The sequence below is a fragment of the Hibiscus syriacus genome, unplaced genomic scaffold (genome assembly GCF_006381635.1).
Source record: "Hibiscus syriacus cultivar Baekdansim isolate YM2019G1 unplaced genomic scaffold, ASM638163v2 tig00111402_pilon, whole genome shotgun sequence".
Lineage (NCBI taxonomy): Eukaryota > Viridiplantae > Streptophyta > Magnoliopsida > Malvales > Malvaceae > Hibiscus > Hibiscus syriacus.
The window spans coordinates 3161908-3302343 of NW_024063082.1; the positions used below are offsets into that span (position 1 = coordinate 3161908).

Genomic DNA, 140436 nt, shown 5'->3' on the forward strand with positions numbered 1-140436 from the left:
GTATATACATATATATATATGCAAAGTATATAAACTATAAAGTATAAGTATAAATCATATATTATATATATATAAAGTATATAAACTATAAACTATAAGTATAAGTATATATATGAAGTATATATATAAATATATAAAAGTATAAAGTATCTGTAAGTATAAATATATATAAAATTAATAAATTGAAGTATTAAAGTATATAAATTCAAATTTCCTATTTATACTTGAGTTAAAATTCAAGACACTTGAATTTTAATTATAAACTTATATATATATATATTGTTAGGTATGACTCATAAATATATCGGTAAAGAGGACAGGGGATGGAGCGGAGTGAGCGAACATCAACTGTCCTTACAAAGAAAGTCTCGTAGAGGGGGTTACGATTATATGGGTTGGGGGTGCAGGGGCGTAGGCCCCGCGGTACGGTGAAGGTTAATTATGTAATTATGTACCATGTTTTTTTTATTATAAATAGAGATGTAACATAAACCTATGAGATATTGAATAAAACTTCTAGCACCGCTTAGGCACTGAGGACGTAAGCACATTGTCGAACCTCGTTAAAAATTCTTGTGTTATTTCATTTTTTTCCCGATTCTTCAACAATTGGTATCAGATGTCAGGAGCAAAATTCGAAGTTGCGAAATTCGATGGTCAGGGTAACTTCGGATTATGGCAAACGAGGGTGAAGGATCTGTTGGCGCAACAAGGGATCCTGAAGGCTTTGCGACCTACAAAGTCGGTGTCGGTGTCGATGGAGGAAGAAGATTGGGAAGAATTGCAACAGCGAGCGGCAGAAACCATACGATTATGTTTGGTGGACGAGGTCATGTATCACGTCATGTATCTGTCGTCTCCAGACAAAATTTGGAGGAAGTTGGAAAGTCAGTTTATGTCCAAATCCTTAACGACAAAACTGTATCTAAAGCAGCGACTGTATGGACTGAAGATGCATGACGATCATGATTTGGCGCAACACATGAATGTCTTCAATCAAATCGTTTCTGATTTGGCTCGGCTTGATGTGAAAATTGAGGATGAAGACATAGCGTTGATTTTGTTGTGTTCGTTTCCTCCCTCTTACAAACACATGGTGACTACTCTTACATATGAGAAAGAGACTATCAACGTTGAGGAGATTACTGCAGCCTTATTGGCTCACAACCAGCGGAAGCAGAATGAAGGGGAAATCTCTCAAGCCGATAGCTTATATGTCAAGGGTAATCGAGACCGTGGACGGAAGCCAGAGAAGGCAGGGTATGGCAAGCGGAATTCCAAATCCAAATCTAGGGATAAGAAGACAATTCACTGTTACAAGTGCAAGGAGGCGAGACATATGAAGCGAGATTGTCCGAAGTTGAAAAACTAGACTGATGAGAAGCGTGATGACTCATCCAAGTATGTGAATGTGGTCGAGGATGACAATTCTGATTGCAGTAAGGGTGATATGCTCTCTATTTCAACGACTCAATTGACGGATGTTTGGATTCTTGATTCTGGTTGTTCTTATCACATCACGCCAAATAGGGAATGGTTTTCGACATATAGGTCGGTTAATTATGGTTATGTTTATTTGGATGATGATCGATGTTGCAATATTGTTGGTATTGGTGAGGTCAGAATTAAGATGTATGATAGCTCTGTTCGGACGTTGAGTGGTGTTCGGTATATCTCAGATTTGAAGAAGAATTTGATTTCTTTGGGCACTTTACAAAAGAATGGTTTTATCCCTAAGGCTGATGAGGATAGGGAAACCATTCGGATTGTTAAAGGAGCTTTGACTGTGATGAAAGGAAAGATGACTGCAGGGAATATTTACAGATTGTTAGGGAGTACCGTTGTAGGTGGAGTTCATTCTGTTGAGTCATGTGATGATACAACCAAACTGTGGCATATGCGTCTTGCTCATCTTAGTGAACGTGGTATGGTTGAATTACATAAAATAAATCTGTTGCATGATGTTAAAAGTTGTAAGCTCGACTTTTGCAAGTATTGTGCACAACTGAAAAGATTCTTGATTATGTGCATTCGGATGTATGGGGTCTTCCACGATATTGTCTTTGGGTGGATCTAGGTATTATGTTACCTTTACTGACGATTTTTCACGGAAAGTTTGGGTGTATTTTTTTAAACATAAGTCTGATGTTTTTGAGAAGTTCAAGCTGTGGAAAGCTGAGGTAGAAAACCAAATAAGATGAAAAATCAAGTGTTTGAGGTCTGACAATGGTACGGAGTACACATATTCACAGTTTCTATAGTTCTGTAAGGAGCATGGGATTAAGAGGCATTTTACAGTGCGTAAGACACCACAACAGAATGGTGTTGCGGAACGGATGAACATGTCGTTGAATAAAAGAGCCAGATGTTTACGGTTGAATGTGGGGATTCCCAAATACTTCTGGGCTGAGGCTGTTAACATGACGTGTTATCTTATCAACAGATCGCCAAGGGCATAATTGGCTGGGAAAGTTGCAGAAGAGGTATGGATTGGTCATGATGTTAGTTTTGATCACTTACGGTTTTTTGGTTGTCCTGCTTATGTGCATCTACCTGCTGATGAAAGATCCAAACTTGATGCAAAATCGAAGGAGTGCATTTTTCTAGGTTACAAGAAAGGTGTCAAAGGATTCAAGTTCTGGGATCCAGTTGCGAAGAAAATTGTGATCAGTAGAGATGCTGTTTTTTATGAACAGTCCATGTTGCAGCAGAAGAAAGACACGACAGTGGTGGATTTCGAGCAGTTTCCAGTTGAGAAAACAGAAATTTCTCAAACGACTTCTGGTGGTTCCACTACGAATGATTTGCAGGATTATAGTCTCGCCATAGACAGGGTGAGACGGACGAATATAAAGCCTCCAAACAGATTGGGTTTTGAAGACTTGGTCTCTTTTGCACTTACTGTTAGTAGTGATGATCCGATTACCTTTCATGATGCAGTTACTAGTCAGGAAAACGACAAGTGGATGGCTGCCATTGTTGAGGAGATGGAGTCTTTGAATCACAATCGCACATGGGAATTAGTTCCCCTTCCTAAGGGAAAGAAGCCTATTGGTTGCAAATGGGTGTATAAGAAGAAACCAGCAGTAACAGAAAAAGAGGGGGGGAAGTTCAAGGCTCGTTTGGTAGCAAAGGGTTTTTCACAGCAGAAAGGAGTTGATTATGATGAAATATTTTCTCCTGTGGTCAGGCACACTTCAATCCGAGTAGTACTTGCATTGGTGGCTAGTTGGGATTTGCATTTAGAGCAGATGGATGTTAAAACTGCTTTTTTGCATGGTGAATTAGAGAAGCAATCTACATGCGGTAACCTGAAGGTTTCACTCAACCTGAAAACGAGTATTTAGTTTGCAGATTGAAGAAATCTTTGTACGGGTTGAAACAGTCTCCGAGACAGTGGTATAAACGGTTTGACTCCTATATGATCAAGATTGGCTACAACCGATGTGAGTATGATTGTTGTGTCTATGTTAAGAGCCTTGATGATGGTTCTTTTATTTTTCTGTTACTGTATGTTGATGATATGTTGATTGCTGCGAAGAACATGAATGATGTTATCGGTTTGAAAACTTTATTGAGTCATGATTTTATATGAAAGATTTAAGTGCTGCAAAGAAAATTCTTGGAATGAAAATTTGCAGGGACAGAGACTCAAGGAAACTGTGGCTATCTCAACGGGGTTATGTTGAGAAAATGCTATAAAGGTTTGCGATGAGCAGCGCAAAACCAGTGAGTACTCCATTGGCGAATCACTTTAAGCTCTCATTAGAACAGTGCCCTAAGACAGATAAGGAAGCTGAAGATATGGCAAAGGTTATGTATTCTAATGTTGTTGGTTGCTTGATGTATGCAATGGTATGTACTCGTCCTAATTTAGCTTATGCTGTTAGTCAAGTTTGTAAGTACATGTCTAAACCTGGTAAGCAACATTGGGAAGCAGTCAAGTGGATCTTTCGGTACTTAAAGGGTATTGTGGGACATGGAATTATTTTTTGTAGTGAGCGGAATAATCCTTTGGTTGTAAGATATGTAGATTCAGACTATGCAGGTGACTTGGATAATAGAAGATCTACGACAGGGTATGTGTTTACTCTTGGTAGATGGCCTATTTGTTGGAAGTCTACTGTTCAATCTGTTGTGGCACTATCTACAACTGAAGCCGAATACATGGCAGCGGCTGAAGCTGTAAAAGAAGCTTTATGGCTTACTGGTTTAGTGAAGGAGTTGGGTGTTCAGCAAGGTGGAGTTCAGTTGCTTTGTGACAATCAAAGTGTTATTCACTTGGCTAAGAATCAGGTGTATCGTGCTAGAACTAAACATATTGATGTAAGGTTCCACAAGATCAGAGAGTTGGTTGCATCTGGAGAGGTTTTGTTTCAGAAGGTACATACTGATGAGAATGCTGCTGATATGTTCACCAAGCCAGTTACGATAGACAAGTTCAAGCATTGCTTGGACTTGTTGAATGTTTTGAGTTGTTAAAGAAGTAAGGTAACCCAACCCACATTGAAGTTTCCAAGGGGCAGGATATTCGCCAAGGTGGAGATTTGTTAGGTATGACTCATAAATATATCGGTAAAGAGGACATGGGATGGAGCGGAGTGAGCGAAGCGAACATCAATTGTTCTTACAAAGAAAGTCTCATAGAGGGGGTTACGATTATGTGGGTTGGGGGTGCAGGGGCGCAGCCCCGTGGTACGGTACAAGGTTAATTATGTACCAGGTTTTTTTATTATAAATAGAGATGTAACCTAAACCTATGAGATATTGAATAAAACTTCTAGCGCCGCCTAGGCACCGAGGACGTAAGCACATTGCCGAACCTCGTTAAAAATTCTTGTGTTCTTTCATTTTCTTTTTCCGATTCTTCAACATATATATATATATATATATGTGTGTGTGTGTGTAATATATATAATTATATATATACTTATATATTTATAATTATATAAAGTATCAATAGATAGTATAAGTATAAGTATATAAATAAAAATAAAAATATAATTATAAGTATATATATATATATATATATATAAACTATAAAGTGTATATATATATATATATACACAAAGTATATAAACTATATAGTATAAGTATAAGCATATATATATATATATATATATATATAAAGTATAAGTATAATGTATATATATTAAATATAAGTATATAGTATAAGTATAATATATAAAGTATAAAGTATAATATATATATATAAGTATAAAGTATAAAGTATATATAAGTATAAGTATATAAATATAAAGTATTAAATATATATAAATAAATTAATAAATTTAAGTATTAAAGTATATAAATTCAAATTTCCTATTTATACTTGAACTAAAATTCAAATTATATTTGAGTTAAAATTCAAATTCAAATTCATATTGAAATTTACATTTGAATTTGAAAATTTGAAGATGAAGTATAAACCATATTTATACTTGAATTATAATTTGGTGCTTTGAATTTTAAATATATATATAAATATAGCTCAAGTAATAAATTTTATTTATTCATTTATAAATTATTAGTTTTAGTATTTATTATGTTATTCAAATTTCTGATTTCAAATAAATTCATCTTATACATATATCTTTTAAAATTTTAAGTTAAATTATATTTAAATTATTAATTAATTTTTACATAAAAATGAAATTCTTATAAATATTTTAATTAATATTATATAATTCTAATAAAATCATGATCAATAAATAACTTATATAAAAAAAATTAATTTAATGATTATAATTAAAATTTATAATATAAGGATTATAATTAATATAAAAAGTAAATTTTTTAATTTAGTTATCATAACTAACAATTTATTTTAAATTTCAAAAGGTAATTGAGTTAAATACAAATCAGGTTCATAACAGGTCGGCTAATACCAGTTATTTACCATGTTAATATCGAGTTCGAGTTCATTTTGGCCGGATGCAGATCGAATTCGATTATCATATTATCAGTTATATTTGGGTTTAGGTCTTTCTTATATCGGGTGCAGGTCGGGTTTATATCTACAATTTCCATGTTCAAATCAACGACAGATCGAACTCGAATCGGTTTCGGATTATCTCCACCCAGATCACAAACAATTTTAACTCCAATCTGCTTCATTTTATTTTACAGGTCGGATCAGCTTTTTAAACCCTAAAGGTTTTTTGTTTTAACATAAGCATGAGACGACGATTAAATTCTAGTTTCTTTTTTTCATTTTAGTCCGTGCTGCGTCTCTTTCCGCTGTTAATATTTGATTGCTAACCTACAGCGTTTTGCTGCCGTCATTATGATAATCAGGGAGCCAAAAACTAGAGCTTTGATTTTTGCCTCTGGACTCATTGCAAATTTGGATAAAAAATAATTATTTAGGTCGATTTTATTAACCAAATCAATATATATAAAAACAAATAACCCATACAAGACACAAGAATCTAAGAGAAATAGGCTGTAAAAAATAATACACTAGAATTGAAAATATGAAGTCAATACTGTAAAAATGGCTAATAACACCACTAAGGGACTTCCTGAAGAAGAAGATGATGAAGAAGAGGCAAGCTGAATGATAAAATTGCAAGTCCCTTGTGAAATATTCTGCGTCGTAATTATGCCCAATCCTTGAAAATCGCATGCCATGTCTTTCTGATTTTGCACCTGGTAATACATGTTAAACGCATACGAAGCATTCCAGTTGGCATCGAGGCCGTTACACGAAGATCCGAATCCGAGAGCTGTGCAGTCGGTGAAAGTGCAGGCATAGTTTATGTTATCAACAAGTTTGCCAATGTTCTTAGCATTTGGATTGAACATACACCATTGCTGTTTGAGATACTTGACATCCTTTGCACCAGTGAGGAACTTGTTCTGTTTCCGACCTGAAAGATCTATTGGGAATTTAGGCTGCCCATCGTACCGGAAGATCCCCCAATGTCGCTCGAAATTTCCCGGTGCAATGCTCTTGGCATCCTCGTCGATAAGTCCGAACAAGTAAACTTCGATGTACCCTGGACGGAGAGGTGTGCCGGTGTTGGCTGCAAGTCTCGGCAAGAGTCCATTGTAAAATCTCTGAGCATTAGTCATATTGGCATTCTTGTCACCATCTGTAGGCCAACCAACTTCCCCAATGATAATGGGCATATCCCCATGGCCTACTGCTCTCAAAGCCGATACCAATGTGTCGAAGTTAGCATCGAAAACGTTCGAGTACTGAATCCCGTTATCAACAATCGGGTTTCCTCCTTCGAAGAAAGCATAATTGAAAGGGAAGTCGTCATTTCCGTAAAGACTGAGGAAAGGGTAGATGTTCACGGTGAAAGGTGCACTGTTCTTGGCTAGGAAACTGACTATTTGCGACATAGTTCCACTGATATCGGGCCGGAACCGGCCGGCAGACGGCACAGGGTTGCTTGAGGGTGAGTTGTAGACATCAGCATTTAAGGGCACGGTGGCCTTTATTGTGTCCCCAACACCAGCATCATTAAGTGCATTTTGAATGTTTTGAAGAGCAGGGAATGTGGTGTTTACAAATGAACCATTGTAGGATGTGAGAAATGGTTCATTCCCAACAGCTACATACCTGTGAAAAAATAGTGTAAAGCTTAACACACTAATATACACGTCCGAATTCGAATAACATAATCTCTAACTTTAAAAATCATAAAAAACTTGTACTCAATTTCGAACAATAAACGACTTACTTAATGTTAACACCTCCTTTGAAGTTATATAAGGTGATATTCTTCTTAACCCATTCTTTAGCACGACCATAGCTATTCATAGCAAGCAACTGATCATTAGGAATGGCAACCATTACTTCAAGATCACTCCCTGCAAGAGCATTCATAGTCTTTGAATCTGCATCGAAAAGCTTCACTTTTTTAATCCCATTGTCTTTTAACATCTGAACTACTGTTTCCGGTGGCAATTTATGGGTCGCCATTGTGCCCCAGTTCACACCAAGACCGATAACAGATCCACCAAAGAGATGAACACAGAGGAACGTTGATAATAATACTGTTGCTACAAACCCAGAAATACCCATGTTTTTGCTTTTAATAAAAAATTCAAAGATCTTCAAAGAAAAAAATGAAAATGGGATGAAAGCAAGGCTTTATTATGAAGTTTTAAATGTCGAAAACGAAATGCGGTTGTTTGAAAGATCAACCGAAACTCAAGCCATTTTTGTGATCATGGGAAAGAGAAACAACACAAAAATAATCCTTGAAACTGATTTTTTTTATAGAGGGAAAAGGATATTTATATCGTTTTTCTTATGTATATTTCACTAAATTTAAACCCAGAAAGGAGAAGGAAGAATTGGTTGTGTTTTGTTGAATCACATGGAAAAGATTGAAACTTTATTGAATATAAAAAGATGGGTTTTGGAAGAATAGACTGAAACAACAGAGTTGGAGGGCTGAAGCAACAGTGTGTGTTTAAAACAGAGCGAAAAGGAAGGAATAGAAGGGAAACGGTACCAACAAATTCTATACACGTGTCGTTCTTAAAGCAACGCGGAAAATCTTTCAGAAAAGGTGCTTAACATAAAACTCCACAACGAATCAATAAAACGTCTGATTTTGCCACGTCGTGTACTTTCTCAATATCTAAAATTTAATTTTGAAATATTCAATATTATTATTAATTTATTATTCAATGAAAATCACGCCAACATCAGTTAAACTAAGGGTAAAGTATAGTAATGGTCACTGAACATTTCTAAAGCTTGCATTTAGGTCCCCAAACTTTTAAAACTTACAATACAATCCCCCAACATTTATTCCGTTTGCCATGTGGTTCCCCAACTTAAATCAATATTAGAAAATTAGGGTAAATTATATAAACGGTCATTAAACTTTTCAGGCACTTGAATTTAGGTCCCCAACTTTTAAAACTTACAAAACAGTCCCCCAATAATTTTATTTTCTTATTAAATATAGATGTATAGAAAATATAAATGATTCAATTTATATTTAAATGTATGAATCATTTATATTTTTGATATATTTTATTTTTCTTGTATAAACTAGTATTTAAAATATGTTTATATTTTAATCAAAATATTTCAATATACGAATAAAAATATATTTATATAAATGTATATTTATATTTAGATGTATAAATAAAAAAAATATATTCATATATTAATGTATGAATCATTTATATTTTTTGAATATTTTATTTTTAATAAGAAATAAAAATTATTAATTATATTAGAAATACTCAACTTAAGATTATATATATAATCATGAATTATAAATATGAAAAATATAATTATTTTAAATTTAGTTTAAAAATATATAAATCTTAAATTTATTCTTTTAAAATATTGTATCAACTAATATTTAAAAAATATATTAAATCTATCAAACAATTTATCAAATATAATATTTTTTATTGTAAAAAATATAATATTTTCCCATCATTTATTGCTTTCAAATTTTTTGCCGAAGTTCAAATCTCATTATTTCTATTTTCCATTATATTCTTTTTTTTCTGGCATTGGTCATACTATTAGTATATGTATTATTGTATATCTCTTAACACAAACGATGGTGTTAGCTTAGTGGCTCCACCCTGTATCTTTCATTTGCGTGACTCAGGTTTGAGTTTGCCCAAGACCCAAATTTTACTTCTTTGTAACTTAATTTTCTTCTAATTAGGTGGTGACATGTGTCACCAATAACATATATCATGGTCATGTGTTAACACATGTCAGATCCTGGTTAAATGATTAATTTATTAAATTTTATTTAATTTAGGACCAAATTGATAGCATATATAAATAATTAGGTGGTGACATGTGTCACCAATGACACGTGTCATGATCATGTGCTAACACATGTCAGATCCTAATTAAATGATTAATTTATTAAATTCTATTTAATTTAGGACCAAATTGATTATATAAATAATAAAGACTGAATGTATAATAATTTCAATTCCTTTTAACTGCCACTTCATCATTTGTATCAATTGGTAATGACTAGTGGCTTAGTTGAAACAGTTAAATAATTATGTTGTATGATTGATAAAATTAAAAGATCGATGACAAAAGTAAAAAGGGCTAGATAGTTAAGTTGTCAACCTAGTAGTTTACACTTTTATTTATACGTCAAAATAACATTTTGTAAATTTAAAATTCGAATTATTTTCAACCTCTTCTATATCCTAACTACTTTTTTAAATTAAAAAATTTCTTCAACAGATAAGAATTATACTATTATATTTATATAAAAAAATACGTATCACATGAAATAAGATGAAATTAAATAATAATAAATCTGACATAATTGAATTTAATTGAATTATTTTGGAATTTAGGGTTTAGAATGAAATTGAATTACTTTGGAAATTGGGGTTTAGAATGAAATTGAGGACTGTTTTGCAAGTTTTAAAAGTTGGGGGACTTAAATTCAAGTGTCTGAAAAGTTCAATAACCTTTTATATAATTTACTCTAATTTCTAACGGTGGTTTAAGTTGGGGGACCATATTGCAAACGGAATAAATGTTGGGGGACTGTATTGCAAGTTTTAAAAGTTGGGGGACCTAAATGCAAGCTTCAGAAATGCTCAGTGACCATTACTATACTTTACCCTTAAACTAATATTATTAAAGTACATGAATCAAGTGACTCGATGATAGAATAATTATTATTATGTTTTAAAACTAATATAAAGATTATAATAATTAATTAAGGTATATAAATTAATTTTATAAATTTATGTGTAATATTAAGACCCATGAAAATTACCCAAAAATACTATTTTTAAGAATATATATATATATATATATAGTCCAACGAAGGATAATAAAAACATGGAAAAGGGAAATGATAATTAGGTAGGTGAGTTGTAATTAGCTTAGAATTAAATGTTGCTTTCACATGAAGACCTATCCAACTCCACCATCACCCGTTTCTTTTATTTTTATTTGTGAGTTTGCTTCAAACTCCATTTTCCCAAAATCTTTAATTGGGAAATATAACTATATATAATGGTAGAGCAAATCAATAGGAAATAAATATGTTAAACTTTTGTACTCTAAAGGCAAAAAGAAAAGAAAGGAAGGTACCTAATTAGTATTACCTACCAATTCTTGGCAGGGTAAGTTTTAGGTATAATACCAAATTTAGCTCCTAACGTTTATCAAAATGGTCATTTTGTCACATACTCTTTTATTTTGAGCATTTTGGCCCCTAATTTTTATTTTAGGATAAAAATACCCTTATCATTTGACAAAATAATCACTTTGTCCCTTATTATTTTTTTCTAGGGCTTTTTTCCATCAATGTTTAATTTTAGGTTAAAAAGACTCTTATTTTGAAGCGATAATCGTGTGTTAACTAATGATTTTCATATATAGAGGAAGCTTTTTATCATGAACTGAAACGTTGAAGGATAATATGTTCTAAAAAAAGAAAATGAGTCAAAATGACTATTTTAATAAACGTAGAGGGGCTATTATTAGTATTATGCCTAAGTTTTAAGGGACCAATCTTTTCATGATATCTAATAATTTTGGATATTATGTAAAATGTGATAGTTTTAAATATAATTAATATGACATATTTAATATATGGTGCATTTTTTTAACTGATTAGCTTTATTTTAATAGAAAACATTAAGTAAAACATGAGATTTTTTTTTATTTTTTAGGGTTATTATAAAAGTAGTATATATTCAGAAGTATTTTTAGTTATTAATAAATATACAATTATTTGAATCAAAACCTCAAAAAAGAATATTTCTTTAACTACTGAAACCACTTGATGGGTTTGAGAAAAACATTCTTTGTTAATATAAAGATTAGATGATATACATGAATTATAAGGGTGGAGATCGATATTGGACAAAAGGGAAGCTTCATATGAACGAGTTTTAGCTAAGGTAAAGTTAAGATGCAACCAAGAACTTGATTTATTTAGGGTAAAGTACATTAAAGGCCACTTAGTTATGTTAAAATATTTTTTCAGTAAAAAAACTTTTAAAAGTTACAAAATAGTATTTAAAATTTTCAAATAATTAAAAAATGGTCATTAAAATTTATTGACATGTTATAAAATGATTATTAGATTTATCAAATTATTACAATCAGTCTTTAAATTTATCAAAATGTATTAGAGTTTTATAACATAGAAGAACCAGTTTATGATAACTTGATAAGTTTAATAATTATTTTATAATATTTAATAAAAAAAACTGTTGACCGAAAAGACAAGCTTAACATAGGTCGCTTACCTCTAATGTGATTTATCCATTCGTTTATAGATTGGTAATTTAAAAGGTTATTGCATTGAAAGCTGTCCAATCCCATTGATGCAAATTGAATGACCTATAATGTGATTTATCCATTTATTTATAGATCTGTATTTAAAAGGACATTGCATGGAAAGGTGTCCCATCCCATTGATGCAAAATGAATGAATTCAGCTGGGAAGATAGTGGTGGGATTATAATTCTATTGTCGGTAGTCCAACTGTGCACAGCAGTATTGAAAGCAACATTTCAGCAACTGTAATCGCTTCTGCTCAAGGGTTCTCTCAATTAAAGGGCTGCTTTAACTTCAAGGGAAGAGATAACATTGAAAAATCATTATTTTAATAAAAAGCTTGCTATTTCAAAAGTTAACTATTCTTAGCCTCTTAGGTGACGTTTGGTTCGCTAGAATATTTCTGAGGGAATTAAAATCTGTGAAAGAATTAAAATCTATTAGGAGTTGAAATCCAATTCTATATTCTGTTTGGTTGGCAGGAAATTGAATTGGAATCCAATTCTATATTCTGTTTGGTTCACAGACATGTCAGATGAATTTGATTTCAGTAATGTAAAATGACAGGATTGTATTTCTTGTTTTATTTTTTGCTTAGTTTTAGTTTGTTTTAGAAATTACATGTAGCAATATATTATAAAAATTTAAAAAATATTAAATTTTAATATTATTGATTGATTATTCATTTCAATAAATTATAAAAATCATGTTAATAAATATCATAATTTAAAATCATCCCAATTAGGGATGGTCATGTGTTGGGTTTTTGGTCCACTCGACCCGACCCGAGAACAAGGGAACCTCCATCCGAAACCCGACCCGAACAAAATAAAGTTTCACCCGACCCGACCCGAATATATGAATTAGAAACCCGGTCCGAAATAATAAAAAAATTATTTTTATTTAATAAAAACAGTGACTTAATTGAAAAAAATTATATATAGAGAGGTATTATTGTAATTATTCCTAAAAATATAAGTTAAAATTATATATTTTTTGGGTCAGGTCGGGTATTTTTCACCCTAAACCCGACCCCGACCCGAATATCACACTTTAAAAAAACCCGACCCGACCCGACCCGACCAAAATAAAGTCTCACCCGACCCGAAATAATAAAAAATTATTTTTATTCAATAAACACAATGACTTAATTGAAAATATATATATATAGAGGGGTATTATTGTAATTATTCCTAAATATATAAGGTAAAATTATATATATTTTCGGGTCTTATTGGGTATTTTTCACCCTAAACCCGAACTCGACCCAACCCGAATATCACATTTAAAAAAATGATCGATCCGACCAAAATAAAGTTTCACCCGACCCGACCCGAATATATGAATTAGAAACTCAAAATAATAAAAAAATATTTTTATTCAATATATGAATAAGTTACCAAAAGATTAATGATGGTAGTATGGTCAAATTTCAATTCCCTCATTTTATAGAAAGTTGAAGTCACGAGGGATTCCAATTCCCTTTAAAAACTTGATCCAAACATGAGAAAGCGGTGGAATTGAATTCAAATTTCCTCTAATTCCAAGGGATTTCTGCAAACCAAACGCCACCTTAGATGATTCAAACACGATAAATACGATTATCATAACATGTTATATATACATATTAAATATGTTTAATACTGTCGGAACCGTCTTTCGGTTGGGCCCGGAATTGGGCTTCGACTTAGATTAAATGAATTGGAGTCGCCACCGATCATTTTAAAGAGATATTAGGTAAATCGGACACCATCTTACCTGATCTACGTTGTACTAGAAACGTGTCGGGTTCGGGAGTCGGTTACGATAAAGGAAGGATTAGCACCCTTGAACCGCCCTTTCGGTACCAATTAATTTTTGGTTGTCTTAATTGCGAAAATTAAAATTAAAATTAAATTTAAAAATTCATTTCGAATTAAATACCTTTGATCGATTGAAATTACTACTGAAAAAAGAGTCAAAGACATGTTAGATGGTAGAATAGAAAACATCGAATAAAAATTAATTAAATAAAAGGGGAAAATAAATAGATAAATAAATCTTAAAAAAAATGTTATATATAAAAATGTTTAAAAAACGAAACAAAGGAAAAACGTTAAATTAAAAAAAATAAAAAAATAAAAAAATTAAAAATAAAAGACGTTAAAAGAAGGAAAAGAAAAAATGAGAAATAAAATAAAATAAGCAATAACATGAATGACTAAATAATAAATTAAAGATAATGGTCAGAATGCAAATTGAAATAAATATAAAAACTTCAAAGTATAAATTGCCCAATTTTAAATATAGTAATAATTCGAATGACTAAAACAAATACTACACAAAATCATCGGTCACAACTCTAAATATTTAAACATATATGATTAGGGATTAAAACGAAACATAACACGAATGAGCAACCTGAAAAGGAAATTTTACATTTTATTTTATGACCAAAGCACTAGTTCTACAAACATTAAAGGGCCTAAGATGATTTTGGCCCAAAACTTGAAGACATGGTGATATCTTTTGACAATGGAAAAGCCAAGTTGTTTATTAAGGGAAATAAAACAAGTGTCCAGGTGCACAGTACTAACGCACCAAAATCAACGTAGCAATAAATGGTGCAATAAAAGAAAATTAAGTGAGCCTAAAGATGTTCTAGAAAGCAAACAGACAAAGAATAACAAAACTTACAAACACGAGAACCACAACCCCTTTCATTTACCTCCGATTTTTTTTTCCGGTGAGATAACGGTGGCCACCTTTTGCAAAAAAGGTACACTTTTCCTCCTCTTTTTAGTTCGAATGGCACTCCGATTTTTTGCTTTTGATGGTTTCTTTTTTTCAATATTCGAATCTGGTTGGGTTCGAATCCTTGCTTTTTCTATAGTTTTCCTCGTTGTATTTGCTCCCTTTCTTGATTTTTCTGTTCGAGACCCCTCCAACCGAATCTCTGTATTTCTCCAATATTTCTCAGTCGTATGTATGTTCTCAAAAATTCGAAAAAATGCTTCGGTTTTTCTCTGATATTGCTCGTAATTTTGCTTGCATTTAATATAAAAAACCGTCCCCCAAATGGTCTTGATTATATGTATTTATAGGGTTCGAATGCCCCTGTCTTTGGTGTTTGATTTCTAGTAGAACACTAATGCTTTGTGTTTGTTGGCGTGTTGGACTGTTCTGAGGATACCGGCGGGGAGCTCGAGTTGTTGGAGGTGAGAGGCGTGCAGTCGTGGGAGTCTTGACCATGGGTGATGCGTCGCCACTTGGAATGCTAGGATTCTGAAACCCTAGCCTACTGATCTACGTGCGTATTGGGTCTGGGTCACTTAGGGTGTAACTTGGGCTTACGTGTGTTGGACCTGTAAACTAAGAATACAAATGTAAATAAACATATATGTATATATGTTAATTTATTATATAATAATATGATATATATATATATATATATATATATATATATATATATATTATAATTTGAGCGGTTGAAATTTAGTGTCTACAAATACTAACCCTTATCTATAACATTATTGGGAGGAGTATGGATCCCGAACATGGACGATAAAACGAACATATAATATACCAAAAATATCCAACAAAAAGATGAATTTGGAAGCATTTATTAGTGTTATTTTACCTGATGTAGTCTCCATTAATGTTAACAGTGTACTGTTTAGAACACGGCAATGTAAGAACTTAAGAAATTAAAATATACAAAACAGTGGAAAAACTTATCCTCAACGTCCCGACAAATTAGAGAGCTTCGTAGAATTGTTAAAAGAATAAAAAGGGTTAAAAAATGGATATCGAACTCTTAAGTATATGCTTCAATATCAGTAAGAGTCCGTGACACCGTCAGCGAATGCGAGATCGACCGGTTTTCATAGATATCTGTTTCCTTCTTTTTGGGACCTTGTTGGAGGTTTAGAGGGTTCGACCACCAATGCTGGTGGTCTCGACCAGTGGACCAGACTGAGATTGAATTGTTTCTTTCGAATAGGTGAATGTAGTGCTGAAGGGGACATCAGGAGGAACAAATGAAGGATCAATGTGTTGTGATGCTCCTAAAGGAAAACCGAGCGCTCCATCTTGGTGTGGTGGAGGAAACTTTTCACTTTTGCTCTTTGCATTCGCATGTTTCTCTGCTTCACATAAAAAACAGATATTAGTTTAAAGTATCGGAAAATTGCAAATATGTTCTCGATCCGAATGTGGTGTAAGTGTCAAATATGAGTATGTTCAAATATCAAACTACGAGAAGATAGAAATTTACAACAACGGATCTTCATAAGAGTAATTGTGAATTCACTGTGTATCTATCTTCTTATTTACCGATGGAACAACTTGCAACAAACAAGCAACGGTTCTGAAATTCTTAAAGTTTTATTACTCAGGTGGCAAGGAATTAAAAATAGCATGTCTGCCTTAAGAGAAAATATAAATCTCAAAGTAAATATGCAAACAAAAGAGATACAGGTTGTTGAAAAAAAACAAATTAGCACACTCACGTCGACATTAGACTGAAGCTCTGCGTTGGCTTCTGGAGCAGGAACTGCCCTTGCTCGATCACGTGCCCGTGTTTTCCTTGCACCACCACCAAGGGTTTTACTTGCAGCTCGGAGTCTGCACAATTATACCAGAAACAGAAAGGGTTCAGTATTTTTCTTATTTAATCGTAGTTGGAATATATGCAGGACGAATACATGATGTCGATGCTTTTACATGCACAATAATTGTCAGATCCATCACAAGTAAACAAATTCCAACCTTAATCAGCTACCACACTTTCATAAACAGACAGTGACCATAGTCAATATAGAGAGAGAAATAAAAGGAGTTGACCTTCGTGCTTCATCATCTCGCCGTTTTGCATCCATCTCTTAACTGAGTGGATATTTGGGAGGCTAGAGGGTTCACAAGCGTAAGGCTTGGTTGTGAAGAACTACAGAAAGAATGTAGTGAAAAAGGCATTTTTCGAAAGGGTATCTTCCAACCAATCTTCATGAATAAAAATCAAAAGATGGCAAGAATAGAACTAATTCATCTCTGTTCATCGAAATCAAGAACTTACTTCACTTCTTAACGCAGCAGTGGCAGTCAGTCGTTCCGCTGGATCAATTGCAAGCAGAGTGTATATTCTTGCCATAACGAAGCGAAAGTGAGAGGAAAGAGAATAGTGATTTGCCATTGCAAGCAGAAAGGATATAGAGGAGAGTTAAAAATGATCTTGGGGCCAACTGATAAGTAAAAGAGTGAAATTTGAGATGATTTTAAGAAGAATTTTGGGGAAGTCAAACATCAGAAATGATCTAAAAGTGGAAAAAGAGAGTTTTTACAGAAGAAAGTGGAAGAGTCGGATTTAGAAAATGACGTCAATAAGGAGCTTGGGAGAGTAGTTGGTTCAGTCTTCAATATACTTTTTGGTTGAATCTGACAGTGAGAAGAAAGAGAATAGTGATATGCCATTGCTTCTTACAAGTGTTTTCTATTGGTAAAAAGGCCTATTGACTATATATTCTTTGCTATTATGCGAGTTTGTCAAATACCTTATATTATACGACGCAAATCTCGTACAGATCTTCAAATATAAGATATAATAAAACACGTATAAAAATTTATTGTGTAAATTTCAACTAAATCATTTGTGTAATGATAAATAATTTTTGTTGATGTTAAAATTTTTAAATTTCATTTAATATTGAATTTTAATTTTATGTCGCACCCCCATTTTTAAATTAAAGCTTATAAAATTAATTTAGTTGATTGAATGGACTAAATTGCAAGTTTCAGAAGCTTGCGACTCAGATTTGAATCTTTAGGAAGTTTAGGGACTCATATCTGAATTTTTCCTTTTTTGTCTGTGTTGTTGCTCACCGCCCTCACTGTTGCATCCCTCGCGTAAATTTGAACAAAACCCGGGTGGGTTCGTCGGTTATCCGTAGTTGTTCCGCCGCCCGTCATCGATAAAGGTTCTGACCGCTTTTTATTCGTTTTCATCGTGATAATGGTTTAATTTTGGGTTATTTTATAAGTAAAATGTTAAGTTGCAGCTTGTGGAGTGATCGATCGTCCTCAACGATCCCTGTCGTCGTCGGTGCGTTTGGGGCTTTTCGACCGGTCCAAGAGCTTTCTGGAACCGGTCCAGTCAAATCAAACTAGTCCAATCAGACTGAATCGGTCAAGTCATATTGAACCGAGTCGAGCTGAGTCAACTCGGTTGAGTCAACCCGTCGATTTTGACTAAAGTTGACTTTGACTTTGATAAAATTTTTAAAATTTTCAAAAAGTCATATTTTTATATTTTTCGACGTTCTGAGTCTAAATTCGAAGTTCGTTTTGTCAAATTCAAACCCAAAAGCTTCTGAATTGACCGTTAAACCCAAACATTCATATGTACTTAAGTATTTTATTTAAGAATAATTAAATTAAGGTTAATGACTGGTCTAAGATATTGTATGACTCTCCCGACCGTTCAACAGCTCGACCCAGCTCCTCTCGATCCATATGACCTCACGAGCCAGTGATTACTCGTATGATTCATAAACCCTAAGAATATTTAAATTAAAATATTATTCCGATAATAATTCTGTTACATTATGAATTAGGTTCGAGCACTGCTGCAGAGCATGACGAGGTAGGTGCTCAGTAGACTTGCCGACTAATCCCTTTTTGCTAGGTGTATTCCCTATGTGTTATATGGTTGTTTTATATATTTTGAAATGTGATCTACTTAAATTATTGAATCTTTTAACAGCTCAATATTATGATTTACTGGTTGACTGATTATGAACTATGGTTGTTTGATATATGTTATCTGGTTACTTATTTTCATTAGAAAATATGATTATGTCGATTTATGGATCATGAAATTTACTATTTACTATGTGAGTTGTTTTATTGAGATATTGTTTTGTGTAGGATACTAGAGTATTGAGGTTCAGCTATGATCAAGCTAATAATTCTTTAGAGACCTAAGGTGACCCTTAGGTTAGGCTCCGAGGCCCCAAGAACTTTCTTGAGTAGGCTCCTCAAGTCCCAAGATGCTTCCTTAGGTTGGCTTCGATACCCAATGAGTATATGATAAGTCCTTATGGATGTAATTTTGGGGAACTACATTTTGGTGTACTGAAGGAGGGTAATTATGAGTTTTAAAATTCAATCTTCACTATGATTTTTATGATATTTCATTGAACTACTTCCTGATTATTTTACCCATTACGTTTTACTTGCACTATTGGAACACAATGAGCTCCCTAATTCGCTTCCCAAACTTTTTCCCCTTTCATATACTTTTGGATGGGCACCCTAGACCTGACACTTGGAGGATCGACACATTTTGTACAATACATTTTGTTGTAATGTTTTTATCTTCCAAACTGCCTTCATTTTCAGTGACATGTGCCTATATTTTGAAATAACTATTTTACGACTTATTGTTACTAATGTTAGATTTAATGCGATACCGATTATGACATTTTTATTTTACTCAGTCACGTATGGTTTTACATTTACTCGTTTGGATTTTATCGTTATTAACTATGTTTTTAAATATATTATTTATAATATGGATTTAAATTATCGAATAACGTTTTGGAAAAATTTTGCTGTAATTCGCTAAATATGATCGTAACACATAAGCCGAGTCTGAGGTTACATTTTAGATGTTTTATATTAATTTTTAGTGATATTTGAGTAAAAAAATTACTATACAAATACCCACTTTTAAAACTTCTCAAAATCCAAACATTTTTTTAAAACTATACAAATACCCTTTTTTTTTTTGTTGCAAATTTCATTTTTTTGCTGATTCCGTGCACAGTGTAATAGTTCCAGAAACTGTCAAAATTCTGTCACCTTGTCTATTTACCAGCAATGTAATTTTGTCCAAAAATGTATTCAGCAAAAGGTTGGTCCAAGTTTTGAAGTGAATTTTTAGGAAAAATGACGGTAGAATAAACTTCTCATTCCTTGAAGAGCAGTAACCAATTCAAGCTGTTGGTTACACTTTTCAAATCATTGCAAAAGAACATAAACTCCCATTGGAAAGATCAAAAATAGAAGTTTGTGAGATTTCCCTGCAATTGCACCCATAAGGAAGTTGAAAATACATCATAAATAGGTTTAAAGAACACCACCAGATGATTAACTCAACAATATACCACATTTTACAAGCACAAGTGCCTTATGTCTATATAATACCCAAAAATTGTCTAGCAGTCAATCACCACGTAAGGTCTTTGATGTTTCTCAATCTTCACCCTTCTTTTTCTCTTTCTTTGTCTGCACTCCAGACTCTTCTTGTTCTGCATGCTTTCTCTTCTTTTTCTTCTCTCCTACTTCAACATTCTCCCCATCATCCTCGGTTCGATGTTTCTTCTTTTTCTTCTTTTCCTTTTCCTTCTCCATAGGTTCTTCACCTTCATGTTCATTTTCAATAGTGGGCAAAACTGCCTCCTTATCAGCTTTCTTCTTCTTTTTCTTCTTTTCTTTCTTACCTTCAGTGGTGGGTGCCTCAGCTGCTTCCTCTGCCTGAGGAGGTTCGGCCTCAACCTTCTTCTTCTTATTTGCGACATTGTCTTGCTCCTCAAGAGCAGTGACATCTGTTGTTTGCCCAAGAAGAGAATCGGCTGCAGGATTGTATGCCTGTATACAAGAAAAATGCCACTAACCACTTAAAAGACAAAATCTAAAACAACATATTTGACAAGTCAGTTGCACGGACCTTAGCAGGGGTTATCAACCCAGTTCCCTTCTTCCGATCCTTGTCATAGACTTCTATCTTAGGCTTGCCTTTAGCTGAGCTGGCAGATCGTCCCAATTATTTGCCTTCAAGAGCCCTTAACCTTGCTTCAAGCTACAAAAAAATATGTAAGATATTACATTCTCTTTTTGTTGTCTTTTATCGGAAAAGTGTTTGCAATTGTCGTGGAGGAAAGAGAAATAAGTCAAACACAAGTTACAATTTACCTTGGCTCGGTTCTCAAGTCCCATAGAATTATCTTGGTCATCTCCAAGAGCATCACAACGAATAGCCAATGCAGCCTTCGCAGCAAGTGACCTGGAAATCTTCCCCTTGTGTTTTGGTGCTGCCTGACCAACCAAGGATGCATGGTAAATAAGCCCGTACTTCGGAGTGGAATGCTTTGTCTTGAGAGCTCTGAAGAGAGCCTTCTCTGCACCAAGAATCTGAACGGTACTACCAGGCTGTTTGGAAAGATTCAACAAGCTGCCACCATGAGCAATGAGACGAGCACCAACAAGTTCGCCAACAAGAGCAGTCAAGTTTGGTGTAACGGTGTTCATCCTGCTCTTTAAATAATCATATAGCTGAGCCCGGTATTCAGCAAGGTTGAGAACCTGATCACATAGATCTTCGATGTTCATAAGATCAAGGTCATTAATTTCAGTTCCCATGGATATCACTGCTGCCTCCTTAAGTTCTGTCTCAATCTCTTCGGGTAGTATCTGCAAAAATTTAAGAGCATGTTTCAAAAATAAGGAAAACATTTCCATCAAACACTTCACGTCAAGCTCAAGAGTGAAGAAATTGATAGTTGGCAAAACTAGTAAGCTTCATATTGAAATAATGGAACACTTTATAAACAAGTTGGGGTATTAATTTTCTGATTACTTAATCATAACTCGTACCTCTGAGAAGTCGAGCTTAGCAGCATTTGAACGGTCGCCCATTAGTTTCACTGCCTTGGCATAAATGATGTTGTCCTGTATAATCTTCGTAAGCTCTGGAAAATGCCAACCATACCATTCTCGAATCCTCATTGCATATGTGTTAAGTTCTTTATCAAGATCATCAAGCAAACCAATGGCTTGGACAATCATTGTATCAACCTAAAACAATACACTTATAATATACGGTCACAAAATCCAGAAACCGTGGCTTAACATTCAGGAAGTTAAAAGAGAGCAATTATTCGATAACAAACAAAAATCCACCTATTATTGGCACAGCATCTAAGCATATCAACAACTTCAACCCTAAATAAGATAGATGCAAGAAATTCTACATGGATAAATACATTTAAGCACTTTTCACCTATACTATTCCAAGTATTCATTTTTTTAATTAAATATTCATGTCAAGCACATAGTTGGACATAGGTATGGAGAATGATCCTCCATGCACTTTGAAACATAAGGAAACCTTGGGGAAATGAAAAGACATGAACTTACCCAACCCATGTCAGACACATAGCCATGTCCAACACTTACACCTGAGCCATGTAACATACCTTGGTGCAAATGAAACCTCAAATATGAACAGCATTTCATTTTTAAAGAGAATTCTCGAACAGCATCTTACTTTAACACCATATTTCTTAAGGATTTAGCTTTATTAGAACGCTTAACTAATTTTTACATGTTTATTACTTTCAAATGTGGTCAACAAGATCATTGTTCTCAAATCAAGCAACTACAACAGTCTAATGCTTACAAAGTAAACTAATCATTTACCTGACTAAAGTTAACATAATCTTACACCAACTTATTTATATATTTCTAGAAATGGACATTTTCCCACCCTGTCCCAAAGGATAAAGGATACAGCTCAATCAAGTTCAGAATAAACTGATATAAGTACCTTGTCAGCACTGAATTTCAGCTTGTATCGAGAAAGGCTATGAGACAAACCCAGACTCATTGGAGCTAAATCTTGCGCACCTAGACCAGATATGAGTTCTCACACCTCTCAGCAACTCCATAACAGCGGTATTGTGAACACAATCAATTTTCTGCAAACTTGCAATTACTTAAATAAGATTCAACTGAATGGCACAGAAGAATATCACCATAGAATTCACATACGCTGAGTATTAACAGACCAGTTTTTCCTTAATTGCATTTCCAAGCTTTGAATCAGCCACTCCTAATGTTTCACCATTACAATGCGCACGCAAGAATTTGCGTAGACCTTTGCTTGGTGCACTTTCAAGAAGTTTGGTTGCAGCTTCCAAAGCTTCTGCGGTGTTTTCAAACTTGGAAAAGGCTTTCAACGACACAACCTAATGATATTTTAAAAGCAAATGGATCAGCTCCATTTTTAAAGCAGATAAAAAGGTATGATATTAATAGGAGAAGAAATGTGATCAAAATCCAAAAAGGTGATAACCTTTCTTGCAGAGTCAGGAGCCAAGAATTCCTTGGACAAGTCCTACATTAACAAAAACACAAATTCAATACAAACTCCAAACCAGCAAGTTCTACAAACTAAAACATAAAGCCATTGATTTTCATTCAAACAATGTACTTTTTTCCACAGCAACTACAAAAAGTAACTTCCTATTAATTCTCACAAGATACGGAGAGAAAATTACCTCGACTTTATTTAGCTTCCCTTCATCTATGATTTTGAAAAGGGCAAAGCCCGCCGGAGTCTCGAACAACACAAGCATTTCCCAATCGAGAAAAACAGACCTAAAACATCATCACCATAAAATTACTGTCAACAAATAATCAAACTTCAAACAAATAACATCAAGACCCATAAATGATAAAAAAAAAACAACTCCTTTTCTAGTACCCAAATCATAAAATCACCACTTCAATTCATAATCATAAACAAAACTGCTAAAAGATAAACAAGACGGCTAAAAAGTCATCACTTACGCGTCGTTAAAGGAACCCCTTAGTGTTGAAGTTACAGTAAACAAAGCCAAGAATCCAACTAAGCACTCACGAAAAACCGGAAACAGCCAAAACCAAAGAAGAATTTAATGTAAAGAGAGAGAAAAATATGTAAACTCGTAAAAGAAAAACGAAAACTAATTCCCTATTACCTAAGTTCAGTTTCCGCCTGCTGAGTAGCTGGGAGTGGAGAAAGGAAGAGAGGCAGCGGTGGGGTGGGTTTAGGGTTTTTACGTCAGCGCTTATATTGGCGCATTGTTCATAAGGACTCTTTGGTAATTATCCCAAATTTTCAACTCTGTGTATAGAATTTTTTTTTTTTTTTTTTGTATTTCAAGAGTTAATATTCAAATACACTATCAATAAAAAATTTTAATTTCACGTATTGTTTAAATACTGATTTTTGGTAAACTGTTTATTTATTCTAAAGCATGAAAAACAGCTCTCCTTGGCTAGAAATGATTTCCACATTAAAGAAGAAAACAAAAGCAAGCCTACTCTGCTATTACCCATGCTCGGTCGCGTTGTGTTTATCACGGTTATAAACATAATAAATATTAATTTAAAAGTAGCAAGCGGTATCCTCCATCTACATGCTAAGATTACTAAGTTCTGAAGTTGCAGTTGATATATCCTCAGGAGCATTATCTTTCTTCTCTTTGTTGAGCAACAATGCCTCCTTGTTGAAGCTTGGTGTTTTACTTGATGGTGGGGCTGAACAGACTGGTACAACGGATCGTATTCTAACAGGTGGTGCAATGGAACTAGGATGCGTACCACCATGGTTCACTCTCTCGAAACTTGGTCTGGCCGAAAAAGGTGGAGCTCCAGTCCTCATTCTAGGCAGGACAGGAACCTGCATTATTGGCTCTTGCATGTTCGGTATCGTGGAAGAAGTTGCGTTGACTGTTCTGATCATCAGAGGAGCTGCTGCATATGATGGTGGTGGTCTAGAATTTCTGTAATAACTTGTCCTCGGAGGATACTGTGGTCGAAGATAAGAAGACTCAAAGGCATGCATATTTGGTAATCGGTCGTTGACAGGACGAGAACCAGCACTTGATTTCATATGACCAGTTTCAGCTTTGCTTTCCAACTCAACATTCTTCTGTTTGTGGTCTTCCTGTTTTGGTTCACTGATACCTGTTTCGGCAGTATTTTGACTCGGAAGAAGCCGATCAATAACTAAAGGCGGAGAAGGATTTCTGCGCGATTCTTCTTTAATCTCTTCATGTATCTCTTGAATGGTCACTGTAGATCTTCCCATGGTTGGTTGAGATGCTGAATGATTAGAGATGCAAAGAGAAGGACATGATGTAGAAATTGCAAGCCTTGGAGCCATTAAGATTGGTTCTTGGTCCCTAGCTTGAAATGACATACGAGGATCCGGGCATAAAATAGACCGCGCATAAGGAAGAAAATGAGGACCAGGCAGAGGAACTGGAGAAACCGGAAATGAAAACATATGGCTTTGCGGCTGCAACAGTTGTTCTTGTTCCCATATTTGGTATATGGGCAAGGCCATTTCAGGGGAAAAGAAAGGGTAAGACCAACTTTCACCCTGCATATATAAGCTTCTGTTTGGTGGGGTTATATCTCGACATACTGGGACCGACCTCTGCCTTTCATACCGACAATCATTTTGCATAGACTGCCCTGCTTCTAAAGGTAGTAATGATGAAAGGAAACGAGCAATGACGACTTGATCTTGTTTTCCTTTAGACTCCGATGAAGGTGACGAAGACAAAGACGAAACATCCCGAGACACTGCATGCAAAGGATTATATTAGAAAATATTTACATTATAGTCACGTTAGGTTGTGGTAGAAGGAAAATATGCACATATACACATCAAGAGAAAGATTCAAGTGATTAAAAAAAAACTTCACGCCATTGAAAGTATGTTTCCAAAGAACAAACTAATCATAGGATGATTTTTCACGCTTCGATTGAAACATTTTCGTAGCAAATAAATATAATATACATGTAACTAAATAAATACGATGGGATTACACAGTATCCTTCACAGCTATGTATTCAACACGGATATGTTTCAACCCTTTTTTCCGTTTTTCCATGTATTAAAATATCCTTGGAGGGTCATATGCACATAACTATGTCTGGGTATGTGTTGGACAGGGTGACTTAAAGAAAAATGAAGAGTCCAAGCACAATATGCATCAATGAGTAAGTTGTTTTATGCCAGCCTAAGATTGTATGTTTTCTTCATCGTCTAACCTGAAAAGCAACCTTGGGAGAGGAATAAACAGTGCACTAGTTTGATTCCAAATGAAGAGAAACCTTTAATACAAAAGAAAGGAATCATACGTTTTCTCAGGGCTGACCATGCAGCCATTGCTGCATTCTTTTGAGCTCGTTTCTTAGTCCGAGCGGGTTCCCCTGTAAAGCTCATGCCTGCAAGGTCAACAATGCAGGAAAAACTAGGAACATGACCTGGTCCAGATCGAACAGTGGTGTAGATCGGAAGATTTAAGCCAGCTCTATGAGCAGTCTCTTGAAGCAAGTTCTTATAGACACCTGTTTCATCCTGCGCAATAGACACAGAATCAGCAGGTTTTTATTTTATTTATTTTGCTAGAGGAAGCTGAAGTACTAAAATGAAGTATTTGCTTTAGGTCTATATATATGTCTTCGGACAAAGCACAAAGAATAATTGATCAGATTCACAGACAACAATATCAGGACAAAAATTAAGTCAGCCAGAGTCTGGAACAGTTTACATCCAGAGTTTTTCCAACATCCCCATTTCTTATATAGAACTATAATCGATAATGTTAACAGATCCAAAAAAATTGTATATCCTCAACAATTTCAAGTGAGTTGCCAAAAATAAAAAAAATCAGACCCATAAATCATCGTATTTGATCTAAATGGTGATTTAAACCACAGATGGTACCAAGACTTAAATCATTGCTGCAACTAGACCTTCCAACAGAGGACGCCAAATCTCATTGTGTTCATTCGATACGACCGATTACCTTGACTTATAATTAAACCCTTATATGATGTCATTTTTAGAGTTAAAAACATGTTAAGTCATTGCTTAAAGTTAAGATATGACATTGACATCTCTAAGGTAGTCAATTAGTTACAAATAGAGATAAATGAGCCAACACTAACACAAAGTGTTCTTGCATCACAACTGCCAATCAACCTGAGAAATACTTCAAAAAAGAATGTTTGGTAGACAAGGTGAAATAAATTTAGTCAAAGATGAATCACTTTGAAGAGTGAGATCTCCAAGAAGAACACTGAAACGAATAGGAAACATCATCCACTTCCAGTCTGAGGAACTAAGGCTTTGCTTGGTGGTGTGGAAACAGAATTGGAAGGATGATAAATTTCAATAGGAAAATCAGTTGAATGCTTACCAATACTCTTGCAGCCAATGCTTTCGAAGGGCCTCGGTTGGCAAGTGTATTTAGTGCTATTTCAGCTGCAGCATGTTCTGCTTGTCTCAAAGTAGAGCAAAACGTAGGGCTTTCATAGGTATCTCCATTAAAGTTTACCGTAGCTTTAAACCGAGGTGCGTGATCAGGGCCTTCTCGAATGCACGAATAAGATGGCAGATTAAAGCAACTTCTTTGAGCCAACTCTTGCAATTGGTTCTTGAACATACCTACACACATAAAAACATATTTATTTACAGAAAGTCTCTGAAAACACACGGAAACTTGCAACCCTAAAATTGAATTTAAAATCAGTGATTTTACTTCCTTCATATCAAACATTAAGAATCTTGGGGAGAAAAAAAAAACAGGAGAAAGACAAAATAATAATACTCTTATTATCAAAATCTTCACTTCTCTTCAAGATGATACAAAATTTAATCAAATTCTCAAGTGTCTCTCTCAAACCTTATAGAAAAAATGATAAATCCAGTACAATCAAGACTGCCAAAAAGATCATATTCTAAATTCATCAATCTCGAAATACCAAGCTAAAATTCTACATTGGGTAGCTAAAAGATTGTTCAAAGAGGTGCTCCAGAAACACCAAGCTTGAAAAGACCCTACATTTTCTTTCTTTTCCCTACACTTTCTGACCAACCAAATAGACAGCAACTTCTCAATAAAATCCGCCTGAGAACATGAATTTGATGGTCAAGGATGTCTCTATTCTCATTCATCAAAATACCTTTCAAAATCTATCACAAAAACAGTAAAACCGGCACCTTGACCACATGATCCAAATACCTAAATTTGTATATAGAACAATATAACAATCCAGAGTAAAGGAAAAGCAATTTTGAAATACAAATTGATCCGGGTATAAACCAAAACCTAAATTTTGAAAAAGAAAGAAAAATGAAATTAAAGGGTAACTAACCTTCTGGATATTTCTTTCTTATTGAGCACTTGAAATTTCTAGGGAAATTAATAGAAGAAAATCTGGGTTTAATGAGGAAGTAAAGCCGCCTAGTAACGTAAGTAGCATTCTCTTTGCACACTAACCAAAGAGAATATTGGCTATTCCAAAATATAAAAGGATTTATCTTTTTTATCTCATGTTGAATTCCTCACTGTCTACAGTTTTAGAGCGTGATGATGACAAGCAAAAAAATTAAAAATTTACAAAGAAAGGAGCAAACTTTGTTGGGTTTTGATTAACGAAGACGGTGCTCAAAGGCTAAATAGAAGGCAGATCAACTGTTAATTCGGTTCCATTTTCGTAGTCAGTTGTTTTGATATTTATAAATAAAATATTTATTATTTTTCTACATGAATAAAATGGAATTATTTAAAATGTTGAAACTAAAATATATTTTTAAGAATTCCTTTTTACTTACAAACTTCTGCTTGAGAATTGAGTGAAAAAGTTTTTTTTTTAAAAAATTAGGATCCAAGGAGCTAAAAGTAGATTTTTGTTCAAGGAAATATCGATTTATACTTATGATTAAACTTTTAAATATGTTTATATTTAGATATTGCAAAATTTAATGATACAGTCGGTATCTTAAGTAGTTGAAAAAGGTTCAAATTTTGGTTAAACTTTTAAATCAATACAATAATAATAATAAATTTTGGCATGATACGAGCAGTACTCAAACTCGAAGGCCGACCGATCCATCTCTCTTCAACATGATACCGAACAGGACTCGATGATCGATTCCATTTCTCGCCGGTCTTATACGGAACAGGACTCGATTGGATTGTACTCGTATCAAATACATACTCGCATTTAACACTTACCTTAAACCTACTTCGAAAGCAGCATAATACATAATGGAAAGAGGATTAGAATATCAAATCAGACACACACTCGTACTCAACACGTCCCTTGAATCTATTTCGAAAGAAACATAGTACAGAGTGGAAAGAGGATTATAATATCATATCAATGGACAGGCATGTTTTCTGCTTCATGCCTTAAGGATTCAAACAATGCAGAAGACAGGTAACGCTCACCAGCGCTGGGGAAAACTACCTGGAAAAAAATAAAATAAAGAAGCTCAAGAATCCGGAAAACTAACAAACGACAGCTTTCAGCATTTCAAAAGCTTTTATATTTGTCGATCAGAGACGGCAAAACCAGTTAGCCAAAGCAAAAACATGGGCACTTTGCCCTTTGGGTTCTCAAACCTATCTCAAATATTCATGTTCGATTTGCGACTGAATACGTTGCTAAACATAGATATAAGTGTCAGATACTAGATATGTTCGAATTAAGGGCGTAATTTGAGAAAGGACTAATCAACAACAGCAGAAACTGTCACTAGGATTGCTCTCTATCGGCATTGATACCCGGATTTGGGGTTCAGAGTAAGTGTCAAATACGAGTATTCAAGTTTCCCAAGTTTTTTCATATATTTGAAGAATCATACTTTTTAAACCTTCAAACCCATGTTCAAGTATGTGTCGATATCCAACACTATTAGTTTAGAAACAATGAAGAGTCCGGTTTTTATCGATAACTATTATAATCTATAGGATATATGAACATGAAGAACAAGTGCAACTCACAACTATGAGTTTGCCAGTATTTTCTGGCCTCTTAGCCAACTTAATTGCTGCAGCAGCTGCAGCACCAGATGATATACCAACCTGTCAAGAATGATTCATTTGAGCAAATAAATAAGGAAAAAGTAAGAACAAGTGATCAAGATACTCGATTAACGAATAAGAACATACCAGCAAACCTTCTTTCAAGGCTAGCAGTTTAGCGGTTTCAATGGCTTCTTCACCAGATATCTAAGAAGTTATAACAGAGGGAAGTATAAATGTGTGGAATAGGAAACAACCATGCATCATATAGGCTAAACAATGGATTGGTGATCGATGCTTGCAATGGCAGATAGAATCAGTGGGAAAATGAATACTATCATCGTGATAGAAATGAAAAATAGTTAATTTTCCAGAAATCGAAGCCATTGCAAAGTTTCATTGAACAGTTTCTAGGAAACTACCATGGCCATTATACCGGATTATCGATGGATCAGATGATTGATGCTTGCCATGGAAAATGACACTGGTTCTTATAAAGAAAACAAGTACTATCATTGTGACAGAAACGAAAAATCCGAAATTGAAGCAATTGCAAAGTTTCCTAGAACTGTTTCTAGAACATACCATGCATCATATAGGATAAACAATGGATTAGATGAGTGATGCTTATCCATTCACCAAAGCAAATAGTATCATCGAGACAGAAGTGAAATTTCCTTGATCTTTCAGAAATTGAATCAATTGCTAAGTTTCCATGAACCAGTTTTAGGACACTATTATGATATCGTACAGGATAATCAATGGATTAGATGGTTGATGATTGCTTAGGAAAATAAAACCAGTTTTTGTAAGGAAACTATCCTCATGACAGACATGAAAAATCGTTATTTTTTTAGAACTCAAACCAACTGCATAATTTCTTAGAACTGTTTCTGTGAAACTATCATGGGCCATCATACAAGATAATCAACGGATCAGACAACTGATGCTATTATATGGAAAAGGAAATCGGTTCATATACGGAAAACAGATACTATTATTGTGTCGGAAACGGAGATTCATTGATTTTTCGAAAACCAAGCCAATTGCAAAGTTTCCTAGAACTGTTTCTAGGCTTGGAAGGTAACACAAGCTCGTTTTGGAGAGTTACCTGGACAACTTCATCAAGGAGGCCAACATCTAAAACATTAGGGATGATACCGGCACCGATCCCTTGGATCAAATGAGGGCCTTTGACATCCATCACACAGACAATGTCATGAAGAAAATAGTTAAGTACTGGATATTGCACGAATTACAGATCAAATTAACTTGATGGATATTGAGCTTTATAATTTTGAAACAACATTGAATCCAATAATATATATAAAAAAAAGTTGACAATGGAAGTAAAAGGAAAAATAAGAATGAAAGGTGAAAGGAACTCAAAAAACTAACCAGGTTTTCCACCATTCAAAACTGCACTTTCAACAGGTTCCACGCCGTAGATCTATTTGTTTGATAAAATAAGAAACGTTCTTATTAAACCCTAAATCCTTAACCTTAACATTACAACAAGAACATTGCCTCCTTGTCTGAATTTCGATCTCAAACAGGGAACAAACCTTGATCTCTGAGTTTTTCTCTTTGAGGAATTTCCCTGCTCCAGTGACTGTACCACCAGTCCCTATGCCTGCAACAAGTACATCAACTTTCCCTTCCGAGTCTCTCCATATCTCCGGACCAGTGGTTTCATAATGAATCTTAAACAAGAATTCGTTCTTTTAAATATTAGCTGATGGAACATTAGAATTGCAATAACAGTAAAGATTCTACCTGTGGATTGGAAGGGTTTTCAAACTGTCGTAGCATGTAACCGTTAGGCGTGTTCTTCAATATCTCCTCAGCCTTATCCGATGACCCTTTAAAGCCCTTGGCAGGGTCTGTGAGGACTACCTCAGCTCCCAAAGCTAGAAGAACGATTCTCCTCTCAGTGCTCATATAAGCTGGCATTGTGACAATAACTTTATAACCTCTGGCTGCCCCAATGAAAGCCATTGCAATGCCGGTATTACCACTGGTAGTGTCGATAAGGACACTCTGTAGCCAATATTATGTCGATATGCAAAGTAAATGGAAACTTTTTTAGCTTAAATGTTCCATAGCTCAAATGGGAATTTTGGTCTTTCAAAAACAATCTGAAGTTTAAATGTTCTTGGATCTAAATCTCTTCTTGTTTAAGTTATCAAACAATCACTTCATATGCATTAATCCGAAAGCTAAACCATTCGAATACGGTACCATACCTTCCCTGGTGCAATCAAGCCCTTTTCTTCTGCATCTTTAATCATACTGTATGCAATTCTGCGGATTGATACACAAGGATCAAAACTATTAATTTACAGGTAACGGTTTGCAAGATGCAGTGAAGAATGTAGAAACAAATGTAATTAAAAAGCATATGCCTGTCTTTAACACTGCAGCAAGGTTCCATCAACTCGAGCTTGGCAGCAATTCGAGCTCTGCAACCATGGACGATATTGTTCAGATATACCATAGGCGTATCACCTATTAACTGCATAAGCCACAAGGAGATTAAAACAAGTTGCAGAAGACTAATGGCAACATCAATACTTAAATGATTCAAAGAATAAACATTACTTCAGTTACATCTTTCTTGATTGCACATTTGTCCTCCATGATGGGTTCTCAGAATTCCTTCAATTTTAATAAAAAAGAAGGGCAATTTAACTAAGAAGAGAGTCAGAGACTAAGTGAGCATAATAAAGCTTTGAACTTACCAAGAAGGTCTTGGAAAAAGAGAGTTAGGTGAAGAAAATGGCATTAAATAAATAATTTAGAAAAAGCTCGTCAGAAAAACTGAACTTTGAAAGTCAAGAAGACGAGGTCAAGGAGATCAAGAGTGGGGTGGACCGGCCCCAACGGCGTCGTTTAAGAAACAATAAAACGTATTGGAGAAAACTACTAAAACTATCCAATTCGTTCTGGTCCTGGTGAAATCTTACTAAAATATGTTGGTGCCACCCTAATTGCAGCACAGCAACAAGTCAAGATTGATACATTCCAGCAAACAAAACAAGTAGGGAAAAAAAAGCCTTAATATAAAAATAAGTCCCTAAATTTTGTTTTGAAAAATTGTTTTAGTGCTTAAAGAAAGTTTTGTTAAAAATAGGTGTTTAACGTTTTCATCAAGAAGTTTTAAGTGTCTGGACCGTAATGACCATTAAGTAACATGTGTCACATTTTTTTATAATTTTGACAATTTATTTTAAAAATATTTTTATTATATATAAAAAACCCAAACACAGCCCGCGTCTCTCTCTCTCCCCCCTTCTCCTTTTCATGGTCGTCGGTCGGTCATCCGTGACCGTCACTGCCATCTTCATCGGCACTGGCATCGACCTTTGATCAAACTTTCGTTGGCCTTTCGTCGTAAAGTGTCACAGTGTGCCGTAGAGAAGCGTTTAAAGATTCGTCAGATTTTAAGTCATTGTCACTGTTCTTTGTTAATTCCGGCAGATCTCGTTGTCCATGAGTCACACTGCCACCACCATTCAAAATACCGTATAATTTCGATCAAAACTCAAGTGTTCGACGATAGTTGGCAATGAGAGTTGAAATGATATTTTAGTTTTTTTAGATTTTTTCTATAATTTCATTAAAAAGTTATGTTTTTTATAAATAAATTAAGTTTTTTTAAATAATTTTTTTATTATTAAAAATTTTAAAAATATTTAGGGAAAAAAGGGAATACCTGTTACTGTACCACCACGGGCGGATGCACTAAGTCCTTTAGGATCAAGTGCATCTCATTATTTAGGAAAAAAAGTGAAATTTAATATAATATGTTAAAGAAAAATTGAAAAAATAACTTTTTTTTGTACCCTATTATTTTTAAGAATTTTTTTTTTTAAATTTTAGACCCCATTTATAAATTTCTGAATTCACCACTGTTTACCACGAGTCCCTATACTTGTAACCAGTGCATGTTAATCTTCCCTTCCGAGACTTCCCATATCTCCGTTTCCTAATAAATCTTAACCTACGACAGTTTGAATACAAAACCTTTCATTTTATTTATGGTCATCGTTACGGGTATAAAAATATGGTCGTCCAACAAGTTTTAAAATATTGTCAATGAAGATTTGATCAACAAGTTTAAAGTGTTACAATATTAAGTGTTTAAATTTGAATGTCATCATATTTAAATACGAGTTTTCAAGTAAGATTATTTGGGTTTATTTTCTACTACATGTGGTACCATATAATTAATTTTATATAATAACATGAAAGATTCATAGTTGTAACTTTTAAAAAAGTTTAAATATTCAAAAAGTCAGGATCCAAATTGCATATCGAAGCCAAAGTCAAGGGGGCCAAAAGGTATATTAACCCAATAATTAAATATATTCATATGAGATAACGTATCTGACATTTATTTTAAATCCCGAAAACATAGAGCACAAGTACAAAGAAAAATAAATAAAGGCAGGAGTTCATATTGCGGGAAAAAAATTGCAAATGGAGATGATAATGGCATCAATGGATGGGCATGTTCTCTGCTTCATGCCTAATGGATTCAAACAATGCAGACGACAAGTAACGCTCACCCGCGCTGGGGAAAACTACCTGTAAATATATAAAAGAGAGAGAGAGAGAATCTCAAAAATCAGTGATTCAAAACCTATCTCAGCTTTGCATATTCGCACATAGATGAATAAAGTATATCGGTGTTTAACATTCGTGCTTAATTATGTTATGGAGTCTAGTATATAAATTTGGATACATGTATACATTTGACATAATCGGATTATTGAAGGGTCATAGATCGTATTTATGTCCGATATGCAAGTGTATAGAAACGTTGGATTGCAGTGAAGGATTACGTTTAAGTATTCGTTGATATCGAACGCTAATAGTTCAAGAAAAATGAAGAATCGGAGAATTATTATAGCCTATAGGATATATATATATATCTGGACTTAAAGAAAGGGAATGCGACTCACAACTATGAGTTTGCCTGCATTTTCTGGCCTCTTTGCCACCTTAATTGCAGCTGCTGTAGCCGCACCAGATGATATTCCAACCTGTCAAGATCTATTCATTTGAGCAAACAAGGGAAAAACAAGAACAAGTAATCGAGACAGTTTGTAAGTATCGATTAACGAATACGAACATACCAGCAAACCTTCTTTCAGGGCTATCAGTTTAGCAGTTTCAATAGCTTCGTCACTCGATACCTAACAAGATATGACAGAAGAAAGTATAAATATGTGGACTAGGAAACTACCCTGCATCATATAGGACGTAAACAATGGACCAGATTATTGATAGTTGTGATGTCGGATGAATTCGGTTCTAAAAAGGAAAAAGAATACAATCATCGTGACAGAACCGGAACATAATCTCCGAAAAACCGAAACCATTGTGAAGTTTCCTAGAATCGGTTCTAGGAAACTACATGGCATCATACAGTATAAGAAATCAAGGGGGTAAAGCACATTCGGATACTTGTGACAAACAAGTACGACAGCAATGCTCGACTTACCTGGATAACTTCATCGAGAAGGCCAACATCCAAAACATCAGGGATGATACCGGCACCAATTCCTTGGATCAGATGAGGGCCTTTTAACATGCATTACACAGGCAATGGCATGAAAGAAACAGTCAATAACGAACTTTATAGTTTTGAAACAACATTAAATCGAATAATATCGCAAGAAGTTTGGAATGGCAATAAAAGGAAAAAAGAAGAGTTAAGGGTTAAGGGTGAAGGGTGAAAGGAACTTGAAACTCTTACCGGGTTTTCCGCCGTTCAAGACTGCACTTTCGACCGGTTCAATTCCATATACCTATATGTAGACAAAAGAAGAAAATGTTCTGATTAACTTACCAAAAAAGAATATTTTATCTCTGTTTGAATTTCAATCTCAAATGGGGAACAAACCTTGAACCCTGATTTTTTCTCTTTGAGGAACCTCCCTGCACCTGTTACAGTACCACCAGTCCCTATGCCTGCAACCAGCACATCAACTTGCCCTCCTGAGTCTTTCCATATCTCCGGACCGGTGGTCTCGTAATGAATCTTAAACAAGGAATTCATTACTTCTTTGAAACATCACCTGATGAAACATTAGAAATGTTATAACAGCAAAGATTCTACCTGTGGATTAGAAGGGTTTTCAAATTGCTGTAGCATGTGACCATTAGGTGTGTTTTTCAGTATCTCCTCAGCCTTGTCGAATATCCCCTTAATGCCCTTGGCTTTGTCCGTGAGGCATACCTCAGCTCCGAAAGCTCGAAGAACGATTATCCTTTCAATGCTCACATAAGATGGCATTATGACAATAACTTTATAACCCCTGGCAGCCCCAATGAAAGCCAATCCGATGCCAGTATTACCGCTCGTAGGCTCGATGAGGACACTCTTTACCCAATATTGTTTCGATATGTGCAGAACAAATGGTAATTTTGTTAGTTTAAATGTTCCATATCTGGACAATTCCATGTGGAAAATAGTACTCGTTTGATCAAACAAACACACCGCAGAGCATCTTTAAATATAGTACTTACCTTCCCAGGTGTAATTAAGCCCTTATCTTCTGCATCTTTAATCATACTGTAGGCTATCCTGCAGATTGATAAGCAATGACCATAGGTGTTAATTTGCGAGTAACACTTCACCGAGACGCTGCGAAGAAGAATAGGCAAATCAAATGTTAACAAAAGGGCTTATGCCTGTCTTTAACACTGGAGCAAGGTTCCATGATCTCAAGCTTGGCAGCGATTCGAGCTCCGCAGCCATCAACGATATGGTTCAGATATACCATAGGCGTATTACATATTAACTGCATAAGCCACAAGGAAATTAAAACAAGTTGCAGAAGACTAATGGCAACATCAACACTACAGTGATTGAGAGAATAAACATTACTTCAGTAACATCTTTCTTGATGGAACATTTGTCCTCCATGACTGATTCTCAGAATTTCTGCAATTTAACAAAGGAAAACAAGTGGGGTTTACTGCAAAAATCCAAGCTTCTGAACTGTTTATAAAGGCATAAAGCGGTCCAGTAAAGACAAGAATTGGAGACGTCATCAAACGTGTAATGAAAATAGAAAATAACAAAACCACACCCAACAATATCAAAGAATCGAAGAACAAACAAATAGTAGGTGGGGGTATCTTAGGATATTTCAACAACAAACAAGAAGAAAAATAAAATAAAATAAGACAGTAGATTATACTAAAAAAACAAGAGCCACAAAGCCTTTGGATATTTCAATAAGAAACAAGTGGGCCAGTTGTGCATTGATAACTCAAAAAATTAGTAAATTAAAATAACTCCAAAATCTTTGATTTTAAATTACAATAACTCCCATTACACTTTGTCTTGAAATAAGAAACTTTTGATCACATATATATAATCTTGTTTTCGTTTCTCTGGATTACAGAGAATAATATTATTGAGATGGTTGGCATGCAATAACTGAATGATTGTGGTCCTTCCAGTCCTTGTCATCCACTCATCCTTATCACAACATTATTAGAAAAAGTCAAACTCATTTTAGAAAAATATTTCTCCATTTGCTGACGTGAAGTGACAAATTAGTGCAAAATTATCACAACATAATAAAAAAATCATGAAAGTAACACGAACTAAAAGAAAATTCTTGACGATTGTGGAAATTTGGAATTTGGCGACGGAGACTTGCCATGGAAATTTTGGCAGCAACTAGAGACTTTATTTAGTAGGCTAAGTAGCATTATAAATATAGGATTAAACTGTAGCATTTGGTGAATATAATACAAGTGAGCAAACAAAGTTCATGTAAATGAGAAAATAAGATCATATAATTCTACCGAGTTTATAAACTAATAACAAGTAATGTTGTAAAAAATATTTATATTTTGTACTCGTAATTTCTTCTTGTAATAATATTATGAGTTATAAATTAATATCATATGTATTCACTCTATTCTTTTAACAAAAATAAATAAATTTTAATTCAATATTAGAATTAATAAAAATAATCGATATATACATAGAAAAATCATACGCTCATTCGCATGTTGAAACTGATAGCTTTGGCGTTCCCCTTTATAATTTTTGCCGTGTAAGGCAAGTCTTACCTTTTGTTTTTTCAAACTGATATTGCATGGGAAGTTGCTTATTACGTGTAAATTGATCTCATAGAGAAATTTGAGCTAATATTTGGATTTATCTTATTCACTTGTAAATCAATCATAATAATTGAAATGGAAAAAGTCTTTATTTATATTTAAGTCCTTTTATAATTTGTAATGTCTTAATTAAACATAAATTTTATTATACAGTCATTATTTTTAAATACTAATTCAACTAAACTTTTATTTACTTGATGAATCAAGTCTTTTCAAAAATAAATCTTTTTTAAATTACAAAGAACATAAATAATATATTGTACAAAATGTATACATTTTATAAATTTATATGAATTTCAAATCTTGATTCGTGGCCCGTGACAATCAACACCAACCGGTGCCTCTCGGAAAACTTGCAGGCCAAAGCAGCGCCCATTGCAACTAGTTTTCTTGAGCTATGTAGCAATTTTTTATACTTTTTGTAAATTATATTTGTTTTAAATATAATTGTAATGTAATGTTATTTTAATAAAATTATATGTTTTTATTGATATACTATTTATAACTATATACTAATAATTTTAATACATTTGTTTTGTTACATTCATTTACTTTATTGATTTATATAATTTAATAAAAATATACTAAATAATAAAGATATACTAGAGAGAGACGTGCAACGTAATTTAATTATTAGTAATAAAAAATACAAATAATAGAAAAGAGAAGATAAAAATCTAAATAATAATGGAAAAATGAAAAACTTAATGTTGACACTGGGTTCTACCACAAAGCGTTAGTTCTTTCCTCATAAAAGAAAAAGATTCAGGTTTCTTTAGAATAATATCAACAGTGTTAATTCCAGAAAACAAATGTTTGAAGGGGAAAAGAAAATCTCATCTTTGAGTTCAATCTTGGCCTTTGCGGCATTGATTGAATTTGTTGTTAACATATTTTTGCTTGAATGCTCCGATGGAGATGAACTAGAAATTCAGAATACGATGGACCACCTTTCTGGTTCGCGTCTTCAACCAAATACGAGATGAACAATGCTCCTGGGAACAATTCATTCAACAAAACAAAGTTATAGTTTGATTCTCACTTGAAACTATTCTATACAATTTTGCAGCATATACCATTTGACATCTCAAGTAACTTTATCCATTAATTAGTTAATCAAAATTGTGTTGATGCTAAAGGTGTGAACAAGATACTTGTTCTCTAAGTTACTCGGGTTAAGTTCGAAAGAAGCTCGAATTTGGTTCAGTCATTGTTGAGCTTTGAGCTTGAACAACTAGAGCATTCATTGTGCCGCAATTCGAGTATTCTAGTGCTGGATCTAATCAGGCTGCAAGTCCAATTAAACTTTCTGTTTTTAATGACAATTGAAAATCTAAATTTGAACCCAGGCTCTAGCGTAAGTAATTAAATTTGAAATGAAAATCAAGCTCAATTTATGCTATGAAAAATAGCTTAATCGAGCTAACTTAAACAATTTGTTTTATACTTCAGATTGAGTTTGAGTTTTAAAAGTAAACAGCTTGGATTGAGCTCTTGAACCTCAAAATTTTACATACCTGATGCATCTTCTTTTCTGCACAAAGTCCATCTGCACAAGCAAGGGAAACGAGAAACATATATCATAACTTTATACAATGTTATCGATGGTAAAATGTTTCGAAGAAAAGTTCATCTATAAAATGATAGTGAAACCTTTTAACTTGAGATTAAGATATCTTGTTAATCTCAATTGTGGAACCTAAAACTTTCACAGTTCAAAGAATAAAAGCTACCAAAAAACAAATTTTCATACCGGAGGTAGGAGCAGCGTTGGCGCCTAATATCATTTACCACGTGATTCAGATTCTTGGACAATGGATTATCATATTGCTGCAATACAAACTGAGAAAAGAACATTTTGGTTATAAAACAGGTGTGCAATATGAATCTCAAAATCACACATGATTTTTTTTTCAGTGTGCAATATGATATTAGCGGTTTCTGAAAAATAAATTAAAACCAAATTTCATGTAGACAATTGCATATTTATGTATTACGTTGCACAATGGATCAAAGTTAATGCATAATTTTGATATTTATCCCAAGGCAAAACGAACTATGTACCTAGACCAAGGGTAGGGGATTCAGAATTTTGAGATGTATGGCAACCAAATGGATGTATATCCGATATACAGACATGATCACATATTCGCAAACAAGCTCGGTTTCTTTGAAAATTTAACTAGGACAAAAGTTCAAATCCTGCGCCCAACTTTATAATTTTGTTTGAAGGAAAACGTAAGGTGCAACTTATCTTTTTATCTTTTTTCTTCCAATTCTGATAAAATCAAGACATATTTAGATCATCGAAACATAATTACCTGGTTAGGTGTTTCTTCAACCGAAGAAAAACCGAATAGTTGTCTCAATATATTTGAATCCACCAAGCTTCCAATGTATATTAAGCCATCAACACCATTTTCAAGAAGATAAATGCCCTCCTCACTCACATATTCACTTGAAAGAGGAAGCATTTGAGGAATAACAGATTCAGTCCCTTCCTGTCAACAAACAAACAAGAAAACAAGCAAAAAGTTAGAAATGATGTCAAGATATTTTTGCAAAAAAGGAACCCTCCAAACCCAATAATAATGATAATAAAAGGCAGACCGGTTTATGGAGATCAAGGTTATGAACAGCAATCATCCGAGGAAGCACTAGGCAAACTGCCAAAGGAATAGAAATGTGGGACACATAATTGATCCAGAAAGACCGATCATCTATTCTCCCATCAGTTTTCAGTCCAGTACTTTTAGTTAGTCCTGAAAAGAATTAGCAAAAGAAGAAAACAGATTTATCAATCCCCAGCCTTAAGAGGTAATCCAACTGAATCTGTTGATTCCAAAGCAAGTTTTGACAGCTCAAAAAACCACCACTCACATACAAGCATTTTGAATGGTAAAATATCTAAAAGTTTAAAGAGAATTACCTTTAGGCACAAGGTCAGTTACTGAACAGTATGGATAAGAATAAATTAATATGTAGAGAGGAATTTACCAAGAGTATATAGAGGCAACAGCTTTAGTGCTTCAGGGAGAATTAACTGTCCAGATTTGGTTGCTGTAGTGCAAAATTTACGGTATGCGAACAATTTATTGATGCAAATATGTGTCACTTGTTCCCGCATTTGCAAGAGTGGAGTATAAGGTATTTCATTTGCAACTGAGGGCAAAGCAAGATGAGAATTAAACACATAGAGTTACTTTTCTTCCAGTGGAAATTTAATATCAGATGCCAGGAAATAAACAGCTTTTGGTAAAAAAAATTAAGCATATAAGAGAGAATTCTTTTATAATTTCTGTTTACAGCCTCGAATTCTTAATGAAAAATTATGGAGGAAAATATAGCAGTACTGAATAAACCAACTCAGAGTGGAAGATGGTGCAATTTACCTTGTTTCAAAGAACAAACAAATTGTGTTTCTAAGTCAATTGATCGGAACAAGTTAGTTAAGTTTCTTGTGCACGGCAGAGACAAAGTTGAAATCCGTATTCTTCTTTGACCGTACACAGTGGTATAAAGAAGAGCACACTAGGTAACAAAAGAATGGTAGAATTAGAGCATAAAAAAACATCATTCAATAAAAAAGTTAGTGCTACTGAAGACATTACGATAGAAGTTACTGATACCCAGCAATGAAAGTAGATGGTACCTGAAAAGCACACTCTGATCCATCCTGCAGTTTCTCATCATGTTTTAAAGTTACCATTATGGTTTTGTCGGAGTCTATCTGCATAAAAACAAGTAGCATAAATTGATTAAAAAAGCAGAGTAAGGATAGAAGAAAACATCGAACCAAGAAGAAGAAACCAATCAGCATAAGATCAGAGTATGGATCAGGGATTATATTTTTAAATGAGCAAGCCGCCAAAGTTAGAGGGAGAAAACTAGAAATAGGACTGGTTGTAGGAAAAAATAATAAATACCAAACGTAAACCAATTAAAGCAACAAAAAAAAACTACCTCATTAATGACTTAATCAAAATTACCCTTGTTCATCCCAACCAAAAATTAGAAGAATGCATAATAATCTCTCTAAAAATGTACGGATATTCTTCGCTATAACTGTCTAATAATCAGTAAACAGCTTAAACAGGTCATTGTTAACTCTCTAGCGGTCCATAAATCAGTTTGTCAAACAAGGTCAATCTTCAATGAGAACAACGCATCAACGAAATTGATTGAAAAGCACACACCCCTGGTAGATCAACATCCGTCGGAATGCGTTTGCAAAAGTTCCCATGGTATTCTTTCACATCAATACCCTACAGAAATGAAAACAAAATAAACATTCCAGTATACAGCATCATATGAAACATGATATGGATTATATCAGAGCAGGTTTTGGCCTCCCAGAGTGATACCTGGCTGCATCTCACACGCATCACGGCCTCGAAACCTTGTGGCCTTGTAATATTCCATCTAAGATCATTGTAAAGTTTTACTGGATCAGAAATGGATGAGAAAGGGTAATAGTAATAAACCTGAAAAAGAGTGAAAAAACAAAGTGAATTTAAAAGACAAAGAAGAGCAAGGAAAATAAGAAAATAAGTGTGAGCAAGCAGGCAAAATTTTTGTGCCCGAGATACATTTTAGCAAATGACCTCATTATTTATAATAAAAGGAAGGAAATAAACAAAGAAAACAAAGCAACATAAAAGCTTATTATTGCACTTCATAGTCTCGATTTTCAAATTATAGCAATCTTCCAATGCATTTCACATGTTTTGACAGAGACAGAAGATCTCGCAAGCTCCAATACAAGAGCTAATAATTTGCAGCATATTACTAGGTAATAGAACATAAGAATCAGAGAATCTCATTACCTGCCCTCCTGTAGTTCCTGGGATAACATAGATAGAAGCAATGTCAACATAAGCCTGGGTAGTGATAAATACGTCCACGCAGACCTGGTATTTGTGAAATTCAAACAATTTGATAAGATACAGTTCTTTGTAGAAACAAATGAATGCCCAGAGGATGAATTTTTAACCATATACCATGGAGAAAAGAAATTATTGAAAAGTTCACCTGGCACTCGGCAAATTCAATTGCCAATGTCTTCAAAGCTATGTCTGCAGGTTGGAGTAGTTTATGAGGCTCCTAAAATCCACAAAATAGCAGAACATTTAAAATCACTAGAGTAAAAAATCAAAAGATATGATATAGAATAAGTAAAAAGAAGTAACAATCAGTAAATTAAAACTTGGTAGGACAAAAGGGAATCAGAGTGACAGCACTAGTTAATAATAAAATGAACCAATACTGGACTACAAGCAAAAAAAAGAGCGGAATACAACATCCTACATTCTTAATTTACTTATGTTTCCCAGTTCCTACCAATTGCTCCTTTTCTTTTCCTTTTAATTCTTTTGTCTAACATAAAGACGTCAAATTTGTACGCTGGGTGTTAGAACTGGGAAACAATAAAACCCAAATTAAACCACTGAAAACGGGGTTACGTTAAACACTTGTCACTCAGAAAAGTAATACCTATCAATTGAAGAGCAAAAATGATTTGCAGCTTCAAAATCTCAGTAGTACCCATGGTTAATAGAGTTAAGATGAAAATATATGAGTACACAGTTTAACATATTTGAAGCAGACCTACAACAAAAGAATTATCTGGTAGAGCCTAATAACTCATCTTTTCGTACAAATTGTTCAAAATGTTTGCCAGAAGTACATTATGCTCTAATCTTCTTTCAGAAGGATTTTAGACTGGAGAACTTAAATATGATAAGAAAATCCTGGAACCAATTTCTTAAGTAGCACATATATGCATTCCCAGCAACAAAAATCACAACCTCAAGCATGCAGCAGAAGAACAAAACAGTAAAATCGTGAGGGAAAAAACAACTTATGAGATAATTACCTTATCTCCTGCAGAGATATTACCTCTTCCTTCAGCATCTCGTGCAGAAAGTGCAACCATGCCAACTGATGGTAGGACTGCTTATGGTACAGTCATTAGAAATACATTTCATTCAAATGCAACAAAAAATATCTAGTTATGCAAACAATACGCATATTCAAAATGAAATTTTGAAGTACACTAAAGCTAAATGCAAAGAGAAATCCACTTTGAGAATGTAAAGAATTATAAAATAAAGAGCCTCTCACTATGAAAATACATAAAAGAAAAATAAAGGCAAGTTTTGCATTTGAAGACCCTTTAAATTCCTATTTTTTTTCAAAATACAGTTAAAAAATACACTCAGACAATTTCAATCAACCCACTTCAAACTTGGAAAATAATATTTTGTGAAAGAATCTTCTGGTTAATCTTTAAAAAAAATAATATTGATCTGATTCAAGTGCTTCTTTCTGTACCTTTGTCTGTCACTGTAAACTGTTGAGTTGAACTTGTAGTATATATTCAGATAGGCTTAACATACAAATGTAAAAATATAGACTTGCCTGATTGAAATACTAAAAGTTTCCCTCCAGAACTCTTAATAGCCAAGAAAGCTGCCTGAAAAAGAAATGAATAGTATAAAATCTTTAACTCAAACTGAATCAGAAAATCCGTGCTTTTCCAACAGTTGGCTGATATTTATAAGAAAAGCAATAGCAAAGTTAAACAGAGTGTAATGAGATATTATCAAGTCAATTATGAATAGAATATCATAGTATAAAAGCTGAAAACTTAATATTTCATAATACAAAAGCACAAAAATCCTTTTAAGGAAAATAATATGGCATCTTTGGGCTACAATGAGATATTAGGAAGGGAATACCTTGATTGCCGCAACAAAAGCTGATTCGGCAGTTCTGTTGTCCTGAAACATGGTTGGAATGCTTTCCAGCAGTTGCTCTATATGTTGACGGCACTAAACCCAAATTCCCAGCAGTCAAATGTTACAGAAAGGCATTATTGAAAGCAACTCTAGATGAAAAATCAGTCAACTTATAAATAGTTCATTTTTAGTCTTATACTTAAGCACCAATAAAGCCATAAAAGGCATCACAGCCTTTGTGTTTCGGAAACATAAATATGAAAAACCAACCTCCGAAAGCTGAACAACAACATCAGTTTCAAGAGGAATATAAACATTATGCACATCTGGAACAATCAGCATCAATGGCTGCAATGTGAGTTGAAAGTTAAATTAGTCCAAAACTTTCTAAGTGTGACTAGGTAAAATACTTGCCAATGCAACAAAGCATTACAATCCAAGATGAATAGAGGGAAACCAAATCCAAAGACACTAATGAAATTTTGGTATAAACTCTACCGGTTTGAAACTTGTAAATCACAATACATGAAAATGAAGTACTCAATAGGCCTACCTACAACTTCCATATGCTACCATTCATCTAGAAATATTAAAAATAAATCTATGTATATTTTAAATTTTATCCAGAAGGAAAATGCAGAAATTTCTCATTTGAACTTTAGGGGGGGAGGAAAAGAATTTGACGGGTTGAAACTTGAAATATAGCAAACTTAGTGCAACTAAAACTAAATGTTACCTGTTGCAGTACGCGTTTCAAGTTGTAAAAATGTACAGTTGAGTCGAATGTTGCAATTCCCAACTTTGTCCGAGGACCTTCCTGCAATAATAGACACACCAAAACAATAGTTATCCAGCCTTCACACTGAATCAACACAAGATAGATCTTATAAATACTAACAAAAAAATCAGTGGATGATGAAGAGCCCAAATATAAGCAGGAATACCAGATACGTATTGCATTAACAATTTAGAGCTAAATTAGATGATGAACCTTACCTGCTACAAAATGGATTATACTATAAAAAAGTCCAATATACATCCAAGAGAAGGTCTTCTCCTCAGCAGAGAGTTTCTTTACACGCAATTAGAATGGTTGTGTACTCATTAGAAGATCAAAAGGCAAAATAGAGAATACAAAAAGGAGAATCACACCAGTATAGTACTCCCATGTGACGGAGAACAAAAAAATCCTAGTTGGGAAATTAACTTAACTATGACTCTATTTTACATTTTAAGAGTCTGATGTTAATATTTATGTTTATTTAGGTTATTTACATTATCTTATATTTAGTAGTAATTTAAATACCCTAGAATTTAGACTTCTAAGATTATAATTAGTACTTCATGTTTTACTAGTTCAGTCCTGAATACCCAAGTTGTAATAGTCTAAGGAGACTTTTGATTATTAAATTATTGGGATTTCAGAAAATTTGAGTATTGAGTTTCTTGTTCTACACCAATGTCAGTTCTAGTTGCCATTATGCAGCACAGATGCCAAAATGATATATTACTTGACACATTACAAATAAAGTCCATAAAGGCCTAAAGGGACATACTCTCAATTATTATAGTTCACCATTGAAGATGGTAACTTTCACAATACATCAGATTTATTCAACAATAGGATGAGAAACAGCAAGTCCGACAGTTATTATCCAACAAGATAAAGCTCGTTGCTTTCATAGAATCCTTTTACTTACTCTTAAATATGATCTATTTTATGTTCAATTTTTAATACAAACTGGGAGGATGCTATCAGTTCATGACTAGAGAAAGAAAGTTAAACTTCATGTTAACTGAAAGAGGTAGAAAAATATAAGAAAAGAAAAGAAAGAAGAAATGGTTTTTTTTATAAAAATTAGCTTGATTATTCTCCGTGCTTGCTAGGTATTATACTAATCGAAAGAGTATTTAACAAGGAAAACAACTCTAAGTTGGTCCTATTTTTATGCAAAACATAACTCTATTATAATCCCTAAAATATAGCCTAAAATAATGCGGAAAACATTAACATATATTCTAACACTTCATCTCTACAAAAGAATGCATAGTAATGAGTTCAGACAATTGCAGGACACCCAACCATATGACTTCTATCTGTGAATTATTCTCAACATTTTTTTCATAAAACCATCAACAAGATAAGAAAATGAAAAAGACTTTTGATTCTTTCCCTTGAACTTGGAGGAAACTACTTCCCTACCATTTTTCATGTTGACATAGATTCAACTCCACAATTTTTAGACTGTATAGCAGTCTTATAATCTTAAATAAGTTTATGAATGCTAGAGATACTGGGAACAAATTCAATCACGTTAATAAACACAGCCTAAAACTCACTGGAAGATCCGCAATGACTTGGCTGATTGCAGCACATGCTGCAGCAGTTGCACCGGTCTGTACTGCATTCCTGGAAACATCAATGAGAAAGAAATATACTGCAGGCATTGGATCTCGCATCTGAAAATTAAGATAAATGTAATAGAGAATTACATTGATTGAAGAACCAGAAAAATTAATAGGAGAAAAAGTATGAGAAGCAAAGGCGGTGTTATTATAAACACAAATTAAGTAGTAAATGTTACAACCATACACATGCTATACACAAAATCAAAAGCTTAAGTTAAAAAGAAAGGCTTTTTGAAAGCCATATAAGCATATGAGGGGTTAATGACACCATCACAAGATCAAAATAACATGGCTGGAAAAGTAAAATAGATATATAATGGAGCCAAAAGTCATGTTGATTTCGAGCGTGTCAAGCTTCATGGAGCGCATGGATAATTATCTATTGTTACACACTATAACAGATGGGAGAAGCCAAACTTATATAATAACTGAACTTAGAAAAAAATAGGTTAAAACTTAATTTCAGGTACTGTAGAGCCAGCAAGTTTAATTAATTAACTAACCATATATTCCTTAGTAGCAACAAATTCAACAGTTCCCCTACATAGCTCAGGCCTCTCGTGAGCATCTCTACGCCTACCATCTGGACCTAGATTGCATTGATACTCATGGGGAGTGGAACCAATAAATCCTAGAATAAAAAAGAGAAATGTTAAAACCAAATTTCAGAAGTTCAATTCCCAAAACAAGTGCAGCAGGAATAATATAGCAAAATCAACAAAGTAGTAATCCTAATATTATTGATACCTGTACATGACAAGACTCTTTACAAAAATCAATCTCTTTATTGCCGATAACAGCAGAAGATTTAAAATTGTTTAACTTTAGAAAGCAATATGTCTCAGGAATTATAAATTCTTGACCAAAAGAACGAAACAGAAGCAACATTCGATACTGACCACAAAAGTTGCAGATGAATTGCCTATCATGATCAGTAAACTTCATGAAAGGGTTTATGTAGCCTTTGCAACGAGAGCATCGAATTGGACCATGTTCACCAAAATCCACAACCTAGAATAAAAAAAGTTTAAATAGCAAAAATATATGTATATTTTCAACTGTTAATTTATTTAAAACTGTATAATTTTAAAGTTGGAGGTGATCCAAATTTGTTCCCTTGTTGTGAATCATAAACTCTTAATTCCTTTCAGTTTCTAACAAATTTTATATTTATTTGAAATAGTGCACTTAGGTTTTAGGAAACTTTGCAGCTTGGTACCAAGTGTATCATATTGCAGACTAACATTCTTTTCAGGCACCCTAGTCTGACAAGGTAACTTTTGCCAAAACTGAATCAATTTCTTGAAAACCATTTTTTATCAAAGAAAATAATTAAATGCTCTCATTCCCATTAAAAATTTTTGCTTCCTATAAATACAAAAATAATATATATTTAAAAAATGGATGAATTTTCAACCCCTTTTGGGTGGAAGAGGGTTTAATTGCAGAATTTTAGGGTTATGTAATACTTTAGGATATAGAAAGCATTCATGGCGAACAAGAAAGGTGGATATAATCACCCATGAGATAAGCCAACAACTAACAAGCAGGTTTATACAAACAGCAAATAGCCTAAAAGGAAGAAGTTCTTTCAGAGAAAAATGTGGAGGAGGTCCTCTCATGCACATGCATCCAAATTCACAGCATCAAGAAAATGTCAACAATTGATGACGGTGGGAAGTCTTTTCACTTAATACAACATCCCCTAGTTGTTCACCGATAAATTTTGTGTATCATATTTGTGCCATGATAATTCTCGTAAGAGAAATCAAATAATTGTTTTCACTTTGATCCTCTGAGGAATAAATAAAAAAGAAACCTGAGCCACAGAAAATACCATACATAGCACGTAAAATTTCACAAGAAATAATAAAATACCGGAATGGGCTCTTCATGTGGGTGAGGAAGGGCCAACGGCTGAACCATCAAGGCAAATTCCATACCGCAATTTGTTAAAAGGTCAGCAGTACAAGGAATCTGTCAAACATAATGAAGGAGATCAAGTTAGTGATAAAAATATTTGCATACAAAAGTCTTATTGAAAGAAGAAATTAATTGTCATTAATTTGACATCAGAAGTTTGACTGTAACCTGATGGATTGTGCATCTCATATAGCGGGGACTGCAGCTTCCAGTGTCTTTGACAATGTAATCACTAGTAGCAGGCTTTTCAAGGAAACAAAGTATCCATACCAGAATAACATCAATAGAATTCAAATTAAAGAAACAAGAATAGCAGAAATGGGGGGGGGGGGACGAATGTAATAAGAAAGAGAAAATAAAATAATACTCGACCAAATAAGTAGTAATAATAAGAAGAATTTTTTTTAAGTTTTGAGAGATCAGTGCAATACCGGAGGGGTATTGGCTTGATTGCCCTGATGAGTGTCATACTGAATTACAGATGAACTTGGAGTGGGCCTTGGAACTTGATTTGAATTAATCTTCCATGCGTCTTCCAGGCTAGAACCAGTTTGATCAATGGAAGGTAATACTTGGTTTGGTTGAGGTGGCGGCATTCCGAACATTCTATGTGGTTGAACAGAATCAGGTGCTGCTGTAGCTGGAGCCACCTAAAGACATTCAGAGGAGAAAAAGAAGAATTTTGTTCAAATAAGGAAGTGTCACTTTCATTTACAGCAAATACACACACCAGAAGATATCCTCAAATTCTTGAGGTTAAAAGAACAAGCAATGTAGTACCTACTCGTATAATATGCACCTTTATAAGCTTTTACCCAAGTTTAACATTGGAATACTTGTATATTAAAACGATGTGAAACGCCACTTCATTATCTTTCACAATAACCAGCAATGCAATGTAAAAAATAGTAACTGTCAATTCCATTATAGATCTCTGCCGAGTGGTGAAGCCCTGATAGTGCAGAAAGAAATATCTGACCAAGATTCTTTAAGTTAACCTATGTTGTTTGGACTCTTCATTTTTCTTGAAGCACCCATGTCTGACACATGAATATTCAAATACATGGAAAATTTTAGAAAAACCTAACAATATTTGTGCCGAGTACATAACCGTATCCAAAAGTCACATAAAAGTCCAAGTAACATAGAAGTTAACTGCTATTAAATTGGGTATATTTTACATCTATTGAACCACGGAACTGCACAATAGCACAATATTATATCCTAAACGGTTATTTTGCAACATCTTATGTTTCTACATTGCACTACTGCACCAACAAGCCCCAAATCTGTCACAATTAAAGCTATTAACTATCTATTTTAAAAGAGGAATTCATATATCCTCATTTTGCAAATTCTATATTTCCTTTATTATAAATCTGTTTTTGAATATACCACATAGACACACAACTTCTTGGCAACCAGCATGATATAAAGAAAATTCTATGTACTGATATAAGCCATGATAAAGTGCTCACCTGACTAGGTGCCCATGTCAATGTCCCAAAAGGAGCAGACAATGGAGCTGAAAATGGCAAAGCCGATTGCATAGGAGGACCTGGCCTACGACTCAGCTGAAGACTCCCAACAAAAGGCACCATACCAGAGGCCTGACCAGGAGGCCTACCAGCCACCATCATTGGTGGAGGCACCCCAGCAGGTGGACTATTTCTAATCGAACCACCAAAAGCACTTGGTCGACCTCCCAGTCCAGATGCACTTGAACCTCCTGGAGTGATTATAGGACCGCCACCCATTGAAGAAGGCAAAGACCCCGGAGGTGGTCTAGTCCCGAAAGGCAAAGGTTGTCCACCTGGTGGCCGAAATGGCCTGACTGAACCCATATTTGGAGGCACATTGTGTCCAGGAACAATCTCTGGAGGAGGTGCACCAGGGCGGGAAATTGGCTGTGAAGGAACTGAGGTAGAGGTAGTTGGTGGTGACCTTATATGCGAGGTAAGCGACGGAGATGTCATGTTCAGATTCAAATTCTGAAAATTATCTGGTAAAGAATCTGATTTTTGCTGCAAATTTGGATTATGAGTCTGAGGTGGGTGTTGCCTTGGTGCCCCTGGTGGCATAGGAGTTGTCATTCCCACCGTTCGTGTCTCGTTTTCAACCTTTTCTTCTCATAAAAAGGAAAAATTCAAATCGAAGCATTAACAAAACAATAAACAATATACATAAAAACAACGATATATTCTTTTATGCATTTTACATTTTTTTATTTATAATCACTACAATCCTCAATATGATAAACCTGAATTCATATCGTACATCATAATAAATAGAACAAAATTTAACAAACTTTTTTCATGCAATTATCATAAACATGATAAAATCAAACCAGAAAACTTACGCCAATCTAACGATACAAATGTCGCTCTGCTTCCTAGATTATCATAAAAAGAACATGCTCTATAGAATCATTTTCATTTTATTTACGAAATCAATACATGCAATTAATCTAAATGACACTGTTCTTAAGAGATTTTATTATTAATCCAAAATAAATAAAAATGAAAAGGATAAATTTATTGAACGGGAAAAATGAAGAGTAAAACCTGAGATTAAAGAGGATCAAAAGACTATTAACCTGTGATGATTAAGGTTTTAAATCTGGATTAATGTTGATTAGGGTTTTGAAAAAGAAAATTGAGGAAATGGATTAGGATTAGGGGATGAAAATTTTAATGGCGAAATGTTGCAGAAACAAAAGGCGCGTTTTTACTATTGTCTCAAGAGTGATCGGAAGTGACCGTACGAAATTATATATATATAGGGATCGTGCTACGTCATTTTCAAAATTGGAAGTATTCTAGCCATTTACATTGTGCCACGTAAGAATTTAGGCAATCATGTCCACGTCGTTTCTATAGGAGAGGGTGCCGAACCATTTATATTCTGCCACGTTAAAATTTACATGTCCACGTCACTTGTCTCCTTTTCAGCCTTACTTTTATTATCTTGAAATTATGTTTTTAAATTATCCTTTATAATGACATCCTTAATAAATGAATTGTTTTTATTTTTTTATGTCTTATGTTTAAGTGTCATAAATGTCAGGATATAAACGTTTAATGTAAAATAAATGAATGTATTTTTTAAAATATATATTGTTTTGTATCTATTTCAAATTAATATATATATATATATATATATATATATATCATTTATATTTTTAAAAGTTATTTAAAAAACAAATGTTTAAACTATGTTTTTAAATACGATATTTTTGTAATGGACATAAAAATTTTAAACTGAAATAAATTTTAAAAATTATAAATTAACTAAAAATAAATACCCAAATGAAATAACATAAAATTTGAATAATTATTTCTTAATTAAGCCTATTTTATTCTTTCATACAAGATATGAGTAAATCTTAAATTGATAAAAGATATGAGTAAATCTTAAATTGATAAAAGATATGAGTAAATCTTAAATTAATAAAAGAAATCTTCAATTAAATACTATATAATTAGGAGAGACCGCCACAAAATCCGAACATAACCTTTAAACAAAAACCGTATATATTTATTTTTGACAACTTTATCATAATTTAAATGACAGATAGAATTTCTTAACCTATGCCCTCACATTTTTTAATTTGATCATATTCATATATATATATATATATATATATTCATATTTTTAATTTTAATTTTATGTAACAGTAGATTTTATTAGGCTAATATATATGGGTGGCAATTTGGATTATATATTAAAATAATTTGGGGATTCAAATGTTATAATTAATATGGTAAAGTATACTAGCAGTTAATGAATCATGCTAATGATTATTTTAGTCATTAACTTTCAAAAGTTACAAGATGATCATTAAATTTTTTAATTGTTACAAAACGTCACTATAACATTATAATAAATCACAAAATTTTGATAAATTTAATAATCATTTTGTAACATTTTGATCAAATTTAATGACATTTTGTAATAGTTCAAAAAAATGATTGTTTTGTAACTATATAAAAAATAAAGATCATTTTGTAACTTTTAAAAGTTTGATGACCAAAACAATCATTTGAGCATATTCAGTGATCTCTAGTTTACTTTACCCTTATTACTATTCGCTACATATTTGTAGCATATACAAATAGGAGTGTTCATTCGATTAAAACGGTGGCCGACCCCGAAATACCCTTAACTGAATTAATCAAACTTTTTTTTCTTTAACCGTTAACCGAACCGAACTTTTTTTGAAAGTATTAACCGAACCAAATAAATTTTGGTTAATTCTGTTAATTTTCGAATTAACCGAATTTTTTTAGAATTTTAGAATTTAATATTTTTTAATTAAAAACAATTTACAATTAATTTAAATAATATCTAATTAATTTGATTCAAACATTTTGCATTTAGTATTGAGATTATTTTAATTAATTAATATTGATTTGGGTTTTAAATGAGATTTAAATGGATTGGGCATGCTAAATCTCTTAATATAATTATATTTAAATGTTAATTCGGTTAATTCGATTAATTAACCGATTTCGAACCAAATTAACCGTTAACCGAATTCTAAAAAACATTCTTAATCGTTTCCCGACCGAACTAATTCGGTGGCCGACCGAATTAACCGAACTAATTTAATTCGATCGGTTAATTCGGTTAAAACTGAATTTTGAACACCCCTATATACAGATACACCACAGATATTCATTATCTGAATTCAGCTGCAGATTACAAAATCGAAAAGATGTTACTTTTAGTAGGATTTGAAACTTGATCATGCAACTTTTAGCAAATTTGGATTTAGATTTGTACAAATTTAAATATTTGACATATAATATAAATTTTAAATTTAATCTTTTACAAATTCAAATATCTGATCGGTAATAATATTTCATTCAAATTTAGATTCGATATTATAATCGCATAATTGAAAGAAAAATAAATTCAAATTTTTAGATTGATTTATAAATTTGTACAAATCAAAATTTGCATATAGCCAAGCCAAATACTATTCCTAAATGTTCAAATGATCTAACCAAACTATTATCAATTGAATGAACCAAAATTTTAAAAAATTTATCTATTATTGAAAACGAATAATTTGTGAAAATAATTATCAAACCGAACATTTAGTGTTTCTTTGTTCAAGTCAATTTGGGTAAATGCCTGCGTGCATATTGAGCTTATATATACATGTAATATTTATTATTATTATTATCCTTATTAATTCAGTTAATTGATTCAAGACCGAATTTACATTGATGGCCGATCAATTATCTGAACTAGTTTAGGTCGATCAATTTTAGCCAAACTCTGTGCACCCCTATACACAACTTGAATGCCCATTGTCCACATGCTATAGATAGAATACTCATTCAATTAAATCATAATAAATAGCTATAACATATTTTCTATATTATAAGGAAAAAAGTTACATCACACTGAATATTTCAAAGCATGATAATCAGATACTACTAAATAAGATATAATAACAACCAAACTCAAGTTCCTTGAAAATGCAGGTTTTAAGAACACCTAAAACCTTTGGACAAGTTAAGCATTGCCGTCGACAAACATTGGGTTAAGATGAGCACATTCTCAGCCGTTTCTATTTTCCCCAACTTTCTAGCTTACTTCTTCTTTGCTGATTCACTGGCCTTGGTCTATTGAAGAAGCAAAATGGTAAGAAGATTCAGTCTCATTGGCTGTGTTTTAAGTGCAACTAAAAGCAGTTCGAATAGGTTATCATAAAAGAGCAAATAATCTTACCTTCTTCACTCCGCGGATCTTCTTAGCCCTGTTCTTCCGTTCCTTCATTTGCTTCCTTGATTTTTCCACCTTCTTATCAAGTCCATTCTGAAAATATGAAATAAATAATTAGTGTCTTGCATTGTATCTGCTCCCTTCGAAGTTGATTCTAAACTCTACAGTTTCACAACTAGAATTCAAACCATGTTACTTGGACTCAAATGGAATTGTGCGTTACAAGTCTATGTCCAACAGGAGTAGGGACAATTTTCTAAATGCTTCTATGCATTTTGAGGATACTAAGGCAACATAAACCACATGCAAAATCCAGAGAAAATGTATAAAAACAACATAGCAAATTACCCTGATCAGCCTGTACTTGGGTTCATACGTCTTTGCACTCTCGACCGAATCATAAATCAAACCAAATCCAGTAGATTTACCACCTCCAAAATGAGTCCTGAACTTAAACACAAAGATCGAATTTGGGTCCTTGACCTCATACATTGTAGCAAGCTTCTCCTTCAGCTCCACCTAACAACCCGACATCAACAAATCAAGAACATATTTAACACCAACCCAAATTTACCTGCCAACTTCAATGAGAAACATTAAGATTTACCTTGGAAACATTGGGTCTCCCAGGATGCAAGACATCAATGACCTACCAGAAAAAGAAACGATTTAATTAACATATGATGCCAGAGTAGCAATTAAGTCAAATAAATACAAGCCAATAGCTATATTGCTTCGACTTATCATTTATCTGGACATGGTACGAAGGTATGATCCTCGAAATACTTGAAAGTTATTGGAAAAATTCAATCGTAGCTATGTCGGACACTCACTCATGGCTGAATAATCGTATTTGATTTACAGTTCCCAAATATATATATCTCGAGGCTTCAATTTGATCAAGGAAAAAGTCAAATATTTTTTGTTTAAAAAACCCCTAAATTAACATCTTACAAGCAAGCTAGTAAAAAACCAACAATTCTTTCTCTTATGTTCTTCAAATTTCTTTCTTTAATTAGATCTAAAAACTCAAACTAAACCCAAGAATTGAAGTCCAAAATTGACACATAACTGATTACCGAGATAATTAATGGCAAATGAGTAGAAATAGAGGAAACTGAACTTACAAATTGTTTCCTGGAAAGGAGCCTGTTGGTCATGAACTTCCTTGTCCTAATAGTCACTGCCTTGTCCGCCATGGCAAATTAGAAAATCTTCCTTTTCCTTCTCTTTTTTCTTTTGGTTTCAAAAGCAGCAGCTCAGAAAAATATAATTAGTCGGCACCTAACTATTTAATATAGTATTTTTGGGGATTAGGGTTTCGTTTTGGGATGATTTGGTTATTTTAAGGCTTTTTATTTGGGCTGTACGGATAAACGCAGCGCTTAAGTGTCGTGTGTTTGTATCGAGGTAATAAATAATATTCATTATTATTAAGTTCAGTTAATTAATTAATTCAAACCAAATTTTCAAAAATATTTTAATCATCCTTGGATGAACTAATTTCGATGATCAAAAGTTCAATTTAACCATTTTTAGTTCGATAATTATTATAAATCTTTTTATAAAATTGATATTCGAATATTTTTTTCATATTAAAATTTCAACCAAAAAAAATCAAAAATCAACACAAGATTTTAAGAGTCTTGTATCTCTTGATTAGTAGCAACCTCTTGATCAATTAAAGTTAAAACATACTATCAATCAGTAATATTTATAGAGTCTACCAATATATAAGTAGTCGTCATGTCAATACACCTCTTTGTACTAAAGATTGCTATAAAATCTATTGATCCAAATTGAGAGAATGATCTAGAATCATTCTATTTACTTTTCACTCCTCTACCTTTTTATAAAAATAAAAAGTTTAAATATCAAATAATATTATACAAGTACCGATTATAATTTTTCATCTAAATAAAAAAAATCAAAAATCACTTTATTTCGTCAACAATAATCAACCTCTAGCCTCAACTTGAATGCTCATTGCTCACTTGCCATAGATTGAGTACTCAGTTTAATAAAATCCTAATAAATAGCTATAAACTATTTTCTATATTATTGTAAATAAATATGCATTACACTTAACTTAAAAAAAAGATTTTATTAACTAAGATATATCAACACCAAACTCGAATCTTTTAATTATTGATTATTTATACCATATATAAAATAAATGTCTATTCAATTTATAATTAGGTTTTATATTCTTTTAATTTCTGAAGGATAATATTTTATTAATTGTAAATTCTGATTTTCACCTCTTTTAAATAAAAATATATTATTTAACTCCACTAATTAATCGAATGGTCAAAGATACTTGTATTATCTCATTTTGTATGAGTTTAATAATATACATAAATAAAAACTAATGTACCTGTGAACTAAGAAAATGAACACATAATTTTTTACATATAGTAATATTATTAATTATTTTAAATTTATTAAAAGTGATCTAAATGATAAAATAAAATGTTGGTTTTTTTAAAGTTCATGAATTCAAATAGTTACATCTATAATATATATATGTACGCGGGGAATATTCATTTAACCTTCGTAAACATGTTCGTCCAATATTCAACAACCAACACTCTTTTATTGCAAGTCAAAAAATAAAAAATAATGAAATTACATCATTAGTCTTTAAATTCCTTAGATTTTATAGTTCCAACTTCAAAATCTATCTTATGTACAATTTGGTTTATACATTCTTCAATATTTAAAATGTAAAAAATAAATAAAAAGAAAAAGAGAACCGAATAAACAAGTTTATAAACGAGTCAATAAACAAGTTTATAAACGAGTCAATAAACAAGTTTATAAACAAGTCAATAAACGAGTTTATCCAAAATAAAATAAAATGTTGATTTTTTAGAGGTCATGAATTCAAACAATTACATCTACAATATATATATATATATATGTACACGGGGAATATTCATTTAACCTTAGGCTCCGTTTGGTTCACGCCATATTTCATTCCCGGAAGGAATATTTTTTTCCGGGTAAATATACCCATGTTTGGATGGTCTACATTCCCAAGTGCAGGGAATGAATGAATACCAACAGTGGTATTTTTTTCATGCTATCCCGGGAATGTCATACCCCCACCTCTCTTAGGTATTTGTTTACTCCCGGTCCCGTTGTCTAAAGTACCCTTCTCCCCGCTTGGTTATGGCTGATAGAAAATTGTGATGAAGAGAATGTCGATGCAGCTGTTTCAAGCAGATGGAAGCTTAAGTCAGAAATATATGTTCATTCGGAACTAATGGATTTGTTGCATAAAGACATGGGTGGAGATGAAAGAATTGTTGCACAGCTTCCAGTATTCATTGGAAAGAAATGGCGATGAACTATGAAGGTATATAGCTTATTTGAGTACTTCGTGTTGTGCGGTCTCGGCCCTGAGATGCGAACATCGGATGGGATCAAAGGGTACCAGGGAACCGAGTACATGTTTTTGCCTTATCTCCTGGACCAGTATCCGCCTCTCAATCATATCATTTATCCGCCTCCTCCTCAGCTCTCAATCGTAAGTCCACACCTGATTTCCATAATCATTTTCCAATTATGAATCGATTTTCCCAATTCTTTGTCTCTGTGTTTGCTTCGTCTCCAAGTGCAAGCCAAGGTTTGTGTTGTTGCGCCCCACTTTTACCTTTTCATCTCATTCTGCAAGTCTAAACTAGGTCTTCTTTCTCACTCTCTCTTTGTAAGGAGTTTATTTTTAGATTTATTTTCTGGGTTTTAGGGCATAATCAAACTGAGTTATAACATAGATTTCTTTTATGGGTTTTTGGTTGTTCCGTTTCAATCTTAAGCAAATCCTTAGCTTTGCTCGTGGTTTTACCTTGATATTAGTTATTGAATTATTTGTGAAGTAAAACCGTGTAGAATCATGAAGGGTTTTTGATACACATTGCAAATCAAAACACTAACCAAACAATTAGTTTAAAAAGTTAAAAAAATGTTCATAAAGTGATGTCCTTTTTCATCTTGATAGCAAAAACATTTTCCTGTGTTTCCTTTGCTGATCAGTTTTATGTTTTAAGTTCGCTTTTATGTTGGGTTTTGAGATTTTTGACACAATTTTCTAAATTTTGAATCAGGGAATTTGGTTTGGGCAGTCGAGGACTGCAATTGAGCTTGTTGAACTATGTTTCGATATAACAATTTAAGGCAAAATGGTTTTTGGACTTGAATTGAATTTACAAAATGTATTTGGACTTAATTGAATTTATTCAAAATTTACAAAAATAATTCAAAGTTCTTTTAATTTAAAATTGAGCACAAAAATGTTTTTATGAATAGTAATTTACTATTTGCACAGTAAATTACTATTTGAACAGTAAATCACTGTTTGAACAGTAACCCGAGGCTAAAAATTCCAGTATGTAAAAGGGGAACCAATTCCCCCCAAGGGGTACCGATTCCCTCACTGTTCATCAGCCCAACGGTCATAATATTTGAATATTATGAAGGGGTATCGAATCCCTATAAAGGGGTACCGATTCCCCCCATTCTGGGCATCCTATTTTTGCAGAAAAATCATTCCCAAACGGCTCCAAAACATCTCCAACGGCTAGATATGACTTCAAACACATTCCAAGCTATAAATACAAGCTAAGGACACTTGAAGAAGCAAGAGAACAACTATCCAAGCAATCAAACACAAGAGAAGAATTTTTCATTCTTATTTCATCTTTCTCTTGTATATATATTTTGTTCTTGTGAGCTCAATCTTCTAAACACCTACCTTAGAGAGGTTTTCTTGTTTACATTTCTTATCCTTTTGTAAAGGGGAAAGGTTCTAGCTAATCCCGTGTAAAAGCTAGGGAAAGGTTCTAGTTTAACCCGGAAAAACTAGGGAGTTTGTAAGGTTACTCTTTATCCTCAAAAGAAAGAACAAATTAGTGAATTTGTTGGAAAATCCTTGGTGAGGAGCTAAGGTAGTGGACGTAGACTTTGATTGAGAAAGTCGAACCATTATAAATCGCTGTGCAATTCTCTATCTTTCAATCTCCTTACTCCCTAAACAAAAAACCGTTCCGACCCCTCTTTGCAAACCGTTCCGGTTGTCGATTCGAGCTTCCGAAAATCCTAACAGAGCTGTTGTGTTTAATAATCTTATAGAGGCTGGTATATCAAAGCTGTCTTTGGAAAGAAGATTCTTTCAGCTCTTTTAACTTCTGTTGGGATCAATCTTGGTCTTTGCTTCTTCTTTTTCACTCTAAATTCGATATTGAGGAACCAGCCGGGTAATATCATAGTATATTCACTTTAAACTCTAAACCGTAAGTCCCCCGGATTTCCATAATCATTTTCGAATTATGAATCAATTTTCCCAATTCTTTGGCTCTGTGTTTGCTTCGTCTCCAAGTGCAAGCCACTTCCATAATACGATTCATGTGTTTGCCTATTGAATACGATTCATGTGTTTGCCTATTGAATAGAAGCTCTAAACTCTAAACCGTAACTCTAGCTTATATTGCACCCGAAGTTCTTTCTCGGAGAGAATATGATGGCAAGGTACTTTAGTCTTTATCTACTTTTGTTCAAATATTGTTGATAGTGGCTTGTTTACAAGGCTAGGGTTTTTCAGTTATGATTGTATTATTATGCTAAATAGTTTTATGATGGAGTAGTTGATGCCTTAACTTACTGTTCTAAAGAATAAAGATAGACAGATGTTACTTGATAATATTTTAAGAATTGTTAAGGGTGATTATAAGCTTGGTTAAAGATCAATTGCTCATAATATTTATCAATTGATTGGATATCTACTAGTAGTGCACTTTATCATGAAGGTTTTCATTTTAACGATCATGAAAGCAATAGCTCCTAAGATATTTGGCAAAGAGAAACTGAGGTATGGATTTCTTTTAAGTCTTTCCAAAGCATAGATATAAAGTCTTCTCATTTTATGTTTCTGATTAATTTTAGGATTGTATTCCTTTTTCATATGGCAGATGTATGGTCATGTGGAGTGACTCTTTATGTTATGTTGGTTGGTGCTTACCCGTTTGAGGACCAGGAGGATCCAAAGAATTTTAGGAAAACTATTAGTGTGAGCTACAAACTTCTGAACATCTATTTTTTAACTATCCTTGATCATCTAATTTCTTTATGATTTCTAATGTTCTTTATTTTATTTGCAGAGAATAATGTCAGTTCAATACTCCAGCTTTGTGAATTTCAACTATAGTGATTGTAAGCCCTTATGCATTGAATAGATATGTGGATTCCATTGTCGATGAGTTGTTGAGGGAAGATGAATCTATGTCCCTTTTTTGTGACTCTGCTTTTGGACAAAAGTCGATTCCTCCGACTGACAATGCAACTTTGATCAAACAGGTAATTAACTAAGAATGATTTTGAAGGATTAGTAGTTGATATAGTTAACCTGACTTTTATCTTTGCTGATGTTTTTCAAATTCTGGATTTGATAGATTGTTAATGAATGCAAAGTACTTCCATTGGCACTTGAAGTGATTGGAGCTTCTTGCAAGACCAACCAGAAATGTATTGGATAAATGCAAGGAAAAGGTTATCACGAAGAGAACCAATCTGCGAGTCTCATGAAAGTAAATTGCTCGATCGAATGGCAATAGGTTTCGAGTGCAGTAACAAAAATGACTTCCGTCGAAATAAAATCCTGATTAACACCGTCTAAGATGAACGTTGCCAATCACTATTTGTATTAAACTTGGGAGTTTGTACAAAAGTGGAACTGATACAATTTTATTTTTCACAGGAAAGTGTTTGTAAAACAAGTTATTGTAATGGAATTTATATGAAATACAATATATATTTTCTATCATATCTTAAGAATATGAGCGTTTTATCGTAGATTTTAACTGAAATGTGAACGTTTTCAGGCAAATGGACCAGCTAGCATCATATCCATAAAAAAAGAACATATCAATAACTATGTAATGTTAACATTACAGAGTGGAAAACACGTAAACAAGACAAGCTGCAATAGTTAACCACTAGAAATTAATCACTAACATTTAATTCTAGAAACACCTTGTTTACATTGCATCCCTAGAAATGACATGGTTACCAAGTAAGCTATAATCTCGTGTTTTGCCATGTTTTCTTTTTCCAAATAAAGGTTGTATCAACACTGTCAAAACATTTATCAATCGGTTAACATCTCCATGCACAGGAAGCGATAATAGCTCGATTCATCCAGTCGAGATAAAGAACATCATCTCTCTCTTCAAGTGTATACTTGTCACAATAGCTTTACAACAAAGTTTTGATGATATTATTGACGAATGAGCTTAATGGAGAGGGTGTAAAGCCAGCCATAATAAACCTTGATCTCCATTTGCCTAGAAGTTCATGACATTCCACTCTTTCAAGCCTTTCGCATACTATAATGTTGACGATCTCCCGGGCCAGATAATAATGTTCAGTTTTGATCCGTTCATTGTGTTAATATAAAATTTTAATATATTTTTATATAAATTATGTAAAATTTAATATTAATAAAATTAAAATAATAAATGATTTATTTAAATGCTCAAGTAATATATTATCGATGAATTTTTATATAAATAAATTTTATTTAAATATTTAAAATTTCACTTGTTAAAAAATATATAACAAGGACAATTTGGTAAAATATACATTCCAGTAATCTTTTATTCTTTCAACCAAACACTGTAATCTTACATTCCTGCCAAACAAAGTAATGTAATATTCACAGTAATCCTATTCCGTGGTAATCTTTTATTCCCACTGGTAATCTTACATTCCGTGAACCAAACGCACCTTTAGTAAACATATTAGTTCAATATTCAACGGCCAATACTATTTTATTGCAAGTCAAAAAATAAAAAATAATGAAATTACATCATTAGTCTTTAAATTCCTTAGATTTTATAGTTTCAACTTCAAAATTCATCTTATGTACAATTTGGTTTATACATTCTTCAATATTTAAAATCTAAAAAAAGAAAAAGAAAAAGAGAACCGAGTAAATAAGTTTATAAACGAGTCAAAAAACAAATGTATTCTTTAACATAAATGACCGAAACACACATCTTTTCGTATTCACTTATTTATTAAATGAACATAAAAATTTTAATCATACAATTTATTAATATTAATAAATAATTATTATACAAACTATTCACGAACATTTCATAGCACACTCAGCTCATTTACACACTTACGCACATATAAAAAATAATTATTAATATAACACGTGTGAGCGTGCTATAACAACAAAAGCAGCGTTTTGTCCTTTTGCCTCTAGTTTCTAAATCCTTTTTTCCCAGGTAAATCCGATCAAAAACCCTGGCTGTGGGAAGTGGGAAAAGAGATTCTTATAACTAAACTAATAAAAAAAAGAGTAAACTACATGGAAGACCACCAAATTATGGTCATTAATTGAGCTTGCCATTGAACTATTTTTTATCTCAATTCGACCACCAAACTTTTTAATTAATTTAATTAGACTATTGTCCGTTAAAAAAATAGACTTGCTGACATGTCCGTTAATAAAACTAGTATAATTATATATTTGGTCCTTAATTTTGGGATAATTATATATTTGGTCCTTAATATTTACATATTCTATCAATTTAGTAACTATTTTAATTCAATTAAATAAATTTAACTATCCAATTAGAACATAACCCGTGTCAATACATGATTGGAAGGTTTTATTTATGAATTTTAAATTATTTAATTTAATAATTTTTTATCCAATCAGGTGGTGACGCGTTTCACCACCCCGATTGAAATGAAAAATTGAAGAATAAAAGTTGCAAACAGGGAGGATCGAACCTGTACCTTTGGGAGAAGATTAATTAGCGCTCAAACCGTTGGGCCAAAACTCCCAAATGGTTTTAACTTACAACAGTTTGTATTTGACTTCTAAAAGTTTGTTAATGATAAAAACAATGAAACAAATCATTTGTTTAAATTAATTAATTTTTCTTTAACCGTCAAATAAAATCGAAATTGATTTGAAAATTATTAACCGAACCAAATCCACCAATTTTTTTCTTTAACTTTAATCGAACCAAAATTTCGGTTCAATTAATGTTAAAGAAAAAAATTCGGTTAATTTGGTTCGGTTAATAATTTTCAAATAAATTTTGGTTCGATTAACGGTCAAATAATTTTGGTTCGATTAATGTTAAAGAAAAAAATCGGTGGATTTGGTTCGGTTAATAATTTTCAAATAAATTTCGGTTTGATTAACGGTCAAATAATTTTGGTTCGATTAATGTTAAAGAAAAAATCGGTTGATTTGGTTCAGTTAATAATTTTCAAATAAATTTCGGTTCGATTAACTGTCAAATAATTTCGGTTCAATTAATGTTAAAGAAAAAAATCAGTTGATTTGGTTCGGTTAATAAATTTCGGATCGATTAACGGTGAAATAATTTCGGTTCGATTAATGTTAAAGAAAAAAAATCAGTGGATTTGGTTCTGTTAATAATTTTCAAATAAATTTCGGTTCGATTAATGTTAAAGAAAAATTAATTTATTTAAACAAATAATTTGTTTCATTGTTTTTATCGTTAACAAACTTTTAGAAGTCAAATACAAATTATTGTAAGTTAGAATCATTGGGATGCTTTAGCTCAACGGATTGGCCATTGGTTAATCTTCCCCCAAAGGCATAGGTTCAATCCTCCTTGGCTGCAACGTTTGTTCTTCAAATTTTCATTTCAATCGGGGTGGTGACACGTGTCACCATCTGATTGGATAAAAAATATTAAATTAAATAATTTAAAATTCATAAATAAAATTTTCCAATCATGTATTGACACGTGTCATGTTTTAATTGGATAGTTAAATTTATTTAATTTAATTAAAATAGTGACTAAATTGATAAAATATGTAAATATTATGGATCAAATGTATAGTTCTGCCTGTTTTATTAACAGACACGTCAGCAAGCCCGTTTTTTTTAAACGGAGAGTGATCTGATTGAATCAATTAAAACGTTTGATGATCGAATTGAGATAAAAAATAATTTGGTTGCAAGATCGATTAATGACTATAGTTTGGTGGTCTCCCGTGTAGTTTACCCATAAAAAAAAAGGAAATGTTGTTAAGAAGTCGCACAGCTTCATTTAATCTATTCAACAAGTGTCTCCATCAATCGTTTCATGTTCCCTACCGCTCTCTCTCCTCTGGTACTTCTCTCTCCGTCTTTTTTTCCCATAAATTTTCTCAATATGTTTCAAAATGGCGTCTAATGAGCCCTGTTTGGGTTCTGAGAAATTACTTCTCTTGCAAGTTTAAAATTTGATGCCAAATAACAGAATAAGGAGTTAGAATGAATAAAAAATCGTACTTTAATTTCTAGGATTTATCACAATTTATAGTTTACTACTTTACTCTTTAACGAAATTCTTGCATTGAGGGAAGAAAGACAAAGAAGCTTTAGATATCGTTCGTTTTTTTATTGAATTGTTCCATCTTTGCAGTTGCGGCTGATGTTCATAATCAATCAACGATTAAGAGTATGAAAAGAGATTTCCTTAATCTTGACATTAATTCACAAATTGGGAGCTGTATGCCAATTGCTTCCATGCGAATTGGAACCTTTATTCACAACATTGAGGTGAACCCTGGTCAAGGTGGAAAGATAGTCCGGGTGGCCGGAACTTCAGCTAAGATCCTCAAAGAGCCGAAATCAAGATATTGTTTGATTAGACTGCCTTCGGGTGCAGAAAAGTTGATCAATACTCGATGTAGAGCAACTGTTGGTACTGTGTCAAATCCTACCCATGGAGCTAAGAAGCTTGGGAAAGGCTGGACAGAGTCGGTGGTTGGGCAGGAGGCCTGTGGTTAGGGGAGTTGCAATGAATCCAGTTGATCATCCTCATGGTGGTGGTGGTGGTGAGGGGCGGAGTAAAAGTAGCGGAAGTTATGGGCAGACTTCACGGACGCCTTGGGGTAAGCCTTGTAAATGTGGGTTTAAGACTGCTAAAAGCAGACGCAGAAACTAGTTCTCGGTCGATTTGGCATTTTGTTTCTTTATCTATTTTCAACAAACCGATTTTCACGTTTTTTGCTGAAATTTGTTTATAAGTTAAAAAATTTGTATGCCGTTTAAGCTTTATGGACGTTCATCTTTCTTCTTCAACAGGCTATAAAATAAGTATGTTAATTTCAGGGAAACATACTTTCATTTAATCGATATCTCAGCTGATCACATGGTGATGGTAAATTTTTTATATGCATCTTCAACCTTGTATGCACAATCTGAACCATTTGTAAGAGTGCGTTTTTTTTATGTTGATTTGTTCTTTTCCATCTCGTCTTTGATTGATATCTCAGTATCTTCTCCTGTAAATTATCTTATCATGAATAAACAAACTATTGAGATAGTGCTACTTGGTTCCTGAATTAGTTATGTGGATTCAGATTAGTTCATCCATAGTTCTTCCAGAGTACAAGGAAAAACAAAACAAAATCCTTAGGCGAAAATTATTGAGATTATTGTCGTGTGAAATAGGGTGTAAAAGTAATTTTCTAACTTATTTTGATTACATAAATGTTCAAACATGTTGAATAGAGGCACATCCGGTAACTATCACCGCCTTGTCTCAGTCATTGGAGATGGTCTGAGTATATTACTATATAAATAAACAATCATACAAGACTTAACTCATCAGTAACACTTGAAGGTTCCATCTGTTCTTGAGACGGAACTGCTGCAAGTTTCTTCCGCAGGGCTGCTAAGTCTTCCCCGGCATTACATATATAGGCAGATGCTTGCCTGCCAGACAAAGTTGCTCCTTCCATACTATCTATATAATCCTGTAAACAGTAACACGATGATATACTTATAACATTACCAATTTTCTTTAGTTAAAAGATTTAGATAAACAGCTGTTCTTCCTAGAAATGCAGGAATCACCGTCTAAGATGGCAAAGAAAGGTAGAAATTACCTGCTTTGTGTACGACCCGGCAAGAAAGAAGTTCTTTACGGGTGTCTTCTGATCAGGTCGGAATGGATCTTTACCAGGCCCTTCACGGTATAGAGATTGCCCGATCTTCACTACAGATGACCAAACAACTTCTAAACCTTGGGATGATGGGAATAGAGCCAAAACCTGCCAATGAAACAGAAGTAGTGATGATCATGAGTTGACATTCTATCTCCTTGATGTTAAAAGCAAACAAGGTAAAAAATTTGGTGCATCTAGATCACGTTAAGTATTGTCCGAGAAGGCAGAAATCGTAGAAGTTAACAACAGCCAGATGATCCTGGTTATCTTCTTCCATTAAAACCTGACTAGATCCACCGACAAGCCAAACTATTGCTAGTCCCCAGCAGTGCTCACTAATATATGAAACACTATAGGTGCTAGCTAAGTTGCCTCTACTGTATATTTTTCTTGAAGTATCCATGTATGACATTCAACATATATGGAATATGGATATGATCCTCCAACGATCCTCTCAACATGGAAAAATGTAGTTAGAAAAAATACCCGTACCGGAAACTTGCATCAGAGTGCAAGTAACATAGGGTGCTAGGGCACATATGAGCAAACCCCAGGCTACTAGAGACCAACTTAAGACAGAACTATTTTGCTTGTATGTGCCTCTTGAAAGTTGTAATTAATTTGAGAATAAATGGCTCCTTAAAAGTTTCCTACCTGCTTTGCTACTCTCTTTATGATTTCATCGTTTGGCAGTGGCATGTATGGGTCTCCGGGTGTCAAGACACATCTAAAAGTCAACAGCCAAACAAGCAATAAAATAATTTAGTCAATCGATGAGAAGATGAAGTATCGACAAAATTTATAGGGATACACAACCTCAGTATTACTATGTTATCGGAATTTTCTTCATATCAAAATCCAACAAGCAACTGATACGTAACCGAAAAAAACAACATAATAACAGTTGAGGAAATAAGTGTACTTACTGGAGCAATGAACCTTGTCCTTCGATGTAGTAATCTTCTGGAGAAGTTAGAGCTAGGTCTGCAAAGCAGGAGAAATCTGCATCTGGAGTATACAGAAGATTATTGAGGCCTATAGCTTCCCTCGATTGCCTGTCCAGGAGTTAAGGATAATCAGGAAACGAAGAACAAGAAGTGGAATGTTGTTTTTAAGCAGCAAAAGCAAAGGGAGGTTTTACTAGGCCTAATCCTTGTTTGAAAACAGCCGTAACATAGAGGAAGGGATCACCTTGACAGTTGCAGATCCCGCAACTCTGTGACCCAGCCATCGTATCGAAGTTGCACGGTAACAACTGGAACTCCTACGAGCTCGTAAATGTTATTGAAAAATTCTGATTCTCTCCACTCGGATGGAAGTAGCCTTTTTATTCCAGGGACATCGCATGCTGCCATTAATTGAGAACGAACAATTAAGAATCATTTTTGATAAGATGAAAAGGTAAAATGGAACTTTTGAAGAGGAAGATCCAACTACAGACCAGCTACATAAGCATCAGCTGTTACAAGTTTCTTGTTAGTAGCCTGCAATGATACGAAACTTAAAGTTAACTTCCTATAGATTGCAACTAAAGTTCCAATATTTACAGGATGCAACATTTGAGTAGATTTACTTTAGACATGGCAAGTCCGCTAACGTATGTCTCTCCGTCAGCAGAATTATCATATAGTATCTCTCTGCATCCCCACCTTAGATGGAACCTGTTTTGGAAATAAAGATATAAGCAGTCAACTCATATCGAGGAAAACCAATGAAGTGGTGAACCATTATCTGAACTAAATAGTTTTAGGACTATATTAACAACATACCTGCCTCCTTTTTCCGTAATATAATTTCTGATCGGACCACTCAAGTAAACATCTGGAGAACCCTTCAGCATACGCAGAAGGGAAGCCTCTGTCTTGGTGGCAAACAGGGAGAAAATCGTGAGCATACATCGAGCACTGATGTTATCACAGTCAATAAATCCCAATGCATAAGCAACTGGATCCCACATTCTCTGGATACTCATGCGTGTACCACCTTTCATAAAAAACCAATCCGAGAAGCTAATCTGCAAGACGTGAATGGATTTACAGTAAATAGAAAAGCCAAGCACAAGATGCTAACTAGAAAAGCACAGGCATGATGTCTCAAGGTAAAGAAAAACTATCACAACTGGCGTACTATAAGTTCATGCTACTAAGATATTAATTTAAGTTGAAGAGATTTCTTTAGATAAACTTGGTGAGAATCTGAAAAGGGAATGAAAAGTATAGTTTTACATACATTATCCAGATCTCTTATATCCCTCATTGCTCCATCTGGATCAATAAGAGCCCTAACGACTGGACTTAGGGCAAGAGCCAAAGCATTTCTTGCCTTATCGTAAGTCTGCACTTGAAAAATATAGAATGAAATGATTAGCTTAAGCACCATCTACTTTAGCTTACAGAAACAAATAAAACACACATATATATAACAAGGTGTATTGTAGGCTATATATTTAGAAATGGGGAAACAAGTCTTGGAATGCCATTGACGATAGCACCGTAGCAGTATAGACAGTTATGGCAAATGGGAAGCACTGTAACGGTCACCAGAAGCAAGGATTATTTTTTTGATAGGAATAATAGGCCTCATTAAAAACCTCCCTCTTAGTTAGCTCTTGGAAAGAGTAACTATCGGAAGGAGGAAAAGAGTGTATTAGTTTATTGAATAGAGAAACTATTACAATAAATTATACCAATACAATTAGGGCATCAGAATAAAACTATAATCTTAAAACACCCTATAAAAATACCCTTACAATCAACCAATCCCATCCTTAGCTAATTTATCTGAGAAAAACACTGCTGAGAAAAAGGTAGTAGATAGAGTATAACCTTCAGCTGATTTGTCGCTAAAAACGCACGAATCCCGTGTATAGGAGCTCCGATCGGAAATCTAAAATCAAGTTCTGCATCACAACTCGAAGTCACAAAACTGAATGCATGGCCAAAAGAATATGCTTTTAGTTCAAGTTTGAAGTGAGACTCGAGCATAAAAATTATTATCATAGAATTTGTTCAAATAGGGACAAATAGAGACCATACCACCAATTTCACCCCCTTTGTTTACAAATGTGTGAGTATGATCTTTCACAAGCAGATTTTTATCGGCACCCACCTAGGATTCGGGAAGGCATGAACTAAAACTATCAGATAACATATTTTGAGCCTACATTAAAAGGCTGAAGAGTAAAATTTTGACAATCACAAAAAGACCATCTTCTTGATAGCTCTTTCATTCAGAAATCAATTTCCTTGCTAAGTCGAACATGTTTTCCAATGAATAGAATGGGATGAAGCGATAATATGTCAAATGACCATGAGAAAGTTGTATCACTGTTATAGACCTAACTGCTTCACCTTTTTCATCAAACGGAATAGATTGTTGTAGCAACCAAAGAAAACATGCAGCCCCATCTCAATGTGATTTCCTCTTCTATCAACAAAAGAACCAACTTTGCCTCCTATGAAAGGCCTCGACTCGTATATATCAACCTGAAGAGACCAAAAATCATCAAATTATAGCAACTATATTGAAAAACCACTACACCATGTATATTTAAAGGATGAAGTTTGCAGAAACCGGTTTCCTGAAACCAAAGTTCTCTTTTTTAACACTTATCATATTAAAATGCCAATCTGGCTAAGATATTGTACAAATAGGTATCTAGAGACAAGAAAAACCTCATGGCCTTGATCCAGTAGCTCAACCGCTGTTGACATTCCTGCGAGGCCGGCTCCTATAATAGCCACCTTCAGCTTCGGTCCCCTATAATGTTCAGGTTCAGGTGGAAACAACCCCTTTGGAGCTGCAAAGTAAAATAAATAAATCTGATTATCTACCATGGTGAAATGAAATTTTGCAACAAATTACAACTATAATTTTCCAACATGATTATCAAACATCAAACACCATTTATTTAAGTGATTAGGACCAAGAACTCCAAACTATATCCCTAGACTCCTACAGTATAACTTCAATTCATTACACGGTATCCCCTTTCTTCCAAGAATTGAGTAGACAGCACTTTCCATCTATGTTACTCGGATCCAAGTGTGAGTGTTGGATACAATGATGTTTCCGATTACGAAGTTTTTTCAAGTCCATAGCCCTTTCCAGATATCGGACTGATGCTTGAAGATTTTCGGAGATGGAAGATAAGGAGAACCCCACTTTAACATCCCAAAATTTCATATCTTAACTTCTAAATTAAGTACAATTCACTATGTTATCTACAAACCCAAAAAAAACGCTCAAAAGATCACAAAACCAAGAACACGCCGAATCCAAAAGACTCCCAAATAAACTTTGGCATAGAGCACCAAAAAGGAGTTTGAACAAAACAAAATCACAAAAAGAAGAAAACACAGGATTCAAAAGAGATCAACAAAGCCAAAAAAAATTTGCAAACGAAAATAACATGGAAAGAAAGAGTTTACCATCAATACTCATGTCAGAAACATTGCTGTCTAAAGAAGACTTCACAAAGAGCCTTGGAGACTTCACCCGAGCCGCTGAACTCAAACCAGTGGCCGCAAAAAGAAGAGAAGCAGAAGCCATAGAGAACCCACAATTTTTTGAGCTTCTTTTTTAACTTTCTTCTTATACAATGACAGGCAAGAATACCTTCCTTTGATCAACAATAAAATAAAAATAAAATGGAATCTACAGACTAAAGATGCTGAAATAAGGACTCTTTGTCAGGGAATTAAGGTGAAGTAAAATAATCCGCAACCTCCAAAGTTCTCTCTTTTTTTAATAACAAAATTAGAAAAAAATTCATTTTTTGGTATGGAAGTTGAACACTGTATAGAAGTGCGGAATGAATGAATGAGCCAAACTTTTAAGTGACTTTGCCACTGACCGACCTATTATGGGCCAACCAATACCAATTTTTTAGGTTTTCGATTTAAAATAGATTATCTTACATCATATTGTCTCTATTCTTATTTTACGTTCGAATTTCTTGTGAATTTTTAACCCTTTCAGTTTCTCACTTATCTTAGAAACCAAGAGCTGAATTGCCCTCGTTTGTGGCTAACAGAGTAAATGAGCCTTTTTTATTCAGTTTCTCTCCGTATTAGACAATAATTAAATGATTTATTGAAAAAATCTTTCAAATCACGTCCTTATTAGTTGATTCTTTCAAAGCCCTCTTCTGCTGAGCCTCTTGAATGGAGTAGCTTAGTGTTTATTTGCAGATGTGGCAGTGATGAATGAAAACTGAGAGTTCTATTCCGGTTTCAGTATCAAAGTCCAGGCAACAAAATCACCAGTGTTCGTACATCGGTCACGAAATTAAACAAAAATTGATAGGTAGAAGGTAAAATATCCATTTCAAAGAAAATAATGAAACTACAACCTAGAACTGACAATTAGCATTGGTTTTAATCCGAAAATGCCAAATAGCTAAGGTTCTCTCAACATGAATCATTGCCGAAAATCCTATTAGCCTGGACCAAACTCTAAAAATTAGATACATGCTTATGGCTATAGATATAGTACAGACGACAGTGGTTAACAGGTATTAATCCTCTGGCTTGCTGGTATTCTCCTTGAAGCTCTTAGTCAACCAGATGGCAGTTTCTCTAGGGGAGACCTTACCTGGTCCGAACGGCTTTAGTAACACACCAAGCTCATCATACCTCTCTTGCTGCAGCAACCTTGCACTAAATTCAAGCAACCCCTCCAATGCCTCGGCACGTTGCTGTAACGATGAGGGGTCAAATCTCCGCCTCCGCGTGTCTGATGAGGTGTGGCTTGATGCCCCGGCAGTTGCATTCTGATCGGAGGAATCGGTTGCATTCTCTCCTTCGACTTGAAGCACGCTGCGCTGAATTCCTTGCCATGCATCAGTTAAACTGGGATTGATGGATGCTCGATCACATGTTTGAACCATACATTTGTCTTTTGTGATTGAACAGTCGACAAATTGTGGTGAGCCGAGGAAGCCCTGTGCAGATATAAATGAAGTTTTGTGGATGGGGAAGAGAGCATCTTCATACGAGGCTAATGGGAATTCAGCTATCTTATCAATTCGAGGTTCATTGACTGAAACATCTGGTGATTGTATGAGGTGAAGAATACCAGCTTTAGACATAGAAGTTGATTCTCGGACTGTACTTCTTGGTAGTGGCGAGGATGTTCTTTGAGTTGCAGGGAGAGGTTTTTTAATCGGAGTGCGTGAACCAGGAAACTGTTGGCATGAGGCAATAAACAGTAAACGACAGCTTTTGAAACTTGAAAAAAATTATTAGCAATCTCTAGGAATGTGTTGCAAACACGTCTGAGAAAAGAAAAGGCGGGGAAGGGGAGGAAGGAGAGGAAATATTACCAAGTCACTATTTTTTGAGGGCTCTGTCTTTCTCTTAGGAGTTGCAGAAGCCTTTACCGAAGAACTTCTCGGATTCTTGGTGATACTAGAAAGTTTTGAAGTAATTGGCTTGCAGATAACTGTTCCTTCATGGCTGCTGTCAATAGACAAATCTTCTAATCTTCGATCTAAATAACCCGGTACACCATGATGAATTCCTTTGGTAGAGCAAACAGAATCTTTCTCAGCTCCAGAAATGCTTGGATTTAAAGTCCTATCACTGAACGACCTACGCCTCTCCTTGTAACCAGAGAAGCAGACATCTACTGGATCAAAAAATCTAGTTTTCTTTAAATTGGTTTCAGGCCAATTCACAGGCAATGTATTCCTTCTTGGATTATTGATTTTATGTTGAACTTTGAGAATGTATGGCTGAAGGTGTGGATGTTTGAGCAACTCCTTAGCCTATCACAATTGATATAGACACCAAATGATCAGAAAGATCATAAATTGTAGAAATGTGCACATGCAGATGAATGAATGCTACAGAAAACCAGAAACGAAGAGCAGTATCCCGCTAAAAACAACTATGGTTTCGCTCTATCAAAGTCCAAGAACATTTATGCATGAACTTACATTTGATTCCCTTATTGTCGACTCATAAAGATGCTATGCATATTTTATGACATAAACCAGAGGAGAGTTATACATACACTTGGCCTTAGTTCAGGATTTTTGCGCAGCATGCTTTTAACAAGACCACGACTGAAAAGAAAAACAAGCAATAATTAGACCCAAAAATTCACCATTTTAAAGCCAGCTTCCACGAAAATGATATTCACGAGGCAGAAGCCAATCATGGAAGGAACACGAAGCTTACAAGGCACTGGAATATTTTGTTGGAAGCGGAGCAACTATTGATTTATTAATCTTGTTTATCAGTGCCATCATATCCTGCTAGACAGATTTAAGACTGTTAAAAGAGGAAAACAAAATATGAAACCGGAATATGATTACTAAATATTAGACTAATTTTCCCTTGACGGAGAAATGCATCTATCGTCAAAGCATTAGTCATACATACAACAATCAAACCTTTCAATTCACCATCTAAAACATGTATACACGAAAATTTGAGAAGACTATGTACGATAATCGATCCTGTATATTTTAGGAATCCGTATCTAAGAAGTCCTAAGCACGGACTAAGCTAAAAAGATGTAACCATAACATGGTTACAAAGTAAGAAAGAATTGGTAGGAAAACTCACAAATGCTTTAAATGCAGGCTTGAGAGAAGTCATTTCATATATGCAGCATCCTGGAGATTGCATTTTCAAGTCATATAAACACATCTAGAGATAAAAATCTTGAAATTCTATTGAAACTGACTAAGACAGGCGCCTTGGCATTCAAGCATGTTTACCTAATGACCAGATATCCGACTTAGTACCATAAGGTATGTCAGCCAGAAGCTCAGGACACATATAACTCGGAGTTCCAACAACCTGAATAATCAGAATTGATTAATAAATCAAGCGATGTGTCGAATTCTCAAAGGATGGTTCATTCATATATTACTTACAGAGGATGTGAGATCATCGGAAGTCAAAATTTTGGCAAGTCCAAAATCACCTGCATAAGAGTTTTACTCTCATCTTCATCAGCAGAATTTCTTACTCTTTCAAAGGAACCAAGTGGAAAACGGTAAAATACTCACCAAGACGTATGTCTTGATCTTTTGTCAAGAAGATGTTCGAACACTGAAAAGCACAATGAAATAAAATATTATTAGTCGAAAGCAATTTGGCACATTTAGGAAGATCAGAATACATTCTTGAAGAGAATATCATGTCATTAACCTTGACATCACGATGAAGAATATGGTTCACGTGCAAATAGTCGAGAGCCATCAGAAGTTGAACAAGCCACTTGCACAGTTTCTGAACAAAAGTTTTTTAAGAGATCAAACTAACAGTAACTTCAACATAAGATGAAATGGGAAATGACTCGCAAACGAGTTGAAGAACTAAAATGAAAAGAATTGAAAAAACTAAATCAAAACCTCTTCTGAGAAAAGCTTGCCATTTGCTTTCTTTATGGCTTCAGCCCTGGTTTATAAGGAAGATCTTATTAAGATTTGACAATGACTAACAGAAATATATATAGATATCAGCAAGAAAATAAACTTACATGTCTCCTCCTTCACAATAACCTATAATAATAAATACGTAGCAACCCTGAAAACAAAGGCATACGAGAACCACAAAAGAACTATATTTATAACATAAAAGACAGTAAAAACAAGTATAAAATGACAAGCATAGTGGAAATAAGCATACCTTTTCTACCCAGGAATCTTTGTACTCCACTATGAATGGATTTCGAATTTTAGAAATAAGCTCCATCTACATGAATAAGTTGAATTAAAACTAAGTTCATACCACAGAAATAAGGAGTAGGCCTGCAACAAGCAACCTTGACAACTAATATTTCAAAAGTTCAATAATCAATATTTTCCGGATCCAGAAACTGCAATAGCCAACATATCCAGGATTCAAATCTCTATTATAGTAATAGAAAATGGAGCCCGAAGAATATAGGAAACCAAAATGACCGATAGGGAATTATACAAACCTCCTGATGAGCAGATCTTCGAGACCTATCAGTCTGGCGTGCGAGACGGATTTTTTTAAGCACATACCTTATCATTCCCGATGAAAAGGGAAAGAATAAATCGATAGACATAAGATGAATCAATCAAGTATGTCTAATTATTGATCTGATGCATTGCACAATTCATGTGTAAAGTAAATACAAATAGAGGGAAGGCAGTGTAAATTGCAATCTTACTTCTTCTTTTCATGCTTATGCCTCACTAGAAGTGCTGAACCGAAGGCTCCCTTCCCGATTTGCTCTAGTACCTCATACCACTCCATATGATTGATGTAGTTGACTTCCTTTTTCCAGATTAAACCGAAAAAGAAGTTACAACGTTAGATATCCATGAATTATTCATAAAAGGTAGAGATGCACTATGTTGCTCAGACACATCACACATGTTTGGACATGGGTATTGGATATGACCCTCCAAGTCCAAGTATCCTTCAAATACATGAAAAACATAGAAGATGCAAAGGAATATGCTGCACTACCTGTCCGGTTACTTGAAGTGAAACGATAGCAACAGAACATAGACTATATAGAAACAGAAATAGAAATAGATAAATTTGAAAGTCAATAAAGAAATAAGAAACAAAGAGTTTATGCATTGAAAGGGGGAAGCTTCCAGCTTTTAGAAATAAAGACAGTTCTCTGTAAATTATAAAGATAAAGACCATTGAAAGAATCAAATTCAACATACCACATTGCATAATTTAACATAAATGGAAATCAAAATTCAACAAATCACAGACACAAATCAACACTTTATTTTTGTAAAGCAATTTAACAGTTAACAGCTTGAAATGGACACTTTATATACTTACTAAAAAAAGGTCAAAACTTCAGATTGAGGAACAATTACAATGCATCGTAAAGAAACCAACTTTCTTGACCAAGAATCAATAAACCAAAGAACTTGGAAAAAGGGGCGAATGCAGAATTTCATGAAGAAAAATGAGCAAAACTATAAACCCAATAAACAGGAAAAGAGAGATTCAGAAAAAGAAAAGCAAAACCTACAGATTCAGAATAAATAAATAAAATGCTGAATGTACCTGAGTGCAAAAGTAGTAAAGGGTATACAAATTGTTCGTCCAAAGAGATCACAATGAAAAGAACAATGTGGACTTAACCATTTGAGCTGGAGTTAAAGAAAAAGACACTGTTTACAGTAGGAAGAAAGAAGAGAAGACCAAGAAGATGAAGAAGCAAAGGAAGCTGCTTTGTTGGAGCTGTTTCTCCATTGGGTTGGGATTTTTTTTCTAGGAAGAAAATGACAAACTTTGAAGAGGGAGAAATTAGAGGAGTAATGGACCACAATATATTACTCCTTAAATAATATAAAATTCTGGAAATTTGTTTTATAGAAGACAAGTTAGAGCTAGGGATGGCAAACCGGCATGTTGGTGCTGTCCGTGTGGATAACCTTTTTTATCTTCTTATTCACTTAATATTTTTAAATTTATCGTTCGCTTACTACTTATAATAAAAAAAAAATTAAATTCACATCTACCCACGTAGGTACATTTTGAAATTTATCTCCACATTCATTATCCAACTGAAGACGTATTCGACTATACCTACGGTGACAACAACCTTAAGTTATACATAAACAACAAACATAAAACAAACACGTACATTAAAAAAATATAATAAAATAAACCAAAGATTATCTGAATTAATTGTTAACATATATCTTAAAGTACATAAAACACCACAATAAAAGACATAATTAAAGCAAAAAAAACATAAATGACAAACACGTAGTATTTTTGTTCTTTGGCACACATAAAATGACAATCCTTAAATTATACCTAAATTTATAATGGTCCAAAATTAAATAGATATTTAGTATGCGGGCGGGCGGGCGGGCGGATGCGGGGTGGTAAGATCTCAAACCCATCACTCGCCCATTACCCGTGACGGGTATCACTTTCTAAATCTACATCCGTCCACTACCCACTAAAGTTATACTCATCCCCGCCCTAATTGAAACGGATGCGGTACGAAATCTATGAAATTGTAATCGTTTGGCATCCCTGATTAGTATTGTTGGACACTTATAAGACTAGTTAAGAGTAGTGTTGGGAGATTTTAAGTTAATGTGTTTGAGATTAATTAGCTATATCATTTATTATTTAATGTAAAAATTCAATATATATGTTTCAATGCAGTCAAAATCTTACCATATAAAACTTTAGATAGATCACTCAGCAAAATTCATATAAAAATATTTTTATTTGATATATTAATAAATTTATTAATTATATCTTTTAATACAATATTATGAATTTAAATAATATTAATCAAATTTAAATTTTATATTATAATATATTTTTATACATTAAATATTTTAATACATTTACATCATAAATATTATAAAATATAGCATTAAATAATTTACTTTTAAATATAATAGAATATACAACAATAACTAAAAGATAATACATACTTAAATCTTTAAATTAATGTGAGATTCATAAAGCATGCAAATTATTTTTATTATTTTAATTTTAATTTTAATTTTTAAGTCATTAAGGGTAGAAGAGTTGAGGACCGACAAAGGGGGACAAGGTGGGCCCAAAACTTGTTTCGCTTGATCTGCAATCACGAAAGCCTATTATCCGGCGCGTTTTCATCCTCCGTTAATTTATTAAAAGTTTAATTCTACCTAAAGCCATCAAACTTTTGTTAAAAAATCAATATAGGACCTTAATTTATTTTGCATCTAATGTAATCTTTGAAATGAGAAAAAAATTAATAACCTTTGATTAATAGAATTTAAAGTTTATGGTTACATGGCTTACGATGTTAGTATAATAGTCTATAAGTCTGTTGTAACAATTTACAATGATGATGATGCAATAGAGAAGTTAATTATATCTTTTAATAAATTGAGAGTTCGTTAAAATTTTACAAAAATTAAAGGATTTATTTAATTCTTAAGAAAAACATAAAATTATTTAAATTTAAAATATTAAAAAATACTCAAAATAAAAAAAAATAAGTTTTAAAAAAGAGAAAAGTACTAAGAATACTATATATTTTTTAAAATAATATCATAAGTTAAAAATGATAAATTATTAATTATTTTAAAAAGAATTCAATAAAAATATTATAATATTTTTTATTTTTTTTAAATATTCCTTAAACATAAAATCATAAAAGTACGCATTTGATAATTCATAAATAAGATGAACGTATTTTATATACTAACTTATTTTACGATACAAAATAAACGTATTTTATTTACTAACCTATTTTACGTGTTGAGTTACAGATAAGAATATATATGTTTATAATTATAAAAAAAACTTATGATTGTTAAAGTATTAAGGGTAAATTACATGTTTAATACTTAAATCATCAATTTTGTTTCATTTTAATACCTATTTTTTAAAACAATACCTAATGTTTCATTTATGTTTCAATTTGGTATCTCACCATTAAAAACTTAACGGTGATGTTAACATTTTACCATAAGTTAATGTCACATCATCATTGGAAATAAAAAATGTCGTGTCAACAATTCTATCAATTTTTATTGATATGATATCAAATTGAAACATAAAACGTTAAGTATAGTTTTGAAAATAAAATAAAGTTTAGGTATCAAATATGAAATAAAAATAATAGTTTAAGTAGTAAACATATAGTTTACCCAAATTTTAATTATAAAAATCTTATAATATATATAATTGACTTAAGTTTTTACTTATAAGCAGGGTGTTCAAATTTAGGTACTTATATAAATATATATTTTTTTAAAAACCCGCATCAGAAAAACTTAACATATCATAAACATAAAATTTATAAATCTAAATTATATAATTAAAAATTAGAATTTAAAAATACAAAAAAAATAAAATAACATTATAAAATTACAATTAAATTCAAAATAATTCGAGATTAAAAGAAACAATTTAAGAAAAATTAAATGTTAAGGTGAAATAATTTGAAAATATATAGATTTAGAATGTTAAGTAAAATAATTTTGAAATTAGAAATGAATAGTCTAATTTAAAATAAAAAATAATAAGAAAATAAGAAAAGAGGAACCAGTAGGTGGGTCGACAGATACTCAATTTAGGATAATTTTGTGACCCGGACACGATCCGAAAACCTACTAAGAATAACGGATTGAGTATCCAAACCGTAAAATCGGGTACTTATCTGTAAAGTATCCGATAGTTATATACCAAGTCGACGGATAAATTTTTTTTTGAATCGGATATTTTTTAGGTCCTACTTATAAGTGAACCTCTCTCATAAATATATAAATATACGTTATATATACACGGTACTTTGTAATGAACCATTTATGTAAATATGCTACCCTTCTAATCCAGTTAATATCATTTATGTCGGCACACATTTTTTATTCACAAAACTTAATATGGCAGGAGATCCAGGCAATAATAGTTTGGAGAATTTCTTTTTAATTATTCTATATAAAAAATAAAATTTATGTTTTCATTACATCCAATAATCAAATTTCCTACCTAAATAAGTCATTATATAATTTTCATTTATGTTTTTCAAAAAGTAAATGAAAAAATTGGGAAGCATATTGAAGTAGAAAAAGAAACCAAACATATTTAATAAGATGCCTTGCCCATCAAGTGTTTGATGAAAAGCTTTAACTCTTTTATGTTGGAAAGAGTCGATATCTCAACAACTTTGCTCGTGATAATGTGTTGCGCTTTTAAGGCAGACCTATATGAAGCAAATATTTATGACCACTTCTTTTTCTAAAATTATTACAGATATATGGAAAGTGGTATTTCATTACCAAAATTTCTTATTTCTTTATGAAATAGAAACTAGAGAGGTTAGTGGTAGATGCACAAGCAAGTTATATTAACTAATAGGAATATTGATTAAATATGAAAAATTATTAAATAGTATGATTAGAGATGGCCATTTCACAAGTTATGATCTGATTCGATTCTGTTTGATCGGTCTTTTATTACGAAAATTTGAGGCGGATTAAGTTAGATTTTTATGATATGATCGGATCAAGTTCGGATTTAGGATGAAAAAATTTGACTCAATTTGAGTCGATATAACATTACAATTGTTCTTGAATACATTTAAGAATAATTACAATAATACCTCTTTTGTTTTATTTTTTTCTAATCTGGACCTTATTTTGCGTGATAAAATTTAAATAATATATATTTAGATAGATTTGGATGCGAATTTTAATCTATAATATCAGGTCAAATGAGATCCCTCCTAGATAAAGTACATGTAGAGGACTTCTCATCCCTAAACATGATACTGAAAATATAGATAGAATCCGACTCTATTTATGAAAATGTCATTTAGACCCAAACAAATCTATTATGTTAAAATATTAAATATTTTTAAAAATGTTAATTTTATTTCTACTTTCACGAAGATATAAACCAAATTTTTATTTGAATTTTAGAAGTAAAAAGCTGAGGCAAATACTTTAATTTTATATTAATTTTTTTAAATAAATCAAGTAGGTAGCCACTAATCCACTAATGGAATGGGAACAAAAGAGAGGAATGAGTCAAACAAGAGACAAATGAATATGAAAAAGGTTTTAGTAATAATTGGAGGGGAATCTTTTATTACAACTTAGAAATATTCACTTAGCTGTTGTCGTTAATCATGGCCTCTATGATTCCCTCCTTTTGTTTTTCTTAAACCATCATCCATTCTTTGGTGTAAAGCATGCAAGGATTTTGTTAATTAGTTGGAGGTTAGTTAATAAGTGTACAATTATCAATACTAATTATATTATTATAAATAAATCATACGTAGTAACTAAAAGAAATTTTTTTACCCTTTGAAAATGTCACGAAAATTGCCTTAATTTATTTGGGCTTAATTGGAAGATTAAGAACACACTGATGAGCCGAAGTGCACAACTCACTTTCGTAAAGGACTGTGAGGTAGATTTGGGCCGTACTCGTAACCCAGCAATTCAAAGTAATACAAGCCAAGTTTTAATTTTTGAATTTTAATTATTTAACTCTCTTTTTTTACATCTGTTTTACAGTTTATTATGATTATTAGTATTTTAAAATTTGTTTTCTTTTTCTTTCGTTGACATCTAAATCTCGAATTTGAACTATTTTTAAATTTACTTTTTTCTTCTTCTTCTTTATATTTGAGGGATAAATATGTCGAAAACCAGACGTATTTGTATTTAATTTTAAATAAAACACTTTAAACGACGACGTATCAAAAGCTTATTCCAGTTTCGTCTTTTCCTATTATTCACCATTTTTTTGTCCTGAGATCTCTCTTCTTAATTAACTCTCTCTCCGATTTTTCTTTCTCAGGTTCATCAATCTCGTTAAACTCGTAAACCATGTCGGCTGCTGAATCAGCTACCTCGATTCAAAAGAACCAAGTGAGTCTTCCTGTCTTCAGAGTTCTTTACTTTACGGATACCCTTTTGTTTGGTTTTTGAGAAATTTTGATTTTTTTTTATGGAAAATAGGAATAAGTATATTTTGGATGATGTTCTTTATCTGAAAAGTTCCTTTCTTTTTTCTTTGTATTATTGAAATATTTCGCCTTTTGTGTATTTGAGGGCTAATCCAAAGGGGGATTCTTGAAATTTTGTATTAACTTGATTATCTGGGAACCTTTTTTTATAATTAGGTTGATCTCTTGGATTTTATTGATTGGTCTGGACTTGAATGCCTTAATCAAAGCTCCAGTCACTCTTTGTCCAATGCTCTCAAGCAGGTAAATATCTTCAACCTGTTCTTGTTTCTCTTAATAATGGCTGGTTTTCATTTGTTATTGAATTAATCAGGCTGATAAGCTTACTTTATTGTGTGGGGAACTAATGGGTTTAGAAGTTCTTTATAAACATTGATTTTAGGTTTAGTCGACTCAACATTGTAAAGATCATGTATTGATTTTGCTAATTAAGATGCTTCTCTGGAATTTTATTATCATGAAATCGTTCAATTTTATGCTCATGAGTTAGGGTTATAGAGAAGATGAAGGTTTGAACCTAGAGAGTGATGCCGATGAGCAACTTCTGATTTATATCCCTTTCACGCAAGTCATTAAACTACATTCCATTGTAGTCACGGGATCCGAAGAGGAAGGTAATGTTTTTTATATCCTTACCTTCATAAATCTTGAATGCAATCACATAGAAGCAAAGTCCTATTGGCTTATCCGTTGATGCATGATTGTTTCAAGTTGCCCTCTATTGGAATTACCTTTGATGTTGTCCAATGTTGTAGTATTTGAACACAAAGATTGTCTTTTCAGGTCCAAAGACGGTGAAACTTTTTGCTAACAGGGAACATATGGGGTTTAGGTAAGGTCAACAGCATTATTACATTCTAGCAAATTGTTTATCCATTTTAAGCGCTTAACATTTCACTGGGGAGTATGTTTCGCTTTACATAATGCAGTAATGTCAGTGACTTCCCTCCAAGTGACACTGCTGTTTTATCCCCTGATAATCTAAAGGTGGCTCTTCTTTGTCTGTCTTTCCATTGTCTGGAAATAAGGGTATTTTAAGAAATCACCGTGAATTGATAAATCTCATAACGTTCACCATCTCTTCCTCTTTTCAGGGGAAACCAGTAGTCTTGAAGTATGTCAAGTTTCAGAATGTCCGTAGGTACGAATATATTTTGTGTACTTGACGTTCTTCATTTGGTCTTTATCGTAACATTAAGTAAAATATTGTTAATATTACTTTTCTTTACCAGCTTGACAATATTTATTGAAGACAATCAGTCGAGTTCGGAGATCACAAAGGTTCAGAAGATTGCTTTGTATGGATCAACGTACGTTTTTTATTATTGTACTTCCTACTTCACTTCATTGTTTATTATCATATACTACAATCATGGTTTTATAATTTCCTAGTTCCTTCTTACCATACAAGGGGTGTGTTTATTATTTACATGTTTGGGGCATAAACTTATGTTTTAGTCACCTCTTGTGAACTCATTTTCAGAGTATTGAGTGTGTGTTGCTTGTTACTAGTAAAGAAAATGGGTAATTTTCTCGCCCGACTTTTCCAAATTTGAGAACTACTTGAATCAAGAGCTTTTTTGACATTACCTAAAACGAGCAAAGCAAAACAGAGCCGAGCATGGTGTAATTTGTTATAAGCATATACCGCCCTTTTTGCATGTTAGTAACTAGCTCCGCTGTTTTCTTTTTGGTCCATATGCAACAATGATCACCTTAGAATCAAGGATACCTATCCTCCCAGAGGATTTGTTTGCTTCATTGCTTTTGTTGGATATTATTTTTGATAGGTGGGTTTATACGTTTTTTCAGCCGGTTCTTCTTCTAGGCTTTGACTTCTAATCTTTACAGACTTTAGCGTGTTCTCATCTTTAATGTGGTTTCATGAATGAATTTCTTTAACTTCGGCGTTAAAATATGCACCTTGTACCTGCCGGTTTCCCTTATACTAAATTTATCGTAAATGCATAGTATAATCGTTAGCTTAGGGATTAGAACAAAAGAAAAGTGCAATGAACTTTCCCCCCCTTGTTCTCATTATATACGCCTAAATGTCATGTTTTCAATGCAGGGTGGAAACGACGGACATGAAGGGGTTGAAGAAGATCGAGGATCATTAACCCTGAAAGGAGGTGGAGGAAGAGCAAGAACATGGATGAACCCTTATGGCCTGGGATACTATAGACATTGATTTCCATTTCTTCATCTAGTTTTGGACTGAGTTACTCTGCTGAGAAAAATACAGCACCTAAATTCTGAAGGAAAATGCTATATTTATGTGGCAGCATCAGCTTTTGACATCCAAATTCATATAAACACTTTGCTGTTTTAGAATTAAATGAAGGCATATGGATGGCTGGAAAAAGTTGGTAGTTAAATTCATGTTAATCGTGTCATTATGAAGAAAATGCACCTTTATGACTCAAAATATATATATTATTTTTGTTCTATAATTTTATCAAAATAATCTTATGAAATATATTCCCTGATTAGCCCTCCCTATCAATCAATAAATATATATACTCTTAATTCGAGTTTAAGGATAACATATATTTTATGTATTCATTACAATCTAAAAAGTTATATTGGGTGAATAAAACTGAACTTGAATATCAAGCAGCTTCCAACATCATTCTGACGAATTCTTCATAATTAACTTGACCATCTCCATCCAAATCAGCTTCTCTGATCATCTGCTCTAACTCTTCATCTGTTAGTTCCGATGCAATTTTTAATAATAATAAAAAAAACAGTATGATAATCATATGTAATACAGGAAAAGAAAACACGACACGAACACAAGAATTAACCTACCTCATGAGGTGATATGTAGCCATCTTGATCTTTGTCAAATACCCTGAAAGCTTCTCTCAGTTCATCATCTGCTTCAGCTTCCTGTTGTAAAATAAAAAATAAAAAATAATCGTATAATATTTCTTTGTTAGAAAATAAATCATCGGAAATATTTATTTTTCCGACGACAAAAAACCTTTTTACGAAGTTGTAGTGTGATAGGTCTTACCTGGAGATAGGTTAATGAATCACCTTCATTTTTCTTGCCATGAGATTCAGGAATTCCCCGAATTCAATAGTTCCATTTCCATTAGTATCAACTTCATTGATCATGTTCTGGAGCTCTTCTTCCGTTGGATTCGGATTCAATGACTTGATTGCAATGGCTAGTTCTTCCATCGTTATGCAGCCTGTAAAACAAGTAATTCGGACATTATTATCGAATCAAAAAATTTACCATCTCCATCTTTGTCAAAGAGACAGAAGGCTTATTGAAACTCAGAAACTAGTTGTTCGGACATGATTTCTCCCATCTTTGCTGATTTAATCTGTGGGGAAAGAAAAGCTTCCCTTGTTCAAAACTGATGATGTCAAGAATTGTAATAAATGAATTTGTGGTATTTGAGTTTTAAAATTTCAATGTCCATTACTTCCGAGGCTTTTTACAGAAATATCACCCTAGGATCATATAGCACCTATTCTGACAAAGTACGAATCACCATTTATATTTTTGTAGGGTTATGTTCGAGTTGGCGTCGCGTAAAGAAAGACCCGAATCGTCATCTGCGTCTTCGCTGAACCTCTGACATATTCGAAATACACAAATCATGAAGCACACCTTCCAAGATCCACATCAACCCTCAAATCATTTAAAAAATATACTTTAAAAAATTAAAAAAAAATAAAATTATAGGGGCTAGTATCATAATTTAATACATATTAGTTCAATGAGTTGAATAGTTTAATGAGATTAGCTTATATAGGCATATTAGAGTGTTTAAATTATATTTCTTAATAATGTGAGATAAAAGTTTAAAGGTATATTCTTAACTTTTTTATCTCTATATCTAATGAACCTACTTATACACTATTGTTAACTCCTTTGGGATCTCCCCTTTAAAATTGTTGAAGCTCATATACCTAATCAATTTTTTTGTTAGTATAAAGTAACAATCTTGATTATCATAACGTGAAAAAACATACTTCCAGGTACTTCTTACAGATGTGTTAGACTCTTAAGCTCACCAATTTCATAAGGAAAAACATCTTGTAGCTTATTTGATCTCAAATTACTACATCAAAAACACATAATTAAAGAAATTACATGAAAATTACCTATTATCTCGTAACCTAAATTTAAAACAAAAAAACATACAATATTTTAAGGCGTTTGAGCCGCCCGAATATAATTAATCTTATACTCGATCTTACATAAGTATATCGTTTCCCCTTTGATATATATTAGTTTTAAAATTTAATTTAGTATAAACCTTAATAATAAATATTAACCTAATGTAATTATTTAAATATATTAACATATAAAAATATATATAATCTTAATTAATATAAACATTAATAATAAATATTAACCTAATGTAATTTAACAATAATATATAAGTAGATTAATTAAATATAAAGATAAAAAAGTTAAGAAGTACACATTTTAGCTTTTATCTTACATTGTCAATAAACATAACCTAAACACTCAAATATGTCTATATAAGCTAAACCCATTAAGCTTTTAAACTCATAGAACTAATATGCATTAAATTATGATGTTAGTCCTTATAGTTTTTATTTTTTTATTTTTTTAAAGTATATATTTTTAAAATGCTTTTAGAAATTATGTGGATTTTAGAATGTGTCCCTTACAACGCGCCTTCTCACGTGGAGTCATGTTAACATTTTCCATAGAAGGTGCACATCATGATTTACGTCTTCCGTATATGTTAAAGAATAAAACCCCACGAAGACACATAGTAATCCGTACTTTGTTAGAAAGAATTTTTAATTAATAATATTAGGAGAAAAAAATGTGTGATTGATAATTAATAGATATGAGGATGATATTTCCATAAAAACGCATTCTTGCAAAGTCTGTTTATTGATTTCTGGTTTGAATTCACTTTTCAGTTTCCATTTTCCATGAGATTTTCTCTAGGAAATTTTCCATGAAGCTTCCCACTTGATGGTGACTTGATAATTATTTGTACGGTCGTGAATTTTTTTAATGAAATATTGTTTCAGTATTCAATATAGAAAACGACAATAAACTCTAGCTAGACTCTATATAGTTTTGAAATACATTGAATTAAAAAAAATATTAATTCCGAACAACTATAGTACAACTGTTAAGGGCATTCATTAACAACTTAGTATAACCTAATTTTCTTATTTTAGAATTTGACCAACTCCAAACGTATGAGTTTAATTTAGGGTGAATTACTCTAATAGTAACGGACTATTATGGTACTTGCACTTTAGTCACTGAAATTGAAAAACCCTCATTTTAATCATTGTCGTTAAATAATGATTCCATATTTAAAAATAGAGTAAACTACGTGAATAGTCCCTTATGTTTTCAGCCTAACCGATTTTGGTCATGACTTTAAATTTTAAGGGGGAATTGTCCCTAACTTTATCAATTAGTTTGATTTTAGTTTTTAATGTTATCGATCCATTCAATTTTAATCCCTTAAGTGTTAACTCCTGTTCGATTTTAGTCTCTCAACCATGTTAAGGACTTCAAAAAAGAGATTAACAAAAATTAATAGCAGAGATATTTAAATCGGACGGACCGATAATGTGAGGGACCATTTACCCTTAAATTTTTAATTGGTGACCAAAATCGGTCAAACTCTAAATAATAGGGACTATTCGTATAGTTTACCCTAAAAAATATTTTAAGTAAAAACATAAAAATTTTGAATTCAATAGATGAATTTAAATACACTTCTGTGCTTGTGCATCCAATGGGACGAGTGCCAGGCTTTAAATATTAAAATACTTTTATGCAAATATCTATTTGCAATTCAATTGGGCAAGTGCCAGACTCTTAACTTTGTCTAGGAAACAAAATACAGGCTAATTAAATATTAATCAACCACCTCTAAAACAAAATACCCTCATAATTTAATAATTAGCGGTGGAATTTATCTTACATAATTACATTCAACCCTTAAAAACTAAAAAATCGGTTCGTTAAATTTATTTATTTACAAATTTTAAAATTTAAAACAGTCGGTTCATCGTAACTTTTAAATATATGGACGAATTAAATAGATAATGAGAGACGGAATGGCTCAAATATGTTGGTCTAGTTCAAATTAGAATCCTCCGTAGTTTAATTATTATTTAAATTAAATTTTGATTCCTAAATATTTTTTTATTTGATATTATACAAGTCTTTCTTTGAAATTTAAGTTGGAATTGGCTTTCTAGGTTTTATTTAAATATATTTTGACTAAATTTTGGATATCATTTAATTTTTAATACGAGTATTTTATATTGATTTTATTATGAGTATTTTGACATTTATTATTTTATGAATTACCTATAAGGACGGAGAAAATAGGGCTGTCATTGGCACTTGGCAGGGGCTTTGGTCTCCCACTAATCATAAAATTTTGTTTTTATTTCTTATAAATTTTAAATTTAAGATTGTAATAAAATAGTTTTGATCCCTAAAAAATGACACGTTTTAAACTAATTATATTTAAAAATTTATCTTGCTTCCTAAAATGTGTTTTTTTGGCTTCGTCCATGCACCTATAATTAATAATTATACTTATAAATTTTCTTGGAAACATTAATCAATCTAACTAATAAAAAAATCAAAATTAGAAAGATACTATCAAAATTTGTTCAATTAGATTGGTTTTATTTAAGTAAAAGATAATCGTTAGTTGCTGATTGAAATTAAAGGGTAGTGGTTGAGGAACCGGAAGGCTGATTTAATTGGTTTGAACTTTATCACAGTCGAAAGCCAGATTACTTAAGTTTATTTATTTGATTTGCTTTAATCAATTAATTTTTCAAACTTTTGAAATAACTTAATTTCATTAATTCCAGTCTTTTCATGTAATTATACGTCTGTATCTATTATATATATCGATATGATTCATTTTTATTAGTTAAAAATTATAATTACTAAATAAATATTAATATATGATTAATACTGAAGTTATTCTCATATTCATATAGAGAGAGCGACGCCACCACTTTAGGGTTTCTGAGCAATCCTCCTACACAGATGGCATGTTCCAACGAGGACTTGGAGCCTCAAGCCCACCAGCAAACCCTTCAAGGGCTAGATAATAAATTTGGGTTGGATTTCACTAATTATGTTACTCACGGTCATCATTTTTTTTTCAATTATGTGTATATATTGGATAGTTTGAAAATTTTACACATAGGTATCCCTTAATGCTTTAAATTATCCATACGTACATAATATTTGATATATTATAGAGGTGATGTAGCGGTGGACGAAATTTTTTAATTGAATTCAAAAATTAAATTAATATTTTTTTATTTAAAATTTAAGTATCAAAATAACATTTCATATAAAGCTTATGAGTGAAATTACATAAGAATATAGTCCACAAGTTAGACTGTTTTCACCAGCCAAATTACAAAACAGATAAAACAATGAAATTACCCTAATTAGTTCCCAACCATACGCTCCCTGTTATCTTTTCCTCTTTGATATTTTCTTTGCTCAAAGCCTCAACTTCACACTCGTATAAAACTCTTAAATTCTCGAAAACATGTCAAAGTTGTTCGAATTAAAAGATCTTGACTGGGAATACCATGGAGATTTTTTCTATAACTCTTTCACTTTCAAGTCCCTCAGCAGCAGCGGTAGCTTCTCTTCCTTCCTCTTCTTCCCAATCCAATTTTATCACCGGCAGTAACACCATTTCTTTGTTGAGAAGAGCAAAACCCCAGAACAAATCTGTTTCCTTTGTTGTTGGTCGACCAAGATGGAGGACAACATCTGAGCCTGCTAAAAAAAGCCTTACTTGCAATGCTTTGTTTGGTCTTGGTGTGCCAGAACTTGTCGTTATCGCTGGAGTGGCTGCTCTTGTGTTTGGACCCAAAAAGTTGCCTGAAGTAGGGAAGACTATCGGTAAAACTGTCAAAAGTTTTCAGCAGGTTTGTCGATTTCCTTACATGGGTTTTGCTCAATATGTAAATTGACCATGAATTTGAATCCTTTTTTCTCTGTTATGGTTCTTTTGTTATTGAGTTGTTCCAAAAATGGAAGCTTTGGTGTTTTCACTGAGAAACTTTTACGGGAGAAATGAAAAGTAAGGAAATTTTTTACTGTTGTTCAATTAGGTGAGCAATTAAAACATTTAGATGGCTTTTTTTTATGGTGTATTGATTGAGATTCAAATTTGAGAGATTATTGAGCTAGGAAATGATAAATCTAATTTGATTGTTTCTTAAACGTCCCGTGTTCTGTTTGCATTTGAGTGTTATTTGGCATTTCTTGAATCATAACTAAAGTTACAAGCTTGGTTTCCTTGGAATCATTACTGAAATTTCATGTGTAGATCAATAATAATGATTCCTGAGTTTGGGTAACTTCGGTATTACCCTTTTTTACTGTGCCATTCATGCTGCACTCCTTGTCTTTGTGGAACTTTATCTGAATAAGTAGGGTTGCTAGTTCTACCAGAAGTGTTCAAGTTGCTACCAGAAGTTCATAGCACAGTCGGTTTGCATGTTGTTGATGAAGTCTTTATTTCAAACACGAATGAATCGCATGCGAGAATGAAATAAACAATAACATTAAAATACATTTGTTCTACTAAAGCAATGTATAATACCAATGGAACTAAAACAGAAAAATTATGTACCTTCTTTCTTGTGTTCTGTCAAAAAAAAATGTTGGAAATCCAAGTGTAAGGTCTGTTTTCTTAGGGGTTTCGTGTTTAAGGTAAAATCACGACCTTATTTCAAACTGGTATAATGTAGTTTTCTGGGGATGGGTTATTACCTGACTGTTCCTGTTAGCGAACTTCCCATTCTTATAATTAACTACGTTCTTTTGATATTATTATTTGGGTTCATTCTCAAACTTCATCATGCCTGTCTTTCTGCATTCCCATAGCTAAAGATAATATACATATGTGTGTGTGTATTTGTTTAGGTGAACTTAATCCGAGAAGCACCTCTTTTGTGATCATATAAACTTCAACTGTATAATACTGTTTTGTTGCTTCCAAATTCAAATTGCTGAAGGGTACCATTCTTGCTTTGGTCAAATTAAGATGAGCGTAGAATCTCTTTGAATTATATCACCCGTTTATTCCAAAATTATATTTTCAATGGGATAAATATGAAGAATATGCAACTAGATGATTCGAAATCAGAACTAGGTACGACTTGCTTTACATTCTTCCTGTTTTCACGAAGGTTCTTTTTTGTTTGCTCGGTGAAAAGGAATGCCATTTATTTGTCCAGTAAGTGATGTGTGTCATAGATTGGTTGTTTGTCTTGATATCCTGGGAATTGTTTCCTTTTAGATTGATTTTCCGATGATGTTCTTGTTTGGCTTGATTAGAGCATTATGATTCATGGAAAACAGTTCACTCTCTATCAGACATTATTCCACTTTTTATGTTACTCGGACTTGGTCGTGAGTGTTAGATACGAGGTTGTGTCTAACACAAGTATGCTCAATTTCTCAAAGTTTTTTCATTTATTCGATGAGCCATTGGAGGTTTATAACCATGCTCGGATTTGTGTTGGATAAGGGGTATCGGGCATGGGTACTTATAGAAAAAAAATGGAGAGGCTGAGTAGCATAGGTGAGGTTCCAATTAGATTGTACAAAGCTGCCTTAACAATTACTAAAAGATCTGTTCTTCTTCCATGTTGCCAAGATGTTTCAATATTTCCGCTTCGATATACCCTTGCACGCTACATCGACGACAAGACTAAATGCAAAAGCATGTAAATTTTGCAGGCTGCAAAGGAGTTCGAGAGTGAGCTGAAAAAGGAACCCGAGTCTCTATCAGAGCAATCTGAGGAGAATTCCACTGCCGTTAGTGAAGAGAAGAAACCAGATCTTGAGGTCTCTAGCTCTAAGGAGAGCGTATGAGTTAGCAAAACCATCATTTAGTTGATACGATTTCTGAACTCGTTTCTGTCTGTTGTACCGATGAACGTCGAACAAATAATTTTGAATTGGTTATGTTATTGTTTAATTTGATAAATTGACTAAAATGCTTACTGTTGAGTTGCTCATATAAATTATGTGGCTGAGAAGAAAAATCAAATTCGAACGGGAAGGAAATAAGAATTACATGGAAAGGGGGATTTGATTCACAATTTACATGAAAAAGAAGAAGGAAAACGTTGTTATGAACTTCATATGTTTTCCTTTTGTACAGATTCCATAAGGAAATTAAAAAAAAACATGGCAAACTATACATGAAAATATGTTTTTCATCTTCCTTTTTCAGGTTATGGCTTGGAAAAAAAATTCAAGGATCAATCTTCTTTGTTGCTAAATCAACAAAGAATAAAAAAAAAAGTTATGGATCCGAGTTTCTTCTTTGGATAGCCTAAGTTCATCTTTCTTCATGAGTTTTTGCCTTCATGTTTTCATACAACACAACCCAACCCTCTTGCTTCTGATCCTTTCATGATCCTCAGCTTTTTGCAACAACTGGTGAACATTCTGCATCCCAAAAATAAAATTAGAGCAAATCCTAGAATTAAGGCACATGATATATATATGATCGAAATTTATGATTCGAATCTTAATATCTGCAATCCATAGAAATAAAGGAAGGAAGAAAAGAACTTACTCCCATGGCACATCTCCAACCAACATCCAATCACCATCTTTATCTTCATAAGTAGGCACATATTCTGATCCATTATATCCCTCGCTCTCTGAATATTCACCAGCTTTGAACTTGAACATGTCTTCCAAAGCCTTAAGCAATTCTGGGTATCCTTTGAACACCTTCAAATCTATCTTTCTAAGATAAGGAGCCCCATCCATGCTCACTTTCACATAAATCCCACTAATTTCAGCCTCACTTTTCTTGGGTTGCAGGCTGTTTTTTCTGTAAGATCTGATGGGCGGCCACCCTACAACTTGTGCCCTGCAATATTGTTCATAATTAGTATCCATTAATCAATGAACAAGAATAGGAAAGTTGAATCTTTCGTTTTTGTTCGGAGAAAAAGATTTGCTTACTTGGTGTGTGGAGCAGTTTCTTGGTCACAGTTCTTAGAATCTGTGGCAATATTACCAGACATGGATTGTTCGGACAAGGCTCTTTTGTTGATGCGGGGAGTTGTCGATGTTTGGTTCTTAGCAGACTCGTCGGAGATTCCCGGTAAACCTAGTCGGAGCTCGGTCGCCTCGAGGTTGAGATATTTCTCAGTTGCCAATGCCATAGCTGAATGATGATGAGTTGCTAAAGGAGAAAGAACAGATGCATGCCTGACTCAAATTCAACGGTATCTTTATAGATGAGATTCATGAGAATGATAGGGTAATAGTAAAAAGTAAATGACATTATTAACAAATTACAAATAATTAAAGGCTAAAAATTTTATAAAAAATCCTAATTATGATTTTAGTCCTTTTATTTTGTTTAAATTTGGAATTTAGTCAAGCTTATTAACTATACTTTAGGGTAAACCATATGTTTAGTATCCCCACTATCACTTTTGTTCCGTTTTAGTCACCAAATTATGGCTAATGTTACATTTTAGTTTTATTTTAGTCACTCAGCTTTAAAAAAATTAACAAAGGTGATGATGTGGCACCAAAAGATAGTACCACATCATAAATGAAAAAAATTTAAAAATGCCAAGTCAATAGTTTTATTAATTTTTAACGGTAGGTGACTAAAATGAAATCAAAATGTAATTTTATGTCTGATTTAAAAAAATAGTAGTTGGATGACCAAAACGGAATAAAAGTGATAGTTGAGATATTGAACTTATAGTTTACCCTATATTTTATTATAATTTTGGAATTTTGATTAAATTAAAGATAATTAGATGGAAGTTACATATTTTAATCAATATATTAATTAAGAGTTTATATATATATATAGAGCAAAGGGTATCTTTTAGCACATGGGATCGGACTTGGTGGGCAGCTAAGGTGTTTGTAACATCGAAACACCATAATTGAGGCACTTGTCTTAAAAGTATGGGGACAAGGTCGGGACAAAGCTTAGCTGCCCGTGTAATATTGAAGAAGATCACAACAAATCCAACGGATTCATATGAGCGGATTACCCCCAAGAGATGAAATTGAATCGTTTGATATGATGACCTTTCATGGATAAGCCACAACCTAAAATTTACGCCGCTTTGATATGAATTAATATCCATGGCCCTCCATTTTTATCTTTTTCTTGATTTTCTTTTGAACAGAGGACGGAAAATAGTAAAATGGCTTCCCATCGGTTGAAAGGGTGGGAATATTTATGTTTTCAGTCCCTAAATAATTGCGGCGTGACAAAATATGATCTCTGTGTTATAACTAACCATTAAGAACTTTGATTGTAATGATCAAAAGTTGACAAACAACATATATAGAATTATATATATACAAGTTGTAATTATGTGATATAAACATGCTTTTGGCAAAATCAAGAAATTGATGATTGAATTCATTTGGTTTAAACAAGAAGGAAACTCTGAAGGAACATGTTTCCTTGTTTTAGATGACTTAATGAATAAGGTTCGAGTTAATGAATTATAAAGTATTGCATGCATACTAAAGTCATCCAAAAAGAGGAAACATCCTTCTCATTTACTCTCTTTCTGCTTGTCTTCAAGATGATTAAGAGTATACTAGAAAATAAAAACTTAATTAAGTGAAATAATAATAATTATTATTGTATCTGCTTTGGATATGTTACGGAAACTACATCTTAATTGTGATTTCTTTGTTTATTAAATTTTAAAGTTTTATATCTTCTGGTTAGCTATAGTCTTTGGATGTGATTAGTGATAGATTCGTGTGATTTACCAATTATATCTATCATTTGAATGATAGATTTATTTACGGTGTCAACCTACAGATACATCCTAGGGTTGACGGTACCAATACTAAAAGTCTTTATATAAATCATCATGCAATGCTGACTCTCTCTCTCTCTATCTTAGACGATTGTTCATTGTTATATTCAGCTTGTTTGTTATATCTTTTTTCTTCCATTAAACACTTGATTACCCTCTATGTTTAAATCAAAAGAAATGAACTACCACACTCATTTTTCTAGTGAACAATTATTATTATTATTATTATAAAAAAACGTGTATTTAAGTATGTGATAAGGTCACCAACAATCCATACTCAAAATTTCAATGGTTGATTGTCGTCCTCAATCTGAAACTCTGAATCATAAATGCAGAGATTCATACATTATATAACCGTTGCTTTCATGCATGCAGGAGCACACGAGTGGGTGGATGTTTGAACAGTGAGGAGGGTGGGCAAGTATAATTTTTCTTGAACAAGTTGGAGATTTTGATTCAAAGGACCACAGTGGTGGAGGCACAACAAAAAGGGTCCACAAATTAATTGTTAGTGACATGATTTATGCTCCTTCCCCTCCTGCTGTCTGGCTGGGAACTGGGGTTTCCTCCATCCCATCCGCCACCCATTGCCAGCTTATCCTCCTTCCTCTTAACACCAATTTTGGGTCCCCTATCCCCACCTAATTTTGGTTATCAGCATTTCTTAATCCAAATTTTAATCCTAAAACCACATTCCAATTATTAGTTTTTCTCTCAATGCAATTATATACTTCACAGAGTCAAATTAACAGAATGATACATAACTTTTTTAGGTACGGTAAAAAGAGTATGTAAATTTGTTATTGAAATATATCTTATTTGTCGAGTTTTTGTACTTAAAATTTGTTGTTGATGAGAATAATTTAAGTATATCTATATATGACCATATATAATGAGACTTAAATTATAATAAAAATCTAGAATGAAAATAATTTGTGTAAACTTATGGTATAATGTTGCCACGCTCGTCGAAAACAAATGATTATTATTAAATTATAAAGTATTAAACATATAATTATAAATTATTTAAAAATCTAAATATAATTTAATTAAAATAAAATATTTATAAAACATTAGTTTTCTATAATCTTATTTTAATTATAATTAGATCACATATTAATTTGGAAAATTTATAAACCCTAATTTATTTTCATAGCTTTGAAGTTTTCGCCGTCACCACTGTTGTTGCTGCCTCGTCGCCGCTATCGCATGTATCATCTTTCACCACTAGTAAACGAAAAAGATTAAATCGACGACGAAAGATGATACCGGTGGGTGGTGACAGTGGCGACGACGGTGATTTCAAAGCTATATATGAAAATATATTAGGGTTTATAAATTTTCCAAATTAATAATTGATCTAATTATAATTAAAATAAGATTATAAAAAACTAACATTTTATAAATATTGTATTTTAATTAAATTACATTTAAATTTTTAATTAATTTATAATTATAAGTTTAGTTCTTTATAATTTAATATTTTAAATTAATTTAATAGTGTTTATCGTTAATCGTACTCATCTACGTTCGATGAAGGTTGTAGAATTTTTCAAACTTATGACTCATATTTTTAAATTACTATTTGCCAAACCTGCCTTTTATCTATTCCTTTCTTTTATTAACATTCACTTAAGCAGCATCTCTATATTTTTCTTGATTTCATTTGCTTCCAAATAAGTAAACACTACTTAATTTAATTATGCTTTATATTTTATCAAATTCACCATAAATTAAGATTGAAGCATCTTCTCAATATTTTGAATTTCTATTTATTTTACAAATATGGTGGGCCCTAGATTCCACTTTATCCTGAATTTTTATAATAGACATACTAGCCATAATTCAAAGGATAATCAATGAAATGATTTTCTATAATTCTATATAAGAAAGGATTTAATCAATGAAAGAATTTTCTATAATTCTATAATTCAAAGGATTTAATCAATGAAAGAATTTTGTGATTTGTGTGAGAGAAAAAAATAATTTTGTGTGGATTAGTACGATAATATTATAACTAATGTGATTTTCATAATATCTCGTAATCTATTTTTAACATGAAAAAAAATCTTTTTCCTTATCTATGATTTTTCAGGTTTAACAGTTTTTACATAAATTTGTACATTCTTTCTCTGCGATCTCATTTGCTTGCTTGTCATTATTTTCATGATTTCATAACATGAGCCAACTAAATTGAGTCATTAACTAATAGATTTATAATCTTACGTATACATATATAATATTAATCTTGAAAGACAATGTAATAAAAAAAATGATGTTTGAGATATGAAGGAATCAAATCACTAAAGTTGATTAAGATTTCAGTGTCCAACTGATTGAGTTGAAAGCATTTTGTTTTGTCCAATTAATCTTTAAAACACTTTGGCGTTTTCAAAGTATGGATAATTGAAGTTAAGATGGAAACGTAATTAGTTGGTTTGATTAAGCCATTTTCCTTATCCTTCAAACGTCCCCACTCCCCCCCCCCCTCCATTATAACCCTGACTCCAATTCCAATTCTTTTGGAGGTGAAGTCGCCATCCTACTTCCCCAATCTCAAATTCACCTTTTGAAAAAGCCCATCTTCCTTGTCCACATTCTGTGTTGTAACCACAAATTAAGCTAAGATGACATGGGACTTGATTAGAAGTCAAGAAAAACCTAAGCTCCATAATAGAGTGATGATAATTAGCATATGCCCGAGCATGTTGTTATATATAAATGTATTTTTAGGAATAAATGGGACTTGATTTATGTAGTTGTTTAAAGATATAGAAGCATGTTGATTTCATTTGGATTAGGGCAGATGGGGAGGAATAAAGGAGACTCAAGGCTTATACCATAAGATGACCGTACGGAATATGAAGATCTTTGGTACCCATTTGAAAGATAAGAATCTATGTGAAATGTACAACAGATAGAAGAGGAAAACACAGGAAAGGAAAAAGGTTAAATCGACCTAAGAATCCTTATATCAAAGTTGCCGCACGTGGGATGTTTATTTGGCATTTCAATCTTTTAGGACGTGGCTCTTTTTAAGTCTCATACTTTTGAACATGACTACGCCTTTCAATCATGAATTTTACATGGTGCATCTTTGTTACTACTTGTACCATACATTAAATGGAAAAAAAATGATATATTTAATTGGAAATTTATCTGAACTTTGTTAAAAAAAAAAATACAAGCAGTACATGGTGGGCAGGAGCATAAATCGAATTGTGTATTATCACATAAACCTTATTTTCGGTTATTCATTCATGTGCGTATAATTGTGTTATAAAAAACTTTTTTATATCTATTTTTCAAACAAAAAAATATACCTAATTTTTTTTATTAGTATGAGATTATAAAATAATATATGTTCAAAAGATTTTCAACCATTTGAGAATAAATATTTAAATATCTACACATATAATATGCTCGAACTCAATTTTTAAAAATAACAATAATCTTTAATCATTGAGATCGATTGATTTGTGTTCAAATAAATTAATTTAAATATACAATCCTAGTAATTATATTTAAAATGTTGATAAATTTAATAACTCGGGCTATTGAATTTTACTGATAGGAAATTACAGTGTGAGATTCACATTAATAGATAAGGATGCACAGGTGTGGGGTCGGGGGATAGTGAGAGTGGGCTTTTGTGGGGGAAAAGCCCAGAGGAGGGGACATTTCGTACTGTAGATAGGCTGGCAATGGGGCCCGGCTCTTTAATTTTGTTTTGTTTTGGAGCTCAAGGCTTGTCCTTGTCATCCCTTGCTTTCAGTGTTGTGTCACATTTTTGCGTCGATTAAATTCGGGATTTATGCCTCTTGTTACCCATGCACGTGTTGCCCATACTATCATCAATTTATTTAATAATTTTATACGAAAATATCATTCTAAACACATAAATAGTCACTGTGAATTTATAAAAATATACTCTTTGGTTAAATTTTGATGAATTGGTATTTTTTTCTTAATACGATTTACTCTAATCAAAATTACACCTTCCCTACATCACGATTTCATCTCTAAGGCAAGTGCACTGTTGGCAGTTGGGAATCATTTTCTTAGGCTTTCAACGTGATGAAATAATATTTCGTTGATTATAACTGCTATTATCGATGATATTAGTTACATACTTTAATATTTAATAATTTATTTTGATTGTAATTATTATTCTAATTAAACAAATTTGTATAGCATTGCATACACATTTTTCGTGATAATCATCTGTAAGATAATAAATGTTCATACAAACTTTGACACATAACTAAGTCATATATTTGAATTCATCAAGTGATCTCAAGTGAGTGTTATTCTTCTTAGAAGTCATAAGTTTTAGGAATATGTACTTTGTAAATGATTAAAAAAGATTCAGAACATATATCATCCTTATAATCATCTCAGATTATTAAAAAAAACTATCTCATATATCTTTATTTAGTTATAATATTTTCAAATTGTATCCAAAATTTGTATTTTGATTGTTTTTTTTCTACCATGAAGTATGGCACATGGGTGGGAGAAGAGAAGATGCTAATTGAGGTGAAGAAAATGCAAGGGTGTCCAAAATCTCAAGAACAAGAAGACCAAGTTTGGAGAGAGTGGGACCCCCTTCCGCCCAATCAAATTCCCACATGCTTTTCGCTGACTTTTCGCCAAACGCGGTCTTATGCTTTTTGTGGGCCCCTCCTTTGTCCACTTGTCTTTTGTTTATTCCTTCCAATCTCATAGCCTTACAATAATGTTAAAAGAAAGTCAATTTCTGGGTTTAAACGACAATATTTGGCATTGAAAATATATATTTTTATGGTCAAGAATATAATTCATTATTCCTTTGCATTAAATAAAAAAATGTAAAGAAATCAATGCAAATCATTAATCATGCCTAAAATGATTAATTTGAGTTAAATTTATGTCCTAATTGTATATCCTTGTACGAGTATATAAGCATCCCTACTTGACTAGTCCAAATCGAGTTACATGGGATGAAGTTTAGCTTTGTTATACAAATTATTGTTAATAATTCATTTTTTTCGTTAATATTTTAAATTAAATATCAATAATTATATAAAATACTCTAATTAATACTTACTTTTAAAAAATTATAAATGATAAATCTTGTTAATTAATTAAGTATTTTATTTGAAGGATTGTATTTTTCCAGGATGAAAACAATTAGTTTTATTGAAAATTAAAAAACATTCAAATTACAATGAAAATTTATGATAACAATTGTAATTTTTATTTTATTAAGCTAAAGTTGATTGCAAAGTAGTATCTGTTTTAAGTACTTTCGATTATTTTACAATGAACGTTCAATCACCCTTGCAGTCGTTGTTGCTCAAACCTGTAAACTTTAGGAACAACAACGATTCTTTTAACTACTGAGGTAAGTGAGTTTGTGCTCGTAAATTAAAACACATATTAAGAATATTTTCACAAGATCATTGACACAATAAACTAACCACTTAAGATCACACAAGGACCATATAAGAAAAATGTTAAAAAACTAATCAAATAATCTCGAATAAAAGGTAGATACAAACATATCTGATTGTACCGGTAAACAAATCACAAAATGAGATAAAGTTATTGAAAAACCACTGACAAAACAAAAACATAATCGAGCGTCACGAATACAAATCGTGTATCTAAATTCAATTCAAGCGTCTAAAGCTTGGAAAATCAGAATGATAACAAATGAGTATCATCTTGATCAATCATTGTGATGTCAAATCTAACCCTGATAAAAAAATAAATGAAAATAACGGCCAAACGACCGAAAATATATAAAAAAAACAGAAGAAACTTTCCATAAAAGTAGAGTTATTAAAAATAAAAAAATATGACATGATAAAATAAAGAAGAAAACAATGAATACTGGCGATGGACACTAAGATTAATGCCATTACTTGCAAAGATGAATAAAAAAAACTAACCACGAACATAAGAAAAAAATAGGGTTAAAAATCATAATTATACTCTATTTGATTTTGAAGGATTGTTTTAATTTGTTTTTAACATTTTTTTTAAATATAGTGGGCACCCAAATGGGCCATGATATTATGAGCTTTTTAATGGTTACCGCAAGAAGTGGCCAGAGTGTGGATAAGTATGTCAAGGGTAAAAAAAAGGTTTGTAATGGATAACCTTGGATTATATTTTCTTTATTTTTCATAAACAAAATTATCAGTAATAATTAGATAATGGTACGCCCACAAAAATAAATAAAAAGAAAAGGTTATATAAAAACAAAATTGAAAAATAAATGGCAAATTCCTATAATATTTTTGAAAATAATTGTTTCAAATGAAATAAATTGATTGATTTAATTGATTAAATGACTTTTAGTATTTTGAAAAAATAATAAACATCACAAAATTAATTTTATACAGTGACATCAATTAGATTAAGTTGTTTCTCAATTAAATTAGTATTAATTAATTAATAATATCAATTTAGGCAGATCATAATTACTAATATAGATGCATAGATTAAAAAAATGTTTATTATTTTTGTCACATGAATCAATAATTTATTTATTTATTTATTAATTAATCATGCACAATAAGCAATGAAACAAAGATATAGTAAATGAAGTGGAACTAATTAACTTATTGGTAAAATTAAAATTATAGAAACCAAAATCCATTTTTAGGGCATCTGCCATCGTTAGTTGGTGGAGCCTAAGAAACAAAGTAAAGGATAACAGCACCAACTTTGTGTTCATCCAAATAGTTTTAAAAAATGTAAATAAATAAACATAATTTGTTTGTTTAAGATCTGACCTAAAGCTTTCACTATTATGTAAAAATTAAATCTTTCACATTATATTTATATATTATGGTTAAATTTAAATTTAAATAAAAATAAGTATCTTAAATTTAACCCAAATATTAAACCAAACCCAATCTATATATTCACTCACTCCATTACAATCATTCTAAATAGAACACCATCCATGACATCAACTTCCACGTGGCATCATCATGGCCATTGAAAGGCCTTCCAAAACCAAATATTATCTTCCCAGACTACCAATTTTCGGCCTTCTTTCACAACATGTTCACATATTCTCCCTCCCACTTCATTTGCAATTCCTCTAACAAACACACTGCAAACAAAAGAGATTTTGAGAGAAAGAAACAAAGAAGATTAAGGTTGGGTTCTCTCAGAGTTTTTCACGTAAAAACTTGTATTTAATAGTCATTATGGAGCATGAACAGCATCACACGATTAATTTCGAAGAGACGGAGTTACGTTTAGGGTTGCCGGGAGGCAAGGGAAGTGACGGTGAAATGACCAACACTAACGGCAAACGAGGGTTTTCGGAGACGGTTAATCTGAACCTTAATCTATCAACAGAGGAGGCCGAAGCCGAATCCGAATCCGAGGAGTCCGAGAAGATGAAGGAGAAGAGCTCTATTGCTCCTCGCTCGACTGACCCTGCAAAGCCTCCTGGAAAGTAAGCTACGATCCATTAATTTTTTTCTTTATTTTTCAATGATATAGCTAGAGGTTCATTGCATGAGTTTATATTTTCTGGGAAATTAATATATTGTTTATTATAGTTTTTTAATAAATAAATAAATATTGTTGAACTTGAACATCAATTTGAACTTGAAGAGGATGAGTCTTCATTGGATCTTGGCCTTGTAAAGTAGAAAAAGAAAAGGTTTTAATTTTAATATTTGATAGCTTGGGTTGTTTGTCAGGAAAAAGAGGGAAAACAACAGAACATGTGGAATCTTTTAGTGCTTTTCCCACCAACCAAACAATAATTCGAAAGGTTTTCAACAGGAAAGTGGCTAAGAAAGTCACATTTTCAACAATTTTATGTTAATTTGCTTCAATAATTAAGGGAATATTATATTAACTCTTTCAGGGCACAAGTGGTGGGATGGCCACCAGTCAGGTCCTTCCGGAAGAACATCATGGCCGTCCAAAAAGCCAGTTCCGAGGAGGAGAGTGACGGCAAGAAGGCCGGCAACAGTATAGCCTCCGCGTTTGTTAAGGTCAGCATGGATGGTGCACCTTATCTACGCAAGGTGGACCTCAAACTTTACAAGAATTACCAACATCTCTCTGATGCCTTAAGCAAAATGTTCATCTCCTTCACCATTGGTAAATGACATAAACACAAAGTTCAATTTCGGTTAAGGACCAATATTTGATGTATTAACTGTGTATAATATTAGTTATCTGTTACGAAATCGAATTTTATCTATTAATGAAAAATTAAATTTTATTTTGTGTTAATGATTTAGATAACTACGAGTCACAAGGAATGAAAGATTTCATGAACGAGAACAAATTGATAGATCTTTTGAATGGTTCTAAGTATGTTCCTACCTATGAAGACAAAGATGGAGATTGGATGCTTGTTGGAGATGTCCCATGGGAGTAAGTTAATTTGTCAACTTTAATTTTTAATTTAATATTCACTTGATTATTTACTATTAATTTATTTTTAAAAATTCATAGGATGTTCGTTGATTCTTGCAAACGCTTACGAATAATGAAAGGATCTGAGGCGATAGGACTTGGTTAGTTTGATTTTTTAAATTTCAAGCACAATAATTATAGTAATATTATCCAAATTAAACTGAAAAAAATAGAATCAAATTTTCGATTTATGAACCTACTCGAATACTCCTACTTTCTTGATTTAGAGAGATGAAATTTATATGTAAAGAAGTTTATTTGCTATTTATGCAGCACCAAGAGCAATAGAGAAGTGCAAGAACAGATGCTGAAATTGGTTCAAAAACAACAATCTCAATCCAAATCAAGCCTATGCGAAGATCAAAATCAGACCATCTGTCAACCCGGTTTAATCGTGATCGAGCAAGAAGAAAAAAATAATAATAAAAAAGGAATATTATGAGGAATGTATTTTTGAGAAATAATAGAAAAGTTTATTTTCAATGGTTTGTTTAATAACATCTTTTATTAATGTTTTTGGTTGTCTGAGTGATTTTTCTTTCTTTTTTGCACTCCATTTTCTAGTATTTTGCATGCATCTTTTTTATTGTCGTGTATGAAAAGATTCTCTGGAATTAATATATTTATTATTATTATTATTATTTTAATGAATTTTATAATATAATTGGTTGAGGAAACAGATAAACAAGATCCATGAACAAGGTGATAAGGTGGAGCGAAGGCCATGTGCAATTTTTTGGGAATCATTTTTTAAAATTCATTTTCAATGCTGGTATTGTATATTTTTATTGCAATTTGCAGACAAATGTGTGAACCATAGAATTTTAATAATAAAAATTATTTTCTTTTACAATATAAATTAAGAACATAATTACTTTTAAATCAAAATATAATTGCATTTTTATCATTAATAATTTGGTTTTTTGGTCAATGCCTTTGAGATAAATTCAATGAACCGTAATTAGCGTGGCATTTGATGTCTAAATGAGTTGAAGCAGCTCAACCCAAAGTCTAATTTATTCTCTTTTTTAATTAAAATTATTTGGTTTTTATTATCTGGAATTGAGGATTTGGTTGGGGGAAAAGGCATCACTTTGAGATCTCTCCCAGCATGAAACGTGGGATTTGTCAAATTTGTTTCTCTCTCTTTTTTTTCAATTTACTTGGAAATTAATATCTCAGGGTATGATCTGGTTCTAATTAAGCAGCATATATCAAGTTATGATCTGGTTAAACAACCTAATTTAACTATTAAGTAGGTTAAACAATCTAATTTAAGGATTATACATATATAGTTATAAAAAAATCAATAAATAAAAATATAATTGGAACACATGTAGCAATTCACACTATATCAATTGATGTTATAATTAATATACTTTTAGTTAATTAACTATTTCTATCTAAATAAGAATTAAAATGACTAACCCCAAGATAGTATAATCTGAACACTGATGAAACGTATACATTACCGATCGAGGGGCTAACAACATGCAGTGGTGTAATACGGGGTGAGAATGGAGAGTGGCTTGGAGGGTTCTCGAAAGTTATAGGGATTAGCTGTGTCTTTGATGCAGAACTTTTTTGGGGGGGTGGTCTTCGAATGGTTGAATTTAGCATGGAATATGGACATGGGAGCAGTGATGGTTGAAGTGGATAATGGGGAAGAGTGGAACCTGCTAGAACAAGGTATGGAGATGGGGGTTATCTTTTCCTTTGTATCGCACATAGTGGAAGTCATAAAGAGAGATTGGAGATTGCAGTTTCAACATACCCTTCGTAAGGATAACAAAGTGGCCGACGGATTAACAAAGTGAGCTTGGAACCTCCCACCTGATTCCCATATATTTCATTCCCCACCGGGTGAAGTAAACGATATGGTTCAAGAAGAAAGCCTAGCTCATGTTACTACTGCTTTAGTTTAGTTTCTTTTATCATTTCCGGTAAAAGAAATGACTAAAATCAAAATATTGAACGTTAAAGTGATTAAAAAATTATAAAATCAAAGTTTAAGGATGAATTTTAGTATTATGCCAAAATTAATTGGATAAAACATGGGAGGCCCGCGTAATCAAACCATTTTAAGACCACTTGCTTTTATCTTTAGACGGGGGGAAATCAAGGTCAAATGTAGCAAGGTTGTAGTCTTACTATCATTATTCGTAATTTTAGCCCTCATTGTTTTTATATTTATCGCAATTAACGTCTCATTGCATTTACTTTGTATATAGTTTTAAGGTTATTTTTTAAATTAATTTTTAAATAAAAAATAAATGAATAAAATTGGTCTTAAATCACATTATATTTTTTATACCAACCCGTGTCGCACACCTAATTTTAGTGGGTTAGTCTTTCGATAGAGATTTTATACATATAAAAAACTTCAAATTCGTGATATGCTTAAAGGATATTAAATTGATTACCACTTGAACTAACAATGTTGGTAGTCGTAAATAACATTCAACTTGAACCCATTTCGTACAAAATTGGAACGTATATAAAAACACATGAACAAAAATCCTGTCTTTCTTTGTTTCTCATCAGCAATCTTTTTACATGTGCCCTTTTCATTTGAATGAAAACACCTTTCAAAAAGAAGCATTTTTCTCTTTGTTTCACTTTCCACAATTCACACATACTGTAACTCTTAAAGACATTGCACATATGTTCTCTAACTTTGAACTCATCATTCTCTAAATTCAGAAGTAAACTCTCATCTACACCAAACTGCTAATTCCTCAACTGAATCAAACCTACATGAACACAACACCAACTATTTGTCATTGGCGTCTCAAATTTCAACGCAAGTGATCTTCTATAAGTTAAAGAACACATTGTGGCTGACCTTTCTCTGTATTCTTGCACTTAATTACTGTAAACATCGTCTAGATAAGAGTTTGTTTTTGAACTTAAAGAATGATGGGTTATAGTAGATATGAACTGTGGAACAACAGTAAAAGGTGAAGTAAATAAGAAAGTAGTTCTTTTTGGAAGGTTATTGTGAAAATAAAAAAGATATGTGTAAAAAAGATTAGTGGTGAAACACAAAGAAGAAGGGACATAGGATTCTTGTTTGAAACAAATATTTTTTCTTTTTAAACCTCTCAGCAACATGACTGCTTTACAAAACATGCCACAGCTTGCGCCCAATGTCTTAGCTTCGTCTTCACTTGCTGAGGATTATCTCCTGGAAAATATATACAGAAGATGTTATGATTACTTATTTTGCTGTTTAGGGTTTATTTATTATTTGTAATTTTGAATTACCCGGGCTGTAAATTTTCCAATCTGGTTCGTTTTTGGGGCTCTCTAGATACGGTGATCTGCAACTAACTGATGGTGATGGTAATGGTGTTGATGAATAACTCTGGCTTTGAGGGGATGGAAGTGGAGAAAGCTGACGGTTTACAGCAAAATAAAGGTCTAAAGCAGGCAATGTGTTGCATAGTTTTTGATCTTCTTCTTCGTTGAATCCAAATCCTAATTCTATGCACCCTTTTAGCTCGTTCAAATCTTCATCTGTCAATCCATTCTCGTTCGCGATGACCCCTTTCTTTCTTCTCTCCTGACGAAGAATCTGTCGCCGCCTTCTCTCCCAAGCAACGTCCCTAAAACGTGAACGTATCGATTTCAGACACATGAAATCATAAGATTAAGCAACAAGCTTTCTACAACCAAAGAAATACGAAAAACACCAACCTTGAGGTCTCTAACATCGACACTTGCTTTTGTAGAAGTTTCTTGTCTATCATCAACGGCGGTGGCCTTAGTTTCGATGCATTACGTTTCGAAACTTCTATTTCGGAGTCATGGAATGACGAAGATTTAACGACCTTCTTTGTCGCCGCCTCCGATCTGTCGTCCTTCATTCTCTTCTTTTCCGCAAATGCTATGATTAAAAATAAAACATAAGGATTTTGTTATCTAAATCATAGAAGACATAGAAAAATAAACTTTTATTTTCATCATTTTATTTTGATTGAAATCAAAATAAAATACAAAAGAAAAGTTTATTATAGCCGCCACAGCAGAATGAAGCTGACGCGGCTTATCGACGATGAAAAGGTGAAGGATGATGGATGGACGTAGAGAGCAGCGTTGAAATTATGTATATATTGTAAAGAAACATCAAAAGAAAATGAGGTGGAGATGCTTTAATGGAGAAAGAAAAGGGTTGACATTCATTAGAGGAATTTGCTTTTGTTATTCAACCATCCAAATGTAACTGTCTATATTTTTCTTAGGTCAATGTTAATTTTGTAGTGGGACGGCTTAGCTAAATTCTTGTGATGATAAGATTCTATTGCTAAAAACAAATCTTCGATGACATCAATGGTAATAAATATTCATAGGTCTATGTATGCATGTTGTTCAATATTTTTAACTGAATTTGTAGTGTGTGTATACAATACCCAAAGAAATTCTAAACAAATATTACATTATAATTATTATTGACTATTAAAAAATTATCGTGAACATTATTAATATTTTATTTTAATATTATTTTCATCATTGAACATCCCCTTTGGAGCCTTGACAGCTTCACAAATTACGACCAAACAAAAGGCAACCATAAATACACTCTAAGCTTCCCGAGTTGTCTATTTAATTATCTAAATCGGTAAGACTGAAAGTTAAGATTTGTTCTATGAAATTGTTAGTTTTTCACATCTTTTGATATAAAGATCATAAGCAAATTAAGGCAGATAATTATTTTTTTTCATTTTTAAAGAATATATTTATTTTTTATATATAACCATCAATATTTTATCTCTCGATCAATTAATCAAAATCGAATATTATTATCAAAACCTATTATGGGAGTAATTATTTCAACTCAATTTTTTTCAATGAATGAAACCTCTGTATCGCAATACCAAAAGTCAACAGTTACAAACAACTACAAAGGCCATTAGAGGGAGTTCTTCAGACTCTAGCCTATACAAATCTCTCTGTTAACATTAACATTTTCCCCTAATTAACGCCTTACCCCTTAACTTGTACTGAACCAATATATCTGAGACAGGGCTCTCCAAAATAGCCTGTAATTCCTCTCCTTCCATATCAGGGAAATGAACTCATTCCAAGCCAACTAGCAACGATCTCCTCCTCCAACCACACACAGCATGCCCAGTACACCAGCTTCGAGGTCTAATATATCACCCTTCGATTTAGATGGAAATGGCATAACCGCAGAATGTTCCCCCATACCTGCTTAGAGAATTAATAATGGAAGAAAACATGATCACAAGTCCTCAACTCATTACCGCAAAGGACACAAAGACCTTCTACTTGCATCCCAAACTCCAACAACCTACTCTTTGTGGGAAGCCTGACAAGCACAACCATCCAAACGGTAACATAGTTACGAGGAATGTGACCGGAATGCCACACGAACCTCTTCCAAACAACCTTTTTCTTCTAGGCCTAATCTCCTCTCAAATATGGGCATCCGAGCGAGTCCCCAAGCAACCCCGACGTAGCCCGACCCTAGCTCGCAATAAGTTACTCCAAGTCCAGCTGCAACTCTGAGATATCCCAACATACCAAAAGGAACAATCCTTAAGCACATGCAAGTGAATCCAACCAATCCAAATGGAGTTCTCCTTCATCAACATCCTCCTAATCAACAATAGAAGGCAAGCATGGTTCCAACTAAGAAGATTCTTAAGCCCAAAATCACCTTCCGACTTCAAACAACAAATAGTTTTCTAGCTAACTCTTGTGCCTATAGCGAGCTTATCTTCACCTTTCCATAAAAATCGAGAACACAGTTGATTAATTTATTTAATAATTTTCTTAGCAAACTAAGTTGTCTAGCCCAATAATTTTACACACTAAAAATGACAGATTAAATGAGTTGTATTCTTATCTTTATTTAAAAAATATAATATTTCATTCTGCTAAAGCAATTAATAATTGGTACATTGAATATCTTTATTCAACATATTTAAAAATAAATATGAATTATAATATTATAATATATATTTATAACAAACATTAATTTTAAATTCATATATTATGAATATTTTCATCTCAACCTCAAACTAAATACCTCAGCAACCCTTTTCAACACTCCCGGATAGGACTGTAAATGAGACGAGACAGATCGCGAGCTACTCGAGATCAACTCGATCTTGGCTCGATAAATACTCGGATCGAATGGACTTGACTCGAGCTCGAACTCGACTCAATTTCTTAACGAGCCGAAACGAGCTACTCGATATTCGACTCGAAAAGCTCGTGAGCAGCTCGAAAAAATATTATATTATAATTTTATATTTTTTAAAATTACATTATTAAAAATATATTAAAAATACATTATTGATGAATAAATATTCTTGAATTGAAAATGGTTAAAAATTATTTTTGAATAAATATTCTTATATTTATTTTAAATTGATAAAAAAATTATTTATCTAATGACAAATATTTAATATATTTCTAATGATAATATTTGTAATAACTAATTTTTTAAATTGTTGTTATATTTTGAGGTTTTGGGTTCAAATATCATAAATATCAAGGGTTTGAGCATTTAATATCAAGATACTATATTGTACTTACCTCATAACTAATTATGTGATAAGGTTTAGGGTTTAGGATTTAGAGTTTATGTGATAGGATTTAAGGTTTAAAGTTTAGAGTTTAGGGTTTATGTGTTAGGGTTTAGGGTTTATGTGCTAGGGTTTAAGTTATACCATGAAGGTAACATACAAATTATGCAAAATGATGTTATGTGGCTCATAAATAAATTATTCACATACTTATACATAAACATATCAACATGCAAAATAAATATACACAACTAATTAAAGAAAACAATCCTAAACAGAGACTAAATTAAGAAAAATCTAAATGTGAGGACTAATTTAAGCTAAAATTTAAACAATTGAGGGACTGTTTTGTACAAAACGCATAAATCTTGAGAGCCTAAAGCTAATTTACCCCTAAGGTTATGGTGGCTAAACGATAATTAACCCCAAAATTAATTAGGGTTTAGAACCTAAATTAAAACAAACCTAAACTAAATATTCATTTCAGCCGCTCAAGCCTCACGCCCTAACCTTCTCCAACTCTCCCCCTCTCATTCTCATGCAAACCAGAAAACAGTGTCGCAGGCCCGCAGCTGCCGCTCCTCTCGCCTTTCTTCAACGGAGTTCTACACTTCAACTTCTATCTTTTTTCCTCGCTCAACCCTAACAAAGACCCACAGCCTCTGTGGCTTCAGTCGCCTAGTGCTCCGATGTGGAGCTTAAACTTCTCCTAAACATATTTCGGTGACAACCTTCATAAAAAACATCCCCAAAACCATAAACTTAAACCCATAATAACCTCGTAAATACCCAGCTTCACCACTCCGTAACCATGCCAGACCACGGCCACCGCGGCCTTCGCCGTCCCCACGGGCTCCGATGAAGAGTCCTAACACCTGGACCACTCTTTCCTCGCTGGCCTAGGCAAGAAACCCAAACTTTACTGCACATTAATGTATGCTCTAGATATGATATGTTCTCCTCAGTACACGATCTATGCCCTTCGAAAATCTTGGTGAACTTTTTTTTCATTCTTGTGTATCTTTTACCTGTATATCTGAAAACTTAAAAGAGAAAATCTTTCGCATGTGACAACATTTAGGTTTTTCAAAGTGGAGATCTCGCTGCTGCTGAAGTTGTGTTGTCGAACATGGCTGTTGCACTTGACCGTGTGCTTTTGGATGTAGAGGTAATTGTTCTAAAATGCTCTTTCAAGATGAATCTACAGTTTGTAACTTTTATGAACTTCCTTTTTTAGATACTGCATTTCGATTATAAGTTTTTATGAACTTCTACATGAAATATGACGGTAGCTTTTCAAGATCCTTTTGTATTTCAACCTTACCACAAAGCTTTGTGGGAGCCATTTGACTACTACAAGTTTGGTCAAAATTATATTCGACCTTTGATTGATTTCAGGTGAGTGGACAAATACCACACTGTCTTATTATAGTGGTTTCTTTAGTTATGTTGATTTAGGTTGCAGAAAACTCCGCTGATAATTGAATATGATTTTGTCAAGAAATATATGGTTGTTCAATTTCATAACTCTATTAAGGTGAACCAATACATTAGATTTTCACGTTAGTGATTAGGACATATGTGAATGTCACAAGTAAGGTTATATAAATTTTTGATTAATTATATCTTTGAATACAATCTAAGGTTGAAATTTTCAAAATTTTCACTCCCCTTCTTCTTCCCAGAAACATATTATTTTACATGTCTCATAGATACAATTTAATTCTTATCAACTGCTGCATAAGCTGTTAATTGTCATTCCTAGTATTGGTTTTGGTGTTTGGTTCTCTGTCCCTTGTTTTTTGCTTGGTGCTCTGTCCCTTGTTTTGTGTGTCTGCAGGGCATGGATTCGAGCATGGCCAGCATGGGCGACGACAGCATTGGTTTCGGTGGATGGCAGACCAACATGGGTCTTCCTTGGTGGGTTCACGTGGGTGGTGCACTATCTCGGGCTTCCTCGTCGATTTGCACCACATGTTAATATAATAAACATGAGTAATAATAATACTAATAATTATTATAAAAAAACTTCAAAACTTATATTAATTATCCTAAATTTCTTGTAATTGTATTTTTTATTTTTTAGATTTTTTATAGTTCATACATTCATATTATAATGTATTGGTAATGGTTGATTAAAGGGAAAATTATTTATATATTTTAAATGTAATATAATATTTTTATAGGATCAAATTCGAGTTTGAGTTCGAGCTTTAATCGAGTTCGAGCTTGAATCGAGCTTGAATCGAGCTCAAAATCGAGCTTGAATCGAGCTCGAGTCTCGAGCTTCAATCGAGCTCTTGAATTTTTTTTGAGTTCGAGCCTTTTCGAGTTCGAGTCGAGCTTGAAAATTTTAGGCTCGCGAGTTTTCGAGTCGAGTCGAGCCTACATTTAAAGTTTTCGAGTTCGAGTCGAGCTCGGCAATACTCGAGGTCGACTCGGCTCGTTTACACCCCTACTCCCGGATCCGCAACTTATACAAACTCCAAATCACAACCGTTTATAATTTTCCCATCGAACCGCCAATATTGAATTACCAACACCTATCGATCCGCGTCATTTCATTTTCAACTAATAACCTTTCACAATTTCCCTTATGAAATCTACATATCGCAACTGTTTTTTAATAAATAAAAATAATAATAAACAGCTTCCGGATTTACTAGTATTAGTAAGCTCGTCGAATTGAGTCATGGCTTCCGCCGTTGCTTCCGTCGCGAAGAAGAAAGCTGCTGGCTCTAAGAAGTCGAAATCAGCTTCTTCCCATCCTCCGTTTCTTGAGGTGAATCTCGGTCTCACTAGAAACCTTTGGTTCCTCTCTCTTGATATTATTATCGATTTTTAATTCAGTTTTTGATTGATATTTACTAAGCCTGTAAATGAACTGAACGTTCAGCGAACCGTGCGATGGAAAGTTCGTTTATTTATTAAATGAACGAAAATGAACAAGATTTTGCGTTCGTTTAATTAAATGAACGAACACGAACAAAGGGCTCGTTCGTTCATTTACGTTCGTCAACGTTCGATTATATGTTTATTTATATTCGTTCATTTATGTTCATTTATGTTCGAACATATGGCAAGTTGAATATGTTACGCAGATTATTGAAGTTGTTTGAATTTCAAGAAGATTGTTTTGTTGAACAAATTAATTTTAAGAATTTATTATGTTCATATAGCTTATTTATGATTTATGTGTGTTTTTGTCGTATTCGAACAAATTAACTCTAAAGTTGCAGGTTATATTAATGAATTTTAAGTTGTTATTTGTAACCCCTCAGACCGATACGGGTAACCCGACCCGATCTGGAGTGTCACATTAGGGTCACCGGAGCGACCCACTGTAAAAATAATGTAAAATTTAAAACTTTTTTATCAAAACGTAAACTTATAAAATCATTTATCAATATTCAGAAATAAAATAGATTTTCAGACTCGTATACAAAACAAAATACAATTATATGCCCCCTAATTACATGTACCATACTCTGCAAACAACGTCAGAAGAATTCCTTTACTGATGTCGATAAATGCACTGATTTAATCCTTTTAACCTGCAATGGTGAGTAATAGAGTGAGCTTCGGAAAGCTCAGTAATACATAACTACCAAATGATGCTGAAGATCATGCAGATACAAATAAACATATATTTCCTTGTCGGTTCAGACATCTACAAATCTTTATGCTGAGCGAAGATGCTATGTATATTTCAGGGTAGCGGACAATGAGTTTTCATTTAAGAGAAATATTACGGATTACTGAGTTCAGGAGATCAGAATAGGTTATCTAGTGTGTTCCCTCAAAACTAGTAAAAAGATATTGATCTTTTAAAACATTTTTTTATTCAAAAACCATAGTAATTTCCCCATCCGTCACGAACAAAATGTGTAGGTTCTCCATAACCATACAACCCCATGACGAACAGTAAGGCTCTGAGCACAAAGCCAAGGAACCTGCAAGTAATCAACCCCGTCACGAGTAGTAAGGCTCTCAGCACAAAGCCGAGGAACCTACAAGTATTCAACCCCGTCACGAACAGTAAGGCTCTCAGCACAATGCCGAGGAACCTCCAAGTATTCTTCCCCGTCACGAACAGTAAGGCTCTCAGCACAAAGCCGAGGAACCTGCAAGCATTCTTCCCCGTCACGAACAATAAGGCTCTCAGCACAAAGCTGAGGAACCTGTAAGTATTCTTCCTCCAACTATACCCCCAATAAAACATGTTCCGTCCATAAACGGATATATCAAAAATCAAATCATAGTTCAGGTCAAGTATCAGATCAGAATCCATGTCAGGTATCATAACAAAATTCAAATAATAAATCATATAAAATATTCATGTGATTAGGGAACACACCAGAGTTTACAGATATTATTCAGAGGTACTGGATAATCTTAGTAGGCAGAGAAATACGGATCTTCAGTATACCGATATAATATCGGAATTTAGAATCATTATTGGAAGAGTTCAATAACTGACAAAATTATCAATTATTCAGAATGAGACTTGAGTTGATAAGAAAGAAATGATGATTTAGGACATTTACAGTCTATGTCGATTGATTTCATTATCAAACAACTTCAGATGAATATCTCCCAGAATTAATGCTTATCGACTGGTCAATTCATTGTCCTTACAGGGTATTTACACTTTAATACCACAAATTCTAGTCCATATATAAATCTTCAGAATCATCGCTGAATAAATCTTCCAATGTCTTTATTTCATGTTCACGCTTCCACTATATCATGAAATGCCGGCGTGCTTGTTTTGTAGTTCAAGATCCATAAGAACATTGTATGTTCACTTACATTTCCAGACTCATCCAAATCACTTACTTAATCCTTAGTTCTGGAGGTTACTTAGTTTATTTAGCATTCAAGTCCATTCCAGTTACTTCGGGATTTTCTAGAGTAATTCAAACGTTCCTGAATTTTAGATACATGTACTTCTGTTTCATTCAATTTGGTCTTCGTGGTTGATTTGTCGAACAAACGTCCAATTCTTAGTATTGAATGCGATTTAGAGTTGAGTTGAGCTGAGCTGAGCTGAGTACTTTCAAAATTATCATCGAACCACAATTGAGAAGATGAACACACATTCAACTGATACCTATGTCGTTCAGGTATTGACATATCATTAAACTTGTTAAATATTTTTAACAAATATATAATAAGGGCAATTTGGTCAAATATGCATTCCTATAATCTTTTATTCCTTTAACCAAACACGGTAATCTTACATTCCTGCTAAGCCAACCAAACACAAAATACAACATTCCCAGTAATCCTATTCCCTGGTAATCTTATATTCCATTGGTAATCTTATATTCCCACTGATAATCTTACATTCCCACTGATAATCTTACATTCCCACTGGTAATCTTACATTCCCACTGGTAATCTTACATTCCCACTGGTAATCTTACATTCCCAATATTTTTAAACTTGTTAAAAAAACAAATATATAATAAGGGCAATTTGGTCAAATATGCATTCCTATAATCTTTTATTCCTTTAACCAAACACGGTAATCTTACATTCCTGCTAAGCCAACCAAACACAAAATACAACATTCCCAGTAATCCTATTCCCTGGTAATCTTATATTCCATTGGTAATCTTTTATTCCCACTGGTAATCTTACATTCCCACTGGTAATCTTACATTCCGTGAACTAAACGCATCTTTAAGGTTTATAAGGCGGTGTTTTAATTTCCTACTGAGAATGAACGTTTTGTACAAAGTCTTAATTATAAAAATTTTATATTTGGTATATAAAAATCTTTTAATTTTGTACTAGATTTTCTTCATTATATATATATATTTGTAATTATAATATATTTGTTACAATACTTTTGATTATATTTGCGTCTAATGAGGACTTAATTACTAACTAAATCCATTTGATTTTTATAGGAGAGTTGAAATTTGATGGAATTTTGAGCATAACGTTTTTTAACCCTTTTATTTTAATATGTATGAAATTTAGAATTTTTTTATAATTATAAAGAGGATATAATTGTTAAATTATTTTATTTTTTTGAAAAAAAATATGAACTGAAAAGTTTAATAAAATTATACTATATTTCACTTCAAGTAAAATTATATATTAATCTTGAGATGAGCTTATTTAATTATTTTAATTTTAATTTAGTTATCATTATTTAAAAATCAATAAAAATAATAAATTACAATATAAAAACAACTGAATGAAAGAAAAAACGTATTCATCTCAAAATTAATATATATATATATATATATATAATTAAATTCAAAATATATAAATGCAAGAATAATAAGTTTTATTTAAAATGAGTAAATAAAAGAGTTTTTCCTAAAATTTCGAATAAGTAAATTAGTATATCCTCTTAAATTTTCTGAAAATTTATCACTAAATCCCTTGAGTTTCCCGTGAATATATTAACTATGAAAGAGAAACTTTTTTCCAAGGGATTTAGTGATAATGTTTCAAGCACAGAATAAGTAAACTTTTTATCAAACAGCAAGACTATTTCCTAAAATTTTCATTATAATCATATTTAAATCGTCCCTTTTCTTATTACTGCATTGCAAAACAAAACCCTTTCTTTGTTTGCTTATATTTTAAGGAATCCAATAATTAGTTAAAAATATACATTTTTAATCATAATTATACACATTTATATAAATTTAATATTAAACAATTTACCACGTTCATGTATTTTATAATTTTTCAAGCCATAATTCGAAATATGTCTCATAATATATATATAAAGCTACTCAACAATACAAACTTACAAAACATATACAATTCACATCAACGCAAGCCATTGTAAAAATAAGTTGTCTGCTAAAAATGAAACAAGCTAATTACTATTCAGTTTCAGAACATCCATATGCCAGGGCAGTGAAGGAATTCAAGTCTATTTCCCAGCTTAATAGTTAGTATTTAGTACCCCCAAAAAAAAACTAGATGTTCATGATTCAACCGTGATGTTAGCATTACTCGCCTCGGCGATTTTAGCAGGGGCAGCTTTTGTCGCCTCTTTTACCTGTTTTGCTCGATCTTTAGCCTTCCCAGCTACATTACTGGTCTGTCCACCAACCCGGCCTTTACTTTTTAACTCATTTGCAGTAGTGGATCGCTCGTTGTGGTTACCTAAACTGTGACGGTGAGTCCGGCAGCAAGCTTTTGCTTTTTCGTCCTGAGCTGAGCGGACTGCATCACCACAGCTCTTTCTCCGGGTTAGATTTGGTGACTTTGGCCGAGTCAATGGCAGCTGAAATGAAATAAAAGCAAGAATGAAATGTCCCATTATCCACCAAAACTGAATGAAACATGTCATGCATATGTTTGAACATCCAACTTCGAGGACTCGAGAAAAACAGGGAGAAAAGATTGACCGGGAATACCTTCTTCGGTTCAACCTTTCGTGGAGGTCCTTCATAGTAGAAATCAGGAATTGGATTTGCTTTGACAACCATGCTCTTTCTAAGCTGTTTAAGAGCTGCTTCTTGCTCTTCCTGCACGAAAGCAAGGGGGGCCATTTTTGTTAACTCTAACCGAGTTGTGCATAAGGAAGAGATATTCTGAATGTCACGTACCTTGGTCCGGGCCTCGCATTGGTTTCTCTCCGCCTCCAAAGCTCGGTGTTTTTCCTCCAATTTTTGGTAAAACTGGATTGCAAAAAGAGCATTATAATTTGGATAGCTTGGAAAATGAAATACGGAAAAACCAGCAACTGAAAGAGTATCAAAAAGAGTATTGACTAAGAATGTACCTCCCTCCGTTTCTCAGCACGTTCAGCACTTCTAAAAGATGGAGCAGATCCAATAGTTACCCTTGACCTAGCAGTTCGAACAGAAGCAGCTGTACTAGATACAGCTAAGGAAGAAATATGGTAATAGTGTTCGGGTAGGGAAGTCCCTTGATAAAATAATATTAAAAAAACTGCTACCAACAAGCCGATAGTACCATGTCATAACATCAAAGAAAAGGATATGAGGAAGTGACGGACCAATTATCTTCTTCATCAGGAATCTTCCTACCATATGGTTGCAATGGCTTCCTGGACATTGGAGGGGTCATCGGAGAGTATGGCTGAAAAAATGGCAAAATAAAAAAGATTAGCCCCTTGCATATTTCAGCAAATAAGTAGCATCAATGATCTGAAACCAAGCAATTACACTGATTTAGATAAACGAAGGAAAACCGGCCATGGTGAAGGCATTAAAAGAAAATCATTGACAGAATCGTTCCAACATGCATATCAAAATGATAGTAAACCACAGATAAAAATTTCATCTTGAAAGAAAATTCAACATTATCATTAGATTTCCTATTGGAAAATTCACTATTGCCATATTTGGAAATCTCCAACTGCACATGATGAACAAGTGCTTATCACTTTCTTACAGATCAGACCTTTTATGTAGAAAATTGCCAACCCAAATGTCAAAAACCAAACTAAATATCAAATAAAGTGGATCACAAAATTTCACTCTTACTAAAGAATTGGAGTTACCTCTGAACCCTTCGTAGAAGTGGGGGAGAGTGTAGAGTGGACATTTGCGGTGCCATTTGAACCAATAGATCTCGATGCAGTCGTTCCAAACTTGTTGTCTGTGGACTTGTGATCTTCAGCCTTTTCATTTTTCTCTTCAGGGATGTCAGTACCAAAATTAGTTCTTTTAACACCCAGCAGTTCTTGCTTCTCATGATCATTCTCGACGACTGAGTTTTTAGCTGTGCATTCCTTGACCTCATAGCCATTTGACTCCATGCCTTTTGAAACTCTCGGATTACAATTTGATTTCACCACGCCATTTGACTTATTGTCCATGTCAGCATCTGCGAGTTCCCTCCCCATGACACTGCATTAGAAACAAGTTGATCATCATAACCATATGAAACCAGAAATTCTTTGACTCAGAAAAGGCAAACTTCATTCATTTACCAAAAGATAGGAAGAAACTACAGGTAAACAGAGGAAAGAGAAAAGGTAATAGACAATTCATTTTCATATTATGTCGACATTGCATACAATGTTTCATGTGCTTAGATCTCAAACATAGTAAACACCGTTGAACATATTACGCTTAACAAGGTACACGACATTGAAAAACCAACCGAAACAGGCAATTTCAAGCTGCTAAAACAAGAACTACACTAACAATGTCAAGTATTGCATGGTTATAAGAGATTTGAAACAAGTTTCATGTATAATCCAGAGACTGAAAACCCAAAAATCAAATAAAACCAACATTTCATGTAGATCCGACTATGATCTGCTGTCCGAATTTCACATCTAAGCCAAAACATGCATCCTAGTCAAGATTGAATGGAAAATGTTTTACATTCAGTGCTATTCAACTTTGTCTCCTCCTAATGGAAACCTTACAACATGCACATCTAGTGCTTGAATTCTATTTCCAAAGAATCCCTTTTCTTTTCCAAGCCTTGCAATGCTTTCACTTTGTTTCAACATTGGGAAACAAAAAGGGTGATTATGCTATGCCCCAAAGAAGAATCTAGAAAAGGATTTATGGAACCTTCAACTACAAAGTGTAAGGAATTTAACTTTAGGATGCAAACATGTTCCATTTATTGGCAAACATTAACATAAAAAATAAAGAAAAGAAAAACAGAAACTTTAGATTTAACTTAAGAGAGAAGGGGAAGGATAGATTTCCGCAAATCCAACACTTTGAAACCAAGCTGGGAAAACCCAGAATAGATAAATCGCAGATGGACAAATAAAAACCCAAAAATTTACCAAAACTTTTCATTTCCTAGCAAACATTCACATAAAACAAACACAAAACCTTAAAAAAAATAGCATGATGGAAAATCAGTTAAATAGGTGAGCCGCATTGCTCATTTTAAGACCAAAAACCCAAAACAAAACAAAAAGATAATAACTTTGATACAAATAGTGTATAGCTCACAGGTTTTTCTAGCTTGATCTGACAAGATCTTGAAACCCTTTTCTCCTCTCTTCTTCTTCTTCTTCTTCTCTCTCTTTACAGTTTCTCTCACTCTGCTAGGTTGGTGTGTCTTAGAAGCAGACAATGTGCTTTCTGTGATTTTCCTTTTATATAGCTCTCAGGACAACCTTTGAAACTGTGCTATTTTTCATTTTTTTCTTCTTCCTAATATTGAATTGTTGATTACTTGACACAGCTTATTTGCTTTTTTTTTTCTTCCCTTTTTATATCCTGGACTTTAACTTTAACTTTTTTAATATTTGGTGCACATGTAACTTGTATATATTAGTGATTAAGACGGCAATATATTATATATCATCAGATATTAATTAAAATTAATTTAATTTTAAAAGTTTTTAATCAATTGATTTATTAATAATATATGAAATAATATATCTACACGGTCTCCATTTAACTATCATTTTTTAAATTAATATTTATTTTAAATTCGATCTATAGATAATTGTGACAATTTCTCTTTATAATGAAGAAGTAATATTTACTTAATTTAATTTAGCTTTTATTCTCATACAACAATAGATACAAAATTTTGATAAATAAGTTTTATGTGAAATAAAAACTAAAAAAAATAAGAAAATCATTTCGAAAAAAATAATATTTTTCTACTAAAGAAATCTAACCATACAACTAAAGAATATTACTAGTAATATATTGAACATTAATTACTTGTATTCATTAATTTCAAACTAGTTAACAAATGCTACACCAATTCTGTTTGAAGAATAGAAGGACAAGTAAGGTGGTAGTACATTATTAATGTAGATTAGTCAGTTAATTAATGTACATATGTTGTTAGTGTTTCAATTTATTAAACTTAGTTAGCTCTAAGACGTCTTTTAAATAACTAAAAAGGCAGACATAAATGAAATGCGATTCAAATTAATTTTTCCATTTTCTTTTTGTGAATTGGAAACAATTTTGACAGTAAAAGAGACTGTTTGGAAGGTGGGAAAAAAAGCTGAAAAGTTGGTAGATTTTTGAATTCAAGTTGAGAAAGTGGGAGGGAATTATGGATGGTTGGTTCGGCAGTAAAAGAGGGAAGGTGGGCACTGTAATTATTAATAAATAGTTTCATGTACACTCATTCATCAACCACGTATTAATCCGAAAGTGAAAATCTAAATACAAATTGAGATATTTTTTACGGGTAAATTATAAATTTATTCACTAAACTTTATTCTCGTTCTTATTTTATTTTACTAAAATTTAGAATGTTTCAATATACTCTTTAAACTGCTCTTATTTTAATCATTGGAGTGTTAAATCATACATGAAAGAGTAATGTGTCCTATGTATGTTGACGTGTATTGTTTTTATTGACATGAAATCCATGTATCATTCACGTCATTTTTCCTTTTTTGAATTTATATTCTTCCTCTAAAGATGAAGACTTTATAGTTTTATCCATGTGTCAGGTCGGTGATGCAATTATATATCATTCTCCGATGTCATCTTTGGCAATTCAAGATGTCAATAAACTCTTCTCAATATTGACCGTCAATCTATTAGTTTTAGTTTTTGCCTAAATCACTTTAAAATTAGTAAAACTCAACCCTAAAGTGAAAAATAATAAAACTCCAAACCACTCTAATCTATAATCTTCATCATCCGATCAACGTAGAATCAAAACCATTAATTTTTAACATCCTTTACATGGGTTATTTTTAATTTTGTTTAGAGCAGTGTAAGAAAATAAATAAAATTCAATGCTATTTGATCCTTATTTTTGGGGCTCGAAAGCAAGTAAATGTAGCCAATGTATTTATTATTAAGGCCATTTTTATTTTACTTTTAAGATTTAGGTGTACCAATACTATTTATTAAGGTTTTTGTTTCAACTTTACGCATAAATTTCCTTACCAAAAGGAAGGCATAAATATAGCACTCTTTATAGGTACCGGGGACGGGCAAACAACGGGTAAAATTAATTTACTTGTTGGTTTGCAGTGTAATTTGATTTTTTACTTTTTAAATAATTATAAAATTTCAATTTAAATATAGATATTAGAATTTTATGGTTTTTTATTTAACACGAAATTTATTAATGTATATTTGAGGTTGGTGTTTGAGGTTTAGAATGTCATTTGTGTGCAGAGTGAGAGAATTACTTAGTTAGATCGATATAGCATTCAAGTCATATATTGAAGGATAGGCTTTCTATAAGGGTTGGTTATTTTATTTCATTTGATTTGAATATCGACGACGTTTGTATTTTGCATTCGAATGAACTCGGGACAACTCTTTCTTTGAGTGTGTTTATTCTAAACGCATTTGAGAGTAAGTTTTGCTAACTTGTTATTTGTCGAGGTCAGTTACGGGGCGAAGTAGGAAATTAAGTTGGACGTATAGTAACGCATTTTGGCGGGGGTGCAAAGATGTTTTAAATTTTGGTTGGCTAGGTATTATTCAATAAATAAAAATATTTTAATTTGTTCCTTACTGATATAGAGTAGGCTGTTTTGTACAGTTTGAAGCTTTAAGTAGCTAGAAAATCATGGAATTCATGAACAAATTAATTTGGTGGTATCAGTTTCGTGAGTGTATTAATGTTTTTGGCCCCTATGTTTGAAAGGAAAGATAACCAAGAGGGGGGCATTGAGAGTGTAATTTAATGAGTCAAATCATAGTCTTGTCTCAACCACCTCGAGCTGCTCAGTCAAACCATTGTTAAATGGTTTTAATCGGAAGAGATATTTCATTAAACACGGGACCAAGAAGCTTAACACATGAAGATTGGGATTTTAGTACATTTAATTGACTGACTTGTTGCAATCGTGATGGTAGCGTTGGTTCAAGATTCTCTGTGCTTTTATACTTGTGGGGTGCCTCTGCCCTTTGTGCTGATCTCAACTCACCAGTTCCTCGGATCTTGTGGTTATCATATGGTTCCGCCCTTTTCCAACTTCCTTTTGATGTACATTGCTGATTGCTTCTGGTTAGGGAAGCAGCCATGATTAAACTATGAAAAAATTAAGTTATTTAATTTTAAAATAAATAGGATTTTAAAAAATAATTAAAAGATAAAAGTTAAGAGAATAAGCTTTTAGTTTTACTAATTTTAAAATTCAAAGGTCTTAAAATGTAATTAAATCATATAATTTTGGAGTTAAGGGTTATTTCCATTAATTTTAAAACCGACACTATCCTAGAAACAACTATACCGAAAACTTTTGGGAGGAAAAAGAGCTCAATTCCAATAATTTTAAAATTTTTAATGCCATAAAATGTAATTAGATCATCAAAATTAAGGGCAATTGTTCCTCTCACCTATAAGGTAGCCATGCCTCTTTTGACATGGACTCAACAGTTAGAGGCGTGTATGCTGATGGTGCTAGCCATGCAGTCCGGCCTGCCGCTACTTTCGATGAACTTCAAAGATTCTTCAAAGGTGTAGTTTAGGTTTTAGGATCAATGTCTTGGGTTTGTGTATCAAATTGAATAAAAGAAATTTAAATTAATCGAGTTTACGTGTATTATTTTATTATTTAATTTTATTTGAAATTTTAGAATCAAGTTGAGTAAAATTAAAAAAAAATCCTTCAAGTACTAAAATAATAATAAAGTATAATTTTAGGGGCCAAAGTATAACTATTTGTTTGTCTTATTTATCCATGCTATAATGAAGTAAAAAAAAGAAATTAAGTTGAAAAAATAATTTGATGTGTTAGACGAAGACAAAAGAGTAGGTATGAAATAGGGATATCCCATTTTATGCAAAAACTGATTTTGCATAGATTTGGTGATTATATCATATCAGCCACACGTTAAGAGAAAGATTCTTCATCACAGCTCAAGTTGGTTGCACCAAAACAAAACCTCTACTTGTTGAGTTCTCACTTGAATTTGCTTTTATTTTTGGAAGATAGGTTTTTCTTTACATTTCCCTTTTAATATTATAATTTTTCAAGGTTTAGTCCAAAAGTAAAATAATACTTTTTTTACTCTCTCTAATTTATGAAATCTTTTACTTTGGCCATTCTACTCTCATTCTAACATATATTTAACTTCTGATTTTTTTACATAAATAAGTAGCAATATATTTTTAATTTATTCAAAACTTGACGTATATGATCTACGTAAACAGAACATAAAATTCAACTGTTAAATTATTAAAATATCAAATTTTACAATATATATATATATATATATATATATATATTATTTTCCATATCTAAAATTATCAAGTGAATAACACCCACTTGTTTCCCCCCTTTCATTTGCCATTGCACGAAGAAAGTGAAAGTGGGGTTCATGTAGATGATGTATGGACCAAATTTAAAAATAAATGTATATTTGATTTTGAATTTTGTTTATTTGTTTGATGTGATTAGGATCTAATTATAACCAGTCCACTATTTTCTTACTTATGAAAGGGAAACACTAATGAATGAAGTTGGAGTGGTAAGGTGGGTTCCATAAAAGGAAGAATGAGATAAAATTAGGTGACAAATTGTTTAGGCTAAATTAGTTAAATTTTCTATTTATTTATTTATTTTTGAAATATCCATACTTTTTTATAATTGGACCAAATAACATACATTGTGATTTAATATGAGAAATAAGTTTATGTTGTTTTTAGTGATATTAATTTAATTAAATTAAAATATGTAAACTTAATATCAATCTAAATCAAGAAGATAACATGAAGCTATAATGGATTTCAATAGTGGGTTGATATGTTATTTCTTAACTAATTTTGATTAGATCAAATAGAAGGGACAACTATTGCACTTTATTAGGAAGTTTCATCAAACTTTGTTCCAAACATATGAGAGAGATATCCAAATTACTTTTGGTTAATTACTCGTTTCATTGATTATGCTCATCCTGAAATTTTATTTGTTTTCATAAGAAAATTTCGTGTTATTAATGCATATGTAATCACTCTAAAAAATATTTCTGGATCAGCCAATGACAATAATATAATGAATATTTTTTTATTAATACGAGGTGATTATAAGATAATATCTATTCACAATTTTCTTAATCAATTGACAATCAAACACCATACATACAATTGTTTAAGCTTGAGACTTTAAAGAAAAACAATACTTTCTTTTACGATCCCTTAATGAATTGAATATTATAATTATATATATAAATAAACAAACTAATTTGGTAGGGTTGGGCATACAAATGTTTTGTCCATTAGCTAAGTTCTAGAAAGAAAAGTATAAAGACAACAATTGTTGTCCCAATAATGAATATGATGCTTGTATTGAAAGTGTGTATTTCTCACGGTGGATATTGGGGAAATTGACTACTCGCAAGATACAAGCAGTAGTCCCAATTATTTAGATTTGTTACCAAACCCTAGATTATATTCTTAAGCAATGTCCATTTCAAAATCACCGACAAAATTTTCAATCTATAATTGTAATCTTTTGTGAACAAAAAGAAAATTCAATTTGTCTCACAGAAAAGAGAAAGCCAATTCTAAATGAACTTGATCACCTTTGCCTCCATTACCAAACATTACTTGCACATATTTCATGTTTGTTTTTAATGCTATCTTCACCAATGATTGCACTGTTCAATTATGAAAAGCAACAACATCGTTCCATGTCTGATATTTTGGGCTCCAGTTTGGGCATGACCCATAAATAAAGGTCTAATTTATTATGAGGTCCCTTTCTCTCATAGTCCAGCCTTCTTCTAAGATGTTCTTTAGGACAAATTTTAGTATACTTTATAAAATATATATAAATACATAGATAAATGAAATAAATGATCGTTTCATACAAAGCATTACTATGGAGAATCAAATGACTTGAAATTTAAAATATAGGGAACATTTTAGTGTAGAATATGAATATGTTGTAGTGCAATGCTAAGGTATTATTAATTTGGAATAAGGAAAACTGAAATTGAGATATTTATTCATTTTAGAAAGAGATATAACGAGTCGGGTTTTTGGTTAACTTGATATAAGATATATACTCATTTTCTCGATTTAGTCCGATTTGATAAGTATATTCCTTTTACCCAATTTTGAATCAACTTGAATTATTGAGATAAAAATTTATATTCGATTAGATCCAACATAAATATACATTTAATCATTTTATTCGGTAAATAGAAACATGATTAAAAACTATATAGAGAGATGATATTATAATAATTATCCCTAAATTTGTAAAAGAAGATTATTCCAGTACTCCGTATCAAATTAGATCGAAGATTTTTCATCTTAAACTCAAATATGATTTAAACCTAATTTTTTATATAAAAAAAGACTCTATTGAATCATGTCAGATTAAAATATATCGATTTCGAGTTATATTTACTTTCTTAATTTTAGGTGAGGAGAGCTAATCCCAATCCAAGATTAAATAGGTCAATGACTTTATAAACAATTTAAAGTAATGCTTGCATATCATATCAAATGAAGTTATATAATATCTACATTCACTACCAATATCACATAGCTACCAGCTAATTACTAATCAGTGAATTTGATTCATGAATAACTTTTAAACGGTGATAAGAGTTTTTTTATTTTAGCTTAATCAATACTCAATTCTGAAAAGAAAAAAAAAAACACTGGGAAGAGATTATATTTAATCTATTTTTTAAAATAAAAATCAGTATTTTTCATCGGGATGCATGATAACACTGCATTCCACTACAAAATATTCATATTCCACACTTTAATTCAACGGTGAAACTTCATACCGGTTAAGAGAAGCTTGGTCTCTCGTCAATTATTTTGGAAAATATTAATTAATATTAAAAAATATGTTTTAAAAAATAAACAAAGAAAAATTTAACAGACGTCTTCAAATAAAAAATAGAAAATACTTTAATTCCGGTTTAATAAATTCCTAATTCCGCTTTTGTTGTGATTATTAATGAATAATATCTTTGTTTAATATTTGTAGTCCTCTTCCTTCCAATGTATAAATATATATTTCTAGTTCTTATGACGAAGCAAAATCAAATGTAAATTAAGGATTTCAAATAAGAGTGATGGGAGATCTCAAACCAGGTGATCACATCTTTGCCGAACGAGATTCCTACGAGCACCACGGTATCATACGTACATATTTGTTCCATTGAAAACTTAAATAAGAACGAAATTTGTTTTACAGGAATATTTGTGGCAGAAGCCAAGGTCATAAACCCCAGCACCGGTACGCAACGAAAACTAAAACGTGCAGTGATTCATTTGGGAGAGAATATGAAGGGCAAAGCAAGTGATGGGCCATGCCACAGATGTTTTAACAAGCACGACGGGTCGGGAGTTACATTAACATGCATGAAATGCTTCCATAAAGGTAACTCATTCTATCGCTACAAATGCGGTGTGTCGATTATTACCTACGTGTAATGGGAGTTGCTCTACTGCGAGCTGCGACGAACCTGATATCGTGATTAAGAGAGCGTATGATTTCCTCCATAACCAAAACTTCGGAGATTATAACTTCGTCATCAACAACTGTGAGCACTTCGCCACCACTTGTAAAACGGGGAAGGCCCGTTGTCAAAGAAGCGCGGTCAATAATGGACTGATGGAAATGGTTCAATATAGATATGGTTTTGTCAATCAAGTTGCGGAAATGCTTTTATTTTAGGGTTTGGAATTTATTATTCGTATAAATGCACCAGCATCAAAATGTTGGAATCCCATTTTGCAGCACTTGGGCCTTCACTGTGACCTACAACTAATCTCACTGATGAGCATGCGAATGAAATCGACAAAAAAAAAAAATACATAAAAAGTCGCAAATGTAGTTTGCTATTGATTCTCCACTTTTCTTTTTATGATGATATGACTCGTTTTTAGCTTTACCGATTCTCGATTCTCCAAGAAAACAAAAATCCTGAAAAGTGATAAATTTGATCCAAAAAACTAATAAAAACACTCTTTCCATTCCACTACAACAGATTCACATTCCACACTGAGATTATTAATGTATTATCTTTGTTTAACATTAAGCCATTCGATTCTCTCCACTGTAATCCTATGCCTTCCAACAATCATTCTATCTAACTATCTATCTATATATTTGCAGATTTTTTGAAGAAGTAATTACAGGTGATAGAAAGAATTTAAACAAGAGAAATGGAAGAACCCAAACCAGGTGATCATATCTATTCCGATCGCGGTTCCTACTATCACCACGGTATATTTGTGGGCGAAGCCGAGGTTGTGAACCCCAACAAAGATAAAAGACGAAAACTAAGCCACGGAGTGATTCATTTCCGAGGAATCCAGAGGAACGCCAATGGCAAAGCAAGTGAAGCAGAATGCCAAAAATGTCTCCACAAGGCCGATCATATGGGAGTTGTGTTAACATGCATCGATTGCTTCCTGAAAGAAAAACGGCTCCATCGCTACGAATACGATGTGTCGTTAATTACCTTTAATACTACGAGAAACGGGAGCTGCTCCACTTCCAGCTGCGATGAGTCTGATGTGGTAATTAAGAGAGCGTTTGATTTCTTCCATAACCAAAGCTTCGGAGATTATAACTATTACTTCAACAACTGCGAGCACTTCGCGACGGCGTGTAAAACTGGGAAGGCCCGTTGCAATCAGGCCGCGTTGGGAGCAGGAGTGGCCGGTGTCGTCGTTTATAAAGTTGCGAGACGAGTTACAAAGGGTATATTGTGGTAGGATTTAGTTCACTAATCATGGGGGGGAAATGCATCCATTAACTGATGAAAATGCTTCAAAATGTGCTTTCTCTATCTTGTACCCAGAATTAATAGTGTCTCTTGTACTCCCAAAGCAATACAAATACATGTTAGACTATATTAATTAATGCTTCGTGCATGTGTTCCTTTACATGAAATAAACAAATGTCAAATGCATAAACGGCCACAATTACATCTCTTTAAGAAGTTTCCTCTAACTTTTGACACCCAACTTTTAACGCTCTCAAAATTTTTATAAAGACGTCAATAATTTTCCCTTAATTATTGACAATATTCATACATTTTACCCATGTAGTTATTAGAACTCAGGACTTTAAAAAATAATATTTCTTTTATCTAATGTAACCACTTAATGACATTATCAAGCATGCCACCTATTGGAAGACTAGCAAAAATTGCCGAGTCTAAGGAAACGTGGCAAAGATCACATGAAATAGGCTAATTCAACCTTGATTCACAAAATTAAAATAAAGTTTATTTAGACTTGGTTATATATTATTTATTTTATGTTAAAGTCCGTGACTTCCCACCTTATTCAAGTCTTCCGTCGTGGCTTTTTAAGCAGTCAAACCCTCGACAAATCTCATAAATCTATTAACCCTACCACCAAAATTTTCATATCAAACGCACAAACCAATCAATTCTTTCATAATTTTTCTTTTAAGCTAATGGCTTCCTCTAAAGTTACTAATAACTTCACTGTTACATTCATTTCCGCCATTGTTTTGCTTATGAGCTTTCAACATGTTTTGGCCATCAGAACTCTAGATGAAGAAGATGAAGTCCCCTCATTCAACGTGAATCTTATACTTCAATCACTTCAAAGGGGTCCGGTGCCGCCGTCGGCCGGGAATCCATGCACGAATATACCTGGACGCAGCCGCGGACAGTGCACGTTGACTGAAATGAATACTATTGGTGGCCGCTTGGCTGCTTATCATGCTGCACCGCCGGCGTTTCCGGAGCTCGTAATGAAATTCGCTTCAGCATCGGCCGGTAGTAATGGAAGTGATAAAAAATAAGAATTTTTTTTCAGCAGCTTTGACTTTTCTCATGTGATGTATTATATAACATACAACTTCACCCACAACAATATTCCTTGAAATAACAAATGTATTTGTTGTGAAAATCATCAAATCTAATGTTAAACAATTCATTTACTGATATTTTTTTAAATTTTTTATTGTTTTAATATAAATTTCATATGAATTATGTTACACATCTAGCTTGAAAATTTCAGTTTAAAATTAGATTAGAGATTATATAATCATATTTGATATTTATGCATGTGCATAATAGAGGGAATTCAGTATTACAAAATTCAAGACGTCAATCTTTATTCATTCTATCATTTTTTTCTCGGAAAAACATTTATTGTATCATGATTTATTAAAAATATTAAACCCATTAAAACATATTTAAAATACAATAATAATTTGTAATATGTACATTACATATCAACCGTGAACAATGCTCGGTGTCTTTCAATGCGTTAGCAGGGTGCATCACGCCTAATACTCTCGTAGTGCGAGAGGAAATTAAAAGCACTTGGTTTACGTTGATCAAAGGGGTCTGTTGACTGTTGGTGTTTCATGGCAAAATTATGGTACCAAACGAATCAGCATTAAGAACTTTATTACTCCGAGAATTCCATGGATCAAAAATAGGGGGACATTCAAGAATAAACCGATCACTGTCGGCAATTTTTTATTGGAAAAACATTACACTCGAAAACTATTATTAGGTAAAACATTTGTGCTAAAGGATGACTTTCAATGTTTCTTTCCCAATGATAATATCCAAGCCCTTTGAAGAATTATAATGTATTATTTGTGTTTTAGAAGATGTCTTTTCAATGATATTCTTTAGTATTAAAAATATTTTAGAAATGTAGTATTATTGACCGTTATTATATGTTTTGATCGTTTTTTAAAACAAACAATCCATTAATTTCATACTAAATTCAAGTCATTTCATAGACTAAACTTTGATACATTATTTTATATATAAAATATATGGTAACTACGGCCTTTCTTCAAATATATATATATATATATATATATTGTAATTTCTTAATTAATAATATTTGAAAATGTAATTGTTTCTCTTTTTATTTTATTTTTTTACATAATTTTCTTGTTTCTATATCTTTTATTATTGATGATAAGAAGATTATGTAATAATAATAATAATAATAATAATAATAAATTGATATTAAAGTTTGTACTTAGGGTAGCTGAAGTGGACAGTTTATTTTAAATGATGAGATCATTTTATGTCTCAAAAGATGTGCATGTTTGTACTATTTTTTTAAAATGAGGTCTCTGAAACATTTTATAAAAAGGATTTATTTGTCAAATTTAAAATTATGAGAGATATATGAATTTTTTTTTACTAAAATTCACTATAAAAATGATTAAATATACTATCAAAATCTTTGGTTGCAACTTTCTCTGTCATTTTCCCGAAAACCAAACTAAAATTTTATTTTTCCTTCAAACAAAAATATTGTTAGAACATAAAGGTGAGAAATTTTGAGATCATGTCAAGTCACACTTATACATAAATGAGCCTATTTTCATCTGTCTTGTATTTCTTTGATAGCCAGAATTCATATTTCAAAATAATAGGTGAGAATTTAAACACTTCACGTTTGAAACCGACATGAAGTTCAATGGTGTGCGGAGACTAGTTAATTCTCTTTAGACAGTTTGATAGAGAGCAAGTGGGAAGAGACTGCTTAATTGCTCACAACTATGGCTTCAGGCTTAACTTATTGCAACCGGTCATTTTATGAATGTGTTGGGTCATTTAAACACAATATTTATTGGGTTTTCACCTATCAAACATGGTTGCTAATTCATATATTTAATATATTCATATATTATTGTGATCATATTTATTTTACTTTTTTATATAGTGTAGGAGAAATAAAACATTTTATAATCAAAATTATAACATTTTCATATATCTTATTTAGAATTTTTGTTTGCATAAAAATTATTTTATATATTGTTGGTGGGGTATTAAATAATATTATTTTTTTATTAATTTTGGATAAATATAAGATAATATATGTTCAAATATAACTTTTAATTATTTGATATTAATCGTTCACGCCTTATTACTTATAGTGCTCAAAATCAAGACTTCAAAGAATAATATGATATATATATATATATACTGAGATTGCTTTGTTTAAGGAATAATATTTGAATAGGTATATTTATGAATTTAGAGTCTACCCTTTCAGCTCAACGTGTTTTGGAGTGAGATTGTTTTTTTTTATTGGCATAGACGAAGTGAATGGAAAAGACGCGTGTGTGTATGTATATGTACACACGATCTTTTGTAATCTTATTTTCTTTGCGAGAAAGAGAGAGATTGTGTTTGGCTATAAAAGAAAGAAAATGCGGCAACACCTGATGCAGACGCAACCCATGGTTGCAGCTTATTATCCCAACAATGTTACTACTGTACATATTCAACAGGTCCTCCCTTCCCTTCCCTTACCCCCCCCCCCCATCCCTCTCTCTTGATCTGTCTGTATGTGGAGTATTTTTATTCTCTTACAGTCATATTTCTGGTTATTTTTTAGTTTCTTTGATTAGTATAAGCTGTAGTCTTCTTCCTGTTGCCTGTAAAAGCTGCTATCATCTTTCTCCTCTTGTTTGATGACTGTTGGTTTAAGGTTTTAATTGTGCATGTGTGTGTATACATATATATATATATATATATATCTGTTATTCATGCTGCTAAGGACTTGCCTTCAGTTTGCACCAAGTTATTCATGTTTACATTCGAGCAGTTTTCTCGCATTTATCAAGTAATGAGATGCTTAACACTTGAGACGTTTTTTTCCTGAGCTGATGATCTTAGTAAGTTAGTGTAATGCTGGTGGTGCTGTTTAAATTACTTGGTTATGAATCAAACCGGTCTTCTGCTCGGTTGATTTCGAAAGGAACTTTAACTCGGATTCTAAGAAACTATATACAAACATCTTCTTTCCAATTCATTGCTGCATGTTACTTTCGATGAACTTCACTTTTATGCATGCAGTACCTCAACGAGAACAAGGCGTTGATCTTAAAGATTGTTGAGAGCCAGAATTCCGGAAAATTGAGCGAATGTGCTGAGTAAGTGCTGATTAACAGTCCTTGGCTTGCAATATCTTAATGCTCAATGGCTTGTTATAATCCAACGATAAAGTACTTGTAAAGATATTTGTGGTTGATGTCATAGAAAGGTTACTAACTAGCTCTGAATATTGTAGGAACATAGCAAGGCTGCAGCAAAATCTCATGTACTTGTCCGCAGTTGCAGATTCTCAACCGCAACCGCCCCCACTTCACGCTCAGGTACAAGCTCAACCGATGACGCCGCATTCACTTATGGCCTCACAGGCTTCGATGTTGTATGCTCCGCAACCATTTTCAGCCCTGCAACAGCAACAGCAAGCGTTGCTCAGTCAGGTTGGCATGAGCTCCGGCGGATGCACAGGCCATAACATACTGCAAAGTGAAGCTAGCACTGCAGGCGGCAGTGGAGGAGCACTCGGGGACGCAGGGTTTCCGGATTTTGTGCGTGTCTCTTCTGGAGTAGGCATGCTCCGTGGAAGCAAGCTAGATATGGGGAGTTCCGTCGTGCCACCCGAAGGTCAGTAGGATGAAAAGGGTGAAACCCTTTACTAAAAAAACAGCTGATGATGGGAATTGAGAGTTGGTTATGGAGATGGAAGTATTATTGAAAGAGATCATAAGACTTTGCAAGTTTTAATTGTTACAATCATAATATAGTAATTTGGCTTGTTTTTCATCTCTTTTTGGCAAAATCGAACTTTAGATTATCGATCGGATATCGTAATATATATATTCAGTATGAAACTATGTATCTTCCTGCAGAAATTCTAGTTATAGAAACAAGTACTTATGCTAAAAAAAAAATATTTCTTGGTTAGTTGAACGATTTATGCCCGAACTTCGTACAACTTGAGCTAGATTCGATTTAATTGCACCCGTAATCATACAAAAATATAAGGAGATTGAAATTCAAACAAATTCTCTGAAACCCCTCTCCAAGCAAAGCTTTCATCCAAAAATTCCAGTGAAGACATATCATACGGAAATGTCTCCGATAAATTCAGATCATCGATCTTTGCAAGCGAATCGGCTTGGAAATTGGGAATATTATGAACTTGATTTGCTTCCTCAGTAATTGAGCAAGGCTCTCTAATCTCAGAGTTTTTGCCAGTGAGTTGTTGAACAACTGCCCGAAACTCTGCTTCATTGCATGCTTTAACCATCACCGGAGTCGAAATATATTTGATTTTGATGGGGTTTTTCTTGGGTTTTACGGTTTTTTGAGCTTTATCACAATGATAATCTCTAAGTTTCCCCATGTTTTTGCACTCAGATATCCGGTTTTGGTTTGGTTACTTAGAAATGCCTTGTTTTTGTAGGCAATGGCGTGCGGAAGAGATGAAGACACAGCTTTCTGTTCGGGGAAAGACTATCATGGGAAGTGGCAAAATTGACCGTGACAAAAATAGAAAATTGGTTTTCAAAGACTCCCAAACTGACTGTTTGGGGAGTGGGAAAATTCTCTTGTTTTCCCGAATTGTCTGCTCAAACTCAGAGTTAGAAACTGGACAAATTAAGTTGGTTTGTTTGACTTAAAAGTAAAAGATAGTAGGATTAATTTTGTCACGCACGTTTGTTTCAAACTAGATATTTAATTGTTTATTTTATTACTACCTCATTAGTTATTGTTGTTGTCATATTTGACCCGGAATGTGCATTTTGGTATCTTTATTATCAAGGCATCAAAGGGCTCTAAGTCCAGTCAAAGGTCAACATTCCCCACAAATTAGTTTATTAATTGGAGTTTTCTTTTAATATAATAATGAGATATTGTTGTCGTGAATGATTTATTTTTAGTCTTTGGAGACGGAAAGAAAATAAAAGAAATTTATTGGTGACCCCTAAATGATTAACTTTCTTTCATAAGTTGTATTTGTTCAAAAGACTCTCATTTAACTGATAATAATTAGTTATACACTTTTATAAAAATCGTTTTCGAATCTTATGATTTTAAAAAATAATAATAATCTTTTTATTCATTAAAAATCACTTTATTCTTAATTCAATCATTTTTATAGAGACATATAATATATTTGGAGAATTAGACATCACGTTTATCTAAATCATTAAGTATTTTGGCCCCTTGCATCCTACGTGAAGACAATCTAAAACATGAATGGACAAACAGCACCTTAGGTCCCTAAATTTTTACGTTCATCTAAAAAACCCCATCTTTTTAAAATGGTTCAGGCCCAGCTCCTCCTGCAATTAAATAAAGGGTAAAGTACACAAATAGTCCCTCGAATATAGAGTGATACTTTGTTGAATCCCTCGACTATTAAAAAGTTACAAAATAGTCCTTAGACTATAGGGTGTTGCTTTGTTGAGTCCCTGATTATTAAAAGCTATAAAATGGTCACCCGATTATTTAGTATGTTCCAAACTTGTCATTTTCTGTTAAAAATTTGATAATAGTCTGAGTTTGATGTTAACATGTTGACTGAGATGTGATATTTTTTTTTATAGATTATGGGATCAAATTTTATCATATCTCAGTCATTAGGTTAACATCCAGCTCAGACTGCCGTTAATTTTTTAATGGAAAACGACGATGAAACATACTAAATAGTTAAGTGACCATTTCGTAACTTTTAATAGTCAAGGGACTCAACAAAGCATCTCATATAGTCGGGGGACCATTTGTATACTTTACCCTTAAATAAATTATTAACTCATTAATCTTAATTAAGTCTATAACCCGATGAATAATGATTAAGGTCAACATAGGAATTGTGGCTCTATATTCCGGATCGCTACATTTAAATGCGTGGATTTTAAGTGTAACTGAGGTAAAACATGCAAATATAAGAATAAGATTCATTTAAAAGTTTAAATTTCAAGCCATTCTTTCTTTTTTCTTCAAGTTACGACTTTACAAGCCAATGGCAGATGATTAATGGAGGTAATAAGCTGCGTACGAATTAGGTTAAGGGTAAATTTATAAAATTTTAAGAAAAATTATATTTTTAATAAAAGAATATAAAAAAATTATAATATATAAGAATTTAAATTTTCTAAAAAGACGAGTCACTATTCAATTCATCCCTAGAAGCATGATCCTTTGCCTAGACTCATCCAATGGTTGAATAATTTGTTGGATTTTATATCTAATTTGGCTGACTAAGTGAATTATATTTAATAATATATAATTATGAACAAAAAATATTGTTAAAAATTAACATTAAATAAATAGTGAAATTTGGATGGACGAGCCGGATAAAAAAGAAGGCCCAACCCAAACCAAACTAGAGTTGAGAAAGAAAAAAGCAGTGAAACATGTGAAGTGAACAAAGTCGGTCCAACCCATTAACAGATTTATAATAGGTACATGCCCCCACCTTCACCCAAATTATTTAAGAGAACTTTAAAATTAATTAGTTTATCATAATTGTGTCACAATCAACGTGTCTCAAAAGCAAGCCAACTTTCATAGGTGTTAGTATTTTGTCAACCTCTTCCAGGAGCATTGAAAGAAAAAAAAAACAATACTCTCTGATTTATAGCTTAGAGTCCTATTTTCATCAAATTTTAAACTCTTAATTAGTTATATATATACACTAAATATTTTAATTGACGTTCCAAAATTAAAATTGAAACGACAACATGATACACTGATATAAGACAAGGGAATTTGTTAAGTAATTTGAAAATTGGAAGTCTAATTTTAAAGTAGGTAAACAGTTAATAAGGACAAGAGAGAGGCAGCGCGATATATTTTGTCCTCACGTGTGTTACTTGGGACAGTGGGATGCTCAATAATTGGCTTTGAAAAAATCAAGTCAAGGAACACAGCCTCAAGTTTTCTTGTATACGATTTTATTTTTATTTTACTTTTAGTTTCAGGAAAAACTATATTGATAGTCACTTAGTTTTTAAGATATTTTTATTTTGGTTAACAAATCTTTAAAAATTGCATTACAGTCGTTAAACTTTTAATTCGCTTTCATGTTCCTTTAGCTGCCTTTAAAAATGCCGATTTGACATGTTAAAGTGTTTTTCTTTCATAATCCATTGAGTTATTTCAATAGTAAAAGAAAATATTATTCTCCTTAAATGTCTCGGTTCGAACAGTTATATGTGTAGGATGTGTGTCTGTTATCAATAATTAAGAAAAAATCATGAACATATTCTATTTTATAATCACTCTAGATTGTTAAAAAAAAAAACTATGCAAACTATATAGAAAATCACATCCCTTGCATATATTCAGTATTTGTGTGGACTTTTCCAACTTCCAAATACTTTGAGACATTTTCGAGATGAAATCTCCAAAGTGATACTTCAAAGACGACGACAGCATCGCATCTTCATGTTATTTTATTTATTAAAGAAGTCCAATCAATTGTTCAACATTATAAAATTTATTTGATCCATCACGTCGGTTCAATCATAAATTTATAATTTGTTTGACATAAGTTAATTTACCTAGTAGTTAAATAAATTATTATTATTTTTAAAGGTATTCAAACATCAATAACCGCAGGGGTTATGGGTTATTGAGCACAATCACATTAGTTATTTTAAATAATAACTAATCTAATTCACTATTTAAATAAGAGTTTTTCTCCATTTTTTAATATAATTAGAGGAGCCTTTATCCTATTTGATAATTCAGAAATTATATGTCTTCGTATAGACGTTTTTCCGTTCATAATAAATAATTTAAATGAATAGATTACAATTTCCAATTTGATTGAGTAAACCTTAATTAAATTTATATAAGTAAAATTCTTGTTGTTCGGTCAAAATATTATAAGTTTTAATTATATCTAATTAAAAACAATATCTATAAATGAGTTGATACTAGTTTCTTTATTATATTTTCCATGTCAATCCAAAAAGATTTTCTTTCTCTTTGATTCTTAATCATATAATAAAATATTGTGGACCGACACTTTCTTACATTTTATATCAAAGCAACAATCGTACAATTGATTCGACGAAAAATATTTCCGTTAAAAGGTTTTATTTCGTTTGTTAGGAATTGTCTTATGAAAGGCAGACTAATTTACGGTTAATATATGACGTTATCGGATACATTAAAAGATATTTGATAAATTTGATTTAGCGTTATCGGAAATATCGAGTAATAATAATGTAATAGGTGGAAATCATGAAGAAATATTAAAAAATTTGTCAACCGGCAAACTTAGCTTATCGGTTTGTATCGATACTTTATAAAAATATATTGATCTATAACAATATAACAGGTAAAAAATGACAAAACCAGTCTATAAATGACAAAACAGGTAAAGCGCTACCAGATATATTGAAAGTGTCGATACTTTATAAAAATATATTAATCCATAACAATATAACAGGTAAAAAAATGACAAAACCAGTCTATAAATGACAAAACAGGTAAAGCGCTACCGAATATATTGAAAGTGTCGATACTTTATAAAAATGTATCGATCCATAACAATATAATAGGTAAAAAAATGAAAAAACCGGTCTATAAATGACAAAACAGGTAAAGCGCTACTGGATATATTAAAAATGTCGATACTTTATAAAAATGTATCGATCCATAACAATATAACATGTAAAAAATGACAAAATCGGTCTATAAATGACAAAGCAGGTAAAGCGCTACCAGATATGTTAATAGTGTCGATACTTTATTATAAGTATTGGCACTTTTTGAATTTAAAAGAGAAGAAATTATAGCGCTAATAATGTGTCGATACTTTATAAAAATGTATCGATCCATAACAATATAACAGGTAAAAATATGACAAAACCAGTCTCGAAATGATAAAACCGGTAAAGAGCTACCGAATATGTTGAAAGTGTCGATACTTTATTATAAGTATCGACACTTTTCGAATTTAAAAGAAAAGAAGTTATAGCGCTAATGAAGTGTCGATACTTTATAAAAATGTATCGATCCATAACAATATAATAGGTAAAAAAAATGACAAAACCGGTTTATAAATGACAAAACAGGTAAAGCGCTACCGGATATATTGAAAGTGTCGATACTTTATAAAAATGTATCGATCCATAACAATATAACAGATAAAAATATGACAAAATCAGTCTCGAAATGACAAAACCGGCAAAGAGCTACCGGATATGTTGAAAGTATCGATACTTTATTATAAGTATCGACACTTTTGGAATTTAAAAGAGAAGAAGTTATAGCGCTAATAAAGTGTCGATACTTTATAAAAATGTATCGATCCATAACAATATAACAGGTAAAAATATGATAAAATCGGTCTCGAAATGATAAAACTGGTAAAGAGCTACCAGATACGTTGAAAGTGTCGATACTTTATTATAAGTATCGACACTTTTGGAATTTAAAAGAAAAGAAGTTATAGCACCAATAAATTGTCGATACTTTATAAAAATGTATCGATCCATAACAATATAACAGGTAAAAATATGACAAAACCAGTCTCGAAATGACAAAACTAGTAGTAAAAAAGTTGGATATTTTAAGCAAAACCCAGTAAGAAAAGAACAAAATCTTTGTAGTAACAAAAGAATAACATTGGGAAACCCACCATGTTATCAGTTTCTCAAAGAACAAAAACTCAGAAATAGGTAAATTTACAATGTAACCGGTAAAAACATACTGATTAATTAGCAAATATGTTTACATTATGTATTAACACTCTTTAAATATGTGTCGATACTTTTTTCACAAAATGAAAGCACAACGAGGTGCACGCATAAAGTGTCGATACATTTAAAATTGTATCAATCCCAAAAACATCAAAACCAATAATTATAATGTAATAGGTAAATTTGCAATGTTACCGGTTTAAATATACCTGTTTAGTTAGAAAATAGGTCAATATAAGCGCTACCTATTACATTATATAAGTGCTACCTAATATATTAATATACTTGATAATATTTCCGGTTAAATGATATAACATAACCGGTCTAAATTTAACCGGTCACTTGTTTAACAGGTCACGCCGTTTTTAGGCGCCGCACAACAGAAGTTCCCCGTTCGTTATGCTAAAAAAAAGCTTGTAACATCCCAAACTACGGGTTAGTGATTAAATCGTAAATTTTCAGAAATTGGTGATAAAAATAGAATAGTTGAATGGTTCAATGATTTATTTGGAAATATTTCCTGAAATTTGTTAGTAATTATGAAAAGAATTAAAGGGCAAAATGGTCATTTAATATGAAATATTTTTATTTTCCTTATAAGATAAGGGAAACCCACGTGGAGTCACAATTCTCTCATCTTCTTCTCTTCTTCTCCCGTGGAAGCTAGGCAAAGGTAAGAGTTTCTTTATTTCTTGATTATTTGTTCAATTAAAGGTTATGTTTTGATCATTAGATGATAACTAAGCTTAAGGAAAGTTTAAGTTGTCTTATAATCAAAAGATGAAGAAGTTATAAGAGATTAAAGAAAATGGGTTTTTATATGAAATTATGGAAAAGAGTTGATAAGTTGAATTTGAAGTTAAATTTGACTTGTCATCATACTAATTAAGGAATATGAAGTGTT

General features: G+C 32.6%; 17 protein-coding genes, 1 long non-coding RNA gene and 3 pseudogenes across 29 annotated transcripts; 7 read left to right on the forward strand and 14 right to left on the reverse strand.

Moving 5' to 3' along the window:
- Nucleotides 1–6448: 6448 nt before the first annotated feature.
- On the reverse strand, nt 6449–8099 carry LOC120161806 (glucan endo-1,3-beta-glucosidase 8-like). Its single transcript, XM_039172015.1, has 2 exons — nt 7695–8099; nt 6449–7573 (listed from the first exon to the last, which is right to left on the reverse strand). Exons 1-2 carry the CDS (start codon nt 8036–8038, stop codon nt 6463–6465), a joined length of 1455 nt encoding a protein of 484 aa, XP_039027946.1. The 5' UTR covers nt 8039–8099; the 3' UTR covers nt 6449–6462.
- Nucleotides 8100–16002: 7903 nt separating this feature from the next.
- On the forward strand, nt 16003–17609 carry LOC120162512. Its single transcript, XR_005519552.1, has 2 exons — nt 16003–16041; nt 17461–17609. It is a non-coding gene; the product is annotated as an uncharacterized LOC120162512 (long non-coding RNA).
- LOC120162511 (cyclin-dependent kinase C-2-like) lies at nt 16192–17474 on the reverse strand. Of its 2 annotated transcripts, none has more exons than XM_039172655.1 (4): nt 17322–17474; nt 17093–17192; nt 16759–16873; nt 16192–16392 (listed from the first exon to the last, which is right to left on the reverse strand). In XM_039172655.1, exons 1-4 carry the CDS (start codon nt 17436–17438, stop codon nt 16362–16364), a joined length of 363 nt encoding a protein of 120 aa, XP_039028586.1. In that variant the 5' UTR covers nt 17439–17474; the 3' UTR covers nt 16192–16361. The 2 variants fall into 2 exon arrangements, with proteins under 2 accessions (XP_039028586.1, XP_039028584.1); XM_039172653.1 differs by having other exon boundaries at nt 16192–16395.
- A 2686-nt stretch (nt 17610–20295) lies between the features above and the next one.
- On the reverse strand, nt 20296–24016 carry LOC120162507 (annotated as a pseudogene).
- Nucleotides 24017–24396: 380 nt separating this feature from the next.
- On the reverse strand, nt 24397–28519 carry LOC120162506 (double-stranded RNA-binding protein 2-like). 2 transcript variants are annotated; one of them, XM_039172647.1, is made up of 4 exons: nt 28244–28519; nt 27286–27533; nt 26222–26441; nt 24397–25660 (listed from the first exon to the last, which is right to left on the reverse strand). In XM_039172647.1, exons 2-4 carry the CDS (start codon nt 27529–27531, stop codon nt 24483–24485), a joined length of 1644 nt encoding a protein of 547 aa, XP_039028578.1. In that variant the 5' UTR covers nt 27532–27533; nt 28244–28519; the 3' UTR covers nt 24397–24482. The 2 variants fall into 2 exon arrangements, with proteins under 2 accessions (XP_039028578.1, XP_039028577.1); XM_039172646.1 differs by having other exon boundaries at nt 27286–28246.
- Nucleotides 28520–29130: 611 nt separating this feature from the next.
- LOC120162510 (bifunctional L-3-cyanoalanine synthase/cysteine synthase D1-like) lies at nt 29131–36951 on the reverse strand. Of its 3 annotated transcripts, none has more exons than XM_039172651.1 (11): nt 36854–36951; nt 32500–32578; nt 32304–32413; nt 32145–32202; nt 31675–31938; nt 31464–31601; nt 31297–31348; nt 31010–31089; nt 30046–30105; nt 29878–29958; nt 29131–29341 (listed from the first exon to the last, which is right to left on the reverse strand). In XM_039172651.1, exons 2-11 carry the CDS (start codon nt 32536–32538, stop codon nt 29252–29254), a joined length of 972 nt encoding a protein of 323 aa, XP_039028582.1. In that variant the 5' UTR covers nt 32539–32578; nt 36854–36951; the 3' UTR covers nt 29131–29251. The 3 variants fall into 3 exon arrangements, with proteins under 3 accessions (XP_039028582.1, XP_039028583.1, XP_039028581.1); XM_039172650.1 differs by having other exon boundaries at nt 29133–29337; nt 29874–29958; XM_039172652.1 differs by lacking the exon at nt 36854–36951 and having other exon boundaries at nt 29132–29337; nt 29874–29958; nt 32500–32556.
- On the reverse strand, nt 34294–41713 carry LOC120162508 (bifunctional L-3-cyanoalanine synthase/cysteine synthase D1-like). Of its 2 annotated transcripts, XM_039172649.1 has the most exons (11): nt 41702–41713; nt 36797–36853; nt 36601–36710; nt 36436–36493; nt 36026–36289; nt 35810–35947; nt 35663–35714; nt 35408–35487; nt 35040–35099; nt 34866–34946; nt 34294–34488 (listed from the first exon to the last, which is right to left on the reverse strand). In XM_039172649.1, exons 2-11 carry the CDS (start codon nt 36833–36835, stop codon nt 34399–34401), a joined length of 972 nt encoding a protein of 323 aa, XP_039028580.1. In that variant the 5' UTR covers nt 36836–36853; nt 41702–41713; the 3' UTR covers nt 34294–34398. The 2 variants fall into 2 exon arrangements, with proteins under 2 accessions (XP_039028580.1, XP_039028579.1); XM_039172648.1 differs by lacking the exon at nt 41702–41713 and having other exon boundaries at nt 34295–34488; nt 36797–36926.
- LOC120162505 (protein transport protein Sec24-like At4g32640) lies at nt 38761–51853 on the reverse strand. 2 transcript variants are annotated; one of them, XM_039172645.1, is made up of 26 exons: nt 51686–51853; nt 50600–51241; nt 49553–49771; nt 49290–49364; nt 49077–49175; nt 48098–48209; nt 47702–47829; nt 47130–47249; nt 45526–45606; nt 45060–45137; nt 44790–44882; nt 44470–44524; nt 43925–44001; nt 43081–43152; nt 42876–42959; nt 42414–42533; nt 42246–42314; nt 41702–41779; nt 41442–41580; nt 41047–41211; nt 40660–40811; nt 40371–40550; nt 39803–39891; nt 39567–39598; nt 38930–39044; nt 38761–38869 (listed from the first exon to the last, which is right to left on the reverse strand). In XM_039172645.1, exons 2-25 carry the CDS (start codon nt 51212–51214, stop codon nt 38935–38937), a joined length of 3042 nt encoding a protein of 1013 aa, XP_039028576.1. In that variant the 5' UTR covers nt 51215–51241; nt 51686–51853; the 3' UTR covers nt 38761–38869; nt 38930–38934. The 2 variants fall into 2 exon arrangements, with proteins under 2 accessions (XP_039028576.1, XP_039028575.1); XM_039172644.1 differs by having other exon boundaries at nt 50600–51246.
- Nucleotides 51854–54488: 2635 nt separating this feature from the next.
- LOC120161553 (40S ribosomal protein S24-1-like) lies at nt 54489–56224 on the reverse strand. Its single transcript, XM_039171779.1, has 6 exons — nt 56162–56224; nt 55985–56123; nt 55465–55506; nt 55206–55376; nt 54864–54950; nt 54489–54757 (listed from the first exon to the last, which is right to left on the reverse strand). The coding sequence occupies exons 2-6, from the start codon at nt 56054–56056 to the stop codon at nt 54725–54727; spliced, it is 405 nt and encodes a 134-aa protein (XP_039027710.1). The 5' UTR covers nt 56057–56123; nt 56162–56224; the 3' UTR covers nt 54489–54724.
- Nucleotides 56225–64971: 8747 nt separating this feature from the next.
- Nucleotides 64972–65916, forward strand: LOC120161733 (annotated as a pseudogene).
- A 439-nt stretch (nt 65917–66355) lies between these two features.
- LOC120161778 (zeta-carotene desaturase, chloroplastic/chromoplastic-like) lies at nt 66356–71595 on the reverse strand. The gene is made up of 14 exons (XM_039171987.1): nt 71279–71595; nt 70523–70647; nt 70199–70333; nt 69884–69956; nt 69674–69747; nt 69078–69182; nt 68618–68862; nt 68422–68509; nt 68290–68332; nt 68040–68196; nt 67775–67903; nt 67503–67575; nt 66789–66953; nt 66356–66656 (listed from the first exon to the last, which is right to left on the reverse strand). Exons 1-14 carry the CDS (start codon nt 71397–71399, stop codon nt 66489–66491), a joined length of 1701 nt encoding a protein of 566 aa, XP_039027918.1. The 5' UTR covers nt 71400–71595; the 3' UTR covers nt 66356–66488.
- A 590-nt stretch (nt 71596–72185) lies between these two features.
- Nucleotides 72186–77097, reverse strand: LOC120162105 (serine/threonine-protein kinase Nek2-like). 2 transcript variants are annotated; one of them, XM_039172282.1, is made up of 15 exons: nt 76871–77097; nt 76005–76111; nt 75789–75855; nt 75494–75559; nt 75345–75391; nt 75217–75262; nt 75014–75094; nt 74872–74914; nt 74737–74786; nt 74578–74659; nt 74423–74472; nt 74033–74106; nt 73866–73917; nt 73174–73617; nt 72186–73035 (listed from the first exon to the last, which is right to left on the reverse strand). In XM_039172282.1, exons 2-15 carry the CDS (start codon nt 76088–76090, stop codon nt 72367–72369), a joined length of 1857 nt encoding a protein of 618 aa, XP_039028213.1. In that variant the 5' UTR covers nt 76091–76111; nt 76871–77097; the 3' UTR covers nt 72186–72366. The 2 variants fall into 2 exon arrangements, with proteins under 2 accessions (XP_039028213.1, XP_039028214.1); XM_039172283.1 differs by having other exon boundaries at nt 72367–73035; nt 76005–76107.
- Nucleotides 77098–82064: 4967 nt separating this feature from the next.
- Nucleotides 82065–84604, forward strand: LOC120162106 (PITH domain-containing protein At3g04780). Of its 2 annotated transcripts, none has more exons than XM_039172284.1 (8): nt 82065–82206; nt 82461–82547; nt 82795–82918; nt 83088–83136; nt 83234–83315; nt 83348–83445; nt 83537–83614; nt 84376–84604. In XM_039172284.1, the coding sequence occupies exons 1-8, from the start codon at nt 82165–82167 to the stop codon at nt 84422–84424; spliced, it is 609 nt and encodes a 202-aa protein (XP_039028215.1). In that variant the 5' UTR covers nt 82065–82164; the 3' UTR covers nt 84425–84604. The 2 variants fall into 2 exon arrangements, with proteins under 2 accessions (XP_039028215.1, XP_039028216.1); XM_039172285.1 differs by having other exon boundaries at nt 83234–83291; nt 83399–83445.
- A 202-nt stretch (nt 84605–84806) lies between these two features.
- On the reverse strand, nt 84807–85630 carry LOC120162108 (annotated as a pseudogene).
- Nucleotides 85631–89762: 4132 nt separating this feature from the next.
- LOC120162543 (sec-independent protein translocase protein TATA, chloroplastic-like) lies at nt 89763–92306 on the forward strand. The gene is made up of 2 exons (XM_039172688.1): nt 89763–90254; nt 92077–92306. Exons 1-2 carry the CDS (start codon nt 89910–89912, stop codon nt 92209–92211), a joined length of 480 nt encoding a protein of 159 aa, XP_039028619.1. The 5' UTR covers nt 89763–89909; the 3' UTR covers nt 92212–92306.
- Nucleotides 92307–92566: 260 nt separating this feature from the next.
- On the reverse strand, nt 92567–93557 carry LOC120162542 (auxin-induced protein 22D-like). Its single transcript, XM_039172687.1, has 3 exons — nt 93322–93557; nt 92924–93226; nt 92567–92793 (listed from the first exon to the last, which is right to left on the reverse strand). Exons 1-3 carry the CDS (start codon nt 93522–93524, stop codon nt 92718–92720), a joined length of 582 nt encoding a protein of 193 aa, XP_039028618.1. The 5' UTR covers nt 93525–93557; the 3' UTR covers nt 92567–92717.
- An 8602-nt stretch (nt 93558–102159) lies between these two features.
- Nucleotides 102160–104093, forward strand: LOC120162536 (auxin-responsive protein IAA16-like). 2 transcript variants are annotated; one of them, XM_039172679.1, is made up of 5 exons: nt 102164–102630; nt 103051–103289; nt 103433–103568; nt 103650–103711; nt 103884–104012. In XM_039172679.1, exons 1-5 carry the CDS (start codon nt 102377–102379, stop codon nt 103919–103921), a joined length of 729 nt encoding a protein of 242 aa, XP_039028610.1. In that variant the 5' UTR covers nt 102164–102376; the 3' UTR covers nt 103922–104012. The 2 variants fall into 2 exon arrangements, with proteins under 2 accessions (XP_039028609.1, XP_039028610.1); XM_039172678.1 differs by lacking the exon at nt 103650–103711 and having other exon boundaries at nt 102160–102630; nt 103884–104093.
- Nucleotides 104094–106677: 2584 nt separating this feature from the next.
- On the reverse strand, nt 106678–107494 carry LOC120162537. The gene is made up of 3 exons (XM_039172680.1): nt 107310–107494; nt 106878–107218; nt 106678–106797 (listed from the first exon to the last, which is right to left on the reverse strand). Exons 1-3 carry the CDS (start codon nt 107477–107479, stop codon nt 106715–106717), a joined length of 594 nt encoding a protein of 197 aa, XP_039028611.1. The 5' UTR covers nt 107480–107494; the 3' UTR covers nt 106678–106714.
- Nucleotides 107495–116978: 9484 nt separating this feature from the next.
- LOC120162534 (protein WVD2-like 1) lies at nt 116979–120337 on the reverse strand. Of its 3 annotated transcripts, XM_039172676.1 has the most exons (8): nt 120097–120337; nt 119312–119317; nt 118674–119039; nt 118152–118249; nt 117930–118020; nt 117754–117825; nt 117562–117672; nt 116979–117428 (listed from the first exon to the last, which is right to left on the reverse strand). In XM_039172676.1, exons 3-8 carry the CDS (start codon nt 119016–119018, stop codon nt 117126–117128), a joined length of 1020 nt encoding a protein of 339 aa, XP_039028607.1. In that variant the 5' UTR covers nt 119019–119039; nt 119312–119317; nt 120097–120337; the 3' UTR covers nt 116979–117125. The 3 variants fall into 3 exon arrangements, with proteins under 3 accessions (XP_039028607.1, XP_039028608.1, XP_039028606.1); XM_039172677.1 differs by lacking the exon at nt 119312–119317 and having other exon boundaries at nt 118674–119042; XM_039172675.1 differs by lacking the exon at nt 119312–119317 and having other exon boundaries at nt 118674–119022; nt 120097–120336.
- A 7884-nt stretch (nt 120338–128221) lies between these two features.
- LOC120162447 lies at nt 128222–128776 on the forward strand. Its single transcript, XM_039172598.1, has one exon. The coding sequence runs from the start codon at nt 128222–128224 to the stop codon at nt 128774–128776; it is 555 nt and encodes a 184-aa protein (XP_039028529.1).
- A 3451-nt stretch (nt 128777–132227) lies between these two features.
- LOC120162008 (GRF1-interacting factor 1-like) lies at nt 132228–133560 on the forward strand. Its single transcript, XM_039172201.1, has 3 exons — nt 132228–132308; nt 132877–132953; nt 133091–133560. The coding sequence occupies exons 1-3, from the start codon at nt 132228–132230 to the stop codon at nt 133479–133481; spliced, it is 549 nt and encodes a 182-aa protein (XP_039028132.1). The 3' UTR covers nt 133482–133560.
- The last annotated feature ends 6876 nt before the right edge of the window (nt 133561–140436 follow it).

Excerpts from the sequence above, each read along its gene's own strand:
- LOC120161806 (XM_039172015.1), bottom strand. The coding sequence starts at position 8,038 with ATGGGTATTTCTGGGTTTGTAGCAACAGTATTATTATCAACGTTCCTC. Across the intron at positions 7,574-7,694 it reads AAAGGAGGTGTTAACATTAA|GTATGTAGCTGTTGGGAATG; the intron begins GTAAGTCGTTTA and ends ATTTTTTCACAG.
- LOC120162511 (XM_039172653.1), bottom strand. The coding sequence starts at position 17,438 with ATGGCAAATCACTATTCTCTTTCCTCTCACTTTCGCTTCGTTATGGCA. Across the intron at positions 17,193-17,321 it reads CTGCTGCGTTAAGAAGTGAA|TTCTTCACAACCAAGCCTTA; the intron begins GTAAGTTCTTGA and ends TTCTTTCTGTAG. Across the intron at positions 16,396-16,758 it reads AGCTTCAGTCTAATGTCGAC|CAGAGAAACATGCGAATGCA; the intron begins GTGAGTGTGCTA and ends TTTTATGTGAAG.
- LOC120162506 (XM_039172646.1), bottom strand. The coding sequence starts at position 27,645 with ATGTTTGATATGAAGGAAGTAAAATCACTGATTTTAAATTCAATTTTA. Across the intron at positions 26,442-27,285 it reads CATTGGCTGCAAGAGTATTG|GATGAAACAGGTGTCTATAA; the intron begins GTAAGCATTCAA and ends TCTATTGCGCAG. Across the intron at positions 25,661-26,221 it reads ATGGTCAGCCCTGAGAAAAC|TGTCTCGGGATGTTTCGTCT; the intron begins GTATGATTCCTT and ends CTTTGCATGCAG.
- LOC120162510 (XM_039172651.1), bottom strand. The coding sequence starts at position 32,538 with ATGGAGGACAAATGTGCAATCAAGAAAGATGTAACTGAA. Across the intron at positions 32,414-32,499 it reads TCAAGAAAGATGTAACTGAA|TTAATAGGTGATACGCCTAT; the intron begins GTAATGTTTATT and ends TGGCTTATGCAG. Across the intron at positions 30,106-31,009 it reads TCCTTGATGAAGTTGTCCAG|ATATCTGGTGAAGAAGCCAT; the intron begins GTAACTCTCCAA and ends ATAACTTCTTAG.
- LOC120162508 (XM_039172649.1), bottom strand. The coding sequence starts at position 36,835 with ATGGAGGACAAATGTTCCATCAAGAAAGATGTTACTGAA. Across the intron at positions 35,100-35,407 it reads TTCTCGATGAAGTTATCCAG|GTATCGAGTGACGAAGCTAT; the intron begins GTAAGTCGAGCA and ends ATATCTTGTTAG. Across the intron at positions 34,489-34,865 it reads ATGCAGGCAAACTCATAGTT|GTAGTTTTCCCCAGCGCGGG; the intron begins GTGAGTCGCATT and ends ATATATTTACAG.
- LOC120162505 (XM_039172645.1), bottom strand. The coding sequence starts at position 51,214 with ATGACAACTCCTATGCCACCAGGGGCACCAAGGCAACACCCACCTCAG. Across the intron at positions 42,960-43,080 it reads TTGAATTTGCCGAGTGCCAG|GTCTGCGTGGACGTATTTAT; the intron begins GTGAACTTTTCA and ends CACAAATACCAG. Across the intron at positions 41,581-41,701 it reads GATCAGAGTGTGCTTTTCAG|TGTGCTCTTCTTTATACCAC; the intron begins GTACCATCTACT and ends TTTGTTACCTAG.
- LOC120161553 (XM_039171779.1), bottom strand. The coding sequence starts at position 56,056 with ATGGCGGACAAGGCAGTGACTATTAGGACAAGGAAGTTCATGACCAAC. Across the intron at positions 55,377-55,464 it reads GGAGACCCAATGTTTCCAAG|GTGGAGCTGAAGGAGAAGCT; the intron begins GTAAATCTTAAT and ends TCGGGTTGTTAG. Across the intron at positions 54,758-54,863 it reads AGATCCGCGGAGTGAAGAAG|ACCAAGGCCAGTGAATCAGC; the intron begins GTAAGATTATTT and ends CTTCTTCAATAG.
- LOC120161778 (XM_039171987.1), bottom strand. The coding sequence starts at position 71,399 with ATGGCTTCTGCTTCTCTTCTTTTTGCGGCCACTGGTTTGAGTTCAGCG. Across the intron at positions 67,576-67,774 it reads GGACAAGGTTCATTGCTCCA|ATGTGTCTTGACACCCGGAG; the intron begins GTAAGTACACTT and ends GTTGACTTTTAG. Across the intron at positions 66,954-67,502 it reads TAAAGAGAGTAGCAAAGCAG|GTTTTGGCTCTATTCCCATC; the intron begins GTAGGAAACTTT and ends TTTCATTGGCAG.
- LOC120162105 (XM_039172282.1), bottom strand. The coding sequence starts at position 76,090 with ATGGAGTGGTATGAGGTACTAGAGCAAATCGGGAAGGGAGCCTTCGGT. Across the intron at positions 75,856-76,004 it reads CATAAGCATGAAAAGAAGAA|GTATGTGCTTAAAAAAATCC; the intron begins GTAAGATTGCAA and ends GGGAATGATAAG. Across the intron at positions 73,618-73,865 it reads ATCCTGAACTAAGGCCAAGT|GCTAAGGAGTTGCTCAAACA; the intron begins GTATGTATAACT and ends CAATTGTGATAG.
- LOC120162106 (XM_039172284.1), top strand. The coding sequence starts at position 82,165 with ATGTCGGCTGCTGAATCAGCTACCTCGATTCAAAAGAACCAA. Across the intron at positions 82,919-83,087 it reads CACGGGATCCGAAGAGGAAG|GTCCAAAGACGGTGAAACTT; the intron begins GTAATGTTTTTT and ends TTGTCTTTTCAG. Across the intron at positions 83,615-84,375 it reads ATTGCTTTGTATGGATCAAC|GGTGGAAACGACGGACATGA; the intron begins GTACGTTTTTTA and ends TTTTCAATGCAG.
- LOC120162543 (XM_039172688.1), top strand. The coding sequence starts at position 89,910 with ATGGAGATTTTTTCTATAACTCTTTCACTTTCAAGTCCCTCAGCAGCA. Across the intron at positions 90,255-92,076 it reads CTGTCAAAAGTTTTCAGCAG|GCTGCAAAGGAGTTCGAGAG; the intron begins GTTTGTCGATTT and ends TAAATTTTGCAG.
- LOC120162542 (XM_039172687.1), bottom strand. The coding sequence starts at position 93,524 with ATGGCATTGGCAACTGAGAAATATCTCAACCTCGAGGCGACCGAGCTC. Across the intron at positions 93,227-93,321 it reads GAAACTGCTCCACACACCAA|GGCACAAGTTGTAGGGTGGC; the intron begins GTAAGCAAATCT and ends ACAATATTGCAG. Across the intron at positions 92,794-92,923 it reads GTTGGAGATGTGCCATGGGA|AATGTTCACCAGTTGTTGCA; the intron begins GTAAGTTCTTTT and ends TTTGGGATGCAG.
- LOC120162536 (XM_039172678.1), top strand. The coding sequence starts at position 102,377 with ATGGAGCATGAACAGCATCACACGATTAATTTCGAAGAGACGGAGTTA. Across the intron at positions 102,631-103,050 it reads CCTGCAAAGCCTCCTGGAAA|GGCACAAGTGGTGGGATGGC; the intron begins GTAAGCTACGAT and ends TAACTCTTTCAG. Across the intron at positions 103,569-103,883 it reads GTTGGAGATGTCCCATGGGA|CACCAAGAGCAATAGAGAAG; the intron begins GTAAGTTAATTT and ends CTATTTATGCAG.
- LOC120162537 (XM_039172680.1), bottom strand. The coding sequence starts at position 107,479 with ATGAAGGACGACAGATCGGAGGCGGCGACAAAGAAGGTCGTTAAATCT. Across the intron at positions 107,219-107,309 it reads TCGATGTTAGAGACCTCAAG|GGACGTTGCTTGGGAGAGAA; the intron begins GTTGGTGTTTTT and ends TTCACGTTTTAG. Across the intron at positions 106,798-106,877 it reads TTGGAAAATTTACAGCCCGG|GAGATAATCCTCAGCAAGTG; the intron begins GTAATTCAAAAT and ends TATATTTTCCAG.
- LOC120162534 (XM_039172677.1), bottom strand. The coding sequence starts at position 119,018 with ATGGGGAGGGAACTCGCAGATGCTGACATGGACAATAAGTCAAATGGC. Across the intron at positions 117,826-117,929 it reads GTGCTGAGAAACGGAGGGAG|TTTTACCAAAAATTGGAGGA; the intron begins GTACATTCTTAG and ends TTTGCAATCCAG. Across the intron at positions 117,673-117,753 it reads AATGCGAGGCCCGGACCAAG|GAAGAGCAAGAAGCAGCTCT; the intron begins GTACGTGACATT and ends GCTTTCGTGCAG.
- LOC120162447 (XM_039172598.1), top strand. The coding sequence starts at position 128,222 with ATGGAAGAACCCAAACCAGGTGATCATATCTATTCCGATCGCGGTTCC.
- LOC120162008 (XM_039172201.1), top strand. The coding sequence starts at position 132,228 with ATGCGGCAACACCTGATGCAGACGCAACCCATGGTTGCAGCTTATTAT. Across the intron at positions 132,309-132,876 it reads CTACTGTACATATTCAACAG|TACCTCAACGAGAACAAGGC; the intron begins GTCCTCCCTTCC and ends TTATGCATGCAG. Across the intron at positions 132,954-133,090 it reads AAATTGAGCGAATGTGCTGA|GAACATAGCAAGGCTGCAGC; the intron begins GTAAGTGCTGAT and ends TGAATATTGTAG.